At 39.1% G+C, this 144,179-nt stretch overlaps 3 protein-coding genes across 3 annotated transcripts; all 3 read left to right on the top strand.

The window, feature by feature from the left end:
- Positions 1-29,294: 29,294 nt before the first annotated feature.
- On the top strand, positions 29,295-29,747 carry LOC101533898 (huntingtin-interacting protein M). The gene has a single exon (XM_004587972.3). The coding sequence runs from the start codon at positions 29,367-29,369 to the stop codon at positions 29,718-29,720; it is 354 nt and encodes a 117-aa protein (XP_004588029.1). The 5' UTR covers positions 29,295-29,366; the 3' UTR covers positions 29,721-29,747.
- Positions 29,748-36,945: 7,198 nt separating this feature from the next.
- On the top strand, positions 36,946-37,522 carry LOC101534137 (histone H2A-Bbd type 1). The gene has a single exon (XM_004587973.4). It carries the CDS (start codon positions 37,050-37,052, stop codon positions 37,404-37,406), a length of 357 nt encoding a protein of 118 aa, XP_004588030.2. The 5' UTR covers positions 36,946-37,049; the 3' UTR covers positions 37,407-37,522.
- Positions 37,523-53,610: 16,088 nt separating this feature from the next.
- SYTL5 (synaptotagmin like 5) lies at positions 53,611-143,586 on the top strand. The gene is made up of 17 exons (XM_058659076.1): positions 53,611-54,081; positions 73,191-73,400; positions 92,776-92,888; positions 95,164-95,272; positions 97,178-97,312; positions 103,352-103,493; positions 108,964-109,051; positions 111,811-111,914; positions 114,394-114,486; positions 115,410-115,475; positions 118,345-118,523; positions 120,668-120,767; positions 122,205-122,366; positions 135,532-135,640; positions 137,119-137,251; positions 141,415-141,623; positions 142,644-143,586. Exons 1-17 carry the CDS (start codon positions 53,963-53,965, stop codon positions 142,784-142,786), a joined length of 2,214 nt encoding a protein of 737 aa, XP_058515059.1. The 5' UTR covers positions 53,611-53,962; the 3' UTR covers positions 142,787-143,586.
- The last annotated feature ends 593 nt before the right edge of the window (positions 143,587-144,179 follow it).

Raw genomic sequence — 144,179 nt, 5'->3', positions numbered from 1 at the left:
TGTAATTGGGTCATCTTTATAAAACTCAGAAACAAGCAATACAATGAAGCTGTAAAATATGTCTTGACAATATGATGCTAGATTTTCTACCATTGCCTGTATCTGCAATGCCATGATACCCTTAAATAGCAGAATGTTGGACTTGTGACTGTTGCTGAAGGACTATACTATTGTAATAATACAGGGGAAAATAGGAGAGGGGAATGGGAATGGAGGAAAGAGAGATGAGGGGGGGGATCTCTACACTTACAAGACTGTATCATGGAAAATAATGAGAAGAATGTATTGTCAAAGTGTAAAGCAAGCAAGGTAAATCCGAAGTTCAGGCTGGTGTTGGGGATTCAGGGATGGGACAATCCAGGAACATACAGTAAATGCAGTGGTGTTGGTAATGTTCTAGTTCAAATCTGGTTGATGGCTTATTTATTGCTAGCCTTTGTAATTTATTTAAATGTTAGAGATTTGTTGTGTATATCAGACTTTATGCAATAATTTAAATTATGTATCTGTTTGAAAGGCAGAAAGATTAAGAGAGAGAGGGAGAAGAAGAAATTGTCTATTCCATTTCATTCCCCAAATGACTGCAAAATCCTGGTCTGGTCCAGACTGAAATGGGGAGATAAGAATGTCATCCTAGTCTCACACTTGGGAGGCAGGGGCCCAAGGTGCCTGAGCCACCATTCATTGCTTTCCAAAGTGCGTTACCAGGGAACTGGATCAGAAGCAGAGCAGGTGGCACTTGAAGCAGCACTTCAATATGGGATGCCGAGGTTGCAAGCAGTAACTTTAACCTGCTGTGCTATGGTACCAACTCCTATATAATATTTATTTTAAAAAGCAATCTTTCCCTTTCCTTTTCCATTAAATAAATAAATGGAATAAGTAAGTAATTCTGTTAATAATGAAGCTACTTCTGACAATGATGTTGCACTTAACAAAAGATGGCTTTTGTGTGAAAGACTCCTCTAATTCTCGCTTTGAACTTTTAATTTTTGAGTCAGTGTTCCTCTTCATGTTTATATATACAGTTTAACATATATGTATATATGCACATATATAATTACTTTGTGTTACAGAATATATTGTAATCAAAATGGCCAGGTACAAAATTCAGTTATCTTAAAGCACTTAAGAATCATATTCTCTGGACCTGGTAAATGACCTAGTGGCTAAATTCTCACCTTGGAACTGCTTCATGTCCTGGCTGCTCCACTTCTAATCCGGCTCCTTACTTGTGGCCTGGAAAAGCAGTAGAGGATGGCTCAAAGCCTTGGGACCCTGATCCCTTGTGGGAGATTCAAGAGGCTTCTGGCTTCAGATCAGATCAGCTCCGGCCATTGTGGCCATTTGGGAAGTTAACCAGTGGATGGAAGATAAAGAAAGACAGAAAGAGAGAGAGGGAGAAAGGGAGGGAGGGAGGGAGGGAGGGAAGGAGAGAGGGAGGGAGGAAGGGAAGGAGAGAGGGAGGGAGGGAGGAAGGGAGGGAGGGAGGGAGGGAAGGAGAGAGGGAGAGAGGGAGAGAGGGAAGGAGAGAGAGAAAGAGAAAGAAAGAGAGAAAAGGAAAAAAAGAAAAGGAAGAAAAAGAAACGTGTCCTCTAACATATGTAAAAAGGAGATGCTTGTGTTGTATCTTCTGCTCCTGAATGCTTTTATTCACGATTCCTGTGTGTTTGAGGTGCTCACTGTTCTTTCTTGTACACAGTCCAGCTGGCTTCTTTATTGCTGTTTTTAACGCTCTCTCTCTCTCTCTCTGTATGGGGCAGGGGTTGCTTGCTAGAAAGTGTTAAGATGGATAGTCAATACAAAGAACCTACTGTTTGCTTTCGTTAACAGTTTGTCCACATTGTACCAGCTTGTAAATTCTAGCCCAGGGTTTATAACCATTAAAATAGTTTTCTGCAGTGGGCAGATTCCTTTACATGTGTGTACATATCTGAGTATATTAGAAGAGAAGGAGAGACATATCAAGATCTTCCATCTGCTGGTTTACTCTCCAGCTGCCTACAATAACGGGCTTGGTCAGACTAAAACCAGGAGCTGGAAACTCCATCTGGGTCTTTCACAAGGCTGGGAGGAACTTAATCCTTGCATCATAATCTGCTGCCTTCCCAGGTACATTAGCAGAAAGTTGGATCAGAAATGGAGCCGCTGCTACTGGAATCAGTTCTCCAATTTAGGATATGGGCACACCAAGTGGTAGCTTTAACCCTCTGTGCCACCATACCTGTCTTACTGTGGACACTTTGATGAAGCCTATGGTGGCTTGAACACATAAAATCAAGTGTGCAAGATTACTAATGGAACCAAGTTCAATTAAATACAGTTATCAGAATATTAAAACAAAATTAGAATACAATATTATATTTACTTATTTGAAAATTATTTGCAAAACAGAATGACACAGAAGGAGAAAGAAGTTAGAGGGGGGCATACATGGAGAGAATATGAGTATGAGAATGAGACTAATTTGCTCCCCAGATGATCACAAGGGCAAAGCCAGAAGCTAGAATTTCCATCTGTGTCTTCCATCTGGGTAGCAGGGTTCCAAACATTTGATCTGTCACCTTTTGCCTTTGCAAAGTACATAAGCTGAATTAGAAGTGGAGGAGTTGAAACTTGAATAGGAATGCTGCCGTGGGATACAAGGTTGTTTCAAGTGGCAGTTTAACCTGCTGTACTATGTGCCCACCTATGTAGTTACTGCTTTATTAATTTGTTAAATAACATGACGTGGTGATGCATTTGATAACTATTAAAATTTTTTAAGTATTAATAAAATTAAGGTATATATTTCACTTTCACAACAACTAATGTGATATGAAAAATATCTGTGATTTCTACTTGGTAACAAGTTCACGGGTACTACTAGTTGTGTAGTGGTCTGTTGCTTACATTCAAATTGGAAGAAAATCCTCGATTTCATTTATAAATCAAGTTCATGGACTTTCTAGATTCTATTCATATATCCGTGGGAGTTCATACATACCAGGTTTACATCTTGCTTTAAGCAAGGCAAAGGGAATTACAATAGACAAAAATAATTTTAAAGAGGGTACCAAATATTATCCAACTTGTAGTCCACACACATACAAAGACACTTAGCTGTTACCTTCACAGAGGATGGGGAAGCATGGGCTCATCTAGTTTCCATTCTTATAGTTCATCATTTTGAGAAGCTGTTATTTGTTTGTCTGTAGATATGTCTCCATACCTCTATTAAGTACTCCTGCCTTCTTCTCAGAGGGGTGATAAACCCTTCAATTTGTCAGTTTTGTTTCTCCCCTGTGTTTTCCCACGAAGTGTTATCCACTGTATAAAGATTTTCTCAGATTCCAAACAACAGCTTTAGCTCCCTGAGCCTTGTGCCCTTTGAGGCCTTTCCATTCTGAAGAGTTATGGTGGACAGAGTCCACCTGTCCCTCCACCAAAAGCATGGGTTCTCAGATAGGGCAAGTCTGAAATCATAAGGAAAATTAAACTTTTTCTGATTGTCCAATAAACTAAAAGACTGATCAGGCCTACAGTGGACTAGTACTGTGCAATTATCATGCAGATAAGTCATACTAGCTCTTTTATTCATTCCATGGCCCTCTCACATGGATTCATTACTGAGCTGGAGATCTTGCAGTGGCTTTTCTCTGAGCTACACAAATGCTTGGGTCCAGTTTGAAATTTCTGCTTGTATGACCCTGATTGAGCATTTACATGGTGTTATTTGTATTGCCCACATGCCTTTTGACTAATTCATTGATTATTTAAATGATCTTTCAGAACTGTTTACTGGGTATTTAATAAGCTTATTGTTTTACTAGTTTTGGTAAACAAACATTGTAAAGGTAGTAAATAAAGTTAAATATTATATATAGTGATGCATATATATATCATATGAAGTATATATATGTAGGATTTATATATTAACTGAGTCCCTGCTGTATTGACATTTCCTTAATTTTTACCTAAGGTAAAAATTCTACTCCAAAATCCCATGCAGGGTACCACATTACATTTAGTCTTCATGGGCCTGAGGATGTGGCATCTTGCTCGGATCCCAGACGCCAGCCACCATGTGCACGTGGTGAGCTGTCCCTGAGCCTGCCTGGGTTTGGGGGCTGCTTCCTTTGGGATGAGTACACCCAGAGGGGCAAGTCTCCATGACTGGGTAGGTCCAGGGCCCACCCACTGCCCTCATTGGGCAGTGAATGGGATTGGGGAGGGGCGCAACCTTGGGCATGGGAGTTTAAACTTCCAAGAGCTTCCCGGATGCTGGTGAGCCTCAGGATGGGGCGTCTTGCTCAGATCCCGACTCCAGCCACCATGTGCACTTCGTGAGTTGTCCCCGGGCAGCCAGTGTGCCATTTGGCACCAGGCTTTGCCTGCTGGCTGCCCGGCCAGAGAACTATGAGGTTTTGGTTCTTTGAATCGCTGATTAGGTAGCTCCAGGTTGATCCCACTGTGCTTCTGGGATGTGAGTCAATCCTAAAGATTCCCAATGACAGTAACTCTTCCTTTGAAGAACTTTTAATCACTGAACAATGCTGAGCACTGAACACCAGTTCATGCAAAAGCTAAGGGTCGGGGCTTGTCCAGCAGGATATCCTATTACCTGACATGATGATAGATCAGGAGACTGGTAACATTAGGCAGGGCCATAACATTAACTAGCACTTGAGAACCATATCCAGGGGTAGATTCTGTGTGGGATGTGTGGGCCACACCCTGTGGAAATTCTAGCCCCACTGGTTAGCTCAAGAGTTTGGGTGGTGATGGACTAAGCTAGGTGTGACCAAGAAGCCTGCCATCAATCACAGGTAAAGGAACCCACAACAGTCTGGACTGGTCAAGGCAGCAGCACCCAAATGTGCATCCTGAATAGGGTGTGGGATGGGCCGGGCTGCAACATTCACCAGCTCATACAAGGCCAAATGGGAGGCCAGACTGCACCCAGCACTTGCCTAAAACCCATTGGCATGTATGAGAACTGGGTCTGGGAGGGAATCAAGTGGAGGAACTTGGGAAACTCCCCTGGCGAGTCATAGCTCCCACTGGTGAACATGTGGTTCAGACCTGGGGGTCGGACAGGCTGGGCAAAGTATCTCCAACATCTGGGTGATGTGTCAATTGGTAATGAAACGGGATGTATGGGGCAGGACTGAGCAAACCTTAGGCTACAAGCGAAACTAGAAACCGGGATGGAGCACAGGTCATGCCGAGCTAGGCTCTTGCACCCACTGGTCTGTGTGAGTCAAGGACGCTAAGCCACAGCGTCTAAGGCAGAGGCCAGGACAAGGGAGGGGCTGAGCCAAGCTGAGTCAGAGCAAGCACTGGCATGCGCGTGATCTATGGCTGGGAACAGGCCTGACTGGGGAGCTAAGGGGACACCCTAACTGTGTTGAGGTTCCCACCAAGGTGTGCGTGTGCTGGAATGGGGGCTGCGTTCTGATCAGCAAACGGCTGAAGTCTCCCTTGGCACAAGTGTGGACTGGGACTGGATGCACCAGGCCAGGCTGGACCCCAACACCATCTGGTGTCCTGGAGGACCAGGGTAGATGGGGGATGGACTAGGCTAGGTCTCAACCCCTACTGAGCCATGTGTGAGCCGTATGTGGGTATGGACGAGCCATGGCTGGGCTGAAATATCCAACAGCAAGAACCAGAATGGGTTGAAAGCCAGCCAAGAAAAGCCACTGTTCCTGCTAGGACAGGAGGTGAACTGAGTAGGGCTGGCTCATGAAACCCTGGTATGCACAAAATCTGGCATTGGGAGGGGTTCTGTTGGAGGAGCCTGGGCAACTCCTCTGGCAGGACACAGTCCCTGCAGGTAAGCGCAAGAAGCACGATAGGAAACAGCCCAGAATAGGCCATTGAAAGTTTCCTACAGGCATACATTTGGCATGGGTCGGGGGCAGACCAGGCTAAAACATTTAGTCTTCATGTCTCTTTAAGATCTTCTTGGCTGTAACAATTTCATAAAACTATCTTCTATTCATCTTGGCAGTTTTGAGGTGTGTTGGTCAGAAATTTCAAGGAGTGTCCCTCAACTGGTACTTGCGTAATGTTTTTAGTATGATTGTACTTTGGTTATGTGTTTCTGCGTGAAGACCACAGAGCTTAAGTCTCACTCTCATCACATGAACTCATGTGTACATATCTTCAACATAACTGTTCACTTTGGTGTTAACTTTGTTCAACTGGCTAAATGTGTTCATGTTTCTCAACTATGAAGATAGTTATTTGTTTCTCCCTTTCTAGTCTACACACAAAGTCGTACTCCTCATACTTGACTGAGTAGTTATGTTGTACCCCCTTGAGGTTGATTAGCTGCATAAATTATCAGGGATTCTTCTATATTGGATAATTGTCTGTTTTCATTTGTTTAGTTGTTCAGTCGTTTATATCAATATGTGTTTCTGGTTGTGAATTTTTGATCACAGAATTTCTGTGACTATGACTAGCCATAAAATTCCTAAGCACAGGAAGGAATAAAGCCAGTGGATACAAATGGAGTTTTTTTAAAAGATTTATTCATTTTATTAAAAAGTCAGATATACAGAGAGGAGAAGAGACAGAGAGGAAGATCTTCCGTCTGATGATTCACTCCCCAAGTGAGCCGCAATGGGCCGGTTCTATGCCAATCCGATGCCGGGAACCTGGAACCTCTTCTGGGTCTCCCACGCGGGTACAGGGTCCCAAGGCTTTGGGCCATTCTCGACTGCTTTCCCAGGCCACAAGCAGGGAGCTGGATGGGAAGTGGAGCTGCCGGGATTAGAACCGGCGCCCATATGGGATCCCGGCACATTCAAGGCAAGGACTTTAGCCGCTAGGCCACACTGCTGGGCCCTACAAATGGAGTTTTTAACTTATTGTCTAATGTGCTTATATTTCTATTTTCTCTAACATTTCACCAAAAGAGTTTTCAGTAACATGGGACAAATTCAACCACAAAAGAACATAAACTATTGAATGTTAGGATTACATCTATCTTGGGGTGTTGCATCTCTTTACAGGGGCAGGTTTGTTAACTCTTACTGATATTCATCATTGTGTACATTAATGCATGTCTATAATTTTGACTCTGAATTCTAAGGAAAATGGTTCAGAAAAGAACAGCAGGTCAATGAAGGGGAACAGGATATGACAGAAGCAGAACAAGGATGAGTTCAGTTACACAATATTGCTTTTTTAAAACATTTAATTAATTTTATTGGAAAAATAGGTCAGATTTATGGCGAGAAGGAAAGAGAGAACTATCTTCCATCCCCTGGTTCACCCGTCAAATGGCTGCAACAGCTGGAGCTGGGCCAATCCATAGTCAGGAGCCAGGAGCTAGGAGCTAGGAGCTTCCTACTGGTCTCCCATGGAAATGCAGGGTCCTAAGGCTTTGGACCATCCTCCACTGCTTTCCCAGGCCATAAGCAGAGAGCTGGATGGGGAGTGGAGCAGCTGGGACACGAACTGGCACCTGTATGGGATGCCAGTGTTTGCAGGTAGAGGATTAGCCAGTTGGGTCATTGTGGTGACCCCCAGAAATCTTAATCATTGTATTTCGTTGGCAAGCAATTTATTTTTCTATGATGTTTTTCCTTGTTATTTCCCATATCGGTGAGTTTCAAAGCCTGGTTGTTAGTAATGTGGCTGTATAAGTCTAGTTTCCTAGTTGAAAACAAAAAGTACTGGATTGTATGAGGTTTATGGCCTTAATTATCTCAATCTATAAACATATCCTCTGCACAAGTGACTTTGTAGTGTCCCTTACCAAAAGAAAATATTTATATGTCCTTTGATTTTGAGATTAGCTGTATGACTTGGTCAATGTGATGTTAATTGATATGATCATGCACAGAATTATAACAGCATTTGTACATTTTTACTTCTGTTCTTGATTTTCTGTAATCTCTAGCAGAACAGACTGAGACTAGTCTGCTAGAAGATGAGAAATATGTGGTGCAGAGCTAAATCATGACCATTGTCCAACTTAAGCATCCTAGATTGGCTGACAGCCAGCTGACTTCAGCCATATGAGTGAGCTGAATTGCTGCTGATCATAGTTAGACAGGCAAGTCCAGCTAAGATCAACAAAGCGTAGGGCTATGTGACTCTGCAGATTCATGAGCTAAATAAATGCTTATAGTTTGTTGCTGAAATGTTGGTGTTATGTACCATTATTGTAGGGAATAAATGATGCTATAAGTGATGCTGATGATTTATAGAATTCTTGGGAGGGTCAAAAACCCTGTTGAAAGATTTATTTATTCAAAAACTAGATTTAGAAAAGATGCACACCAAGAGAGAGGGGGAAGGAAGAAAGAAAAGAAAAGAAAAGAAAAGAAAAGAAAAGAAAAGAAAAGAAAAGAAAAGAAAAGAAAAGAAAAGAAAAGAAAAGAAAAGAAAAGAAAAGAAAAGAAAAGAAAAGAAAAGAAAAGAAAAGAAAAGAAAAGAAAAGAAAAGAAAAGAAAAGAAAAGAAAAGAAAAGAAAAGAAAAGAAAAGAAAAGAAAAGAAAAGAAAAGAAAAGAAAAGAAAAGAAAAGAAAAGAAAAGAAAAGAAAAGAAAATGAATCTTTTCTCTCTACTGGGTCATTTCCAAAATGGCTGCAATGACCAGTTCTGGAGCAGGCCAAAATCAGGAGCCTGGAATTTCATCTGGGTTTCCCACTGAGTGCAGATTCCCATGCACTTGGGTCATCTTTTGCTGCCTTCACAGGCACATTATCTGGGAACTTGAATGGAAATAGAGCAGTTGATTCTCAAAGCTGTGCTCAAATGGCATGCCGACATCGAAGGCAGGCTCTTAACATGCTGCACACAACACCAGCCCCAGGAGAACCTTCTTCAATACTATGCCAAAGTTGCCACCAATTACACCATAAAATATTTGTTTCTAAAAATGTTATTAATATGAGGAGAACCGATTTTATAGATGAGCTCCACTCCCGCTGCTTCTTCATGCTCAGCCTCTGTGATGCTAAAAAATAGATATCAGAATACAGATCTTTGTTAGTATTCTTCAGAGGAATAGGATGTCCTCAGCTCACTGCCTGCAAGAATCACCATATTTGCCACCAAGTTCACTTTCTTATTGTAGCCTTCCTATGGAATTTAAATGACTAGTAGAATCTAAATCACATCTAAAACCCTAGCCATAAGGGAGTCTGGAAACGTGGTTTATTTGCTTTCTGGCTTTTGCAGTACAAAGTTTGTTACAGGTGGATTGGAGAAAGTTATTCTCCAGTGACTACCACAGATAAATAGAGAAAAAATACTTCAACTTTAACATTTCCTGAATTTCTAACAATCTCTGCATAAGACAACTCATGGTGTTGATACTCTCAGAACCTGAAATCCTAAGAGGAGGAATTTTAGATCCTTTAACTGCTCTACCTGACTTCTCATTGCAGTGTTAGTTCCAGAAAAAGTTTGATTCTGACCTGATGTTACAGAGCATACCTTGTCTGTTCCTCCTTTGGCATGTGGTGGATGAGGCAGTGTGTGCATAGCTCCATGTGAAGCAGTAATTTATTTTAATTAAGTCAAACTATAAACAAGGAGTTTAATCTCATTTTGTTCTTGCTGCAGGTGAGTGATAAGCTACAGCAAAGGCACTTAGAAAGAGAAGGACATAAAAGAAAAATGAAGAAACTTCATATCTGTTTTCATAGTCATATGTCTGTTGTGTTGACCCATATATCCTAAATGCCCAAATGGTGACAGTATTGGGCTGATTGATAGTAAGCTCACCTTTGCTGTCTAATCCCAATCGCACTACATGCTAGAATAGCCTTCTACAGTCTGTTCTGGGACACTTGGCATTAACTGATTGGTAGAATGTATTTCCAAAATATGGAAAGACTTTGCAGTAAGGACACTTATTTTTAAAGTGGAATTTATACAATTGGGCACATAAAAGTTTTTATTCTCTTTTTTTTTTTTCTTGACCTTGTTCCAACTAAATATTTGCTGAAACATTTTGGTGACATTTTGTGTTTTAGTAGGCAAAATCATGGTGTTGGTAGTATTGAAAATGCTGAAAAAATCCACCTGTGTATATCTTAAAGGGCCATTTTTAGTATGTTTAGATGAGAAGTATTCATTATAGTCAGTATCTGAATCCTTTACCAGCAAATTTGTGCACAAACTATTTGGAATGCATGTATGTCTGCATATATATACTTCAAATGAACATATGGCCTGTAAACATTTCCAGAAATGATTAGAATAAAGTGATCAGAACAATTATTTGGAGGATTAAAAGGTATTCTGTTAATACCCTAATGCCTCATGGTCCGGATGGCTTTGGGAGTCATTGCATTTAGGATTCCTGTGAATTGATGAAAAATCTAAACAGGGAGTAACAGTCCATTCACATACCTAGGAGTTTGTGGTAACCAGTTATTCATTGTTATTTTTATTTTAGTTTTCTCTATTTATTACTCAGAATATTTGCATTAAGCTCTGAAAACTGCCGCTAACCAAGATACTAGACTGGAATAAGAGTTGGGCTATAGAGAAGATACTTCCAGATTGACCTTCACCTCCCCCTCTAACTATGGCTCCCACTACTCCCCTCTATAAACTCTTGTTCCCCCAGGCAATTGTTGTAATCACTGGCCTCTGACAGTATTCAGATATGTTTAAACCTTTGTTTATACGTTTTCCCTTGCCTGCAGGCCCTTCCAGGCCCTCTCTGGACATCTGTGATTTGCCATATAAGGCATAACTTCACATAAGCCAAGGTAAAGCTTAGTTGTAATTTCAGAATTCTCCTAGTTCTCTTAGCCTTTTCCACCTCTCCCACCTCTGAGCTTATAACACACATGTAAAATTTGACATCTAGGCTAACCTTTCTGTGCCCTAAAGGCATCTGCTTACTGCTGAAATAGTCTCTGGACACTACAACTAGACTGGTTTGTAAGTATGTATATCCATAGTCTACTACAGATATAATCAGTTCTCCTTTGGAAGATGATACCTGGAACTCCCAGCACAAAGCTACAGCAAAATTCCATGTATTTCCCAGGAGCTTCTTTCATAGGTGATCCTGACATCTATCTTCACTCATGCTTCATACTTTTTTTCTGATCAATTATGTTAATGTGATATCAATGGAAAGACAACAAATTCCATGTGATTCACATATAGTTCTAAGAGTATAATGGTACTTCCTACCCTCCCTCTTTTCCTTATTCTCTTTCTTTATTAATTTTTAAGATAATGTTTTAAATTTATATTGTACCCAAAGACTTAATGCTCTACTAAAACGTTCCACAGGTAGAAAGACAATAGTTCAGTGTAAATATAGTCAAGGTCTAAAATGATAATAAAAAGATTTCCATTTCAGCAAAAACACATTTTAAAATAATCACAGATCATTAAAATTATACTAGTATCCCAGTCTTAATTTGTTTGACAAAAGTATAGAATATTTTCTTAAAACCATATTTGTAATATTGCTATAATCATTTCTTCCTGTTTTTTGACATTTTTCTTTTTTTAATTTTGGTGTCCAAGTGTAAGAAAGAACATGTGGCATTTGTTTTGGGGCAGCTTGTTTCTCTCAACATTGTGTCCTCTAGTTGAATCTATTCATGTGTAAATGGTAGAATATCCATTTTTTATAGCTTAATAATACTACATTGTGGTTTTTACATTTCTTTATCTAGTCTATGATGAATGCCTTGAATGATTCCATATTTTGGCTGTTGTGAACCATGCTGTTGTAAACATGGTGGTGTAGGTATCTCTTGGATACAATGTGTTCATGTATGTTGAGTACATAACCAGTAGTAGAATTATTGTATCATATGGCAAATCTCTCTTTTAGAGAAATAGACATACTGTTTTCCATAGTGGCTGTGCTATCTTACATTCCTTTCTACAGTGTGTTAAGAGTTCCCATTTCTGCCCATATCCTTGCCAGTATTTGTTGTTTTCTGCCTTTTGAAGAGTAACCATTCTGCCAGGAGTGAAGTGCTATCTCCTTGTGATTCTCACACTGGTATTTTAAGAGAGTCACATGATTCCTTGGTTATATAGACTTTAAAAATTCCATTACTACTTTTTTCTAGTAACAGACAGGAAAGTACTATGCATTAATCTTCTGTTGGAAGTTCCTCCTTGTATGTTATATCTGTGAGGTTCTGAGCAGTGTGGCCTTGAGCTATAGGGTTGGGTGATTCTGTCATCCGCTCTCCTACAACCATAAACATGTATATGCCATTATTATTCCTACTTGGGTATATGGAAAGTGAATCATGGAGAAGTTAAGTATCCTAAGAACACAGCAATTAAGGAACCAGATTCCTCCTAAAACATTTTGCTCTTAAGTGTGTGTTGTTGCCTTTATACTATACTGCCTTTGCAAAGGTCTGCGTGGTATTCACTAGATGATCCTAAAAACTTCAGAGTTGCCTGAGTCATACAGTTTAAACAAATGAAAGTCACTACTAATCCAAGAACCCTTTCTGTTACGTTTTCTGTGCTACCAAGAATCTCAGAACAACCTGTTGGTGGAGAAACTAAATATGTGGGGATTAGTTATGAGACTCTCTAAGGCTACAGAAACAGGACTTCAGAACCATATATGCCATTAACATCATATATAGTCTGTAAGCAAATTCATAGCTAGGGTGTAAAATGCATAAGTCAGATTTTGCTATTACACTTATTGGTTATAATATGTGTATTGCTTTACCTCTTTTATATGGCACTTAGTAGACTCTAAATAAATGTTAGGTATTATTTCTGTGCTAGTGTTTCCCTGGCTGTCTATCCTTCCTCATAACAAAGCTGTGTTGACTACCTTTTATGTCAATTACAAAGCTTCTGCCTCCTTCTCATTGGATTAAATAGTCACATCTACAAATATGAGAGGGAACAGTGATAGTGAAAAAACACATACCCAAGAAGTCTACATGGTCAGGGTGACTTGTTTCCTTTGTTAATTGAAGGATGAAGTGGAAGAAAAAAGAGTCACTCTGACAATAAAATGCTACCAATTTAAGTTTTAATTTATTATTTTATGACTTGCTTGCTTCCTGTTACATTCATGTCTTACCCATTAGGGAAACAACAATCCCTTTTGGTTTTATTAGTTTCCTAACTGATACTCACTTTGAAATACATTGGCCAAACCTCTCCTTCCCCTACCACTTTCCTTCATTTCAAATACCAATAGCCAGTTTTCCCAAATTGTTTAGAAATATTGGATGTGTAAAAAACAAATATTTGCTTTCTCTTGTGAAATACTTTCAATGAGCAGTTCAGCACTTTCATTTTGAGATGAATATTGAGGATACATCTGGCAATGTCATTTAATTTCTCTTAAAATGATGTTAGGTATAGAGCCTCTAACAAGATTCTTGAATTTTCTGCAATTACAAAATCCAAGGATAGGATGAAAAATTCCCATAGAAGCAAAACCAAAAATTGTTAGGCATGAAATTTATTTTTTAAAGATTTATTTATTTCATTACAAAGTCAGATATGCAGAGAGGAGGAGAGACAGAGAGGAAGATCTTCCATCCGATGATTCACTCCCCAAGTGACCTCAACGGCCGGTGTGCGCCGATCTGAAGCCGGGAACCTGGAACCTCTTCCGGGTCTCCCACATGGGTGCAGGGTCCCAAAGCTTTGGGACGTCCTGCTCTGCTTTCCCAGGCCACAAGCAGGGAGCTGGATGGGAAGTGGAGCTGCCGGGATTAGAACCAGCGCCCATATGGGGTCCCGGGGCTTTCAAGGCGAGGACTTTAGCCGCTAGACCACGCCACCGGGCCCGGCATGCAATTTATGATCCATTTTGAGTGGGAGCTTTTTGAAGTAATGAAGTAAGTAAATATTAGTCAAAGGGAAATGCATATGTACTTAATGGAATACTTAAATATACATTCTCTTTTCATTTTGTTCTGTAATCCAGAATTACTGAAAAATGTCCACATGTACACATTTATTCTTAGATGTGTCTTCTGTTGATGCCTGTTATTACCTTTGAAAACAAAGGAATCTCTGTAAGACAGTTCAAATATGTCTATTCTTCGGCCCTCAGCAATTAGGGGAGGGGTTGCAGTATCTCTCCCTTTATTAATCCAGGAACACGGTTATTTGGAAATGTTGGGGATCGGTTTTCTCCCCCAGTATGCTTGAGAGGCCCTGTTTGTATTTACATGTGTCCCAAGTTTGTTATGATTCTCTTGTTCCCTCACTTAGCTGATCGCCCACATAGCAGCTTTGTTTCCATCACCTCTGCGTGCTGGTAACTGATTCTCCATGCTTTTACAGCCTTTCTCTGATCTATTTTATCCCTGCACTGTGGACAAAGGGCTCTTTCTGAAACCCCAGAAACTAGAATGCGGTCTTATTTAAGGCTTGATGATTATGATTACATCAGGGAATTATAATTACAGAAAGGAAATTTAAAACTTGATATCAGGTATATTCCACTTTGAGTCCATTGGTCCCGTCCCATTCACAGGAAAGCCTACCTCCACTTTTTCTGCTTCTTTCTTGGCCCACAGCCACGTTTTGGAGGTCTACATGCCCCTGCTCTGGAGGAAGCATTCTTTTTGTATCTTGAGTTCCTCCCCACCCTACCCTTCAGGCCAGAGTAAGCAAAAACCCTTCATAGTCATTGTATGCTTTGCTAAGTGGATTTTGGACTTAGCAAATACACTACTCTATGTTATTTATAGATTCTATTGTTACTCACTTGGAAATGTCTATTTGTAATTTCTCCACTAGTTCACTCTTGAGTGTAATAATCTCCCAGTTTCTTGGTTGCAAAGGATCCCCAAAATAATCTCCAAGGTTGAATTAAGCACTTTTTGGGATCTTAAAGAATAGGAATGACTATAGGTTCAAACACAGCATTTTAAAATCCTCTAATTCTATGGTTCTTAGGGGGGTAAGTTTAATTGTAATCTGGAAAAAGGGTAAATAAAATTTCAAAGCAAGAAAACATTGTATTGTTTCTTGAGAAAATCCAAGATCTAACTCCAGAGGTGTCTTAGAATCAGGGATCTATTAGCAGATTGAGACTCCTTGTATTAGGTAGACACCACCTCCAACTACATTCAAGACTTCGCTTCAGAGAACACGGAAGCCTGCCTAGTCAGTACTGTGGATTTCAACTGCGAAATCTTATTTATAATTTTATATAAATTCTTTTGATTTAGTTCTTTATTGACTGCTGTGGTAGAAGCAGGTTCTCTATAATATGCTATTTGAAGAAATACCAGTACTGTCTGAGAAAAGACAGTAGTGATTTAATTCTAAGCTTCTGGGTTTGTTTCATTCAGCAAAGTATTTACATATATGTTTAATGTGTTCCTACTAAGGATTGTCCCCTTTCAGACATAAAAGATGATTTAGACATAGATTTCACTCTTAAGAGACTTGTATACCTTTTGAGGGAAAATTGATATTAATACAGTTCTGAATGCACCAAGGCAGGTCTAGATAGAAAGTATCATTGAATACAAATAAAAACCACAATGATATTTCTTTCCACCTAAGTTAGAATGACTGTCATCCAAAAATAAAAAAAATAAGAAATACTGGCAAAGATGTGGAAGAAAAGTTACTCTAATACATTGTTAGAATGTAAAACAAATATATGACTATGTATTATATGATACCACTTATATAAATGGGAGTATAAATTAGTACAATCATCATGGAGACAGTATAGTGATTCTTCAGAAATTGAAAAACTGATTTATTATAAGTGCCAGGCATCCCACTCCTTGAAATATACCCAAAGAAAATGAAATAAGCATACAAAAGAGTAATCTATACCTCATGTCTATAGCAGCTCATTTCAAAATAGTTAAGGTATGGAATCAGCCCAGATGTTCATCAAGTTCAACTAGATAAAAAAATATGATATATGTATATGATGGGCTATTAGTCATAAAAAGAATGAAGTTCTGTGTTTTGCAACGACATGAGTGCAACTGGAGATTATTATGTTAGTGAACTAGATCAGACCCAAATAGACAAATACTATTTTTTTCCTGATTTACGATAGCTAATATAGCATACAAAAATAGTGAAATTGATATGTTTGGATCTGATTATTTTTATGGATCTTGTCTTTACTACTGGGAAATAGTCGTGTTTCTTGCTTTTTACTTGTTGAACTCTTTATTTAGTGGAAGATTAAACTTGTGATTATAAAGTAAATATATGTTTTCAAAAAAATCTAAAAAGGGGGGAGGGAAGGAAAAAGGAGAGGAATAGAGACAAGAAGGGAACTATTGTGTTCTTTTAATTGTATCTATGAGCTACATGAAATCTATTCTCTTTATATTAATAAAAAAGAAAAATACATTTAGGTCACTTGACATGCACCCATATAGGATGCTGGCAGTGCATGTAGAGGATTATTGTGCTACACTACTGCACTACCCCACAGCCGTACTTCTTTAAATCCCAAGATAGTTGTGGTCAAGTCCTGTCTCTAGCATGTAATGATTATTTGATGATTACATGCATTTATGTTCATTGAACTTTAGAGTCCCCATTTATATAATTAACAATACCTCAGAGGATGATGGGGAGGATTATGTAAGATATATATATATATAAAGTGCTTGACACATGCCTGGAAGGCATCTCTTCCTCTATTGTTCCATAAACTGACCAAATAGATGTGAATGTCTTATTGTATAAATACTTACTGGATAGCCCATAAAATAGAAAGTCACATCTTCCAATATGAACATATAAACATTTTATGAAAGAATTGAAATTTTAAGTTCTCTGATTACCCTTAGTAAAATGGCTACGTGGTATTCCCAACGTTTTTTCTGCTTTTATTTTCTCTGTAGCACACATCATGTGAAATATGTATTTTCTTCTTAGTTTACAAGGCATTATTCCTCATCCCTCCTGCCCTGATGCAAAACATGTTCTACAAGAAAAGGAAGTTTGTCATTTAATTTGCTTCAGTTACTCTGGAGCCTGGAAATAGTATTTAGCATATACTCAGTACTCAGTAATTACTTGTTAAATGAATGACTGCAAAGATTAAGTCACAGTTTAATAAAAGAAACATTAGATTTTTTTAGTTTGACATTTACAATATGAAAGTATTTTAATGAGTGAGCTAATAGTCACTGCTGCATTATTACACTATGAGATTTTATAATTGTTTGTTAGTAAAGGGCATGTCTTAGTTTTTTTAAATTTTTTACTTTTTTATATGTTATTGGTCTATCTGCAGAATCCATATCTACCCTTGAATTTAACTAACCTCTTTCAGCACTGGTAATTTCTTCTTCTTAGAGATTGTCCTGGCTTCATATTCTTTTTTTTTTTTTAACATTTTGCTTCAATAAAAATTAGGTTTTTAAATTATTTTTCATGATGCAATTCTTTAACCTCGGGGATTTCCCCTTCTACTCTCCATTCTCCCCTCCCTCTACTATTTTCCCCTATATTGTAACAACAGTTTCATCCCCCAGCAATAGGCACAAGTCCATCATTCTGTTATTTCAGTGTATCCTGACATTGTAGTTATAAAGAATTGTATGAAGTCCAGCATTCTAGTGGCAAGATATATTTAACAGTTTCATTGAGAGTTCGTCTTTTATTCAGAAGTAGAGATGCATACGGCAATGTATCTCCACATTATGATATAAAACAAAAATTGTGAGATACGAAGTATTCCCACAGTGCTCCTCACCCTAGTTTCTCTATTAACAGCTCATATACTTTTAACAATAAATGAGCTGCACCCAGCTTACCCTATTTTGTACTATCTGAATGCCTTTTGGTCCATTTCCATATCCTTAATTTCCAATCTTTGTATGTTTCCTCTCTTTGACTCAGTGGCTTCTAATACTTGCTCCATCACAATTTCACCAGTAGGTGCCAGTATCTGACATGACTTATAGAAACAAAGCTACCACTTATGGAGGATTGCCTCTTTGGAAGACTGTTATTTACTGGAGAATTCAGAAAGAGTAGAACGTCCTCTCTGCTAGCAGGAAGCCTGTGTGGAATCTTACTTATCTATAAAAAGATGGTATGATTTAGGGTGTCATATTTCTGAAGAATAGACTCTGACACTATATTTCTAAAACAGTATATGCAAATACCTTATGAAATCCTTCTCATGGATAGGCCTTCACATTGTGAAACGTGAAAATGTGTTTTAAAATCACCTTAAATGACAATTATGGCTTTCCACTCTTCATATATTCAATGACTTGTTTATGTTTTGGGGCCACTCAACAACAATTTCAGAACCATGGTTTCAAGTTTGCATCTTAGTTTTAGAGTTTTATTCAAGGCTCTCTGACTGGAAGAACAGTCAAGCTAAAATGCTGTTATACCAAATAAGGACAATTTTTAGTGTGAAAGGGGTTGCCATAAATAATTGCACCAGTACAGTAGGCATAAATTGGGAATGTATCAGGTAGCTGGGATGTGTATTACCCTAGTTCAGAGGGACATGTGCAAGGAAGCTGTTCCAATGATAGCAGCATTTACAGAGGAGATAAAAATCTAAGTGTGTTTAACTACAAGTGACTCTACACACTTTCTCCAGACAAAGTGACACAGAATTGCGTGATCTAGAATTCTAAATCATTGTTTAACTTAGCTGGAATCTCATTATTGACTACTGAGCCACAAGCCTTTTTTAAACTAATTGAATTTTAACCGAAGACTTACTCAATCTTATCCCAAGGTATACTTTTGGAGTCAGTCCTAAATGAGCACAAGGAAACATCTTCCTAGTTCTTTTTTTTTTTAAAGATTTATTTTTTATTTTTATTGGAAAGTCAGATATTCAGAGAGAAGGAGAGACAGAGAGGAAGATCTTCCTCCGTTGATTCACTCCCCAAGCAGCTGCAGCGGCCAGAGCTGTGCAGATTTGAAGCCAGGAGCTTGGAGCTTGCTCCAAGTCTCCCATAGGGGTTCAGAGTCCCAAGGCTTTGGGTCGTCCTTGACTGCTTTCCTGGGTTACAAGAATGGAGCTCGATTGGAAGTGGGGCCACCAGGATTAGAACCAATGCACATATGGGATCCTGGCGAGTGAAAGGCGAGGACTTTAGCCACTAGGCTACCGTGCTAGACCCCTCCTAGTTCTTAGAAACTGTAGATTTTAACTTCTTAGTGTAATATTCAATGGATTCCTTCACTATTGTGTATTGTCTAGATGTATGGATTTTTGAGAGTCTTGGTACTGTTTGTTTTAGGGCTGATATTCATATAATAGCAAATAAAAACTCATTCTTATCTTTTTATACTTAATTTCTGTGTGTGTGAAACCCAGAAACAATCTGGTTATGACTCAAACTCACTCAATTCAAAAATTTGTTACTGTTCAAATTTGACTCTTCACCTTGAAAGCTGTCAAAGGAGGGCAAGACTCGGAAAATGCATATAAATGTGAAAGATAGTAGAATATCCTCTTACTTCAACTGTTCCTAAGATAACCTGCTACATGTCTTACTAGGACTGCTGTTTCACTTTTTCACACGAGAAGTGAAAACAGGTGAACAAAGGTAACCACATCTAGTATAATACCTATTTGGATGTGTATGGCGGAGATGACTGAAAATAATTTAACAGCATTGGCAGAATTAATAAAAGTTCCTTTTTGCTTTATCTTGCGCCTGTTAGATTCCAGTGTTGAGCATCAGCCAAGCCATTTTAAGTTTTGAGAAGTGAAAAATTACCTGAAATTATGGCTAGTAAAGAACTTTAAAATAATCTCAAAAATTGTTTCAAAGAAGATGCAGTGGAAATGGTGATGTTGTATTTGTCTGACAAAAGACCTATATGAGGTAATTATGAAAAGAGAAATTTGATTTTATTACTTAGAGGTTTTACATAAATTACAAAAAGGAAATGACATCATTTCCTAATACGTGTGTTGTGACACCTTTATGACACTTTGACTTCTTTATCTACTTGTTACTGCCTATTCACAGGGGAAATAACAAGTTTTGTGGGACCTAAAGCTTAAACAATGTAAATGACTGTCATTAAGAGAAGGATTACAAAATAAATAAGTACTTTACACATCCAACCTGACTAGTTATCCAACCCAAGCACTAACTCAAGCATTCACTCACTGAAATCCCTTAACTAGCACTTTCTCTGACACCCTTTAGGGAAGGCTAGCAAGTCGCACCTATGAGGTAGATCTGGATCACCACATGTTTTGTATTGGAACATAGCCACACCCATCTGGTTATGTATTGTCTATAGCTATCTTTTCACTGCAGTGATCTAATTGAATAATACCGCAGAGCCTGTAAGGTCCTACAAAGTGGAAAATATTTACTGGCAAGTTATGGAAAATTTGCCAGCTTCTGCCTTACACGATGGCTGTGGGTTGCTGCCCTACATCTCAGTGAAGCCAGTCAAGAGGATCTAAGAGACCCATTCAAGTGTGTCATAGGATGTACAAGGCATATCAGCCACATTGCTTCAACTCAGAGAATATGCACGCTGCACGTTTAATCCCATCATCTACAAAATATAACATCAAACTATTCTCCATTATAATAACTAATCTCAGATCACTAGCACAGTCATTTCTGTTTTTAATTTTAACCCTAATTTAGTGGTAGTAATTTTTATAAGTTTTGCAAATCACTTCATTTTTTATTGGGAAGGTAGAATTTAAGTGTTAAGTTAAAATGAGCAAATACTGTCATCCTGCCTGTAGTGGTAGAGTGCTTTACAGTATGTGAATCAGGACAGAAATTTGCTATTTTAAAGCTACTTGCAGTTTGTGCTTATAATTGCCATTATGAAGGGTTTGTTTTTGAGATATCTGAATTTTGTGTATATGGAGAAAATACCACTTTAGTGCTTCTCTTGGTTAAGTTGAGGCAACCTTATCTCATTATGGATAAACATGAAAAATGTCTTCTTTGAAGCAAGACTGTATCTCTAAAGGATTATTATGCTATTAATCATTTTTTCTCTTGTTTTTGCATCCTTTTAATGGGGTGTGAGAGAACACAAGACAGAGGTCTCTGAGAAGAAAGAGGCATGTTGAGTGCCCAAAGAGGGTACCATAAGAGACCATGGGAGTGTGACCTGTGGGATCTAGGGAAAAAAAAATATTTATTACAGGTTTAAAACTTTCTAAATTAGTGTGAAAATTAATCTCCATTTGCCACAGGCTTCATTAAAGTTAGTAAAAACAATAACCTAGTGTTTATCTTGCTTTGTTGAAAATTGAGCAGGGCAACATTGTCAGTGTGGTTAGATGAAGTATTGTTGAGATAAGTGAACGTGAAAAGTGTTAAGAAAACCACTGTTGCCAGACAGACAGAGATAATCTCAGGGGAAATTAAATGAAGAGGTGATCCTAACAAGGGCTAAAACAGATAGCCACCTTTGGGGAGTCTCAGAAACATTTCCAGAGTACCCCCATCCTCTGCCTCACCTTTGACTGAATCTCAGCTAGATAACTACAGTTGCGTATTTAAAGAACTCACATGTGATTATTTGAGTGACTTTAGTATTATCAGTAAGAGACATGAAAAACGTAATTGATTTGGTCTTGATCCTTCAAAATGGGAATGATGTAAGTATTCAGAATTTAGTCAGGCTGAGCAGATTAACAGAAGTATATTAAGTTGCAAAATTAATTAGAATTCAAGCTTGACTTCTAGTGAAGTCAATAAAATTACTTTAGGGTAAAATCTGAAATAAGCAAATACCAATGTCCTCAGTTAAAAATGTATTGATTGAGAGCCTTCTGTTTTCATAGTAAGAATGAAAAGGGCTAGGGGGATCTATTAGGACTTCACCTTAGTAGATTCTATGTCCTGATAACCTTGCCTGTCCTCTGAATTGGTAATCTTAATTTAACTAGGTAGTGATTCTACTTTGCTTAAGCATTGTGATTGTGGTACCAAGACAAGTAGTTATCCTTAAATATTATTTTTCCTTTTTCATGTTGATAGAACCCCAAATTTTAACTAGATACATGGGTACTCAGAATAAAGATTACATTTCCTAATCTTCATAAGTTGACTTTATGAATACATTTTTGTCAGAGGGCTCTAAGAGAAAGTAGTTTAGCAAAATTCTGAGGCTGTATTTTTTATGACTATTTTATTTATTTGTGTTTGTTTACTTGAAAGGCAGATACAGAGAGGGCCTAGGGACATATTATCTTCCATCAACTGTTTCACACCCCAAATGGCCTTGACAATGCTTGGGCCTAGGCTGGCCAGAAGCCTGAACTCTATCTTGCTTTCCCAAGTACATGGGCCACCTTCCACTGTTTTCCACATGCTCTGGAGGAGAGCTGAATTAGAAGTGAAGTAGCTAGGTTTCTGATATGGGATGACATCTTTGCAGGTGGCAATTTAATTTACTGTTATCACAATGCTGGTTCCGAAAGTTGTATTTAAAGGGAAAGGGATATTGTGTGTGTGTGTGTGTGTGTGTGTGTTTTCTTTCCCCTTTTTCTTCTAGCTTGAATATAGATGTGGTGATTTGAAGTGGAGTAGCCATTTTTGACAGTAAGGCAATCAATGTCAGAGTAGCAAGTCTCTAACTATGGAATTGCTGTGCCATCCTGATGGCACCTGATTGCCTTTTGTTAGACTTTTCTATCAGAAGAAATATATTTATCCTTATTTGGCTACTTTTGCAGAGAAACCCAATCTTATTTAATTCAGGATATAACATTTTACTTCTTACTGATAAAACATGTAGAAAAATAGAGTTATCAGTCATCTAGAACTGCTGCGATACTGAGTACAATCACAAAACCTCAGTAACATAGCTTAGCTTTCCTCAATGTGCAGTTCATCCTCTCCAGCAAGCAGGTTGAGAAATGGTCTCATGGCAATGGCACAAGTACAAGAAAACAGATTGTTTTTCAAGCCTTTACCTGTATCAGCTTTGTAAATAACTGTCCCAATATCCAAAGTCAATGTGTATCTGGACTCAGAATCAAGAGAAGGGAAATATATTGCGTCTTGATGAGAGAAATGGGAGGAACTGTAGTCACATGGCAAAAGACTTGGATACAGACAGGGGTCAGAGCAGGTGTCATTAATGTAATCACTCTAACAGTAGTACAGTGTTTTTAAAATAAAAACAAAAATAAAAAATAAAATGAGAGAATATAATCTTGGCTGTGACATTGCAGACATTTGGAAAGCAGATGGGATCTCTCTCTCTCCCTCTCTCCCCCTCCCTCCATCTCCCTCTTCTCTCACCCTCTCTCCCTCCGTGTCCCCTTCTCTTTCCCTCTACCCTCTCTCTCTCCTCTCCTTTTGCCTCCCCCATCCCCCTTCCCTTCCCTCTTTCCTTCCCTTTACCTCTCTCTTTACCCCTGTCCTCCTTAACCCTTCCTGTCCTCTCCTTTCTCCTCCCTGTTTGTCCTTTTCCCCTCCGTTTCTTCCCTCTTCCTCCTCTCCCCCTCCCCTCCCCATCTCCTCTCCCACCCTCCTTTACGAAGAAGAAATAACAGAAGCTTAGAATTAAATGTGTGGATTGATCTCCATGATCATTGTAATACTCTATATTTATTTGGTATTTAATATATTGGCAGTTTGAGGAGAGTTTGACATGTTGGAGGATGTGGGACTTGGGAATTTGATTCTATTTTCAAATGCCAGATTTTGCTATTAATGTTAGTCTTTGATAGCTAAAAGGTATAAAACAGATTTGCTAAGTTAGTAAGTAATAGTGTGGGTCTAAGAAACTTGAGCTTTACTGGATTTTAAGTTAAATTTTTATATTTTGTAGCTTCAAGTACTTGTGAAATGTCTCATTTAGTACTTCTCTTAAATGGTCGTACTTTCAAAAGGCCTCCAGTTAATGTTTTATTAAAAATGATTATATACCTGTCCCTCATCTTCTATATAGCACTTATCACTGTGTTGCATTAGATTATGTATTTACGTATTACTGGTTTTACTTACTAAAATTCTTTCAACACAATGGCAAGTGTGTGGGAGTGGGTTTGTATGTGCTTATTGCTGTATCCACAGCATGTATAAAAATGCTTGGCATATAGTAGGTTTTCAAAATTTTGCTGGATGATTGAATAAATGAAATTTTTACTTTTTAACTATACCTTGAATTGCATTAAAATAAATTTGAATATAATAAATCTGTGACTACAGAATATTATGAGAAAATTAAATGAATTGTAAATAGGATTGATGGCTTAAGGAATTCATTTTGTTCAACTTGAACTGACTGAATATTAAACATTTTCTAGTCAGTGACTTAGAATTTAGTATATATGCAAATAGAGTAATCTGATTTTCAAACTGGACTTAAAGTTAGACTGATAAATGCTGCTTTAGATATTTGAATATTAATTTAAAAATTCATTGAAAGTTTTAAAAATGACATAGCAATGCATTACATAGTAATTTTTCCAAAATAAAGCTTTATGGAAGAATTCTGCCAAATTGGAACTTACTCTAATGGGAATTTCCTTTTCCTGCTAGAAGTTTACATGATTGTTATTAGTGGTTGAATTAGATGAACCTGCTGAGTAAATCAATTGGCATTTTTGTTTTAAATAAAGTGTACCATTTGTTGTCCTCTGTAATGGCATTGAATCTGGCTTTAGAATTACTGGGTTATTAAATGTGTCAAATGGACCAATAAAGCTCACCAACTTTTGAGATTCCCTGCTAGATTCTTCTGACATTCTTGTTTATGGGAGTCATTGCTCAGCAATAACTGGTTCAGCTCCCTGCCGTACATAGTTTATGTTGGGATAGTTTCAAAGAGAAGTGGAGAGATGATTACCATTCTGCAGTGTGCTACATAAGCTATCAGCTGAGACCCTTTGGTCCTTTTTGGCATTAACAGTGTAAAGCTCAGGACCATAGTAGAGGCTGTTGTTGTCCTTTCCAGTTGCTTCTGTGCTTACCTGGACATATAATATAATGCTGTTTTCTGTAAAACACTACTACTGCTTTTCTCTGCTGGGAGTGGGGAAGGGTCTGTGGGGGAGGGTCAGGAAGAAGGGGGAAGGGTGTGTGTGTTTTCTGTATCTTTCCCTCCTCCTCTGGAGACAGGCTTCCCTTGTATTCAGACCTAAGTTCTCAGAGATAGCCTCCAATCAATGAGTAAAAAGGCCGCCTTGATGAATAAAAATAATACAACTTATTTACCCTCATCTCTAAGAACTTGGATTTCCAAGATTCCCAGGTGACGTTGTTTGTACTGTAGGAACCACATTGTAAGAATATATGTAATAAATATATCAGGCAACATTAAGAACTAAGTTATTTTGGATTTTTGTTAAACTTTTTTCTGTTTTGAATTTGATCCTGTTTTCTTGTGGGAGAATAACTTTCTAAAATCTATTTTCAGCCATCCTTTCTACTCCTGGGAGTCAGTTAACTTGAAATAACTTGTGGCAATAAATCCTTCTCATTTATATAATTGTCTTAGCCACCCCCAGACTTTCATTTTGATTTTGTTGATGTTAAGGTTAACAGTTTTAGGTAGTCCCAAGCTACCATTAAAATTTATTACTGGTATAATTTTCTCATATTTCAAAGAAACTCAGTTGCATTATTCATGAACCTGAATGGGTTGAATGGGTCTGCTACAGATAATCTTTATGATTAGAGGTCTACCATAAACATAAACATAACTTATTAATCACAGCATTCTTCATGTTTATATGTCAACATTTTAAGGTACCACATATATGCTAATTTTATTGTAGTTTTCCTTTGTGGTTGTACATCTCTTTAAAGGTAATAATACATCACTTCAAATTTCTGTTACTCTTGCCTACTGCTGCCTCCTACTTAAATGAGTCAGGTTAAGTACTATATATCACTCCTCCTGACAAGTACCTGAACGTTAAAACAATTTTTACACTTCTGTCTCATTTTTCTCTCATAATTCTTTAATGCATTATGACCAGGAAGTTACTTTGATGAGAAGTAGTAGTGAGTGAATGTTCAAACTGAATTGTCCTTTTAGTCATCCTCTACCCCTTTACCTCTGAGAATTCCCCACAGATGACAGATGCTTTCCTGTGCTGATTTATAATACAACTCCATTCTCTGCTAAGTTGTTGAACACTAACTCATTTAGTCATCTCTGTTCTTCTCTGTTAGTTCTGGGATCTCCCATCCTCTTCCTATTGCTGTGCTTTGGCTTTCTATGCATGGCATACTTTTGAAATAAGAGGAAAAGGAAAATACAGTAACGACTCTGTCCAGTATGAAAGACTTAATGCTGATTATGATATCATAGTATTCTTAATTCCTTAGATGTCCCTTTCTGCAGGGAACTTCCTCATAGATATCCTGATTGTTTATATCCTTGCCCTTTCTTATTTGCCTCCGTTGCTATTTAGAGTAGGACCCCCTCCCCTTTGCCAGCCTGTCTTCTGCCACCTTAATCTCTTATGCTTTTCTTCACAGTTTATTTCAGCTATTTTTTCAGGTTCTAACCATTTAAACATTACACAAAGGAGCTTATATTCCACAATTAAAAAGGTAGTCAAAACCCATCAGCAAAATACAGTATTTTCTAAGTAAAAGAGCATTCTGCCTCTGAGCTAGTTTGGAAATGAAAAAGTGGCCATGCTTAGTATTATTTTAAGTACCATTTTCTTTGTTTTACTACATTTTAAGAAAGTAGTGACGATAGGGCTATTTAATGTAAAAGTGTTTTTGTGGACTGGCATAGATTTGGAAAGCAAAACTATCATCAGTTGGAAAAATGTATTTCTGACTTACATTGAAGAAAATAGCTTTAGTGACATATTATAGCTGATAAGGAAGGCTGTATTGTAGAGGGTGACAATTGAAATTGGTGTGGGGACCACTGCAGTGTGTTATTGAAGTAGGGAGAGGGATTAGATTCAGTTCCAATTCCAATAAGGACAATTGGAGATTTATAGCTGAGAAGTAGGGTAGGGAGTCAGTTGATGGAAAAGTAGTAAGACTGTGTATAATTACTAAGAGAATACATCAGGGATAAAGAGAATTGTTGATAAACAGGCTAGGATGATTAGATAGCAAGGATGAGGGATAAGGAATATAATCATAAATTAAGGAGGGTCACATGCCAGGGGTAGGAGATTTTCACTGACCTGACTTAGCAAAATTCATTTTTAATGTCACAAAATATTATTTTAATTGATTAATTTATCTTACAGATAATGTATATTTAATAAACACTTATGGAGAATAAGAATAATATGCTTCTTCATTATACATTTGTCATTTGCATTAGTTTCATAAAAGCAGAGCCTCCGATTCTACCTGTGTACCCACAATGTTTTTAAGAGAGGTCAAGAGCAGAAACAGGCAAAAATATATTAGAAATTGTGCAGCTTAGAAATACTTCTCTCTTTAACACAGTATGGAACAAAAAGAATGGTTTGAATTATCCACAAGGATTATTAAAAAAAAGACAAGATTGTGTTGCTTTCCTGAAAATAGTGTTCGTTGCTCTCCCTCCAGATGCCAGGGAAGCTGTTTCCATTAGGGTTCTTCTTCCAGGATGGGCGTAGTCATACCTTCTCTGAATAATTTTACATTGAGGGGAAACTGGAACATGTAAAATCCACCCTGCATAGGGATCTTTAGTCTAACCTTGTGGTTGAGCGCATTGTATCTCAGCTGAGGATAGTGGGGATTTTTGGTAACCTAGTTAGGCTGAATTGTTATTTCCATTTGTACAACTTGCTGTGCAGTAGCCCTTTGTGCTGCCTTGTGTGCTAATCTGTTTTCTGTGAACACAATGGCTTTGCCTGTGGTTTCTCTGAAGTAAATGGCAGCCCTTTTGGAAGGTTCTAGGATCATCTAAATAGAAGTTAGTATCTCTTCTCCATAATGAATGGGCATGTTGTTGGCAGTCAGTAGACCTCTTGCTTACCATAAGGCAAGCCTATTGTAATCTGTACTAATGTTAACTCGTTGACCTTTTCATAATTACAAGACTCTAGTGAAAGCAGTGAGATCAGCCTTTTGAGCCAAAGTGTTACATGGCAATGCTTGAGCTTCAGTCACCCCTGTAATGTTTAGTAGGAAGCATACTGCCTTTCTAACACCTTCTTTCTTGAAGCTACCATCTATTGGTAGAACACTCAATAGCAAGATTTACCATGGGATCATCTCATTGGTCTTGAGTACTTTCAGAAGGCAGTAGAGTAGCCATAATGAGGAGTTGGCAGAGAGATAACACAGATGAATCTAAGGAAAAAAAAACCTGATATTGTGTAAGACGATCACCAATTAGCCACTGATGTCATTACTCTGCAGGACTCCTTGAGCCTGGTGTGCAACCTAAACTTCAAATGTCTGGCCCCTTTGGTGGTTTCCTGCAACAGAAGTGCTATTGCAGCAACCACTGTTCAACATACAGGCCATGCTGCAGCCGCTGAATGTGGCTGTGTGGAGAAAAAGTTGTGTAGTCATAGTCGTGGACACAGTTTCTGAGTCTGATGTCTACATCTACTCCCTGTTGGACTACTGAAAATACAGTGTATCCTGGGGCTGAAAACATACACTTTTGTACTTCCTTTAGAAATTGGCATGTTTTTGGCTGTAAGGAACCAAAACCACAGCAGAAACACAAAACTTGTGAAGAAAATTAAAGGGCAGGAGCAAAATATGTCTTGGTGCTTTGTTTTCCTGAAGGACAGCCAAGAATAATGCACCTGGGCAAAACTGAGTACAATGTGCACTAGCCTATCAATGCTGTTATCCTGACTAGTCAGACAAACCCATTGAGCATCATTGTTATTTCTAAAATGCTTATGATTTTTTTTCAAGGAGGAAAAATTCATGTCAAGTGTCACAGATAAGAAATGAATGGGTGTTAAAAGAGAAGACTGATATTTTAATTAGTTCAATAGAAATCCAAAGTATACACCTGGGGATATATATCTAATATTACATTGCAATGAACAAATCAACTAATCATATGATCTGTAGCGTGGGGTTAATTAGAACATGAGGAAGGAGGAAAATCAATAACTAATAGAGAATCTCCTTTACCTAAGTTTCAGTGACCTGCAACTAATATGCAAGGCTGAGGTCAGATAAGGCAGAGTGGCATTCTAAAAGCAGGACAGATTTTCAGTTGCAGTAAGCAAGTGTTTTTTTATAATGAAACAATCAGCTAGAAAGATAAAGCTTTCCTGAAGTCATGGAGCAGTCAGTAAAGTGAAGAATTTCCTGATACAGAACTGTCCCTGCTGAGACCTGATCAATCAGCGTGCAGTATGCACCAGTGACATACTAAAGCTTACGATGTCACAAAGGGCTCCTGTGACTGATGAGAGGCTGGGCTCCAGAATACAAGGGGCGGGGCTGAGCACTGGTGTCTTCAGACACTCAGGCAACCTGTTGAAATACTCAGACTGATGAGAGACTAATCTAGAAAACACCATGTCTGAGAGAAATAACCAAGAGAGCTGCAGTAGATTTCACAACCAGACTGAGTGCCCTTCTAGAGGTGAGCTGCAGGTCCCAGTGAACTATGTGGACCGCATTCTGGGCCTGGAGCAAGATGATGAAAACACAAATTACTCCACAACGGAGTTTCTCTTTGCTATGCTTGACTGCCTAACAGATTACATCCTGGAGCTGGTAGGCTCTGAGTTCAACAACAGTAACACGATGGACAATACTTTACAAGGCCAGAGTGGAAAAAGCAACAGCAACCGTAGAGCCTCCAGAAACCTGGAGAATGTGCCTTTCGCTCCATTTGATGAAATACCCGGATCCAGGAAGAGTGGCTGAAGACTGGATCCCAGAGCCAGGGAGTAAATTCTCATAGAATCATCTATGGACAATAGGTCATATTGCAGAAGATGCCCTGCTTTAGTCACCATCAGTGGATAATAAAGGATTTGAATTCATTTCTGTGTTTCTGGCTTCTCTTGCTGTCTTAACTTTAGGTGGAAGAGATCAGTAATACATCCAGGGGAGGGCTCCCTCAGAGGGGGGATGGGTCAAGTGGTATCTTTGTGGGTTGCTTCAATCATGAATTTCACAGAAATTGTTTCCAAGGTGGGAGGTGCTGGCTGTGGTGGAGGGGACAGGATATAGCTCTGCAGGTGTGTCATTGGGAGGTTTTTTTTTGGGGGGGGGATTGCTGTAGCGTGACAGGCCTGTGGAACTCAGGGTGGTGGGGTACAGCAAGAATCATTGATAAAGTGCAGAAAGTTGTTTCAGCGACATGGGAGGTCTAATTTTAGAAATTGATGGCTTGGGCCTGGTGGGGGTTATGCGAAGTTGCCTCAACTAGGCTGCAGTTCCCACTAGTTTGCATGAGGACTGAGTATGAAGTGGGTAGGAACGAGCTGAACTACAATACCCATTGGTTCACAAGGAAGACAGGGCTGGAAACAGAACTGACCCAGCAATTGCAATGACCAGCATGTGCAAAAGCTGATTGGCACGACAGGTGGTGTTGGACCCTGTACTAGCAAACTCACGAAAGAATCAGGTCTGGGATCATCTCAGATGAAGTTTCTTTGGAGATCCCTCCAACTGAACTGCTGATCTCAGAACCCCAACCATGAAGAGACTATGTCAGCCAGTGGATTCTGAATAGGTTTCATCGCGATTGGAACGGCGAGATTGGCAGCAATTTAGAACTGTTGAACTATCAAAACTGCTTGAGCAGGACCCTCGGAGCCTGCCTCATGTTGGGGATCTGGGATGGGTGGGAGGCTGGGTGGGGCTTTTCCCTTTGTTTCTCCCCTGACCCCAGATACAAGGAAAAATGATAATATTAGTGTGGAAACAATGGTATTACCCACTATCACCCTGTAGCCCTTGATCCTTTGTACCCTAAGTAAGATTATTAAAAAATAATAAAAAAATTGATGGCTTGGTGTAGTATATGGGGTGGACATGGTGGAACATTAGTTGCATTGGCTTAATGGCGTAGGCCTTTGCAGTTAGACCATGGAGTTGATGCGGAGACCACAGGAAAGCTAAGAAAGTGATTGTGAGCATGCTGATTCAGTTCATTATTTAGTTATGTCCTGCCTCTTCAAATACCAGTTTGGGACACCGATTTACACATGACCACTACAGTACTTGGTGTGGACCATATTGTGCCCTGTTCCCTGTATCACACACACACACACACACACACACTCCAGCTAAGGACTGGAGTCCTGGGACTCAGGAGAAGGTGAGGACCAGTAGGGTGGGCAGCCAGAGCCCCCCCCCCCCAGACCAAGATTCCTGGAGTCAGACCAGCTGGCTGTCACATGAATAATGAAATTTTCTTTTTTTTTTTTTTTTTTTGTTTATATATAATCCATTTTATTGTATTGTTGTTGACAATCTTTACATAGTTAACTATAGTTGAAGGAAAATCAAGAAAGAGAAGGAAAAAAAAAAAAGGTTCAGGGGGATAGGGAGGTGGGCAATGCTATTATGTCCATATTGTTTCCATCATGTATCTGAGGTAAAAGGGGATATTGAGGGAGAAGCCCCACCCGGTTTCCCGCCCACCCCAAGTCCCATATGTGGGGCATGCTCTGAGATATGTGCTCAAGTGGAGTTAATAGTTCTCCAGTTATGAGTCACTGCCAGTTTCGCTCGATGAGGTGGTCCACTGATTGATATGGTCCATCATGAAGTCTCCATTTGTCCCATATTTCGCTGCCAACATGTAGCTGAGATGAATGATTGTCCTATTCTGTCTTCTGTCTTTTCTTGGTTAGAATTCTGAGTCCAGCAGTTCAAGTGGGGAGATCTCCAAAGATACTTTGAGGTATTCCCAGACCAGATTCTTGTATGTTCTAGCAAGCACAGGGCCCGGCACAGTCCATCACCCTGATCAGCTGGTGGTTGCAATTGCTGTGTTGGTTCTGTTTTCAGTCCCGAGTTGCACTGGAACCAATGGGTGTTGCAGTCCAGTCTGGTTCGGCCCTTACATCAACCAGTGGGAGCTGCAGCCTAGTCGGGGCGACCCACAATAACCCCCACCAAGCCTGCCCCCTACCCTGGTTTGCCAATTTGTGTAGCAGAAGACCAGTCTGTCCCCCATCCCATTTGGCTCTGGTACTTGTCAATGGGTATTAAAGCTTAGTTCTATCTAATCGACTCAACCATCCAGCCCTCACAGATGTTGTTGAGTGCCTCTGTCTAGCCATCCCAGCCCCCGTCCTAGTTTTCATGCCCTCCCACGGGAATAGTGACCCAAGAAGGGGGAACCCACTTTTTCCCTCCCAGGTCTCTCTGTCCCAGTTTATGCACTCTTTAGGTGGTCCTGTGATTTGACTCGACAGAATTAGTCCCCAGTGCCAGCTTCTGCCAGCTGATGCTGTGGCCCTGATCTTGTCCACATGCAGCGCACAGGTGTTGTAGCCTTGCTTAGTCGTGTCTGTCTCTATCCCAGCCAACACTCTCCAGTGGGAGTGGTTGTCCAGCGAGGGGACCAGCCCCTTAACCCCCCCGCCAGCTCTGCCCCTCCCTTCCTGGATCTCACGTGTGCTGGATGGGTGTTGCATTCATATCCAGTACAGGCAACCACGCCCTGGCGTTCCAGAATGTGTACTGGTTTTGTCGCAACCAAACCCGGCCCATTCCACACTCTGTTCTGGTGATCGGATTTGCCAGAGGATGACATGAACTGATTCAGCCTGGCCTGCTCCTGACCCATGCCGAATGCATGCCAGTGGGAAACTTTCCATGGCCTATTCTGGGCTGTTTCCAATCATGCTTCTCGCGCTTACCTGCAGGGACTGTGTCCTGCCAGAGGAGTTGCCCAGGCTCCTCCATCAGAACCCCTCCCAATGCCAGATTTTGCGCTTGCCAGGGGGTTCTTGAGCCAACCCTACTCAGTTCACCTCCTGTCCTAGCAGGAACAGTGGCTTTTCCTGGCTGGCTTTCACCCCATTCTGACTCTTGTTGTTGGATGTTTCAGCCCAGCCATGGCTCGTCCATACCCACATACAGCTCACACATGGCTCAGAAGGGGATTGAGACCCAGCCTAGTCAGTCCCACATCTACCCTGTTTCTCCATAACACCAGATGGTGCTGGGATCTGAACCGGCCTGGTGCATCCAATCCCAGCCCACACTAGTGCCTCGGGTGACTGCAACTGTTTCCTAGATAGAACGCAGCCCCCATTCCAGCACATACACCCCTTGGTGGGAACCTCATCCCAGCTGTGGCTTCCCAGATTGGGACCATTCCTAGCTGTAAATCACACACCTGCACGTGGTTGCTCCGAGGACCATTAGGTGCCAGCCTGCTACACAAGCCGGAGCTTATCTTTTACTTGATAGGTGTTCAAAGCTCAGCATTGTTAAGGGATTGGAAGTTCTTCAAAGGAAGAGTTACTGGCATTGGGAATCTTTAGGATTGACTCAGATCCCAGAAACAGTGGGGTCACTCTAGAGCTATCTCAGCAGCGATTCAGATGTCCAATACCCCAGAGCTCCCCGGCCGGGCGGCCAGTAGGCACAGCCTGGCGCCAAATGGCGCACTGGCCGCCCTGGCCCAGCCCGCCATGAGCCATGGGCACATGGCGGACTGGGTTCGGGATCCGAGCTAGACGTCCTCTCCCGCAGCCCTCGGCTCGCCTCTGGCAGCCGGAAGTTAAATCCTGCAGGCCCGAGGTTGCGCCCCTCCCCAATCCCGTTCACCCACCACCCAATGAGGGTGTTGGGTGGGTCCCGGACATGCCCAGTCACGGAGGCCTCCCCCCTCGGCGTACTCACCCCAGAAGGAAGCAGGCCGCACCCAGGCATGTCCGGGCCCAGCCCGCCATGAGCCATGGGCACATGGCGGACTGGGTTCGGGATCCGAGCTAGACGTCCTCTCCCGCAGCCCTCGGCTCGCCTCTGGCAGCCGGAAGTTAAATCCTGCAGGCCCGAGGTTGCGCCCCTCCCCAATCCCGTTCACCCACCACCCAATGAGGGTGTTGGGTGGGTCCCGGACATGCCCAGTCACGGAGGCCTCCCCCCTCGGCGTACTCACCCCAGAAGGAAGCAGGCCGCACCCAGGCATGTCCGGGCCCAGCCCGCCATGAGCCATGGGCACATGGCGGACTGGGTTCGGGATCCAAGCTAGACGTCCTCTCCCGCAGCCCTCGGCTCGCCTCTGGCAGCCGGAAGTTAAATCCTGCAGGCCCGAGGTTGCGCCCCTCCCCAATCCCGTTCACCCACCACCCAATGAGGGTGTTGGGTGGGTCCCGGACATGCCCAGTCACGGAGGCCTCCCCCCTCGGCGTACTCACCCCAGAAGGAAGCAGGCCGCACCCAGGCATGTCCGGGCCCAGCCCGCCATGAGCCATGGGCACATGGCGGACTGGGTTCGGGATCCGAGCTAGACGTCCTCTCCCGCAGCCCTCGGCTCGCCTCTGGCAGCCGGAAGTTAAATCCTGCAGGCCCGAGGTTGCGCCCCTCCCCAATCCCGTTCACCCACCACCCAATGAGGGTGTTGGGTGGGTCCTGGACATGCCCAGTCACGGAGGCCTCCCCCCTCGGCGTACTCACCCCAGAAGGAAGCAGGCCGCACCCAGGCATGTCCGGGCCCAGCCCGCCATGAGCCATGGGCACATGGCGGACTGGGTTCGGGATCCGAGCTAGACGTCCTCTCCCGCAGCCCTCGGCTCGCCTCTGGCAGCCGGAAGTTAAATCCTGCAGGCCCGAGGTTGCGCCCCTCCCCAATCCCGTTCACCCACCACCCAATGAGGGTGTTGGGTGGGTCCTGGACATGCCCAGTCACGGAGGCCTCCCCCCTCGGCGTACTCACCCCAGAAGGAAGCAGGCTGCACCCAGGCATGTCCGGGCCCAGCCCGCCATGAGCCATGGGCACATGGCGGACTGGGTTCGGGATCCGAGCTAGACGTCCTCTCCCGCAGCCCTCGGCTCGCCTCTGGCAGCCGGAAGTTAAATCCTGCAGGCCCGAGGTTGCGCCCCTCCCCAATCCCGTTCACCCACCACCCAATGAGGGTGTTGGGTGGGTCCCGGACATGCCCAGTCACGGAGGCCTCCCCCCTCAGCGTACTCACCCCAGAAGGAAGCAGGCCGCACCCAGGCATGTCCGGGCCCAGCCCGCCATGAGCCATGGGCACATGGCGGACTGGGTTCGGGATCCGAGCTAGACGTCCTCTCCCGCAGCCCTCGGCTCGCCTCTGGCAGCCGGAAGTTAAATCCTGCAGGCCCGAGGTTGCGCCCCTCCCCAATCCCGTTCACCCACCACCCAATGAGGGTGTTGGGTGGGTCCCGGACATGCCCAGTCACGGAGGCCTCCCCCCTCGGCGTACTCACCCCAGAAGGAAGCAGGCCGCACCCAGGCATGTCCGGGCCCAGCCCGCCATGAGCCATGGGCACATGGCGGACTGGGTTCGGGATCCGAGCTAGACGTCCTCTCCCGCAGCCCTCGGCTCGCCTCTGGCAGCCGGAAGTTAAATCCTGCAGGCCCGAGGTTGCGCCCCTCCCCAATCCCGTTCACCCACCACCCAATGAGGGTGTTGGGTGGGTCCTGGACATGCCCAGTCACGGAGGCCTCCCCCCTCGGCGTACTCACCCCAGAAGGAAGCAGGCCGCACCCAGGCATGTCCGGGCCCAGCCCGCCATGAGCCATGGGCACATGGCGGACTGGGTTCGGGATCCGAGCTAGACGTCCTCTCCCGCAGCCCTCGGCTCGCCTCTGGCAGCCGGAAGTTAAATCCTGCAGGCCCGAGGTTGCGCCCCTCCCCAATCCCGTTCACCCACCACCCAATGAGGGTGTTGGGTGGGTCCCGGACATGCCCAGTCACGGAGGCCTCCCCCCTCGGCGTACTCACCCCAGAAGGAAGCAGGCCGCACCCAGGCATGTCCGGGCCCAGCCCGCCATGAGCCATGGGCACATGGCGGACTGGGTTCGGGATCCGAGCTAGACGTCCTCTCCCGCAGCCCTCGGCTCGCCTCTGGCAGCCGGAAGTTAAATCCTGCAGGCCCGAGGTTGCGCCCCTCCCCAATCCCGTTCACCCACCACCCAATGAGGGTGTTGGGTGGGTCCCGGACATGCCCAGTCACGGAGGCCTCCCCCCTCGGCGTACTCACCCCAGAAGGAAGCAGGCCGCACCCAGGCATGTCCGGGCCCAGCCCGCCATGAGCCATGGGCACATGGCGGACTGGGTTCGGGATCCGAGCTAGACGTCCTCTCCCGCAGCCCTCGGCTCGCCTCTGGCAGCCGGAAGTTAAATCCTGCAGGCCCGAGGTTGCGCCCCTCCCCAATCCCGTTCACCCACCACCCAATGAGGGTGTTGGGTGGGTCCCGGACATGCCCAGTCACGGAGGCCTCCCCCCTCGGCGTACTCACCCCAGAAGGAAGCAGGCCGCACCCAGGCATGTCCGGGCCCAGCCCGCCATGAGCCATGGGCACATGGCGGACTGGGTTCGGGATCCGAGCTAGACGTCCTCTCCCGCAGCCGAATAATGAAATTTTCAACAGTATAATCAGGACAACCCTACACATATAACATGCATATTTGTTAAGTACTCTATGTAATTTATGAGGGAATTAGCAGATATAAACAGTGAAAGGTGAATCCAAAAACAAATAGCAAAATATTTGCCATGAATATGGTCAGTGAATCTCCAGTGGAGCCATAATTGATTTTGTTAACAAAATGAGAGTGGAGAAGTTGACTTCTATAAGGGAAAGATTTCAGCATGTCTCTAAGTGAACACTGGTTTACAAATGGGTATAAAAGAATGAACAGACAGTTGAGAGGCAAGATAGAGATCACAGAGTTATGTGAATGTAAGTATATTGGGTGGAGAAACATGAACAGATCTTTTTGGTTTTTTGTTTGTTTTGTTTTTTTGGCTAAAGTGTTAAAATCAAGTGGCAAGATAGGGTCTTGCCACTATGCTAAGCAGGTTTACTCCATAGGCATTTCTAATTAAGCATCCCCCTTCCCAGCCCTGGTCTGGTGAACCCCAATGACATCACATGACATCACAAGTCATGGTTTGTTACAAAAGCAGCCCCCTGCCCAATAAGGGGTCCTGGAGCAGGGTGGGCAGCAGTTAGCACTGGTATTTCGAGGGGCCCAGTAGAGCAGGAAGATCAAGCAGGGTCGATCGGGGCAAATTCCAGTGACCATCATGCCTGGGAAAAAGCACTGCTGCTGCCGCTGTAGGTGTAAGAGGCCAGCTGTCTCCCGCTCCAGAAGGGCCGAGCTGCAATTCCCAGTTAGCAGAGTGGAACGCGCCCTGCGAGAGGGGCACTATGCCCAGCGTCTGAGCTCCACCACACCTGTTTTCCTGGCTGGTGTTCTTGAGTACCTGACGTCCAACATCCTGGAAATGGCGAGCAAGGAGGTCTCTGACAGTGACAGAGAGAGCATCACCGCCGAGCACGTGGAGAAGGTAGTGCAAAGCAACGAACAGCTGTGGCACCTTCTGGAGAAAGAAACCTACTCTGAAATTGAAGCGAGATACCATCTGAGGGACAAGCAGTGATGCCGTGGTGTCGCAGCCCTCACCACCAGTCTCGTCCAGTTCCCCGGACTCTGACAGACATGGGGGCCTGTGTGTCTGCCATCACCCTAAACAATTAAAGGCTAAATCAGTGCCAATTGCTGTGACTTATCTCACTTTCGATCATTGTCAGTTGAAGGTGTCTGTGAGAGCTCCAGGGGGATGGGAGGGATGGGTGGAGGGGTGGTCAGTGTGGGGTGTTTGAGAGGTTACAGAGACACAGTTTCCTGTATGATAAAAGATGGTAGTGACCTTTTGGGAGGAGCTACCTGGGGTAAAAGCGAGAAAGGATTTGGAGGGCCAGGATGTGGGCCAGGCTGTCCCAAATGTGTGCCTGGAGATCATGAGGAATTGCAGCAGTTATTTGTGCTAGGGAAGGCCTGAGTGCAGGATGGGGTTGGCAAGGTGTGTTGGGTGGCATGGTAGCAGTGGGGATAACATGCATTGTTGTTTCTCACTGCAAGCCAAGAGGAGCTGCATCAAGATCTGTTTGCTGCTTTCTGGTCTGTAGTTTTGTGTCTTATCTCTTCCCCTAAGCAAGATTCCTGATGTATAAATGGGATAATATGAGTATCTTTTCTGAATTTTTTCAGGACTGTTGCTACTTGTGCCTGTTTGGTTACTTCACACCACGCGTGGCACAGGATAGTTGCTTCTGCCTCTCTCCTTAATCCTAGGGGGTCAGGTGTGCTTGCCAGCTCGGCCTGGTTCTCATTCATACACTTGTTGGGTGCTGGGGTTACCGACTAGCAAGCCACATCCCTTTGAGCTTTGAATACAAAGGTGAATGACCAAATGAGGTAGTTTGCACCGCATTTCCTCTGCTCCCTCTTCCTGGAGCCCTGTGCTGTCTTTCTAAGCAGAAGGACATGGCTTGACCTTTGCTTAATGCACTGTGTTTTTCCACGGAGGAGGGAGCTGGTGCTGGGTTGCTCTCGGGGGTTGTCTGGGCATGTGTTTATATAAATCCAAGGACTTTCTCTTGCCATGTGGAGTGTGCTGACTCTCATATTTATAACAACTTCGGTATAAAGATATGCTCCTGACATATTTGTGATTCTTATGAAGAGGCATGCTGCTCTCCTAGGCATAGTGGAGATGCTATTTCTCTCTATTCATTCATATACCATTCATGGTCTTCCCCATCAAGTGCAGCTTGACTCCCTATCATGGCCTTGACCCAAGGAAGGCAAGAATATTGCTCATTTATTTTCTGGAAGGAAGCATCCTCATGCCCATGGCATGGGTTTCTCATATTGCAATGTCCTTCAGTCAATGCCAGGTGCCCTGAGAATGAATAACAGCGAGGATTAATGATTATGCTCAGATCTTGACATGTTGCTTAAATAACTGTTGTTGATGAAATGTGTGTGTTTGTCATGTGGAGTGACCATGGACAAACTATTCAATTTTTTCATTTTTAGTATGTGAATGTTAATGACACATGTCTTTTAAATTTTTGGAATTGTAGGGAATGGTACATAGTGCATACATAGCACGGCTCTAACAATAGTTGTGCTTGCATAGGCCTTTTCTCAGATCCTTTGAAAACTGCATTTTTCAGGAGTATATATAATAGAATGTTTCTTAAAAATCACCTTTGAAATATGCTGTACAGAGTAACTTATGTTAAAAACTTTTCAGTGTGTCAGAGGATAACACTTCATTAAAAAGCTCAGCTGAGTCAATATCACCGACTTCTTGAAATAGTTGTCTACCACAGATGACCATTAATGGATGCCAAAGGGTGTGTGCAGATGTAAATAGATTGTGGGAGCATGAGAGGCTGGTTTTACAAGTTCCTGTTCCTGGTAATTGAGTAGTGTCAAGTAGCATAGCATTCTACATTAGTGGGTCTGAAAGAAGAATGAGCCTGGAAAAAGTTCCAACCTTCATATTAAGGTAGGACTAATGTGTTTAGGGATCTGAAATGTGATATCTGCTTTCTTGGTGTTTGCATTCTATATGTGCTTTTAGGTAATGGTGTTTACTGTTCATGAAAATAACCACTGCTTTCACCATTTGATAATTGTCTTATCCACAATAAAAAAAAAAAAAAGAATAGAATAGATTTCTCTTTCTCTCTCTCTCTCCCTCTCTCTATTTCTCTGGGCTACTGCAAATTTAAAAGTCTACCTAAAGATCTTCTTGTTGTTAATACTTAAACTTTAAAGTTTAAGTTTTGGTGGGTCTCAGGATGGGGCATCTCATGCCTGGATCCCAGACGCCAGCCACCACGTGCACGTGGCGAGCTGTCCCCGGGCCTGCCTGGGTTCGGGGGATGCTCCCTTCAGGGTGAGCACACCGAGAGGAGAGGTCTCCGTGACTGGGCAGGTCTGGGACCCACCCACTGCCCTCATTGGGCAGTGAATGGGATTCGGGAGGGGCACGACCTTGGTCATGGGAGTTTAAACTTCCAGCAGCCTCCCGGCTGCTGCCGGGCCTCAGGACGGGGCGTCTTGCTCGGATCCCAGACGCCAGCCACCATGTGCACGTGGTGAGCTGTCCCTGGGCAGCCAGTGTGCCATTTGGCACCAGGCTTTGCCTGCTGGCCCCCCGGCTGGGCAGCTCTGGGGTTTTGGTTCTTTGAATTGCTGCTTAGGTAGCTCCAGGTTGAACCCACTGTGCTTCTGGGATGTGAGTCAATCCTAAAGATTCCCAATTACAATAACTCTTCCTTTGAAGAACTTTTAATCACTGAACAATGCTGAGCACTGAACACCAGTTCATGCAAAAGCTAAGGGTCGGGGCTTGTCCAGCAGGATATCCTATTAGCTGACATGATGATGGATCAGCAGACGGGTCACATTAGGCAGGGCTATAACATTAACTAATATTCGAGAACCATATCCAGGGGTAGATTCTGTGTGGGATGTGTGGGCCACACCCTGTGGAAATTCTAGCCCCACTGGTTAGCTCAAGAGTTTGGGTGGTGATGGACTAAGCTAGGTGTGACCAAGAAGCCTGCCATCAATCACAGGTAAAGGAACCCACAACAGTCTGGACTGGTCAAGGCAGCAGCACCCAAATGTGCATCCTGAATAGGGTGAGGGGTAGGCCGGGCTGCAACATTCACCAGCTCATACAAGGCCAAATGGGAGGCTAGACTGCACCTGGCACTTGCCTAAACCCAATGGCATGTGTGAGAACTGGGTCTTGGAGGGGATCAAGTGGAGGAACTTGGGAAACTCCCCTGGCGAGTCATAGCTCCCACTGGTGAACATGTGGTCCAGACCTGGGGGTCGGACAGGCTGGGCAAAGTAGCTCCAACATCTGGGTGATGTGTCAATTGGTAATGGAACGGGATGTACGGGGCAGGACTGAGCAAACCTTAGGCTACAAGCGAAACTAAAAACCAGGATGGAGCACAGGTCATGCCGAGCTAGGCTCTTGCACCCACTGGTCTGTGTGAGTCAAGGACGCTAAGCCACAGCGTCTAAGGCAGAGGCCAGGACAAGGGAGGGACTGAGCCAAGCTGAGTCAGAGCAAGCACTGGCATGTGCGTGATCTATGGCTGGGAACAGGCCTGACTGGGGAGCTAAAGGGACACCCTAACTGTGTTGAGGTTCCCACCAAAGGGCGCATGTGCTGGAATGGGGGCTGCGTTCTGATCAGCAAACGGCTGAAGTCTCCCTTGGCACAAGTGTGGACTGGGACTGGATGCACCAGGCCAGGCTGGACCCCAACACTGTCTGGTGTCCTGGAGGACCAGGGTAGATGGGGGATGGACTAGGCTAGGTCTCAACCCCTACTGAGCCATGTGTGAGCCGTATGTGGGTATGGACGAGCCATGGCTGGGCTGAAATATCCAACAACAAGAACCAGAATGGGTTGAAAGCCAGCCAAGAAAAGCCACTGTTCCTGCTAGGACAGGAGGTGAACTGAGTAGGGCTGGCTCATGAAACCCTGGTATGCACAAAATCTGGCATTGGGAGGGGTTCTGTTGGAGGAGCCTGGGCAACTCCTCTGGCAGGACACAGTCCCTGCAGGTAAGCGCAAGAAGCATGATAGGAAACAGCCCAGAATAGGTCATGGAAAGTTTCCCACAGGCATACATTTGGCATGGGTCAGGGGCAGACCAGCCTGAATTAGTTCACGTCATTCACTGGCAAATCCAAGCACCAGAACAGAGTGTGGGTCGAGCCAGGTTCGGTTGCAACAAAAACTAGGGCACAATATGGAATGCCAAGGAGAGGTTGCCTGTACTGGATGTGACCACAGCACCCAACCAGCACACGTGAGAACCAGGAGGGGAGGGGGGCAGAGCCAGCAGGGGGATTTAGGGAAGGTTCCCTTGCTGGACAGCTACTCCCACTGGAGAGCTTGGGCTCTGATGGGGGTAGACCAGACTAAGCAGGGCTACAACACCTGTGCGCCTCATGTGGACTAGATCAGGGAAAAGCCAGGCTGGGCTGATTATTCCTACTGGTGAAAGCATAAATTGGAGTGGATGAGGGTTGTTTGGGCTTAGCCGCAGCATCAGCTGGCAGAAGCTGGCACTGGGTTCTAATTCTGTCAAGTCAAACCACAGAACTATCTGGAGAGTGCATAATCTGGGAGTGGGAGAGGCCTGGGAGGGAAATAGTGGGCTCCTCCTTCTTGGGTTACTACTCCCGCGGGAGGGCAAGAAAACTAGGACGGTTCTGGAGTGGCTAGACAGAGAGGCATTCAACAACATCCGTGAGGGCTGGATAGTTGAGCTGTTTAGATGGAACAAAGATTCAATACCCATTGACATGTATGAGAACAGAAGGAGATGTGGGACAGACTGGACTAGTCTGCCACACATACTGGCAAACGACAATCCAGGCAAATGGGAAGGTCTGTTCAATAAATGCTGTTAGGACAACTGGTTGATAGCCTGCAGAAACAAAAAGATAGACCCACATCTCTCACCATACACTAAGATCAAATCTAAATGAATAAAAGATCTAAACCTACATCCAGAAACCTTCAAACTTTTGGAAGAAAATGTCAGAAATACTCTACAAGATCTAGGGGTAGGTCCCGACTTCCTAAAAAGGATACCAAAAGCATTAGCAATCAAAACCAGAATAAACAAATGGGACCTCATCAAACCAAGAAGCTTCTGTACAGCAAAGGAAACAATCAACAAAGTAAAAAAGCAGCCCACAGAATGGGAGAAGATCTTCGTGCACAACATAGGTGACAGAAGGCTAATTTCCAGAATATACAAAGAACTACAAAACAACCAAAATGTCAAAACAAACAAGCCACTCAAGAAATGGTCATGGGAAATGGGCAAACACTTCACAAAAGAACAAACCCAAATGGCAAATAAACATATGAAGAAATGCTCAAGTTCCCTGGCAATAAGGGAAATCCAAATTAAAACATCAATGAGGTACCACCTAACGCCAGTAAGACTGGCCCACATGAATAAAAGCACCAACAACACTTGTTGGCGAGGTTGTGGGGAAAAGGGAACCCTACTCCACTGCTGGTGGGGCTGCAGGTTGGTACAGCCTCTATGGAAGTCAGTATGGAGAACATTCAAACAACTCAAAATCAACATACCGTATGATCCAGCAATAGCACTCCTAGGAATATATCCAGAACAATTGTTTTATGAGAAGCCAACATGCACCCGTATGCTCATAGCAGCACAATCAGTAATTGCAAAAACATGGAAGCAACCGAAATGCCCATCAGCGGAAGACTGGATAAGAAAGCTATGGTTCATCTACTCCATGGAATACTACTCAGCTATTAAAAAAAACAAAATGCAGTTCTTTGTGGCCAAATGGGCCCAACTGGAAACCATAATGCTAAGGGAAATGAGCCAATCCCAAAAGGTGAGATACCACATGTTTGCGTTAATTTAAGATGATATGATGTTCTGTAAAACATGTTATTTTATGTATATTATGTTATATGTTGTGTATAAACTAAAACTGAAAAGACAATGAGGTGATCACAGAAGATGGTTAAGAAATCGCAATTGTTTTTAACATATTGGTTACTCAATACTATAACTATTAGTTACACAACGAAGTTAATTGTTGCTGAGGGTATGTTGGAGCTTTCAATTGATCGGGTTGATAATCTGATGGTTCTGCCCTCGGACCGGACAGGGTCTCCCCAGGAAGCTGAGGAACTAGATTGGACTATAAGATGTTGGACTCCATGTTTAGTTTATGCTTGCAAAGTGGGAATCTCAACTGTACTTGATCAGTGGATATGCAACAAGGTGGAATATTCCACATGGGGGGAGGGCGGGGGAGGGGTGGGGTGATTCCCAGTTCCAACGAAACTGTATCACATAATACAATGTAATCAATGAATGAAAAATAAAAAAATGACCAAGACAAAATTGCAAACATGAGTATGCAAGTATATACATATATATGCACATATATTTGTTATATTACTATGCAATATATTGTTATTATATACATAAATGCATTTAAATATCTAGTACAGTATAATAATCAAGAACACAATCGCTCGAAAGAAACAACTTTAGTTTGAATCCTGGCATCAACAGTTCTTTGATCCCTTGCTGCTTCAGTTTTCCAATATATTATTTGGAAATAATGTAAGTAACCAAAACTCAGTCTGTTTATCTGAAGATTGATCTAGTTAATTTCAGTAAGCCAAGATCTTGCAACAAGATCTGATATTTGTGTATAAATGCTATTTCAGTATTATTTCATATGGAAAAAGTCATGGCAAGTGTAACAATGAAGCAGTAAATGCATAACCCAGTGTCAAATGTGGTAAAATATGGGTGATAGAACATTTATGATGAACTTTGAGTTGCATAGTATAAACTATAGAGTAATTTCTTTTTGGCTTTGCTTTTTTTTTGTCTGAGGAATCCTATTACTTTAAAAAGTGATATATGACAGGTACTGCTCTGAGGATTTTAAATTACAAGTTTCTTTCTTTATTATTTCATCATGCTCTTTATTTTTTATATCATTTTATGACACAGTTTCTTTTTGTCTTCCTAGTTACCCTGTGATGTGAATATTACCATCCCCACTTTACACGAGAAGAAACTGAGGGTCAGGGAGGTTAAGAAGTTTAGTTTTTATATCATAGTTAACGGCAATGCCGTTTTTTGGTTGAAAGAGTTACAGAGTGGTAGAAGCAAAGATAGAGAAGCAGAGACAGATAGCAAGAGGAAGATCTTCCATCCACTGGTCCACCTACCAGATGCTTGAAACGGCTGTGCCAGGCTGAAGCCAGGAAACAAGAGATTCTCGTGGATCTCTCAGTTGCAGGGACTCAAGAACTTCAGCCACACTCTGCTCCTTTTCTCAGGACATGGCAAGGAGCTAGATCAGAAGTAGAGCAACCAGATCATTAACCAGCACGCAAATGGGATGCTAGCATTGCAGGCAATGGCCTTACCTGCTATGCAATATTGCTGGCTCCAGTACAGAATTTCTAACTACAAACTTCCTAACTAATATCTGGAGTCTTTGCAACTCTCCCCTTGACAGAACATCACAGGATGTTTTTGTTCTTCAAAGCAATGCCTGACAGAACCAGAAATTCTGAATTTTTTTTAAAAAAGTAAATTTAATGTGATATACTACATACTTCAGCAATTTAAATTGTATAATCCAGTTGAATGTTTTGGCTTGTTCAGTTTATTTAACCATCACTATAATCTGATTTTAAAACATTTTCAGCTTGGGCTTGGCTTGGCAATAAAATCTCTGGGATCATAACCTCGAAAGCACAACCAATGTAGGAATCTTGAGTGGACCTGAAGTGACTTGTGAACATTTTCTATCATTTGCAGCTTTCATTGTCTTCTCTGAAACACTAGAAATTTAAGAAACTAGATCAGGGTGAGGTGCATGCACATGAGAACAAAAATCAAGATTAAGATTCACTAGATCTGTCACGGTATCAGACATACTGTCATCAGTTTTGATAATAGAAATACTGTTTCAAGTGGGTGGTGTGGCAATGTAGCCAAACTTGTGAACTTCCTCTTGCATTGCCAACATCTCATATTGGAATGTCACTAAAGGTCCTAGCTACTCCTGTTTCATTTCCAGCTCCCTGCTACTGTGCTTGGGAGAGTAGCTGAAGATGGAAAAATGCTTGGGCTTCTGCCACCTACGTGGGAGAGCTGCAGCAGTTCTGGGATCCTGGCTTTGGCCTGGCTTAGCCCTAGATCTTGCAGCCATTTGGGGAGTAAACTAGGGAATGAAAGGTTTCTGTATACCCCTAACTCTATATATCACTACCTGTCACTTTGTCATTTCAATGAATGAATGAATATAAATAAACAAACAAATAAATAAATAAATATTTTAGGTGGAATACTACATCTGTAGCTCTGTTTTATATAATGTTCCTCAAAATGTCATTCTTCTAATTGGTAGATGTGTTATGAAACTTCTACTTGACTATTGGAATTTTTTGTTCACAATTGCAGACATTTGTGATTAATACAAATTATCGAAAAGTAGCTGATCTTGTCTCTTATTTCCCAAAGTTCAAAATATTTATCAGCTACTCCTTAATAGGAAACCTTTGCCAACTGATGATTTAGGCTTGATATACAGCAACCTTTAAGGAGGCAGAATGTTACTCATATTCTATAGCTTCTTAACTTTGTGTGGCAGATATGGCATCACCCATTAGACTAATGGGAAACGTAAGTGTGTAAAGTTGTTTTATCTTTATGGACAATTACTATTCTGGAACAGAGGTCTATGTTGTCAGGTAAGAGTCAACTTCATAATTAGCTTAAAATAGATCTTCCTGTCTTTGTAAGTTGTTCTCATATGTGATAGCATGGATGAGTTTTACTCTCCAGAATGTGATCAAATGCCAAGACTGTTCTACAGCCAATGTCAGAGCCAGGAACTCAGTCCAAGTCGCCTTTATGAGTAGCAGGAACCCAGTTACTTGAATCACTGACATGTCCCAGATTCACTTTAGCAAGCAGAAGGAGTTAGGAGTTGGAACCAGATATTAGAATCAGGTACTCCAATGTGAGATGTGGTAATTTTAACTCACATCTTAATGACTAAGGAAAATACCTACACTTAGAATATATTTTTTATGGAAATGATGTTTGGATTTTTAAAAAATGCTTTGATAAGTACTATGTATTCATATTTTTCTTTCATCATTTTTAATTTTGTTTGATATTTTATTTTTAAAGGAATTTATTAACAGATTCTCAGGGTCATGATGTATACAAAATAATTACTACAACACAATTCTCATCTTAATGAAATATTAATATAAAGATAGGTTCAATTCATAGACATAGTACTAAGACTATAATGATACTTATTACCCTCTCTCTCTTTCTCCTTATATGTGGGAGCTAGAATTATAAAATTCATTCATTTCCAACTCCTGTCCTCTTTCCCTTGCTCTAATGCTTTGTCCAACACTAACTCAGAGGATACATAGAACTAACCCTTGATTCTGAAGACTTATTACCCTCTCTTGTGTACCTGGAAGCCATAGATAAAATTTGTTTACAGATAAGTTCAGCATAATTTCCATTTCTTCTGCCTATACTACCTTTTCACATAATTACATTATGTGTGTATAAATAATGACTTTAGTTTCTCATGCCTTACTAGTTAAAAAATACAAAGTCTGCTTACTTCACTTGGTACAGTCGTAAGTGCTTACACTTCCATTGGTTCAGTAACAAGAGATTATTGTGTACATGCAACTTATCCATTCCCTTTATGCAGTGAAACAAATGGTTTACTCCTGATTTGTAAACTTCCTGATGATATTTTTTATATCCTGTGTTTTAGGAAGTGAGATAACATAAACGAGGCCACAGAGTACTCACTGGTCTCACTCTGTTGAACTCTAATTTGCTTTCCTTTAAATCTGGGAGAACTTTAATGATTTACTTTACAGATGAAACTTGGCAGAAATAATGTCCTGAGACTCAAAGTTGAGTTATAGGATGCCTCACAGCTTCTGCTTAGGCCTCTTGGAACACTTGCTTCAAGAAAAGACACACGTGCTACAAAATACCCAATTACCTTTAAGGATTACCTGGAAAGGAAATGTATAGGTGTTGTGGTCCATGAGAATAGCTGTATTTCAGCACAACCACTGATATCCACTACCAGGAATGTGAACATGTCATTCTTAACATCCCACCTTCACATCAAATGAGTGCCTCCCAATTGAACCCAGTCAGCCCACAAAACTGTAAGAAAAAACTCAGAAATTTTAAGGCATTACATTTTAGGATGCTTCATTACTGAGCAACAGATAACTTAGACATGAACAAATGAGTTTTCACATTTAATTTTGAGCTAATAAGCTCTACTTACATACATGGTTTCCAAGGAAATTTTGATCCCTACTGTTTCTCCTAGGTTTTGTATGATGGATCCCCTGGTAAATTTAAAAGAAGTTAACCCCCCCAGCTGTAGGCAGCTGCCTAGGTTGCCTTGTACCTAGGCAACTGCTACACTGCTGGGCGAGAAATAACCAATAGCTGGCAGGAATTCCCAACCTGATTAATGCCAAGTTTGTGTTAAATATACTCATGTGCCAGTATAGTTACCTACTCTTTTTTTTCTATTTTTAAAAAAAAATGTATTGGGGGAAGATGGGGAGAGCTCAGCTGTGATAAGCCACCTTGACACCCAGGGACTGAGGAGCTGTTGATTTTCTGGGAAAGAGGATCTGGGGATGTATTGGAGAGGAAGTGGCCGACAGCATGCTTGACAGGGAAGGAATAACTTCTAGGAGCTTCTGCAATACAGGCCACTGCACTTGCAGTGAAGGAACTAAGGTGGAGTACTTTGGAGGGGATAAACTGGAAGACATCTCTAGGTCAGGCCAAGGCACCCACCCACATAGGAGTCCTGGGTTGTGCAAAATAGCATTGCCTACTGCCTACTAGCACATCCAAAAACTGGACATGGAGGACATGCCTGGCTGGGCAAGGCCATAGTACCTTCCCACTAATGTTGGACCAGGGTATGGGCCACATCAGCCTGGGTGGTAGCACCCAACAGAATGTGAGAGAACTGAATCTGGGGGCAGATTCTGTTTGGGTCTCAGCTCTTTGGAACTGCAGCACCCATAAGTTTGTGCAGAGAGTTGGGGTTGGTGATGGACAGAGCCAGGCTGGACCACGGAGTTCACCTGACACTCACAGAAGCTGGAAATGAGAGGGTGTCAGACTAGGCCAGGCTGCAGCACCTGCAAGCACATGCAAAGGCCAGGACTGAGGGAAAACCATGCCAAGCAGTGTCACAACACCTACTGGCACTAGCATGTGTGAGATCTGGGGCAGGGAGTGGGCCTCGTACGGGAACTTGGAAAACTCAAGGAACTCTCCTGCCAGGCTGCAGCTCCCTCTGGAGAGCACAATAGACAGGGCTGTGTGTGAGCCAGGCCAGGCAAGGCTGCAATAGTCATCAACACTTGTCTACATCACATCTGGGTACAGGTTAGGCTGGGCAAGGCTGGGCCATGCCTGGCTGAGTTGAAGCACATGCCAGCACAAGCAACATCTAGGCCTGAGGACAGGTCTGGTAAGGGGAAATTTTGGTGACTGCACTGGTAGAGAGAGAGAGCCAGCACTGGAGATTGACCAGGTTGAGCAAGGCTGCAGCACCTGTGTGGGCTGGTTTTGGGGGCAGGCCAGACAGGACAAGGCTCTAGCACCTGTTGGAATTTGAGCTATTAAGCTCAAGAGAGAGCAAGAATGGGTGTGGGACAGGCTGAGCTGGGCATGGAAATGAAAGCTGGGTTAAAAGATGTATTCAATGAAATAATAATTGGTAATTTCCCTAACATGGAGAAAGAATTGGGAAACAGAACACAGGAAGTGCAAGGAACAATGAATAGAGTCAACCAAAAGCAATCCTTGTCATGAAATATTATAGTTTAATAAATGTTTGCTTTATTAAAAAAAAGAAAGAAATATAATCACTAGCTCAACTGTTCAAGAAAGGAGGAAAAAAGATAAGAATCAACAGAGACAAAAAAAGGAAATATAAGAATAGATACTGCAGACATACATAGAGTAATCAGGAACTATTTTTTAATTAACTCATTCATTCATTCATTCATTTAATGATACAGTTCCATAGGCTCTGGGGGGAACTATCACAAGCAACTACATGCCAACAAATCGTAAGAAGGATAGATTTTTGGACATATACAATCTACCAAACTTGAATCATAAGGCAATTAGTAATCTAAATAGACCTAATCCAGGAGAAATTGAATCAGTATTTAAATACCTCCCAACAAATAAGCCCTGGACTGGATGGCTTCACTGCTGAATTCTACCAAATGTTTGAACCAAGGACTTAGCCCAATCCTCTACCAACTATTCCAAACAATAAAAAGTGAGACAATCCTTCCAAACTCATTCTATGACGCCAACATCACCTTAATAATCAAGCCATATATAGACACAACAGAAAAAGAGAACTACAGACCAGTATCTCTGATGAACATAGATGCATAAGTCTTCAGCAAAATACTAGCCAACAGAATCCAACGGTAGATCAGGCAGATCTTTACCTGGACTAGGTAAGATATGTTTCTAACATACAGGGATGGTTTAACATAGGCAAATCAATAAATATGATACACCACATCAACCAAGTGACTATTGGGACTCATAAAATAGTTTGGCATAATAACAGGGTACAAAATCAATATAATTCAGTAAACCTAGTATACACAAATAATTACAAGACTGAGAAAGGACTTATAACTACAGTCCCCTTTAAAATAGCGGAAAAGAATCTTAAATATCTTGGAATAAACCTAACCAAAGATGTGGAAGACCTTCTATGATGAACATTACAAAATATTAATAAACAAGAAATAGATGAAGACATTAAAAATGAAATTTACCATGTTCCTGGATTGGTAGAATCAACCACTGAAATGTCCATATTACCAAAAGTAATATACAGATTTAGTGAGACCCCAATCATTTAATGTTAATTCTTCTCAGAATTAGAAAATATGATGCAAAATTTATATAAGAGATCTTGAATATCCAAAAATATATTGAAAACTAAAAATAAAACTGAGGTAGGCCCAGTGTGATACCTTAATGGCTCAACCTCACTGATTCCAAGTGCCAGGGTCCCAGATGGGAGCCAATTTGAGTCCCAGCTGCTCTACTTCCCTTCCAGGGCACAGCAGCACAATCTACAATAGCAAAGACATGGAAACAACCCAGATGTCCATCAAAAGAGGAATGGATAATGATACCATGTTACTTCTACTACATGGAATACCACCCAGCCATGGAAAAGAATGGAATTCTACCATTTACAACCAAATGGTCCCAACTTGAGAGCATTGTACCAAGTGAAATAAGTCAATCCCAAAGGATAAATATATGTTCTCTGTGATATAAGGCAAGCTTCATGCAAAATACAAGATAAATAGATACATAGGTAAGCATATAAGTACATATATTTTCATAGATGAACATGTATTTTCATAGAATGGAAGCTAGCATACCAGGAAGCGAAGATTGCTACAGCATTTGTTTTTATTCCTGAATAAAAGGAGGACTCTCAATGAAGCTGTTAAATATATCTTAACAATAGGATACTAGACTTTCTACCACTATCTATACCTACAGTGTCATGATAAATAGTAGAATGATACATTTGTGATTGTTGTTGAAGAACTATACCATTCTGGTAATATTGGAGAAAAAGTTGGTAGGGAGACTGGGGAGAGAGGAAGGGAAGGTAGAAAGTGTTATAAAACCATATCATGGAAAATAATTTTTAAAATAAGTAATTAAAAATAAATGAATAAATAAATAAAGCCAAAAAAGATCTATTACTTTCCATACTTTTGTTTGAAAAATGATTATGTGGCATAAAATATTGCAACATATCATTGTTGAAACTATATTCTGGTTAAATGGAATTTATTACAGGTTATGAAGAATGTATCCATGGTAAGGAGGCCACCAGAATGTCAAGTACAGTAATTTCAGTAGTGTACACTGTTGTAAATCAACTAGCCCATAGTGGCTCCAACAGAGTTGGAATGTTGTACAACTCCTCTATCCAGGACATCAGTTCCATTTCTACTGTGTTTTGACATAGAATGACCCAAAATACTCTCCTGAGATGGGATGTTATAGATCCCGATTTTAAGTTTAGATCTATTTTTCAAAGTTTTAATTTGCATCTCATTAATCATTTGAAAAAAATCTTTAACTGCTCTAATGCCAAGAATTATGTGAGGTAATTGGAATGCAATAGTAACCAAGGTAAATCAAGGTCACCCACAAAACTGAGTGACAGGCATGGAAATCTAACACTAAGATAGTATACTGAGTGTTTCACGTAATTGTTAGTGTTCACAAATTTTTTATGCTTCTTTTCCCTTGTGGGCAGATGGTATAATGGCATTTCCTGACCCCCTTGTATAATGGTAAAAATGTTTTCTGATTCTGGACCAAGGCATTGATCTTTTGTAAATAACTGCCTGTCATTGAGTAGTATCTGCCTTTGAATCTTTCATCTTGAGATTGAAAACAAGAGCACTGTTTCTTACTGTCTCACAGTATCTGGGCTCTAGGGAAATTCTCACCATTTGACAATTGTGGGGATTCTTGAGGTATTCCAGTTTCAGCTGCCTTGATGTATAACTGCTCAATTAATTGAAAAGCATATTCAGTTGTTTCTGTTTTGCATATGTTATTTGCATATGTTCTAAGTAATCTAAATACCTGTCTCAGGTGTCTAAACCTCTGTTTTACTGTCATGTTGTCACACAGTAACAAGGAAATTGACTTTATTCATTTTTTTTTTTACTAATTTCATCATCAGCATCTCCAGAACCATTCTATTTGTGAAACTATTTTTAAGACTTGTTCAGATATGTCCTTTCCTTTGACTCAGCTAACAACTTCTATGTTATGCGTGTTTTATTTAAAATAGATACTTTTTAAGCCTATCTTTCTGGTTTTTTTTCTGGTATTTTTTGAATAACACATTTTTTCCTTGCTCTTCAGAGTTGATGTCTTATCAAAAACTATCTGTACTGAAAAGCAGTAGAATGACATATAAACCACAGGTCCTCTATCTGAATAGTTTTCTAGTTCTGTATTTAAAATGTTTAAAGATGGACATGTGTTTAGGAAATTGAACAGTAAGAGAAAAATGCATTTATATGTCCTTGTCTGATGGATGTTTATGGTGTACATTAGACTAAAAGAATAGGGATTGACCTTGTTCCCTGCTTGATTTAACAGAGTAGTGGTGAAAGGATTCTTCAAATGGGGCTTTTAACTAACTGGAAGGGAGCATCAGAAGATGATATATGCTTACATGATTTCATGACAGTCCAGATACTGGTCCTCAGTGCAAAGGCTCACAAATGCTATTTGGCCAGTGCATGGCAATCATACCTGACATGGGATCAAACTAAACCAAACACAGAGGTTTCTGTAGGAAGGACCAGGATATCCACTTCGAAAATGAAAGCTGTCAAACCAACTTGCAGTAAGAAATGTCTTGACTAAAGTGAAATTCCAAGAAGGCTGATTAGTTGTACTTTTGAATGATTAATATTGTGAAAATTTGCCAGACTGAAGTCGCATCATCCAACATGTGTTACAAGGCACAAACAAATTATTTTCTTTTGGTGCCTGGATACTTCTTTCCTGTTTGAAACCGGGATGGGTATCATCAAGCATCTAGCCCTTAGATCATCTTAATCCATGCCAAGGCTCACTCTCACCTTTAATCTGTCATGTATTTCTCCAGAAGGAATCTTTATCAGTGAGATCCTATGTTACTAAATTATAGTCATAGCTCAGGCTTGTCTTCGGGAGGAAATCTCTGACATTCTTGATGGAGTTTTGACTGCTTCTGATCTCATTGTTCATCCATTGGCACCTAGTAGCCTAAAAATGTGACCCAGTTTAGCTAGGGTCAGCTACAAGAGTAGCAACAGGATCTGATTGCTAGAGCAAGTTAGCAAAAAATGAAGAAAACTGAATTTACAAGGAGAACCTGAAATCATTTGACAGAAGTACTATTTCATGCTGACCCATCTATCCACCGTATTTAATAAATGCATGTTTACTGATTTAAACATTTGAGTTGGTACATAGATATTTAAAATAGAGTTTTAGAACTACTATTTAATGATGTGATTCATATTCTTTCCCTCTGCCTTTTCAGTGTTGCTGCACTCTGTTCCAGTTGATCTGATTTCTGCTTGGTAACTTTTTGAAGGCCTGAAGTTGGACATCATTAGTGACAGTTGCTACCTGACCGTACACCACAGCAAGAGCTTTGTATATCTTTTTCAGTTAAAAAATAATGACTTTCTTGGAATTTAATCATAGCAAAGCCTGTTTTTTTCTGTCACCTGAAAGAATACTTAAGCACCATCAGTAATTCTTCAGAGACCTCATAGAATTCACTTTATACTAAACAACTGAGTGACTCTGGGTTGGTTATCAGGAGTCTTAAGGATTGTAGATATCAACTTGCCTTCTGAAATATTCAGCCACTGCTATTCAGAACTATTGTTGCTGAAATACCATGTCTAGGAACTCGGAGATCATCAATCTGTCATTTTTATTAGATCATGAGAAGGAAATGATCCTGGGAGTGCTAAAGAGAGATGAATATTTGAAAAAAGTGGAAGACAAGAGAATAAGGTAACATTCTTTTATGCTTTTGGGCTAATTGGCTGTCTTCTGTTCAAAGTGCTTTGGATTACAAATGCAGTAAGTGTGACTACACTGGAGACAGATAATGGTCAGAGTCTTCATGAATTCTCAGAAGTTACCCAAATATTAGAAAATATCTCTGACACTTGACTGGTTAACCATATAGGACAATGTAATTGAGCTAATGATAGTGTTAATAAGAATACTCATTTGCCAGTAATATCATAACTAGTACCAAAAAAAAGTTCATGTACCAACTTTGGTATGTGTTAGTTGTGTGACTTTGAGCAGCTTCCTCAATTTTTGCATGCTTTGGTTTCCACATTGGGAAAACAAGGATAAATATGATATCTAACTCATAGAGATGTTGTATAGATTAAGAAACATTGTGTAAGTGATGTGGGTTTTAATGTTCAATACATGCCAGCAATTACTTATTTGTCAATCCCCTTTTCAGCTCAGCCTTAGGGAATCAAGAGTAGTGCCGGATATTGAACACAGAAACTGTGATGTGAAATGTTGGCATACTTTTTAAAAGATTTAAGTATTTGAAAAGTACAGTTACAGGGAAAGGCAGGGAGAGAGAGGCGGGGAGGTTTTCCATCTGCTGGTTTGCTGTCCAAATGGCTGCAATGGCTGGAACAGGGCCATTCCAAAGCCAGGAGCCAGAGTCTTCTTCCAGGTTTCCCATGTGGGTGCAGGAGCCCAAACATGTGTACCATCCTCCACTATCTTCCAAAGCTGTTATTAGAGAGTGAAATCTGAATTGAAGCAGGCAGGACTTGAACTGGTGCCCACATGGGATGCTGGCACTACAGACTGCAGCTTTATCAGCTGTGCCATAGCACTGGCTGCAAATATTGGCATCTTAGCCTCAATGTTAAATGCCTACTATTGAAATTTTTCTGATGTTATTTTCGTAAGAGCCCAGGAGCTTTATTTCTACTCATACACATTATTCAATCTATCTTGAAGAAACAAAATTTTGTGTTCCTTGTGGGGAGTGTGGTGGGTAGGGGAAGGAGGGAAAGAATTGTTTTCCCATTAACTTACTAGACTCCTCCCAAAGTGCCCACAACTGCAATAGCTGTGCAGAAACCACAAGATGGGAATAAGAAAATCAGTCCAGGTCTCCCCTGTGGATGGGCAGGAGCCAAATCATTTGAGCCATCAAAGCTGTTTCCAAAGGTCTGCTTCCAAAGGACTCAAGAGCCACAGGCCAATTAATTCCCGACATTCCACAATGGGGCATGAGCATCACAGCTGGCAGCCTAGTATGCAGGTGACACTAAAATGAAGTTAATCATTTTTCAAATCAGATGTGATAATTTGGGCATTATTATTATTCTAGTCATGAACAATTACTAATTTTTCTAATGTAGTACACTAAGTTATGTTTAAGCAAGATGGACTATTAATCAGTTATTGATGATATTCTCAGAGGAAATTAAAGTCATTACCCTACCCTGCTTAGGAAGGAAATAGCCAGATCCTAGGAAACAATGGGCAGGATTTTGTTTAGAATAAATGTTTCTGTCATCTCAATAACTTTTAGGAAGTTATACTTTCTCTTTATTTTTCTTATTTTGTTTTTCTTTCCCTTTTCTGTCCTTTTAGATTATAAGTAAATTAAACTTTCAGATTATAAGTAAATTAAACTTTTTTAAAAATTTTTGTTTATTTATTTGAGAGGCACAGAAACAGAGATGGAAAGACAGAGATCTTCCACCCACTGGTGACACCCCTGAATGTCCGCTAAAGACAGGAACCAGGAATTTAGTCCAGGTTTTCCACACAATTTGATCCAGGTTTCCACAGAAAGCCAAGTACTTGAGCCGTCATCAGCTGCTGCCTCCCTGGTACTCCAATATGGGATATATTTGTCCCAACTTTCTAAGTCGCATGCCTTCCCCAAAAGTGTTTTATATACAACAGAGACATCAAGAATAAATTATGAGTTTGAATATAGCTTAAATCAGTTCAGGATTACATGACAAATTCTCCCCAAAATTTTGATCAATTGGTTTACACAAGAAGCCATGATGAACTCTAAGAGAAAGACAGGATGATATTGTAAGAAAATCCCTCAAGTTATCTTAGTATACAATTAAGCTACCCTGTGAACTTGAATGGTGGAAGTTTGTACCTTTTCTTTGATCATCTTTCATTGAAATGCATTGTCTTCATCAATTATGAACATAGAAATATATCACAGCAGTAATAACTATACCTATGACATTGCCACTAAGAGAAATCACAAAAATTGCTGTTGATGTTGAAGCAGATATCTCAAAGACTCAGTTATGCTCATTGGTACTGCAAAGTCATGGTTATTATTAGGCCTATCACAAGATATTGTTATTTAATGTGTAAATAGAGTACCTATTGTTATAGCCCAATTTTTATTTTATTATCTTAATGACTTTGTTTCAGTGTAATTATCTTTGTAAACCTTGTGATGTATAAGATACGTTAAAAAAAAACACATAGATTTGAGAGGACCTCCTTAAGCTTAATGAAACTGCCAGGGAAGTCTACAGTACTTACTACCCCCAGTATAGAAGCTTATAGTCAAGTGGCAGAGCCAGATATATAGCAAACTAAAGACAATCTGACGCAGAGTGAAGTAAGCACAAACTAGAGGTATTTCTCAAAGATTAGCAAAGGATACTGTATTAGGGCTTCCTATTTATGTAGACTCTGAGAAACAATATAAAGGATATTGTATTAGGGTTCTCCAGAGAAGTTTAACCAGTGAAATATATAAAGCTGGCAGGCTGGATGAATGGATAGACAGACCTATGGAGTGAACTTGGGTAAACAGATATAAAAATAGGCAGTCAGAAGTACTGCTAAAGATATTTATTATAATAAGTAATTTGATTGTATGATTATGGAAGCTGAAAAGCTCAGATCAAGGACATTCAATAATACAGTTCTAGTCCAAGTCCAAAAGTCAAAGGCAAGAGAAAACTGATGTGCCACTTGATGCAAATCATATAAAGAATGTGTTCTTTATCACTCTTCAGGCTTTCAGTGGATTAGATGAGACCTGCCAATATTAGGAAGAGCAATCTTGGTTACTCTATTGATTCAGTGTCAATCTCATATAGAAACACTGTAACAGAAATTTAACCAAACAGCTGTGTACCCAATAGCCAAATAAAGTTGACACATACAGTTAGCCATCTCAGGGATTGACAAAAAGCTGACTGTAAGCCTCTTTTCCTCACACTTCTGTTAATTTCATAGTTTATCCTTACCTGATTAATTTTGTGTAACTCACCCTGTCACCTTTACCCTTTGTCATTTGTAGCCTTTTCTTATTTTCTTTCCTACAACAGAGAGGGAGTTTAGTTATTTTTTCATTTCTATTCCCCCCAAAACCATCAAGACCAGGAAATTTGCATGTTTAACTGATTGTATTACAACAGTAAACCTTGATGCTAACTATTAATTTCAGGCGGAAATGGAAATCAAATGATTTTTCAAGAATTATGAATATTATTAAGAAACTAATCTGAAAAGTGAATACAGGGAAGCAGTAGATGTATTATTTAAAGTTTGAATGCTTACTTTTTTTGAGTAGGTTGTCCTTTGAGATGAAGAAAACAGAAGAATTAAAGAGTGTAAAAATTGTACTGAATCAGTATTTTATATCTGATAATCAAATGTGTTTCACTATCAAGGTAGCCACTAAAGTGTGGCATTAATTAAGATGAGACTGGTTGCTTGGAGCTCTCAAAATTGCTGTAGACTCAGAACACGCATGACAAGTCTTATAATCTTCTCTGTGTGAGCTATAGGCTAAGGGAGAGGCATCTAATACCAGTGCCTCCTGGGTTTCATCCAGGAGGCTGTATACGTATTCTTCTCCTTCACATCAAGCACTACAGAATGTAAGAGATCTGAATACACATTCTGACCGTTAGAAAGGAAGAATATTTTAAATTTTCTCTATGGAGAACAAATCACTCAAATTCTTTGATATCCTTAATGCAATGCAGAGAGAATAAAAGTTTGTACAAAGGACCTGAACTATCAACAGTGATTATAAATTGGAAAATATAGTAGGAAGCACATAATATAACATAGACTAACATAAATGCATATAATAAAATAAATGCTCGTAATACCTACTCCAAAAACCTCATTAATGCATTTTTGCTCTATTTGATCTCCTGTATTTTAAAACAAATACTGTCAAATATCTACCTACTGGCTTATATAAGAAATCTTAAAGTCTTGAAAGACTATTTTGGCAATTCGTTGTTTTAGGCTTTATTCTCTCTAAAGAATGTCATTTCTTGTGGTGGGTGTTGGCATATCAAATAAGACACCTATCAATTAAGATGTGGGACAACTACATCCAACATCTCAGTTCCTCAGTTCATTCTCTGACTTCAATGCCTGATTCTAGCTTCTTATTTATGTAGCCTCTGAGAGACAGCAGTAATAGCTCAAATAGTTGGGTTCCAGCCATCCATGTGTGAGATCTGGCTGAGGTTCTCTCATTTTATGTTGCCCCCTTTCTTGCTTGTTGCGAAGCTTACTCAATTACTGTATCTGTTCATGTGCACAGATTTTTTTAAATTGTACTAAATAAACTTACATTTTAACTTAGTTTTTCATTAAATATTTTGAACTACCCTTGTATTCAGACTGCCCACCCATAGCCTTCCTAATAGTTGTCGGAGAAATAGAACCAAACCAAAAAAACATTTTTAGCCTGTTATTTACTAAAATTTTTGTCCTGTAAGCTGTATGGCATTATCCAAAGTTAATGTGAGTTTTACCAAACAGTAAAAACTGACAAGAGTTCCTTAAGTTGTTCTATTCTTTATGCCAACTGATAACCAAATAACAAAGGTATTGTTTTGTTCTGCGTATGTGGCTCAGCTGAAGCAAGCCAGAGCTTAGAATCATCAAGAGACAGACTCCACTCTTGAAACTGCTAGTCACATTATGGCTTTGTTTTTATGTAGCTGACTCTATCCTTTCATTGCTGGAGAAAGAGAAGGAAGGAGAAACAAGAGAGGAAATTATATTTAAATTGGTTCTTTGGAATCCTGTAGATAAGATAGATATCTACTTCAAATGGATGTGATTAAGTGATTAAGACTCAAACATTGAACCTGGAAGTTAGGGAGACCAAAAAGTGCCAAGAAATAATATCCTCTTAGTACTCTGTTGATCTTTGATCTGCAAGGATGTTTGCTTTTCCAAATTTCACCACTCTAAACCACAGGAACAAAATTAGTTTGACCTTCTCAAAAGTCTAAAGACTCACTGTCCCCATAAAACACCAGGAGTGCTCTTATACTGGACTTTCAGTTTGACAAATGTTTTCTTTTAAACTTAATACATTGACCACAAAGCTTCTTAATGGACTAATAGATGCTCCAGGCATGTACATACTTCTTTCCTAATAGTACCTAATCTCTTAATGAGTCACACAGAAATGAAAACAAAAAAACAAAATCCAGCTCTGACTTAAATAAATTTAAAAGTAAAACTTGGGGGTGCTTTCCTACCAAAACCTTACTAATTTCAAAAGATAAATATAGATAGATGGATGGATAGATATATAGATATGTACAACATATATGCATATATATATGAGGAACTAATTTACATTTTTGTCTACTCCCAGCAGTTTTGACTTACAGTGCTCATCATCAACAAAGAGCCACAAATACATGAGATTTGGGGGTTAGGTCAACATTTAGGTTATTCAGAAAAATAAACCTACCATTTCCAGATCTTATCTTGTTTGGAACCACAAACTGCTATAGTCATAAGTAAAATTGCAATATATATATTGTATATGTATGTGTATGTACATACATGTGTATATGTCTCTGCAGAGATCTATATTTCAAATGTAAAATTGCTTCAGAAAATTCATGGAAAATTGAATTAGAAAGGCAGATTTTCATAAACCTTTTGAAGACCCCTCATAGAGAGACAACTGTAAGTAAAATATAGATACTTTTTTATATAAAGATTATGAATACTTTTTTGTAGATAGGAATCAAAGACATGTACAGATAGAATATATAGGTATCTGATGTAAAATCTCTAATAAATCTTTGATATTTCCCCATATTCCTTTTTTAGTACTCCTACCCTCTTTGTGTATTGTCTCTAGACACAACTGGTGTAGAAAACTTACTCCTAGACAGCAGTAGTTAATTGCACTTATGCCCAAGAAATTTCCATTCCACTTGCCTGTATATTGCAGGAACACAAAATGTTAAGTGACATGTAATCGAAAAAAAAAGTCTGTTTTTGGATCTGGGAGGTGGAGTGAAGAAGTTGTTCTCTCCAAATGTCAGAGGAAATATCCAGTGTCAATCATATTTTTGGGAAAATAGGCACTTGATTTCTAAGTAAATGATGTAATTGAAAACTCAACTAATAACAACCTCAAAGAGGGTGTTTTGTCACAATGGGTTAAGTTACTACTTGGGATGCCTGCATCTCTTGACTGAGTGCCTGGGACCAGTCCCACTTCCACTTCAGATCCAGCTTCTTGCCAATGCATACCCTGGGAAGTATCAGGTAATGACTCAAGCAGTTGGCTCCCTTCTACTCAAGTGGGATACTTAGGTTAAGTTTGTAGTTCTGGTTTCAGCCTGGCCCAAACATGGCTAATGTAGACCTTTGGATAGTGAACCAATGGATGGAAGATCATTCTCTCTATAATCTGCCTTTCAAAAAAATAAAATGAAATACACTTTAATACTACCACACCACTAACATTTTATATTTCAGAGAGGTGACTATTTTATGTCAACAATAAATTTTTGAAAGATTTCACATGACTAGGAGTTATGGTTCAATCAGTTTAATCCTTTAATAACATTTAGCTAGCATGCACTTAACTTTTAATCAGGACTGTATTGCAGATTAAGTAAATGTAACTTCTGAACATTTAATCCAAATAGATAAAACTAATAAGGCTATTAATAAAACTTTTATGCAGTGAAGGATTTTTCTAAAGTTTTTAAACTTTAGAATGCACTGCAATCTACAAATGGTTTGTAGAAAATCTTGTATCATAAAATTCTAAATACAGAAATACATATTTATTTTCTTCTTCCTCATCTCAGTCTTTCTGCTCTTCCTGTTGCTCTCCTGGTCATCATCATTCTCTTCCTCTTTATCCGGCTCTTTTTTCCTCTTCTTTCTCTCTTTCAGCCCTTCAAATAAATGAAATTGTTTGGCCTTTCAAATAAATAAAATTAAACTTTTATATCTTCTAAAACATGTTTTACCTTGATAGTAGTAGACTTTTAATAGAAATTAGAAAATAGATGCAATTTTAAACTCTCACGTTGAATTTGTGTTCCAAAGGTAGTCTCTATTTTTTTTCATTTCTTCACAGTGTTTTTATGTGAGTATATATAATGTTCATTTAATTGAAACATCACTATATATGTAACATTTTATCAACATCAGCATCATTTTTATTGACTGCATAAGGTTGGAAATTGTGGTGCAACAGTTTAAGCTGCCACTTGGCCACATCCTACCTCCATTTCTGATCCAGCTTCCTGCCCATGCACCTCAGAGGCAGAAGGTGGCGCAAGAACTCGGGCCTCTGCTACCCATGTGAAAGGATAGGATGTAATTCCTGCTCTAGGCTTCAGCCTGGCTCATCCTTGGTTATTGTAGGTTTTGGGGAAGTGAATAAAAGAACAGACAATAGCTCTTTCTTTCTGCCACTCTGCCTTTAAATACAATGTAAATGAACAAATAAATGTTTTCTAAATATTGAAAATGTGAGATATTATATGTAGCATAGATGTGCAGGACTTTGCTGTTCTAGTTTTGATAGGCATCCTTATTCTTAATCTTACCCTAATTGCATTATAACATTTTGATTTCTGTTTCTTTTAAATTGCATTTTTCAAAAGTGTGTTTATTTATTATTCAAAAGAGTTGCACAAGAGAGACAGAGATCTTGCATCCACTGGTTTACTCCCTAATGGCCACAAAAGTCAGGGCTGGGCCAGGCCAAAGTCAGGAGGCAGAACTACTTTTGTATGTGACATGGGTGGCAGGGGCCCAAGGACTTGAGTCATTTTCCTCTGCTTTTCCCCAAGCCATTAGCAGGAAGCTGAATTTTAAATTGAACAGTGCCCATATGTGATTCCAATGTCACAGGTGGCATGTTTACCCACTAGACCACAATGTCATTCTTAAATTAAAAATCCGTTTTCCCGAAGTGGTTCCATTTCTTCTTCACCAATCCTTCTGCCAATGTCAAAATAATTTTTTTAACCATGGTGTGGGCATCTAATCTGGAGGATATGACATGCCTGTATCCAATATTGTCATGACTAGGTTTGATACCTAGCTGGGGCTCCTGATTCAGGCTGCCTGCTGCTGGAAACCCTGGCAGGCAGTGGGTCTTGGCGCTTGACTTTAGCCCAGCTGAGCACCACCCAAACTGATAGGGGCATTTAGGGAGTGAACCAGAAGATGGAAACTTTGTCTATACAACTCTCTCCTCTGTGAGTCTATCTCTATGCCTTGAAGATAAAAAATATAAATTAATGATCTTATAAAGTAGTATTCTATATTAATTTGCATTTATGTGAAATACATAGTGGTTTTATAGTTACTTAGACATTATTTTGTTATGAATTTTTAATTCATATCCTTTATACATTTACTATTGAGTATTAATGTTATTTCAGTTGATTTATATGAGTTCTCTTTCTCATATATTTGGAAAATATGTTTTTGAGATTCAGCAAAGATGCATTAAACATTTATTTATATACAAGGCATTGCAATGGATGTGGATTAATTTCGAATATAAAATAGCACATAATAAAAATTGTTTGTATTCATTTTCAGTGGATTTCAAAGGAACAGCAACCTTTTTTGTACCCTACACTGATACTGGCACCTAGGAAAATTCATAATTATTTTGTAATAACCCACATATATGAAAATATGAGTCCCCGTAAGCATTACCTTAAAAGGTAAAATGGGATAAATTTAGTAATTAATAACTACTTTTTCTGAACATATAATTTATCCTTCAATGAATTTAAAATAATTTAGTTTGTTAAAATTCAATTTAGAAAGCCTTAGAAATAAACTTCAACTATGAATCTATAAAAATTTAATCTAGAACACTTCGGTATTTGTCTTTGGAATTCAGAAGTGGTTTCAAAGAAGTTTTCAAGGGCATAATGTTCTCTAAAGTACCTGTTTTTTGTATAAATGCCCAATTTCCGTAAGTCAGCTATATCATTGTGTAGTCATAACAATAATCTTTCAAAGCCCAGCATTTTATCCTTTTTTTAGAAGTCCAATGCGCTATCCATTGCGCTACAGAGCCGGTTCATTTTATCCTTTTTTAAAAAGGAAAGGCAGCTTTTCTACTTCTTACTGTACTGATTCTATCTCCACCTCCACTTTTTCTGAGTCACTTATATTGATAACAGGAATTTATGTTGCTTTTCATACTCAAAAAAGTTGTCTTTTGAATTTCAGATTAGTAAAGTGCATCCTTCCTCTTGATAGGCCAGGAAATTGAGACAGTAAGTTGTTTTAAGGTATTTCCAAATGGAAGATTGATTTGTTAATTACACATTTTAATACTGTAGTTAATAAATAACAAAATATCAAATAAAAGTAATTCCCATCTCCTTTAGAGTCGAGATGAACTATCTTTGTCATATGGTTTATGAGATCTTTGAGTTGGACATGAAATTAGCACATCTCACAAGATGGCTTAGTCTGTATAATTGTTATTTCCATCTTGTTCCTACTTATTTTTTTCTGAAGCAGCTTTCTCTCTAGGCAAACCTTTTCTTCCAATTCTCAAGCATGTCTTTATAATTTTAGTAGCATTTGATTTGAAAACTAATAAAAAGCTTTATAAAGTTTTATTAAGATCAGAATGGTGTTGTTGAGGAACAGGTTTGTTGGGGAAATATTTGTCATGAGAGACTTTGTGCTAAGATCCAATTTTTTCAGGTGCAATAGGGTTGGAGAAACAGAAAAGACAAAAGAAACCCCTTATGGCTATTGAAGCTTAACTTTAATTGTGCTGAGCGTGACCTTGCCAACTCAGAAGGAAACAATCATCAGTAATAAGTTATAATGTCCTTTCTCAGTAAAAATATTTCCGTAGATTGAAAGTCAGAGAGAGGAGCCTGATTGTGGGAAGAGGGAATATTATGTTTCATAATTCAGACTCAGAATATTATGTTTCACAATATTCTCACTGAATTCTCACTGCATGGCTTAAGACTTCCAAGACCCACAGCAGGTTGCTACTCTGAGATGCCATTTAATTATCTGTAAAATGGGAAAATCATAATGTCTTTCTGATGGGTTGTTATTAGAGTTTGATGGCATAATGTGTAAAGTATTGTGATGTTTAGGTTTTAGCAATAGTTTCTGCAGACTATGGCAAAATGAACAGGCTAATAACTTTATATGCAGAGTACAAAAAGGAAGTCTAGTCAACCCTGTGTTTTCCCAGGCAAATTTAAATTAACATCAGTGCCTATGGCACCGCCTCTAGATGTGAATGTTTGATAGGAGAACTAAGAATCATGTGATTATCAGCATTAGGCTACTGTGCCATCACTTTGCTTGCATAAATTATTACTTTGGTGATTTCTGAATCATTTCCTGCTTGGCAGTACATTTAATCAGTCACTGTGGTTTTGTTCTTTTAATGGAATATAAAACTGTAGTTCTGGACAAGAATTTAGCTTGTAGGCATTGCAGCAGAATTTAAAGCAAAACGTGATAGCAATATCTCATCAAGTGGACATTGTAATAAAAGCTAATATTTACTGAATTCTTCTTGGATTTGTTGGAAAATAGGCTGGGCTGCAGGAAAAAGAGACACATTATAATAACGACTTAAACAAGAGAGAAATATATTCTTCTGTAATAAAAATGAAAGTTGGTTGGCATGGTTGACAGTTTTGTGGTATTTCTGTGGGGGCTCCAGTGAAATGAAAGTCTGGGCTGTCTCTCTCTCTCTCTCTCTTTCTCTCTCTCTCTCTCTTTAAATTGTTCTGACATCTCCAGAGCTTAGCCCTTGGTTCAGAGCATTTCTCTTTTATGTTCTCACATCAGTCTACGACAGGAGAAAGAATCAAGAGAAGATGATACCCTCTTTCCAATTAGAGAGATACACTAGAGGTTCCATGTATCATTTCTTATAATTTTCCGCAGGTCAACATTTAGTATCATGACAAAAATTAACTGAAAAATCACTGAAAAATGTTTGTATTTATTTTGAGTGGACCATGAGCCTTGCTGATGTTCTACTAAAAGAGAGGAAAGAACAGATATTAAGAGGTACATACCAGAATTGTCTATATTGCAACTCCTGTAAATCAAGTTATGCTGATCACTTACATTGTTTTACTTAGTGCTCATAACAACACTATGTTTCATAGTTTATTTTGAGACACACAAAGGTTAAGTCTGCTAACTGTCTAAATAATTGCTAAATAATTGTCTAAGTTCTCAGAGGAAATGAGTGGCTTAATCAGGATTTGAACTCAAGCAGTCTGACTTAAGAGTCATGTGCTCTGGGCCACTCTGTAATCCTTGCTTGCTCATTTCTCCCTTGAGCCTTGATATGATATGCTAGATGAGACTGTTTATCAGTTTGCTTTATAAATTGTTTATTTGTGGTTTTTTCTTTCAGATGTTTAATCACTTTCATTCTAAAATTTATATCTTGTTTGATGGAAAATAATGTTCTATAAAGTTGGGTCTATACAGAGTAACAAGAAAAACCATGCCATAAATAGGTGAAAGAAATTTTAATAAAAGCAGTCTCTGGTCCAAAACAAATATGTATAATTGATGATAAAGCAATAAGTGGGTTTTTTAATACATTAAGGCATTTTTGATGATGAGACAAAAATAATGAATCAAATATGTTACCAGAATGCAGAAATGAAAATATTCTATCATTCATCGACTGTCAAAGAATCCATATATTTAGTCTTTAAGGTTTCAACTACATAGCTGTCATCAATTCATATATTTATATGAATACTTATGTACAGCAAACAAGGAAAAATCAGGGAAAATTGTAGTCTAAAATTTGAAAACATATGGAACATATGCACAATGAAAAGTTGAAATTAAATTTTCATCAGCTTTTTAAAATTCTCATTTGCTCTTTATTTTTTCAACCATTTTATACTCTGCTTCTCTTCGGATAAGGAAAGATAGAGAAAATGGTTAGAATTTTAATATTTTCAAGAATCAGGGTTTTTTTTTTTGCTTTCTGAATAAAAGTGAACAGTTGCAATGAATCAAAAGAATATAGAAACAGTTTTATGAAGTGCTTAGCAAGGAATTGAGAACATTATTTAAATCTCAGGTTTGTATAACTTTCTTCAAATGTATTTGATCTTAGTTTTTGCAAATTTTAACTTTATTGTTAGCAGAATTAAGAATGTGCTTCTCTTCTTTTTTTATTCATAGAGATCTTATTTTGTGAAGGTCTTATATTATAGTCTCATTTATACTTTATTGCATGAGGCAGGTTATTAATAAGGAAAATGAGTTGCCAATTGTGGAAGTTCAAATATATGATGTTGGCTGGTAGTAGCTCAACTCTGCTGGAGGCCTTCCTGCTTGCATCTCATTGTAGTAGATGGGTATGGCAGGAGTATGTGTGAAAGCTAGTGATCTCAGCTTGACACAGAAAGAGTTGATTTGGATCAGGTACAGGCTTTTATAACAACCTTCTCAGAATAACAACCAAGAGATTGTATGAAAAACCACTGAGAGAGTATGTAAAGACTGCTTTTATCTATTTCCACAGCATATTTGCAGTTGATCTAATGATATTCCATTAGGGTCCACCTCCAAAGTGGTCCACACTGTCTCCAAACACTGCCACCTTGGGAACCAAGCCTCTAGCAAGTGACCCTTTGGGAGACACAAAAACCTTATTCAAGCCATAACAGCTCTCAGTTCCACAAAACACACTATTGTACATGTTTGCCTCTGGCTCTTAGAAATACCTTTGGAGGAAGGTGGGAAAGTAACTGTTACTTTCCAAAAACTTTAAAGACACAATGAGAGAAAAGGGGGGCAGTCTTCCATCTATGTGTTTACTCCCAAATGGCTACAACAGGAGCTGGCCCAGGCTGCAGTAAAGAACCTAGAGCTCCATCCTGGTTTCCCACATGGCTAGCAGGGACCCAAGTACTCAGGCCATCATCAGTTACTTTCCCAGGTAGATTATCAAGGAGCTGGATTGGAGGTGAAGCAGCCAGACTCAAACTAGCACTCTGATATGGGATGCCAACGTCATGAACAGCAACTTAACCTCTCCGTCATGAAGTAAAGAATCATTATCTTTATTTTTGAAGTTAGAGTAACGGATATCCAGAAAAGCTTTTTGGCATGCCCAGTGATACCTAGTTACAAACATGATTAGGTCTCTTTCTTTCTCCCTAATTTGCTTATGCTTTATTTTGTTCATTCAGCTTACATCTGTTATGTTCCAGGTACAGAGTTATGAAAAATACAAAGCAATGCAAACCAGATGTCTTTCCCTATGTCTAATGACTTGTTTTGTATAGTCTATGCCATGCATAATGTATGTAACATACGGAGGTGTGGGGAAGACAAACATTAAAGTAACTTATTAAAATAATGAAGTAGTATAAAATTAAGTGCTTTGAACAAAATCAGCACAGTGCTTTCAGTGAAATTAAGGTGGGGAGTTGCTCTGGATTTAGCAGTCACAGAAAGACTCTCTGGGGAAACAGTAGCAAAGCTTAAATTAAAAAGATGTATAGGAGCCATCCAGATTAAAAATAATCTTTTATCAGTCAGAATAGGCTAAGTGATGTTCCAATAATGACCCCAAAAATCTCACTGAAGGTTGGGGCTGGTATTGTGTATGTAGTACAGTCCCTTAAGATCTCACCTGCCTGTTCAAGTTCCAGTTTCTTAGCTTCCAAATGAGCTCCCTGCACACCTGGGAAAGTAGTGGAAGATGGCCTTAGTTCTTGAGGTACTGCCACTCATGTGCAAGACCCAGATGGAGCTTGTAGCTTCTAGCTTTTGTATCCATTTGGCAAGTAGCCCAGCAGATGAAAAAATTACTTCTTTCTCTCTGTTTCTCCCTATCTCTGCCATTCTGCCTTTCAGAATGAAATTGTTGGACATATCTAGACAATTGTATGCTGGACTCTTACATTACCTGTACCAGCAATGTTGGGGCACACTTAAATAACAGACTGATGGAGCCATGACTGCTTAAAAAGGACTATAGTGTTGCAATAATTTAGGGGAAAATCAGTCGGGTGGGGAGGAGTCCCAGGCCATATGGAATTGTACCATAAAATTCAAAATAAATAAATAAAAAGAAAATGAAGGTTGCTCATTTGTGTTACATATCCATGAAAGAGTGACTGAAGACTGGTTTAGCATCCTCTAAATCAAACTCAGAATTGGAGAGCACATACTGTTGTGACATTGGCATCCTCTACAGAAACACAAGAATAATAGTAAACAGTGTACTGATCTTAAAGCTTTTACCTGAAATTATTCTGTTCCAGGGGCCCATGCAAGTCATATCACCACATTCAATGTCAAGAGAGGTAGAGCATGTCATTCTAACTCATTCCCAGAGGTGAGGATAGTGGGAAATAGTGAACAGAATAATCGATATAGTGTTAGGTGACAGAATGTGAAGGAAAGGCATTCCCAACTGAGGAAATAGCACATGCAAAGTCACTAATGTGAAAACCATGTTGCTGGGTTGCAGATTGCAGTAAGTACGTAGGAGATAACCAGGAGTAAAAGATTATGTTGGAGCTAGACTAAGCAGATCTTTATAGACGATTGAAGAGATGTATGGGTTTTATTCAAACTGTAAGAGAAAACTGATAGGTTGTAAACTCAGGAACAAGATTCTGTGATAAATATTTTCACAGATTATTGTCAAATCACACCAATAATTTTATGGAAAATACATTGGAAGAGTATCAGAAGGAAAGTAGGGAGGCAAACAAATAACCTTCCAGTATTCTAAATGAGGATTCATGTTGGTTCCCAGCTTAATACAGTCCTATTTGAGGCAAACATTGCATCTATTCTAGACATTTTCATTATTATCTAGTTCAGTCTCCTTCCCTTACACCAAGTCTAACTCATAAAGCCACTACAGTGCATCACAGTGAAGGAAGGTTTGGTGATTATGAACATTTTGCTACCTTTACTTCTCCTACAAAGCTGGGCATATTTGTGTTGAAGAAGAGGGAAGAGTGGCAGGACTCTGCATCACTCATTACCGGCAATATTTGGTGAAAAGACAGAGGCCCTGTCTCTGTTGTCATTAACACTTTCCATCTAAGATTGATTGCATATGGCTGTTTCAGTGTTCTTGGCCTATTTGATCCACATGGGTGTTCTCAGAGGTGATATTCTTCTTCCAGAGTAATTGTGGTATGGGTGACTCTGTATCTGAAATAGGACCCCTGCTATGGTTCCAAGGGGGAAATGAAATTAGGTAGAAGGTGATGGATACTAAGGAAGTGATGGGTTCAATGAAAATGAAAAATTATATTGTTGGTGGTCTTGAATAAGTGAGCTACGGAAAAATCCTGTATCAGAAAGCATTTCAATTTATAATTTGGGGGATTACATTGTTTCTGGAGATAATAAATTACAAGATTTATCCATGAATGTGGATGATTCACATGGACAAGAAGAGATGAGGAAGTGAAAGATGAACAGATAAAAAATGAGAGTTCAGTGAGTTTGGTGTGTAATTGAGGATGTTATAGTCTCAAAAAAAGGGTAGGGTATATTTTTCCTTGTGGCTGCTAAAAATAATTACTATGAACTTAGTAACTTCACACGAGATAATTTTTTCTCCAAGACCAAAAGGATAAAATCAGTATTAATAGGAGGAAATGAAAGTCTTGACTTGACCACACTTACTTCAGAGACTCTAATATAAAAACCTGCTACTTGACTCATGTCTTCTGGTGGTTTCTGGGACTCCAGCTGTGACCACATTGCTCCAATTTCTACTCTATGGTCATATTGCCTTTTCCTCCATGTCTTCTCTGAGCCTGTGTCATGTCTTCCTATATCTCTTCCTTGGTGTAAAACTTGTGATTACATTGGGCGCATTTGAATAATCTCTCCATCTCAAGGTACTTACATCTGTAAAGATCCCTTTTCCAAATACTACATTTTTAAAAAGTTCCAAGGATTAACATATGATCTCTTTTAGTAGGTATCATTTAGCCTACTACAAAGAAAGCAGACAATGTGATAAAATTAAAAGGTTGAGAACTGACTATGAAGGTAATGGCATCAAGAATAGGGAACAGGCAGGTACTTCAGGGGCCTGAAAGTAGCCAGAACCATTATTTCCTCCATACCTGAAACTTTAAAAAGAAAGTTGGTTAATCTGTGCAATAGAACAAGCAAGTGTATCTTCTTAGGGTCTTGTTGTCTCACCAGGTAGGGTTCATATTCTTCCTTGTCTGTTCTACCCTATAAAGTGAGCACCAGAAATGAAGTAAAATGTAGGATGTATTGGAGTTAGCTGTTTGTTGGCAAGAAAGCGAGACTGCTGTCATGTGGATAATGTGTTGCTGTGTAGAGGTAATTACTAGAAAAGGGAGTGATTCGTCAGCCCTCGGCCATTGCCTTCTTCCACTAAAGAAGGTGGAGTATTAGTTTTCTGGTCTGCCTTGCAGCTGATTGTGATGCTACTGTACTGTCTGGCGAAAGAACCGTAAGCGATCTAATTGAAGGACATTTAGGTCAACCTTTGCTTTTTGTTTAAAGATAGATGCAGTTCATGTATTTCCTCCCTTTCTCCTTCCTTAATCAAGGATCCTGTACTCTAGCCATTTTATATAAGAAGTATAGCCTTACTTTGAGCACAGGGCAGTGTAAAGATGGTAGGATGCTGAATCCTTAATCACGATATTTTGCACCTGAACTAAAACAAACAATTGTCTGACTTTGGATTTATTATGTGAAAGAGGAAACCCATTTTTAAGCAGCAGAAGCATATCTAGCTCATGTGGATAATTTCCCTGTTTATGAAAGAGACGAGTAGATCTCATCTCCCTCAAATTCATGTCAGAACTTTGGCAAGCAGTGCTGGAATGGGACATATGTAGTTTGTAAGTGATGGCTGGTAAAATAGAGGCCAGAAGCACTACTGATCCTATTCCTCTTTATACCTATACCTATACCTATACCTATACCTATACCTGTCTTTCCCCATTGCTACTATTTCTCCAATTTTGCATTTTATTTCCCAGGTAATTATTACTCTCAACTATGATTTAAATGTTATCTTTATGTCTTGTGTTGGACATTTAATGTTCAATACATCAATGTTGGGAGGAGGGAACTATGGGAAATATTTAACCCATAAAGGCTAAACCTCCATGAATAGACTAATGTCATTATTGCAGAGACAGGTTTGTTAGAAAAGTGAGTTCAGCCCTTCTTGTTCTCTTGTGCTTTCTTGCCCTACTGCCTTTTGTAGGATGACTCAATAAGAAGCCCTTTGCCAGATTCTAGGCCTTCATCCTGGACTTTGCAGCTTCCAGAACAATGAAAAATAAATATGATTTTTCCGGGTTCTTTTTTCTCAACTATCCTGCGTTAGAAGTGAAAAACCAAGGCTGTCTTCCAGTGCCCTTCCTCAGTCACATGAGTATCTAAAACTATGGCCAGTTAACCTGGATTCTCCTGGTGGGATCGAGTTAGCTTTACTTCTAGGAGGGGCAAAAAAAAAATCAGTAATCACTAATATTTTGGACTATCCCAAACAGTTCCTCTCAGTTTTCCTCACTTATCTCAGACCTAGTTGCCAGAATATTTGGGACAACTAGCACCTATTGCCTTTGAAATGGCCCAACTAATGTGTTTTAGACATTTAAATTCCTATCACCTGATTTATTCTGGACCACAACTATTTTTAAACTGGGTGAAAACTGATAGCTAAATGTAGTCTTGTCAAATAGTAAACAAGAAAGATGCAATACAAATTTTTATGCAATTTGTGGCCACAATTTCTGCACATTGTTTCATTCAGTCTAATGAGTTTTAAGGTGTTAAAATTCAGATACCTGTTGTAGATTCTTTTTAAAGATTAGAATTTGGCAATGGAGTTTCCAGAATCCTTGATTCTTTCAGTTTTTGCTCTTTGGCATGTGACATATTCAGTTAGGGCCATTATCTAGGCTAATTGTCTTTGTTTTACTCATTTTGACCTTTGTTTTTGAGTAGGCAATATTTTGTTCCTTGTGTGTCCTGAGGGATTCAAATGTCTGCTGTTATCCTTTAAGTAACATAATCACAGTCTTCAAATGAGATCTTATTTTATTATTTTAAAGCCTTATCTTCTACACGTTTGTCAGAATAAACCAGATGGGACTTTTCTTACACTCAATAGCATGAACAAGTTGCTATCTTTCAGGGCATAAGTATATTTGTAAATGCAAATTGGGATGAGGAAAGCAACCATTGTGAGCTCTTCTCATTTGTTGTTAGATTGAATTTAAAGAATGTCCCACCTGTTGCAGCATGTAAAATTGTGGGTTTTTTTCTTGTCCTTTTAAGTAATATCAGGGATAGTGGAAATCCTTAGTAGATGACCTTTCATGACTCATTTTCATTCCTGAATTCCAGAATGCCTGGTACAGAGTAGGCACCCATTAAATGCTTATTGGATCAATGAATTAAAGATTTCTGAAACTTTATTCCTCACTTTAAAACTTCTTCAATTATGAATCTCTTATTGGACTAGTAATTAAAAGACCTAGTCTCTAATTCCTTCTATACTGCTATCTTTAACATAAATTTCATAGGATCCCACAAGTTGCTTTGAAGGGTCAAAAGAAAGATACATAGCACTAAATATTCAATTACTTTATAAACTAGCATGAAATTTTGTAATGAGCAGAATGTGCCTTTGGGGAAATAGTCGTCTAGCTGGGTATGACAGTTTAGTACCAAAAACGTAATAGAATCTAACATGATATGTGTGAAACCTTTCTGAATTATAAGGGATTTTTTTCTTCTCCTTCCAGGAAGCTGAAAAATGAACTATTAGAAGCAAAACGTAGAAGTGGGAAGACTCAACAGGAGACCAGCAGAGTCTGTGTTCACTGTCAGAGAAACCTGGGCCTAATCTTTGATCGAGGTGACCCCTGCCAGACCTGTTCACTGAGGGTATGCAGTGAATGTCGGGTCACAGGTCTCGATGGCAGCTGGAAGTGCACTGTCTGTGCCAAAGTCGCGTAAGTTTCTTTTCATGCAAAGTGTATATTTGATGACTAAAAGGATTGTATAGGGGAAGCAAGAAAAACAGTATTGTCAATTTAGGGAGAGATCAAAAAATTAAAACTAATTACAGTCCAACCAGAAGCTTAATGCTTTAGCCTTGCTCTGCGTGTGTGTGTGTGTGTGTGTGTGTGAGAGAGAGAGAGAGAGAGAGAGAGAGAGATAGATTCAAAGACAAAGACAACAGCAATTTTAATTAAAACATAAAATGTGTGTGAGAGAGCAAGAGCTTCAGAGAAAAAGAACAGCACTTTTTAATTAAAAACGAAAAGTGTGTGTGTGTGTCTGTGTGTGTGTGTTTGACAGATGGAAGCAGATACAGAGTCAGAGAGAGAACATAGTAAAACAAAACATAGCATAATTAGAAGTCTCATACAACCAGCTCTCTTTCTGAGCTGGAAAACCATTCTTGTGCTTTCTTAGAGCTGTCTTGGCTCCATATGGCTTCTTAGAAAACACAGACAATTCCCCTGAGACATTCTGAGACGTTTACGGTGACTGGCAAGATGGGTACCAAATGTCCTGCCTTCTAAGCACACCAAATGAGCAAAGCTGGAGTGTTTCAGAATTCCCTGTAAACCTACTTCTTTAGAAAGGATGAAGGGGAAAGAACATTTCATTCACCTTTTTGTTTAGGCAGTGGAAATGTGGTAGGCACAGGTTTCACTCTGCCTCACTCTGTGAGGGTCACTGTTTCCTAAGGTGAACCAGATCCTAAGCGTAAGTCAATCTCTGTTACTCCTGGTGCCTACCAAACTCCAGTCAGTTTGAGAAATTTCCCCTGAATTAGCTAGCGTGGCTTCTTCCTGCCAGTATACTCTTCTACTCTGGGAGAGCCTTATAATCTCCTCTCAAGGAAATTCAGTGTTGATCTCTCCTGTGGTTGAGATGGGAAATACTAACACTGATCCAGCTTGTTAGACAGATTTGGTTTGATTTGTCTTTTTCCCTCATGAACTTATCCTGTTGCAAGAAAGGTTTGTTCTGGGAGGAAATATGAATAGTGTATCAGTAGAAGTAGTAACTTTTATGAATGAAGAATACTATTCTAATAAAGACTCCAATATTTAATTGATTACATTACTTAGCCAGTGTTATTTTTTCCCCATATTATTTCATAAAGTTGAGATAAGCAGTCTTCAGTAATTCACCATTCAAATTCTTTAATACTTCTTAACATTAAATGTATTACTTTGATTTACTTAAATAATAAATCCTTGATTCTTTGACTCATATACGTAAATTTACTATGGATAAATTTCAATTTTATTTTTCGTAGCATTGCTATATTTCACTTTTAATTTTCAATCATGTTTTCCTACTTATTGAATCCTAAATAGTAGTTCTAAACTTTTCTGCAATTTGAAAATCCTGTTGACTTCCCATTTTAGAACTTCTGTTAGGAAATGAGCTACCAGTTTACTGTTGCTCATTTTGATATAACATTTTTATTTGACTACTTTTAATATTTTCTCTTTCTCTGTTTGGATTTTTCAGTAGTTACTATAACATGCCTTGGTCCAAGTTTTCTTTTTTTCTATTTTCATATTAGGTATCCTAGAATATCTTCAATCACCACTTTATTTTGCTGTGCTTGTCTCCTCAGACAGTTCTTATCTTCATTATCTTTTTCCTCATCTGTAGATATTCTAAATATGTGTCTTGGTCATATTCAATATTTTAAACATTTTGAATATTTTATAAATTTCTCAACCTCCTTTGTTTTCTGTCATTTTGTATTTCTGAATTCAATTTTTATCTGTGTCTGGCCCATCTTCCAATTCTTGGATTCTGTCTTTGCATGTTGTCTAATTTTATGTTAAACCTGTCTTTGATTTTTTTACATTCAGTTGTGTTTTTCAGCTTCAAGATTTTCATTTTGTTTCCATTATATTATTCTTTTGCTCTTCTCATTCTTTCACTACAATAATTTGAATCAGTTATCATAGTTATTGAATATCTGAGTTATATCTCCGTTATCTGTGTCCCCTATATATAAGACTGCTTCTTTTGCTTTTCTTTCTTTTGGTTTTGGTCATATTTTTCCTCTTATAGACTGGTAGTTTTTGATTCATGGTCAAATTCTATGAAAAGTGATAAAATATATTGATATTCTGTATAATATGTAACTTTTAGTAATATAGATTTTTCTTCTAGAAAGGAAATAGTGTAGAGCCACTGTATATTCATGATTATATTGGTGAAGGAATGAACTAATTTCTTTTTTTAAAGTAATACTGTCTTTACTCACAATAAATGCAGTAAATATTTTCTCATGCATAGAAAAGTTTAAGGAATATACTGAGAGGCAAGCATGCTGGAACAAACAAGTGTGTAGCTGTGTTTCCAGATACAAGACATTATATTTAAACTAAATTTAAAGACCAGCAATCATGTTTTAACTATTTCCATATATTAGTAATATAAAATTCAAAGCTAAAACTAATAAAAGTAATACCTTAACAATCATATAAGAAAACAAACTAGTTATAAATTCTGTGAAACAGTGGCTGACCTTTACACTGAAAAACACAAAGCACTGACCAGACTAAAGACATAAACGCATATGTACATGCATGTATGGGAAGATGTGTCATCCAGATGATAATTCTCCTTAAAATTTTATTCGTTTAAAACAAAAAATAGTTGGAATTGTAAAGAACCTACAATAGCAAAAACTGTGAAAAGAAAAAAAGACAGTTTGAAGACACATAGCCTGTTTTGTAACACACTTAAAAGGCACATTAATGACAAATGTAGTGTTGAAATGAAAGTAGACATATAGACAAAGGAAAAAGGATAGAGAACCCAGAAATAATACCATACACGCAGGATTGATTTTTAGCAAAAGTATCAAGATAATTTAATGAGGGAGATTTGGATTTATAAAGCAAAAAGTTCTAAAGCAATTTGAGGTCCATGTGTTGGAGAAAGGGTATTATCATCATGAACCTTCATATCATGTAGAAGATAACTTATGATAGGTCAGAGTCCTGAAGTGGAAAACTGTAGTTTCTAGAAGACATATGGAAGATAATATTGTGATTTTGGATTAGGAAAATAGAATGTGTAAAACTCAAGTAAGAGTAAAAATTCAGACAGTGTAATAATTTTTTTTAATTTACTATTTTATGATACAGTTCCATAGGCTCTGGAATTTCCCTCCTTCCCTCCCTGAATCCCCCTAACACTGACTTCCCCTATATTATTACAGTAGTATAGTCCTTCATAAACAGTCATAAGTCCATCATTCTGCTATTTAAGTGTATCCTAACATTGTAGTTATTTTTGAAAGGAACCATTAAGGAAAAAAAAAATGAGCCACTGAGAAGTAAACCATATTTCTGAGACCAGATGTGAATTCAGAATATAATTAACATGGCTCACATATAAGATGACAAAAAGATCTAAATAAAAATAGTAGTCAATAAATGCAAGAAGCATGGAGGGAAACAGCCCAGAAGAGATAATGGAAAGTGTCCCACTGGCATACATTTGGCATGGGTCGGGGGCAGACCAGGCTGGATCAGTTCACGTCATCCACTGGCAAATCCAAACACCAGAACAGAGTGTGGGTTGAGCCAGGTTCAGTCTCAACAAAAGCAGTACACAACAGGGAATGCCAAGGTGAAGTTGCCTGTGCCAGATATGACCACAGCACCCAACCAACACACGTGAGAATCAGGAAGGGAGCGGGCAGAGTCAGCAGGGGAATAAGGGGTAGTTCCCTTGCTGGACAGCTACTCCCACTGGAGAGCGTGAGCTGGGATGGGGACAGACCAGACTAGGCAGGGCTATAACACCTGTGCGCCTCATGTGGCCCAGATCAGGGAAAAGCCAGGCTGGGCTGATTATTCCTACTGGTGCAATCTACAATTAGATTGGGTGAGGGTTGTTTGGGCTTAGCCACAGCATCAGCTGGCAGAAGCTGGCACTGGGGGCTAGTTCTGTCAAGTCAAACCACAGAACCACCCGAAGAGTGCATAATCTGGGAGTGGGAGTGGCCTGGGAGGGAAATAGTGGGCTCCTCCCTCTTGGGTTACCACCTCCCATGGAAGGGAACAGAAACTAGGACAGGGACTGGGGGTGGCTAGACAGACACCCAACAACATCCGTGAAAGCTGCATAGTTGAGCTGGTTAGATGGAACAAGGTTTTAATACCCATTGACATGTACAAGAGCAGAAGGGGATATGGGACAGACTGGACTAGTCTGCCATACATACTGGCAAACCAGGGTAGGGGGCGGGCCTGGTGGGGGTAATTGTGGGTCGTTCTGACTAGGCTGCAGCTCCCACTGGTTTATGTGAGAGCCGAGTATGTGCTGGGCAGAACCAGGCTGGACTACAACACCCATTGGGTCCAGTGGAAGACAGGGATGGAACAGAACCAACCCAGCAATTGCAACCAAGAGCTGATTGGAGCAATGGACTGTGCCGGGCCCTGTGCTTGCTAGTACATACAAGAATCTGGTCTGAGAACACCTCAGACAAAATTTCTTTGGGGATCCCCCCAATCGAGCTTCTGGACTCAGAACACTAGCCAAGAAAAGACAGAGGACAGAACAAGTCAATCAACCATCTCAGTTCTATGTTGGCAATGAAAATACTGGGCAAACGGAGACTCTATGATGGACTATGTCAATCAGTGGATTCTCCAACGACCTCATCGTGCTTTGAGTGGTGAGAGTGGCAACATTTCAGAACTGTTGAACTATCAAAACCACTTGAGCAAGACCCCCAGAGCATGCCCCTCATCTGGGACCTGGGGTGGGTGGGAGACTGGGTGGGGCTTCTCCCTTAAAATCCCCTTTTGCATCAGATATATTAAGGAAACAATATGGAACTAATTGTTTTGCCCATCAAAAAAATAGTAGTCAAAAACATCGGAATGGACACTTTACTTAACATATGCAAATGGTGAGGCTGGCATTGTGGTGTATCAGATTGAGTTACTGCCTAAAACATTAATATCCCTTGCCTGGCAGCTAAAGGTCTAGTAGCTAAAGGTCTTGTCTTGCATGCAGCAGGATCTCAGTGACCCCCCTTCCCTTCCAGCTGCCTGCTTGAGGCCTGAGAAAGCAGTTGAGGATGGCCCATAGCCTTGGGTCCCTGTATCTGCATGGGAGACCCGGAAAAGTTCTCCTAGCTCCTTGCTTCAGATCAGCTCAGCTCCAGCCGTTGTGGCCACTTAGGGGGTGAATCAATGGATGGAAGATCTTCCTCTCTGTCTCTCCTCCTCTCTGTATATCTGGCTTTCCAATAAAAACAAAATAAGTCTTTTACAAAAATCAGCATCCCATATCTACAGCTCCCCTTCCAATCCAACTCCCTGCTGATGAGCCTGGGAAAATAATGGGACATGGTCCAAGTGTTTGGGCCCTTGTTATCCCCATGGGATATCGTGATGGAATTTCAGGCTCCCAAAAAGATTGAACTAACTTCAATATTGGGATCTCAATTCCATGAGTGTTGATCTAGTTCTGGACTACACTTTGCCCTAGGAAGTAGTCCTCAGAGTCTCAGGACATACTCCACAGATGAGAAAGGCATTTAAAAATGTTCTTGTAGATGATTCAAACAAGAATGATAAAAGAATGTGTGTATGTCGAATTTGGATGCATAACAAATTTTTGGGGTTTGTTTATTTTTTCCTTCATTCAGCTTTTTTCTCACCAGAATATCAAAATGAGGTTTGCCATTTCAAAGCAATGAAGAAGTAAGCAGAATTTTATTAATTGATTTGTCTCCTAACTTCAGTGTCTAAAGAGTGAGAGAGAATTTCTCAGTAATTATCTCTCCAATAATTATAAAGTATTGTCCTGTTACATCATTAGTATTTTCCCCATTTTTATTTCATTTCTGCTTTTCTTCTTATTTATAACCTGGACCTCATCCACTCAGGCAATACTAGTACTCAGGACCATGACTCAAAAGCTCTGCAATAAATCACAGATTTCTTTAAGCTTATCTATGGGGAGGAAAATTTTTCCTTAACTTCCAAATATTACTTGTAATTATTTTTTAAAAAAATAGTTATTTTGTTGGAAAAACAGATTTTATAGAGAGAAGGAAAGACAGATTCTCCATCCTCTGTCCACTCCCCAAATTACCACAGTTGTTGGAGTTGAGCTGATCCAAAGCTAGTAGCCAGTTCACAAGGCTGTGGGCCATCTTCCACTACCATCCCAGGCCACAAGCAGGGAGCTGGATGGGAAGCAGAGCAGTTAGGACACAAATTGACACTCATATGGTATCCTGGCACTTGCAGGCAGAGGATTAGTCAATTCAGCCATCACTCTAGTCCCACGACTTGTAATTATCAAAGCATATTATTCAATTCAATATTGAGCTAATGATATCACACATTTTGCCATCAACTCATCTGCAGATTAGTATACTTGCTAACTGAAGTTCTAATTCACTCAGCTTTTCTCCATAAAATTGTCAGATTTACATTAATGAGAAATTCATTTCCAATGTGTTAGGTCAATACACATTGAAGATTGCTCTAGAAGGTAACACACCCAAACTAACACAACACAACATCTTTTTTTTGTTTTTCCTTAATACTTACATGCTGTACACTTGGTTATTTTCATTCATACCTCTTGGAATACACATTTCATAATCATGTAGGTAGGATTTCTTATCTATATTGTTCACTAATGTAGTTCTAATTCCCCAAATGAATATCTGTAGTAGAACTCAGTGAACACATGTCAAATGAATAAATGGATAAGTAAACAAATGAGCTGAGGAGTGGATGACTGGCTCCTATTTAAATCATATACAACAATTGTGCTTATATCAAGAATATGAAGTTTAATATATAAGCCATCTGCAATATATTTGTCCTCAGAAAAAAGAAAATCTGCCAGTACACAGGTGTTAAGATTACAAAAGATAAAAGGGTAAATAATTATAAGCCAAAATACAACATGGATGATGGGTAGAGTAAATAATAAACTGAAAGTTCAATATTTTTCTTGTAATATGTTATGCATTAATAAGTAACTTGAATCCATGTCAATGTCTATTGACCTAACGCATTGGATGATGCTCAGTTAGGTCATAGTTTAAGGAGGAAGAACTTATTATTGTTTCATGCATAAAATATCCTAAGGAAAGAACAGCCTTTCAATGTGTAATTCTTATACCTCTATGAAAATAGCAACATATTTCATATCATTCCATGACAGCTAGAAGTTTACATGTTGAGTCTTTAGTTTGACAGATCAAAATGTATCCTTACATGCAAAGCTGAAAATAAGCGTTTCCAATATTCTGGTTGCTGATACTTGTGATTTCAGGTACTGTCAGTCTTGTAAATATTTTATTTTTATTCATGCAGTGATTTTCAAAAAGGAGGCATAATTGGTATTTTATTGGCATCAGGCATCCTTTGTTTGTTGTGAGAGAATGTTACAGCCCCACTAGGCTGTCTCCATGTTTAATAGACCGTAAAATTGAAGTTCCCACCTTGACCTGCAAGAGGTGAGATGAGTCAGAAAGTGACTCATTCTCTAATCAGTTGGAAGAACAACCTTTATTGTCATTTATTTTGGATTAGGTAGAAGCAAAGATATTTTATTTCAATAGTGCTAAAAAGATTAGAGCAAGGACTACTGAAAGTAGGAGGACCTGGACCTGGCCTGGTAGCCTAGTGGCTAAATTCCATGCCTTACATGCTCCAGGATTCCGTATAGGCACCAGTTCCTATTCATGCTGGTCTACGTCCCTTCCAGCTCCCTGCTTGTAGCCTGGGAGCACAGTAGAGGATGGCCCAAAACCTTGGGACTCTATACCTGCTCAGGTGCAACCAGTGGCAGCCACTTGGAGAGTGAACCAGCAGATACTCTGTCTCTCCTTTTCTTTGTAAATCTGACTTTCCAATAAAAATAAATAAATCTTGGGAAAAAAGTAGGAGGACCCTGGTTTTTTGGTTTTGATGAATTTTTAATGATTACTAGAATGCATGAAGTGTAACTGAAACAGGTACATTATGTTTATCTGTAAGTATAAAATATAGTGTTGATGAATGGAACACAGATTGCAAGAATGGATAGCACTTTGTTATAAATAGCAATACAGGCCCTGAAATCTAGAAACCAGCCTGACACTTCTATGTAGATCCTGATGTTAACAATTAACTTCAGATTCAGAGAGAATCAAGATGGCAGAATAGGGTAAGGACACACTTAAACAGACGGAGAAACATTAACCAGTATGAAGCAGACGGGGCACATTCCAGGAAATAGGAGAGGACACAACAACAGCAGAGGGGTACCTGGAGACTGACAGACACAGGAAAGCAGCCAAAACAACAGTGTGGTGTTGCAGTAACTGATACCACAGTGGCATTCATCTAACAGTGATCTGAGCTCCACCTGCACCTGGAACTCCAGCAGCAACCAGGTGGAAAGGGACTTTCACAGGGAGCTCGGGAGGTGAACCAGACAAAGAACTGCCCATCTTACTGGTCTATTTGATTTGACCAGGAGCACAGAGTGGCAGGTCCCAGACAGGCAGTGTGGGAACAGGATAAATTTCACAGTCCAGTCCTCCCCCTAGAGCCAAATAGGGTGCCATTTTGTTTAAGGAGGAAAAGGCAAGGGAAAGGACTGAGCATATGCTGAGCTGAAATTTAACTCATCTCTGACTCAGTGAACTGCAACAGTGTGGCATTCTACAGGTTCCACCCAAGACAGGTCCAGGTAGCCCTCAGACCTGATGGCCAGCGGATCAGGAACTCTAATAGTGGCAATCAGGCGCCATTTTGTACAGTGTGGCAAAAGCCTTTGCCAACTTCAGAGTTAACTGAGGAATACATTGAGAAAATGTGGGATACAGAATTCAAAGCACTTGTTATAAAGCTTCTTATCAACAATAGAAAGCAGATGCAAGAATTTAAGGTTTTAGTCATGCAGGAAATAGCAACACTGAAGCCCCTACCCTTTTAATGCTTCATACACTGTGATATAGTACTGTAATAACTGTAAGCTGGAGTAACCTGGTTACTGTAATAACAGTAACCTGGAGAGATTTTCTTAAATGAGCAAATGTCATACATATAAAATATAAATAAGACATATATAATATTTAAAGAATGTGTATTTGCTTTCAATGAGGGCATTACTGCATTTGAATGTGTCCTTATATTTTCTGTTTTTATGTATTTGGATACCATCAGAATGAAAACCATACTGAATCTGTTTTGTGACTTTCTTAGCTCAACTTTTGGTGGCATTTGTCCCTGTTTATGTGAATGGTATCACATTTATCTTCACTGTTTTTATCATTTCTTTTAATGTATCTGTTGGACTGATGGGCTGATATTTGTTCAGAGTGTTACAGGGACTGATAATATGATATTATACTGTCTGTGGCCTGGCAAACACATATGGGAGCTTACCACCTAGGTGTGAAATTGTTTGGGGAAGGTTTGTTTGTTTGAAAAAAATTACAAAGAGAAGGATGGAGAGAGATCTTTCATCAGCTATTTCACTCTCCAAGTGGCCCCAACACCCTGAGCTGGACCAGGCTGAAACCAGGAAACAGGAGCTTCATCTGGGTCTGACACATGGGTTGCAGTTGCTGGAATAGTTAGGTGGTCTTCTGTTGCCTTTCCCAGGCCAACAGCAGGGAGCTGGATTAGAAGTAGAACAGCTGAAACACGAATCAGCACCCATATGTGCTGTAGTCATTGCAGGTGGTGGCTTAATCTACTACATTGCAATACTCACCCCAGGTTGGATTTTTAATATGTACACCCTAAGGTGGCATTATTAAATCTGTGGATTGTAATTTATTGGTGAGTTGGGATCAGCATTTCTTTAAAAATGAAATGGAATAGCAAATATTTATATGTATATTCACAGATGCATGTATACCTACTTATGTGTGTATAAATACTTGTGTGTATTTTGTGTGTTGATATAAAATGTGTTTCTTACTATAATCTCATGCTGAATATGTTTGAGAACTTTACTGCAGCATATACAACTGAGAATGTAACTACAGGGCCAATTAAATGAGTATTCTCAGTTTTACAAGACATTAAATTGTTTAACAAGTGTTAAATTGTTTGTCATAGTAATTTAAATTCCACCTGTGTTGTCGAAGGGTTTCCTATTACTTCACAATTTTACCAACACCTAGTAAAGACAGGTAAATGCCTGGGGAAGACATTATGGCATAGCCTGGATAAAGGATCACTTGCAACACCAGCATCCCATAGGGGCACTGGTTTTTGAGTTCTGACTGCTCTACTTCCAGTCCAATTTCCTACTCATATGCCTGCAAAATCAATGGAGGATGACCAAAGTCCTTGGGTCTTGGCACCCATGTGGGAAACCCAGAGGAGGCTCATGTATCCTGGCTTGAGCCTGGCCCTACCCTGGCCATTGCAGCCATTTGAGGAGTGAACCAGTGGACAGCAGATTTCTCTTTCCTCCTTCCCTCTTCTCTACCTTCTCTCTAAAACTCTTCCTTTCAGATAAGTAAAATCTTTTTTTTTAATAAAAGGGATTGCTCCTGTGATTTTCATTTGCATTTCTTCTGATTACTACTGAGGTTGGGCATCTTTTTAAATTTTTTTTATATTTTTATTGATATTTTGCATTATGTGACAATTTCATAGGCTCTGGGAATCCCCCCACCCCTCCCCCTCCCCTCCCCCCTGGTGGATTCCTCCACCTTGATGCAGCATTACAGTTCAAATTCAATCAAGATTCTTTCCTTGCAAACATATACCAAGCATAGAGTCCAGCTACTTATTGTCCAGATGGGTTGAACAGTTTCTTGGGGAGACCATTTCTGGTCCAAGGTTAGAGCTGGTATAATATCATCCCAGTCAATTAAGAGTCCCAATATAACATCAACAGCAATTTGCAATATTATGGAATTGACATGGTTTTGAGTAACCAGTATGTTAAAAAAAAAAAAAAAAAAAAAAAAACAAGTCCTAACCACAACCTATGGTTAGCTCATTGACATTTCAATTTTAGTTCATATACAGGACCGGCTGCTATATACCCTAAAATGGCTATAAGGTACCATTCAGCTGTCTCGTGTCTATTTCATTTTAGTATTTAGCCATTTGTTGTGTTGAAGTATAATTTTGCTGATCTTGGCAGATTTTGGGATAATCTAGACTGGCTTGTAACTCTGACAAGATATTTGTCGACATTTAAGGTGCAGAACATTTTTTTGGGGGGGGGGGCAGGGTGTGCAGGAAAATCCTCAACACCATGGTGAGGAGTGACTAATCTTTGTGTCCCACCCAGCAAGGCATGAGCCAATCCACGCCAGCTCTTTCATGTCAGATTTCAAGCTCTACTTTCTGTTGTTTGTCTATTTATTTTAGGTTTTTTTTTTTAGTTTGTATGATTGTTTGTTTGCTGTGAGGGGTTTTCAAAGCGATCCCGATGGTCACTGCGAGGGAGGGCGGGGGTCCAGAGGTGGAGCCAGGCTCGGACCAGAGAAAGCTCTCCTCCCTGGTCCCAAAGGACACTTATTGTTCTTCTGTTTCTGCGGACCGCTCAGGGCTTCTGGTTGTCTTTCCGATGACGTTGGTTTCTGCGCGGTAGCGTTTGGACTTCTTCCATCCCCTGGGGAAGCTCCGGTTGGGGGTGGGTGACCTCAGAGTACTCAGTCTCCGAGGGCATCCAATTCCCTGTGGCCTCCTTGGCAGTTGGGATATAGTCCTTGTTGCTCGTATTAATAGTTTGTGGTGAAGGTCTGGGAGTCTTCGTGGTTGGGATCCAAGCTTCCTCCTTACCACCTGCTCCACTCTGGAGTGCCCCCCTGCTCCACGCACATGACCTCCTGTTAAGAGGTTGTCAGGATTGCACCTGATTCCCCCCCATGCATTGGTATAGTAGTTTTATTGTTGTTTAGTGCCGCTTTGAGTCTGTTGTCTATGAATTACCAGATTTGATCTTGATAGGCTATATTGTACTTTTTTCTCACTCTTTTTATGGTCCTGAAAGATTTCCCTGCACTCGGGCTCGGCAGCGTGGCCTAGTGAGTAAGGTCCTTTCCTTGATCCCATATGGCTGCTGGTTCTAATCCCGGCAGCTCCACTTCCTCTCTGTCTCTCCTCCTCTTAGTATATCTGACTTTGTAATAAAAATAAAAAAAAATAAATCTTTATTAAAAAAAAAAAGATTTCCCTGCACTCCCTCCCCATTACCGGTTAACATAGCGTATTGAGGGTACAGTGGGTTTTACAGTTTTACGATGTAGATCTTAAATATTCTGACATTAATTGTTGTTTTATAGATTATATCGCGTTATTGCATTGGATACAGGTTGTTAGAGATTGCACTAATATTACAATACACAGGTACTATCTTTCAAGTTGTCATCTTTTCATCTCAGATTAAGGCGAACATGTGGTATTTAACCTTTGGGGATTGGTTCATTTCTCTTAGCATGATGGATTCCAGTCGGGCCCATTTGTCCACAAAGAACTGCATTTCGTTTTTTTTAATAGCTGAGTAGTATTCCATAGAGTAGATGAACCATAGCTTTCTTATCCAGTCTTCTATTGATGGGCATTTTGGGCATCTTTTCAAAGGTATATTTCCTTTGTTGTTCCAGTTTCTGAGAGTCCATTGGTCTTATTAATTTGGAGATATTCTTGATGACCACCTTCATCTCTAGAAATGCTTTTGCCTTAATCTGATCTGTTAATATAACATCACTTTTCTTGGTTGATATTTATTTGTTTACACAGTATATATTTTCCCATTATTTGTCTTTCAACTTCAATATGCCTACATACTTAAGGCAAGACTCTGGCATATGGCCGAAGTCGTGTTTAAAAATGTATGTTCTGTGCAAATGTTATATATCATATATATATATAATATATGCATATATATTCTGCGTGGATAGATGTGTGATATAAATATATACTATTTGCAATTTTTAGTTTTTTAATATAATTTGGTCTACTTATGATTATTGCATCAGTTACATTTATATTGGTGATCATTCTAACTACTGTATAGTTGCATTTATTTATGTGATCTATAGATTGATGTGTTTTTCTCATTCCATTTTATCTTTTCTACTGGTATAGGTATTATATGCTTTTTAGTTTTTCAGTAGTTTTCGAAATTGCAACATTTAGCTTCATATGTCAATAGTTTTACCCTTCCTCTTATCAATTAAAGGAACATGGTATTCTTAAACTCCAAAATCTTTTCCTTACTGTTTTATATTTTCTGTCCTGTATTTTAAACATATGTTCTTTTATAATCCAACAATTTAAATGTTTTAATTTTTTCATACACCAATGATTATTTAGATTTATGTGCGTTTGATCAGTTTCATTGTTCACCATTCCTTTTCCTATCTTTATTTCCTCCTTAGTATAATGTTAAAAAATTGCTTTAGTGAGAATCTATTGATGATAAATTATCTTAGTCTTAATTTTGCTGAAAATTACTTTATTTCATCCTCATTCCTGAACACTGGTTTCTCTGGATATACAGTTCTCATGATATTTATTTTCTCCAGAACTTTGAAGACATTTCATTGGCTTCTGTGGTACATTATTGTTCAAATTGAACTGTCACTGTAATCATCATTCCTTTGCACATAATCTGTTTTCCTGTATCCTGCTTAACTAATCTTAATATGTTCTCTTCATCTGTAATGCTCTGTAGTTTTACCATAGGGTATCAAAAAGTTTTCATTTTTTTCTGCTTGAAGAGAAAAAAAGGACTAAATCTAGACCATCATCTCCATATGGCCAAGATCTTTGTTTTCCTTGCCTGTATATTTCTGTTTATAGTACAGGGTCTAACATAGGTGAAATGCAATAAATGTTTGCCATGTGATGAATAAATGTACACATAATTTTATTTAGTTTCCTTGTGAATAATAGAAGGAAATTAGAGTTTTATTAGAATATTTAGTAAATGTATCTTGAAATGTTTCTAATAGTTAGCAGAAGACAAAGGAAAAATGATTTTTTTGGTAATAATACTTTTTTAGGATTAGATTATTTTTCTCCCTACACATATAAAGACAATTTAATGACTTTGTGTTACTGTAAGCCTTTAGGTGAAGTTTTGATATTCGGAGTTGAATGTTAAAGAAAATTTAGACCTACCAAATTCTTAGTACTCAATGATCAGTATTTACAAATAGTGTAACCCACTGTCATGTTGGACAAAACCATTCTTTGAAGTGTATGTTAGGAAACAGAGTCTGTATCAAGCCTTTATTGTTCAGATGATGAACTTATATAGCAGAATTTAAAATTTTTATAGTGAGTATCATATAGATTTTCTTTCCTCTTTCATCCCTTCTTTAATGTTACCACTTTATCCCCAGCGCACACATGCGCACGCACACACACGCGCGCACACACACACACACACACACACACCACGAAGTTCCTTGGTTTCCATGGGTTTTGGCTATTCTGCAAAATATTTCTGTAGCTGATAAACATGAGCTTTCTTCTAACAATGTCATCAAATACAAAGGACATGAAGTTGGGTTGCAAATCATATCTCTGTAATAATGTATTTATAATTTTGAGGAAGTTATTTAAGTTACTTCAGCTGTAGTTTTATTTATACATTAAAAATAAACATAGCAATTTTAAATATCACATATAAAGCATCAACCAACATTACTTGATGCCTGGAGTACATTCACTAAGTATTAGATTTCTAGTCTACCAAGCTTTCTGCTTATCATCTAAGAATGTGACAAATGCACAGTCCCAAGGCACTGTTCTGATGCTTCAGAGTTTTGACTTGACAAATGACTCAAGTACATGTTGGAATTAAACAAATATAAAGCTTACAGTTGCTACACTTGAAAGCATAACAAGATGTAATGATCAACAATTCTGGGGTGATCTTATTTGTGTTAGGCGTTGGCCTCTGGGTACATGCAATAGAGTTGATACGGAGGCCCATTTTCTGGGGCATGTTGAATAGGTGTGCCCCCTTCTCACTGTAACACATGCAACTGCCATCAGTATGCTCTCTATCCCAATGACCAGTAACACACAAGAGCTAAGACCTTTACATGCCTCTGTTTGTTTTCTGAACATTGAACTCTGTTATTTCCTTTGCTATTGTTTTTATAAAAATTATTTGCCCTATTGCAGAGCTTGGCAAATTTTTCTTTATTAATAAAATTATAGAATAAATATTTTGGACTTTGTGGGCCATTTATCTTCTGCTACAACTAACAGCTGTAGCACAAAAACAACCAGTGTTTAAACAATCAAGCATGGCTGTTGTCCAAAGAAGCTTTATTTATGGACACTGAATTTAAAAGTTTGTGAAATTTTCATATGTTAACATAAGTACTTTTGATGTTTTTCTTCACTTAAAATGTAAAAATGATGTCTAGCTTATGTGCCACAAGACAGATAGTAGGCAAATCTGACTCATAGTTCACAGTGTGCCTACCTTGGTTCTTTTGTGCTTCTGAATTGTGCAAATTTATCTTTTTACAATCTTGGTAGGCTATATCCTGACCTGTATATTAGAATGAATTTATACGTTTAGTTATAGTTTTCTATTGCCACCGTAATAAATTAACACAATTTCACTTAAACAATAAAATTTTAGTATTTCTCAGTTCTGTAACTTAAAAGTCTGGGTTGGCTTGCCTTGTTTCATCACACCAGATTTCTTAGGTGTTGGCTCGTGAAGCTCTTATTGAAGAGACTCTGGAAAGAATTTGATTCCAAACTCATTCTTTTGGGAAGAATCTGGCTTCTTGTTACTTTATGAATGATGTCCTCATTTCCTTCTTGACTCTTGTCTGATAGACACCCTTAGCTCCTAAAGGATTGTTTCTGCAATCCTTGCCTTGGTTACCTACATCTTAGAGACTTCTCTTTTTTATTTTGAGTTTTATGGTACAATTCCATAAGGTCTGAGATTTTCCCATTCCCCCAACTCCCACCCCGACTGATTTCCCCCATATTATTATGACAGCATACTCCTTCATAAATATTCATTAAGTCTATCAGTCTGTTATTTAAGTGTACCCCGACATTACTGGTACAGGCAGTATCAGTTCAGAATCCCATTGTCTATATATATCCAACAGTTTCATTGGGAATCCCTCTTTGGTTTGGAAGTAGGGATGCATATTGCATTGTATCTTCACATCTGAATATGATCATCTCTGTTATGACATCACTAAACATTCCCGTAAATGAGAAGCTGTGAAACAAAGTCAACAACAGGTATGAAGTTAAAACAAAAAATTTACATGACCATAAAGTTGAAAAATGTTCCACTGAATAACCAATGTATGGGTGAAAAAAACAAAACACGAAAGTCTCTTGTATAAAATGACGCCACCGTGTGATCATGAGCCAGCGATTAATTCGACAAGAGAAAAGAAACTGGAAGCAACGAAAATGAAAGCAAAAACATCAAAACACATGGGATGCAGCAAAAACAGCATGGAAAGGGTTATTGAGATTACAGTTTGCATGAAGGCTATGTTATATCCTAGAGAACGTATGGAAATGGGTGAAGAAAATGAACAAACATTTTTCAAAAGAAGAGATTCAAATGGCTAATGGACATATGAACAGATGCTCAAGCTGCCTAGCTGTCAGGAAAATACAAATGAAAACCACATTGAGGTTCCACCTAACTCCAGTTAGATTGGCCTACATTCAGAACTCTACTAACAACACGTGGTGACATGGATGTGGGGAGAAAGGTATCCTCCTTGACTGTTGGTGGGAGTGTAGGCTAGTACAACCACTATGGAAGTCAGTATGGAGAGTACTAAAAGAACTGAAAATTGACCTGCTGTATGATCCAGCTATCCTACTTCTGGGAATATACACAAAGGAAATGTAATCTGCATATGAGAAAGGGATCTGTAGTCCTATTTTTTTTTTACAGCAGCACAATCTACAATAGCAAAAACATGGAAATGATGCAGATGCTTGTCCAAGAAGGAGTGGCTGAAGAAACTGTGTTATATCTACTCCATGGGATATTACTAAGCCATTAAAAAGAATGAAATCATGCCATTTGCAACTAGATGATCCCAACTAGGGACTATTATGCTTAGAGATTTCTTAGTGCATCTTTTCTTTCTCATGTTTGCATTGTGACTCCCTATTCTGAGGCATCTCTCCTGACTTCCTTTTCTTGCTGTTTTTAAGATTATGTTGGTTACTTTGGACCCACATGGTTAGTCTAGGAAAGTCTCAAAATTTTAAGGTCAGCTGATTAAAAATCTAATTCCATTTCCAAATTCCAATCAGATCAGTGCCTATACTAGTGTTTGGTTGAAAAGTCAAAGGACAGTAAACTTAAGGGAACAGCTTCCAAAATTAGAATACTGTGATCACCACATGGAGTTCCAGTTTAAGGAGTCACATATAAGTCTAAGTCATCTGATATTTATCCAGATATAATCAAAGTCCTTCCAATATTTTGATTTGGATAAACTGTATCTCCTTAAATTTGATGTACTCCATAAGCATATTGTATGTAGTTATGGAGATAGTTTATGAGTTCATGTTTCCTAATAGGTGATTGATCTAGCCACTGGGGAATAAACCTAAATCATACATGGCATTGTTCATATGTACCTTGGCTTTGTCACTCACATTCAGAAATAGAATTTTAGACCAATTGATGTGAAAAAATTTATACATGCTTCTGGAGGGATTTTTATATTTCTAATCCAGCTACTGATTTTCAAGTCCAATTAGTTCCTGAATGTCATGAATTGCTTATTGTAGGCCTAGAAATAACTATTTGACTATGTTATTTTTCCTCAGTCACCTTGCCACTCTTGTTATCAGTTCTTGGTTTTCATGACACTGTGACTTATATCTTCATTATTTCCTAACCTGTTTACTGAAATAACTTCTCAACTGATCTGCGTATTTCTACCTTCTCTTTTCTGCATTTATTTCTCCAAAGATTTTATTATTGAGTCTGAACTTCAGAATACTCTCAGAGTTCGTTCCTGTATCTATCAAGATATTCCAGCTCATTGTCATAGTATTCAGCGCTACTTGCCATTCTTGGACATACCTTGTAGAGATGTTAGGACAACAGTTTTCAGCTGCTTAGCTACAAGTTTGTTTTTGCACTCATAATTAGGAATATATTTAGACTACTGAATGACTTCTTCAGTTGCTAAAAGATTTGTTAGAAACCTGAAAAGAGAATTTATAGCAGCATAACTGCTGTCAGTTGAATTCCAGATATCTGACTGCATTCTACAAATATTTACTGGACACAGCATCAAATACTGTTCCTAGTAATAGTGAACAATATATCCAATGCTTCTATTTTCATCTCATTGGTAGAATGAGGGCTGGGAAGATAGAAAATGAATGGTGACATGTTGAAGTGAAGGAGAAATAGTCAATAATTGGTTTTAAAATATTTATAGCATAGTCCCTGAAAAACTGCATTACAGGTATTGGAGTAAAAAAGATGAATCAGACAGGAATTTGTTATCTTGGAATTTATAATTCAACATATATGTACAAGCCCTGACAAAGGTGACTCTGAAGTGAAATAGAAAATACTATATGCCATAGGAGAGGAATAAACATAGAAATTTCCGATGGGAAGATGGGTGTGATTTCATGTAACTGTTGAATATAGGGTTTAAAAGATTAGGATGCTTGCATATCCTCCTTCAGCATTCATTTTAGAAACCTAGCAGATATTTCTACCACCTGAATTTTGGCTTTTTTTTTTTTTTTTTACCATTTCCCTAATGCAAGTCCTGCCATCTCTCTCATGGACTATTGCAATGGCAAAGCTGTCTCTTAGTCCCATTTTCTCTTTACTCTAAAGCTGTGTTCATGTTACATCAAAGAAGATTTTGAAGCAAAGTCTGATTTTGGCCCTTATGTTATTTGTAATCTTCAGCAGTCCCCTATTAATCACATTTAAGACCCCAATAATGCAGTGGTTAAGAAATTGGTGCTTAAGCCAGAATGCTTGGGACAAGATCTTACCTGTCCTACTTACAACTGCGCAATATGAAAACACATCATTTTATGTGTTTATCTCACTCTCAGTTTTCTTATCTGTAAAATAGGGGTAATGCTTATAAATGTTTTGTGTGAGTAAAAATATATGTATGAACTATGAAGACCAAGTACCTCGTTTTTATTAGTAGTATACAATATATTTGATTAATAGTGGTCATTATTTTCTCCAAAAATACTCCAGATATTGAGATGAACTCTATAAATAAGCTACTGGTGTTATTTAATTAGGGATTTTCTATAGTTCATTAGGTAGCTAAATGATTGAGTTTTAGTTTTCTCCCTTTCTCTGGAACAGGCAGCTAAGGATTATAACAGGTGAATGGTTTCTTGAAGAAAAGGCCAAACGCTTCAAGCAAGTCAATTTTCTAGGCACCGATGTTGTCCGGCAGTCAATTTTAAGAAGTCCAGGTAATGAAAACAATTGATTTTGAGACTTAATATTCATTTCACTGGGCTAAATAATTTTACTGTATAGGAAATAAATATCTCTAAAAACACTTAAGGTTCCTTATGACCACTTCACAAGTTGGTAATATGAAAGCTTTGTTTTCCTGAGCTTCACTTTTAATCAAAAATAAAAATTTTATATTGTGTACCATATAAAGTTGTTTATAAAAATATATTTATGAGTGATAATGTGATTTTTCAGCACATTTATGTAGGTTGAATGAGCAGCCAAGCTAATTAAAATACATGTGTTCTCCAATACATATAATTTATTTGTGATGATATTTAAAATCTCCAATTGTGTTGAAATAAGGAATGTATTATTACTAGGTATAGACACTTTTCTTGGGAATAGAACACCAAAACTTACTCTTGATATCTAACTGTAGATGACCTCTAAATGTGCAGTTCATAGAAAGGAAGAGATTGGTGTCCGGTGCAGTAACCTAGTGGCTAAATCCTCATCAAGCATGTACTGGGGTCCCAGTGGGCACCAATTCGTATCCCAGCTGCTCCACTTCCCATCAAGCTCCCTGCCTGTGGCCTAGGAAAGAAGTTGAGGACAGTCCAATACCTTGGGACCCATGTGGAAGACCCAGAAGAAGCCCTGGGCTCCGGGCTTTGGATTGACTCAGGTCCAGCCGTTGCAGACACTTGGGAGTAAACCAGTAGATGGAAGATTCTTCTCTCTGTCTCTCCTTCTCTCTGCATATCTGACTTTCCAATAAAAATAAATAAATCTTTTTAAAAAAGAAAGGAAGAAGTTGTCAGAAAAAAAGTTAATGATGAGTCTCCAAATATCTGATACACAGAAACATTCAAGGGAGCCATTTATTTCATCAAAAACAGTTGTTTTCCTGAGTAAATGCCCGCTGTTTTATTAATCATTTAAGAATTTAACTAAAGCATTTGAATTAAATGATTTTCATCTCTTAGAGGCTTACAGTAAAATGCTAGTTCCTAGAGGCTTTGCAGAATAGCAGGGAGAAAGGGATGCAAATAATGCAAAGTTGATAAATATTAAATTGTGTTCAGATGGGAATAAGGAGTTTGAATGTTCTGTTACACAGTATGTGAAATATAGTGATTATGACTTATGTATTTCTTTTATAAAATCTAGGAGTATTTTTAATGTTTTCATCATAAAGAAAACATGTTAAATATTTGAGGGAAAATTATCCATAGTGTAAAAGAAATTCTTGATTTTTTTTTAATGTTTCATTTCAGGTTTCTTTAAAATAGCACTTTGTTATATCCAGGGGTTTTCAAGAAGGAGTAGTTCTTGTGCATTGACTTGCGAATTCCTCAAACGGGAGCACTTGAACATGCAAAAATATTTGTGGTTATCTCAATGACTGGTTGAACTGATGGCATTTAGTGGGAAGGAACCAGAGAATCCAAATGATTTTAAAATATGGGATAGTCTCAGTCAATGAAGAATTGCAGCAACAACAAATACAAATAATACTGAGAATGGTTTTCGGTGCACTAAAGTTCAAGTTGGTTAAATATTTGGTGAAACTTGTGCTGGGTAATATGTTTCTCCTCTATGTACAATAAAAGTGGAGCAGACATATTTTGCACTTTTCTGACACTATCTTTTCTTTCATGCACAAAGAATAAGTGTCCTTATTTTTAAGTCTGGCAGGTAAAGCTGTGAGGCTTGTAACAGATTCCAGTGTCACTTGTTTAACATTGGGTATGATGCTAAAGAGGGAAAGAGTAAGAGCAGAGTTAGAGTTAAACCCTCAGCTATAGCCTCTTCCTCTACATAAACCTTAGTGATTTCCAAAATGTAGACTGTCTATAAGGTTAAAAGTCAAGTGCACAGGTGCCCATCTTCCTCATGAAGTCTTTCTCATATACTCAGAAATCAGGGTATCTTTTCTATAACCTTGTGCTAGAACTCAGTCTCTTGGTATTTGTAGTTCTGCATGAATCCAGTTCTGCTCTAAAAACATTGATAGATGGCTGAATTATTCATTCCTCTGTTTCAGTCATCCCTAAGAAGCTTACCTACCAACCTCCCACAAACTAGTCCTTATTTTAGTTCTTAGTCTTCAAAGAATCAAAAAATTCTAAATCATTAAGAGAGAAACTTAGAATGGGGTCACCATTGTAAGTCATTGTAGATATCTTTTTCCTGTGCTTCTAAGAAAATCAGTGTTGATAGAAATTTACTCTTGTTATCTGGTAATTTTGTATATAAACATATCCTCCAATTTTTTTTAATAAGGAGCTGAAGAAGTACAAAGTCAAGAGCAAACCTCCCAGATTGCAGAAAAGTCAGACACTCCACCTCCTGCTGGGCAAAAGGCCAGCCATGATGGCCCCAAGAGAAAGGGGTAAGATCTTGCCTGTTTAGGTGATTTTTTACCTTTGTTTCAGGCATGACTGAAATAAAACTTTCTGTTTTTCAAGTCTGATAGTTTCAGAGGCCCAGAGATCAAAGACTCCTATTCTAGATATTGATCTTTCCTATCATGTTGGATCTATTTGTCACATTTTAGGGTTCACAAAATGTCTTTTGCCTGTGTATCACTTTGTCACAATGCATTATGGTCCATCATACACGCAGAGACAGAGAGAGACACACAGAGAGACAGACACACACACACACAGAATTAGTGACTGAATATTTAATTGTAACCTCTTTTGGTCCTGCACTAGTGACATTTTTGCTTTTGTTTCATAATATCTAGCATGGGGTGCAATTATTGGCTTGATTGATTAAGTAACTCTAAGCCCCAAAATGCCTCTGGGATCTGTGGTTTATAGACATTAGACCGGGAATCAGAGTGGATTCCAAAATGGTGGGGATGAACCTGGAGACAATAACTTGCTCACCACTACAGTGAATTACACAAATCCTAACTCATTCCAACTGTCATTGCCCTGGGGCAAGGCTCAAAACTGGAATCTAATGGTTGTCAGCCACCAGCTCCAATAACATGTAGTCAGGATTTGGGGAGGAAATGTACATTCTGGAAACCAGAAAGGTAGCAAGTAGAAAAGAACTGTGGGAAAAGAAAAGATGGCTACATGAGCTGCCTAATAAATTCTCTAAAGTATGGCAAGGTGTTGACAACGGCAAATATCATAAGGCAATAATGAACAAAGTATTAAGTACCTATATAATAAATTCTTGCCATCAAGAAAGGTGATGGCAAAATATACTAAGTGTGATTCCAGGCCAGGGACACAGACACCTCAAGTAGAAGTGCAGAGGTGGGTCTGTGCATGTGATTCTCAGAGCAGCATAGATGGGCATACATTAAGTGTTATTCTCACCACCAAAGAAAATGTAATTTTCCAGTAGATTGAAGCTTCTGGCACTTCAACAATGATAGTCTTCCCAGGGTCTTTGAAGCAGAGACAAGTTGGCAGATTCTATTAAGATTGTGCCAGTACCTTTGGAATCCATTATTTCTCTTAGAAAACTGTAGCTGTAAAGTAAATGAACTAGTTCCTCCCAGGGCCAACACAAAAATAATGTAGTTAGAAATTTAATGGAAGTACATTTGGAAGCACCTATGTGTTCAACACTCAGTATCCTGGATTGAGACTTTAATCTCAGTTCCTGAAAAATCTATTTTTTGCTTAAATTCCAGATAATTTAGTGGCATTGGAATACAGTGAGGTTCTATATAACATGAAACACTCCATTGTTTAAACTTGATCACCCCAGGAACAAATGCAGAGGATATAAATATGCTTCTAACCAAATGAGTTTTGTCACTTATTCTACAAGGACTGATTGGGTTTTAGTATGTTCCAGGCATATTCCAGGCTCAGGGTATCTAACTAGCAGGAAATAAGAGAAGCAGAGGCACTGTTCTCATGGAGCTGCAGTTTAATATGCTGCTCCATTCATTTGTCCCAGAGCATCATCCTAACTCTTCTTGAGCACAGTGAGTTGTAACTCCCTGCCTTCAGTGTCCTGGCAAACATGCCACTCCCACTGCTCCTGAATTTGCAAATGACATGGGCGAGTTCTCAGCAGATGATCCTTTGCTTAACAGAGTGAGAGACCTGGTTTACCAGCGAGTGGTATGTCATTGATCCAATGCCATAACTTCTTCCACCACCATCCTTGACACTGTACTGCAGAGACACTGAAAATCTCTCCAGGTCCAAGGTTACCATTTGGAAGAATCATTTATTGTTAAAGGTGCTGGAATTGTATTGGTGAATTGTATCACTTTCTTTCTTATGTTACTTTTAAATGCATAACGTAATTTTTTTCTCAGATTTCTTCTTAGCAAATTCAGGTCAGCAACCAGAGGAGAAATTGTTACTGCAAAGACTGAAAGTGGACGGAGCTACAGCTTGGATTTAGACAGCCAGAATTTTCAGAGTTTAAAAGCAGTCCCAGGTTCAGACAGGTAAGATACGTACAAATTGGGAACAGGCATGAGGATAACCCAAACAGGACTTCTGAGTCACTGACGTTTCACCAGTCAGAGAGGTCCTAATATATATTGTGAACAATCAGAAAAACATTTTTCAGTTGAAATGAAAAACACTATCTTCCTTCTGGAATTACAGCTCTTTGAATCACCTGTGTCACTTGAAAAGATGAGACTTAATGTTTGAAGACTCAGGGCTGCAGTTCAAATGGATTTGTACTGAGCAAGTAACCATTTTCATTGATTTATTGATCTTTCTCTGATTAAGCTTTTAAAAAAGAAACCTGCAAGTGTCGTGTTCAGTCCTTGCAGCTTTAAATATATATATATATTATATATATATATATATTATATATTATTTATATTATAAATATTATATATTATTTATATATATATATGCTTTCATCATTTGAATTGCCTGAGGGAATTTTCCATACATCCCACTTCCTCTAAGTTGTTCTCAGCGAGGGAAGTGAGACTCTTCTAAGCATACAGCTATCATTTATGAGAAAACTAAAAAGGCACGGAAGGGATCGCTAAGAGCATGGTCATTTCAGATAGGCTTGATTTTCTTTATCTTGCTGGGGCATAATTCACAGTTTATCTTCATGTTTCAGATATTATCAAACTAGACATGAGAGAAGAGTTCTTACCTGATGTCTCACTAGTTTGTCCAAATGTTTGTCCCCTTTGTTTGCTTGAAGGCTGCAGTAATTCTATAATTCTTTTAGGTAGTAAAACTGGAAGACCTTTCCTCCTTAGGTTCTACAGAAAGAATTCTCACCTCTATTCCACTTTAGAATATTCAACACAACATTTCAGGAGGTGAGAACTCTTTTGTTACTAAGATTTGGTGTTTTTTTTTTTCCCCTCAGAGTGACTTTCTATACCTATCAGCTTTTTTCTTTGTAGCATTCCTATAAGCAAGCATCATTTTATATAAAACCATACAGAAAAAATACAATGAAGCATAAAATAAATCATTTGTTTTCCACTATCAAATGACCATCACTATATTGATTATTTTCCAAATTTTCAAGAATTTAAATATATTACCATTATAAATAAAAAAATTATAACCATGGTTTCTTATGTCCTTGACGTAATTTCATTCAGCTTCCATGGGGATTACCCCATATGTACTGTCCCAGAAAATCTTTATGGAAAAATCTCATTTTAATTTTTAATCATTGCACTCCTGATGTTGAGATAATAGTGAGAAAACATTAGTAATGCCATCCAGCTATTTTAGTGTTGATGTTTTGCCCCATTGCTTCTTGAACTTTGGCTAAGATCAAGTGTGATGTTTTGCCAGCCTCATTGGGGCTCTATGGAGCAGCCTTCTTAAGGCTCACATTGAAGAGGGACAGTATCTATAAAGTGAGATTATACAGAGTGTAAAGAATAGGGTTCAGGCCTAATAAACAGAATTAGGCCATACCACTTTAAGCTGTTAGTCTCACAATTACTCATCAAAAATAAAGGGCATGATCTCCAATATCAAGGTGCTTGTACCCTTGTTCTAGAATCCACCTGAGTTTGCTTCATGTGTCTTATCTCTTGCCCAGTATAAATAAAGATAAAGCTATAAAGTCATATGGATATATTTCAGCAAATACTTACTGGTATGTTGACCCAGGTGTTTCTTGTTTCTGTTGGAAACTGGAAGAATGTCCCTAAGTAGACTTTAAAATTTAAATTGCAAATACTGGTTTACAGATCATCAGAATATAGTAGTGAGGGTTGCTTTAGCTTAAGCATGCCAACAACAATGTTTTTCCATTAAGAAAAAAATAAAGATGCTCAGGGGATGAGTAGAGCAAAATGTCCTTTTCCTGTGGCATGCATATTTCATAATGATGACTCATTAATGGAATGCAACAGTGAGATGCATTTGATTATTCCAAAAATGATTCCTGAGAAAGTTGGACCAGGAGGTGGCCCATTTTTCGTAACACTCCTAAAGAGATTGTAAGATTCCAGTTTCTTTAGTCCATTAGCTGGTCCAGCTTAGGAATTACTCCCCTTTCTCCTCCACAATGCCTATTTCTTCAAGGTTCATTCATCTTTTCCTGGAATGGTGTTTTTTTTTCCACACACCCCATTGACTTATTTCTTGGCAGTATTTTCAAAGCAGAGCAAATATGAATAAATGTATTTTCAAAGCAGAGCAAATAGGGAAAGCTGAGCAACATCTCAGAATAGCATGTCAAATGACCATTCAGTGGTTTCGAGGAACTGAACACATTATGCTGATGATTTTTTAAAGAATATTAATGCATACTGTAGTGAGGAAACCTTGGAATTCAAGTCAGTGATTCCAAACTCATACTAACTTAGGCTGAACTGTCACTGTGCTATGATCTTTGAGATCTCCATCTCAAGTCAGGCTCTCCCACAAACAGACCCTCAAGTAAGGATTTATAAGCAAATGATCTATGAATCAAATAATTCCAGGAGAAATCTGTGAGCAAGAACGGCAAAACAGAAATTGGAGGAAGAGAACCCAGTTTGGTCCCAGGAAACCCTGAAGCAGGAACTATATCCCTGAACTTTGCCAAGTGAAAATTCTGGTCATTGCACTTCTGTTCAGTCAGGCACTGGCTATAAATGCCCTGAATAGCATTTCAGGAGCTAGCAAACAAAGTTACAGGATGCCCAGGTAAATATGAATTTGTGATAGGCAGCTGTTTTTAGTCTTTATTTCATATAATCTTTACTACATCTTTATGCTTAAAAGCATTCATTTTTTATATGAAATTCAAATTTAGCTAAAAGTTTTATAATTGATCTGACAACCCTATTGTGAAGGTGAGAGAAGACAAATTCTAAGGCATTTGTAAGCCTTTAGATTCAGTGCTAAAAAGCAAATTTCTGAATGTGGCAGGTGCAAACCATGAAGAAAAAAGAACTCAGATGCTAGTGTGGGACACACACCGCTGGTAAAATGATTTGGAAAGAATCTGTATGGAATGCTAACCATGTTCTTGAAAAAAAAAAAACAAAAAGCACAACTTTTACCCTAAAATTTGCTCTTGAGTGAAATGGATGAGTGATGATACTGTGTTCTTCAGCAGCATTTCTCTCCTGGCCTGGGAAGATGTGGCAAGCATGTGACCACTGGACCTCAGCCGATCTCATCACCAGCTGTGTTCTCATCTTCTCTTTTTCAATGCTGCCCCTGGACATATTGGTTTTATCCAGTTATTCTTAATTGCCCTTTTAGAGTGCTGGCACTGATTGTCAACAGCTCTGTAAAGCCTCACAAGCTGCTTTGCTTGGCTCTGATCCAAAGCAAGGACCAGACAGTTCATGCCAACTTCTAGCTAGTTCCCTGCCCTCATTCCAAGTGATACCCTTCTCTTTCTCCTTTTATTCCCCTTCCTTCCCCTCACTTTATAAGAAATATTTGTATGGCATTTTTATAGCATCACGACTAAAATATATTTCTTTCATCCTATCTATTATTTTGATCAAGTTTATTAAACCCCTCTCATTGAGTGATACCTCTTTATTGTCAGAAGTAAAATTATTTTCCTGTCCCAAATGTAATTTTCTTTGACATTTCTGCAATTACAATACAGTTAAGCAGACTCCTCTTCCTAGTAATATGAATACAGCACGATGGGAGTGTTCTAGCTCTGAGTCAGGATGACATTCACAAAGTCAACAGTGGTTTCTTGTGTACATTAGATAAAGCAGTAGATACCTAGTTGCTAACACTCCTAGAAAACGCCTTTCCTTTCCAGGTTTTAAAAATTATTCAGACTCATAGCATCACTCTGCCAGCATGTAAATATTATTCCACAACACTAGATAATTTCATGACTCAAAGGGAAAAAGGATGTCAGATTGTCCTCCAAAGGAAAATTATGTTTACTTTTTTCCATGCCTCTGCTTCATTTTCAGGTGCTTTTCTTTTCACTTTTAAAATGTTTATTTATAAGAAAGGAATAAATCTTATGTATTTCATGTGTCCTGTTTTAAAAGCATAATACTACTTTCCACCCTGTCCTGCCTCCCTTACTCACTTCCACCCTTCCTCCTTATTTTTTTTAAATTTTAGTAATAACATACTTCCAATTTCTTTATAACCACAGAGTTAACACTCCACTAAATAAACAATTTAACAAATAGAAGATAGAGAAAAAAACAAGATCAAAAATAAGAGCTGTGGAAAATAATCTTAAAAGTTTGTTTCCCTCAAATACATTACATTTGTTTTGTATTTTATGTATTTGTGTCCATAAATCAGGAAAACATGATATTTGTCTTTGGATTGGCTTATTTCACTAAGCATAACGGTCCTCAATTGCATCCATTTGTTATAAGAAGCAGCATTATTAAAATACATTTCTATATTTCTCCCTGACGTTTATTATAGGTTTATCAAAAATAGTCTCCTTTTAGTTGATTACACTTAGAAAATGTTTAGTCTAATGAGGCAGATTGCCATAAATAGTTGGGTGCCAACTCTTTTAGATGGTATGTGAAATATGACAATAAGATAATGAACCTTTGTCACTTGAAAAGGAGGAGGGTAAAAAGTTTCCACAGGGGTATAGTGTAGGAAGTTTAAAGGCCAATAAAGAAATTATTTTGATTCAGATATCATATTACTGAGATTTAAATAAGGACTATTAGACATCAGTGTCAACAAACCTTCCAGTTAAAATGTGTTTAACAAAAAACTGGCAAGAAAGGGATGCATTTATCTCTTTTTAAAATGTCAAGGTATATGGATATGATACTCTCCGGGGGCTTGGATTTTTAAAAAATTTTTTGAAGGGATGGAAATTAAAACAAAAATATCAAGCCCCTGAGATGTAGCAAAAACAGTATTGAAAGGGCTATTGATCTTTTTTTTTTTTAATTAATTTCATTGCATTATGTGACACACATTTTTTTTTTTATGCACTGGAATTCCCCCCGCCCCTCCCCAAACCCTCCTCCCCTCCACAGTGGATTGCTCCACCCCGCTGCACCTCCATAGTTCAAACTCAGTTGAGATTCTTTCATTGGAGGTTTTGACCAATCATAAAGTCCAGCATCTAATTTTCCTGGCAAGTTCAACGGCTTCCCGGTGAGACCATCTCTGATCCAAAGGCAGAACCAGCAGAGTACCATCCCAATCAAGTAAAAAACTCAACCTAATATTTACAACCATTTACAGCATTATGGCATCAATTGACATGGCATTGATTAACCAATATGTTACTAGGAAAATGCATGTTCTCGACCACAACCCGTGACCTAGGTCACGGGTTGTGGTAGGGCTATTGATCTTGTATTTTGCGTGAGTAGTTGTCATCCAATCAGCACAATGTGAGGGTGCTGCAGATACTATAGTGTATATGACATGGACTCTGTTTCCATGGAGTTCACAATTGAAAAAGCACTGTAACCCATATATATAGGTCCACCAAAGAAGCAGAAAGACATTGTGTGGTCAAACTGCACAATAATAATAATAATAACTATACAAAAGTAATAAATACTTTTGTAAAGAGTGTAAGTCAAAAGAAACTAAGTAAAGCAGAGGTCGAGAAGACCTAACTTGACATGAGAAACCTGGTGGAGAAGGTTGGACTGCATCAGACTTTAAAGGATGCAAAGATTCACATATATAGAAGTTGGCAAAGAAAGCATATCAAATAGGGAGAAAATGAGCAAAACTCTTAGCAGTAGAAGTGAATTTGGCAAGTCAAAAGAATAGTCAGGGGTGTGGACCCACTGGGATCATGTTGGTATAAGTACTGTGAAATTAAAGTTGGAGAGACTGGAAATGTTAAAGACTCTCCTGGGAGACATGTAAATAGGGTGGAACCTTGTGAACCATTAAAAATCTTCAAAGAAGGGGCTGATACAATAGTTGCCGAGCAGTTCCAATGTGGCCATTGTCTACTTGGTGTAGTTAATATGTCCTAATTGTTTTCTTTGTAATCTTTCCCCTTTCTGTGTCTTTGTTTGCTGCTCTACCTCCATCTTAAAGTCAGAATCTGTGTTCTCATTTAGGGGAAGCATGGATTCATCAGATTTCAATGACCGGGAAGCTGGTGCTGGGACTCCAAAGAGCAGCCGGAGCAGTGGTATGGCCCCAGCCACTCAGAGGTCACCAGCCCCAAGCACACGCAGCATGAGTTCAGTAAGCAGTAGAGTAAGTACCCAAATGTAAAAGGACATGCAGCGTTGGGGATTTGATCATACCACCATGATTTGGCTACATTTGAATTCCCTATATCTCAGAGCATATTTGGTAATAATGTTTAATGATAGAAGCTTCTTTATCTGGACTGCACCTGCTGCATCCTTAGCTCCTGACAGGATATTAGACTAAAAAAGAAAGGAAATACCAGCTTTAAAGGAGCACTTCTATGATTGGAATTAAAATAGCTATATGGGGCCTGGCATGATAGCATAGTGGCTAAATCCTTGCCTTGCATGTATTAGTTCATGCTCCAGATACTCCACTTCCCATCCAACTCCCTGTTTGTAGCCTGGGAAAGTGGGAGAAAAGGGAGACCTGGAAAAAGTTCCGGCTCCTGGCTTCAGATCAGCTCAGCTCCAGGTGTCGTGACTATTTGGGGAGTGAACCAGCGAATGGGGACTCTTTCTCTCTGTTTCTCCTTCTCTCTATAGATCTGCCTTTCCACAAAAAAACTAACTAAATCAGTCAATAAATAGATACGTGACTAAAAGGTTATATGATTTACACAAATACAAAGAATTTTCATAAGGCTGTAGTTTTGATCTTTCATGTTGATTCTCGAAGAAGATATTTATGAAAGGTGACCACAATAGAATTTTCCCAAACTAGGACCAAACTAATTTAAATCTGTGAATGTAGAATCTTGATACCATTTTTGAATAATTTTCTTTTCTATATGTCTGTTCAAATAGGGAATGAACACAAAATGAAGAAGTAAATGGCTAGTTATATACATAGTGTCATGTTGTTAAATGTTTCAGTGGATGGCAGGCCCCACATAAAAATGGTCATATCAGATAATTATATGGCTTAATTTGTATAAATACACTCTATGATCTTCATACAACCACAAAAGTTTCTAATGACACATATCTTAGGACAGTTTATTAAGTGACACATGACTATAAATACAAACATGTATTTTGTATTTTTTTCCTTTTTAAAATTCCTTGTTTATTTTATTTGAAAGACAGAAAAACAAGGAGAGAAAAAGAGAGAGAACTCCCATCTGCTGATTTAATCCCAAATGTCTACAAAGGACAAGGCTAGGCTGAGCTAAAGCTGATGTGTGGAATGTCAATCCAGGTCTATCAGTTGGGTGGGCAGGAAACCAACCACTAAGTCATCACTGTAGCCCCCACCCCATATACAAACAACAGGTCCTGCTTTAACAAATTTATCTAGGTTTCGACCTTGGATACTCTGATATGGGATGAAAATATCTCAAATGATAAACTGTAAATCTCCCTTTGGATTTGTGTTTAAGGGAGGCAATGGAAAGCTATTTGGAGAGTAATATTTTCTTTTATGAAGTATTTTGTTGCAAGTTATTCTTAGAGTTAATTAGCATCTACTAGATTTTTTTTATAAAGCAAGAAACTTAATATGACACATCTATTTAAGAACTCTTTGTTAATATTAACTGCAATTATTTGATTAAGTCTATGTTTAATGAGTGTATGCTGCATGTCATACCCCAGTCTACTAAACGCTTTGAAGGAAGTAAAAGCATTACTCTTGCAGATGTCTGGAGCAAAATGTTTTTCCAGGCAAGGGCAATGCAAAGAATACATGAGGAGGGCCCGGCACAATAGCATAGAGGTTAAACTCCTCAGCTTGCATGCTCCAGGATCCCATATGGGCACAGGTTCTAATCCTGGTGGCCCCACTTTCCACCCAGCTCCCTGCTTGTGGCCTGGGAAAGCAGTCGAGGATGGCCCAAAGCCTTGGGACCCTGCACCTGCATGGGAGACCCAGATGAAGCTCCTGGCTCCTGGCTTCGGATTGGCTCAACTCCAGCCATTGCGGCCGCTTGGGGAGCGAACCATCGGACGGAAGATCTTCCTCTCTGTCTCTCCTCCTCTCTGTTTGTCTGACTTTGCAATAAAAATAAATAATAATAATAAAAAAGAATACATAAGGAAAGCAGCTTCACTTCTGTATGGCTAGTTTCCATCTTGAATGAACAATGCAATTCCCCAACCACTTTCTAAAATGTTTAATGCCTCTGGTGGAATGGCAAAAACACAGACTGAGATAGGTGCACACATGATAGATAGATAGATAGATAGATAGATAGATAGATAGTACAACAGGGAGTCCAATAGAGCTGTCTGACGTGAACAAGAGGGGTACTAGGAAATTAGTGTAGTTATCACACACTGCTTAGGGCCATGGAGACCACTGCACTCACTTCACGTTTACTGTAAGATGGGGAGAGTTAGAGGGTAGGAATGATGTGATCTGGCTTCAGTGCAAACAGATTCTCGGGGCTATTCAGACAAGTAGCAATAGAGGAACAGAGTGGAAGTGGGGAGACCCAGCAGAAGGCCATTAGCTATACTCCAGACAAGAGCAGTCAGATTCTGTAGATATTATTAAGGAATAGCAAATGCTTGGAGATTGATTAATAGATTTTGTTTAACACCAACAGTCTAAATTATACTTGCCAGAAAAAAAAAACACAACTAAAAATATCATAATCATGCTAAGTTCAGCAAGCAGATTCTGTTCAATAGCAAGAAAAATTCATGTGTTGAACTCACTTCTTCGATAACCTAACAAGTGATGATATTTAAAACATTTAGCTAGTGATATGGCAGAGGCATTAAGCCATCAGAACAGACACTTGCACAAAGCTGGTGCAGTAGTGTGAGCCCCTTCCGTATAATGCATTAACTTGAATTGTCGGGAGACCTGCAGTAGTGGATAAGTGGGAACACAGGGAAAGAAGGAGAAATTGGGATAAATATATCAACTGATAAAAGACTTAAGAAATTTCTAGGGTTGTGGTGTAGCCTGTATTTAAGGCACTGTTTAGGACATCCAAATCCCACATAAGAGTATCAGGGTTTGATAACTGGATCTACTTCCTGGTTGGGTTGTCCATTAATGCAAACTCAGATTTTCCAGAGTGGCTCATATATTTGGGTTCTTGGAACCACATGGAAGAACTGGGTGAATTGCTAGCTTCTGTCTTCTGGCTGACCCAGCCTTAGCCATTGAAGGCCTTTGGGGAGTAAATAATAAAATTGGAACACTCTGTCCATGCTCCTCAAATAAATAAACAGTTTTTAAAAATTAACATCTAGTACAATCGTCCCAGTAGGTAGCAACTATCAGTCAAATAACCAACAAATAAATCTAGTTGGTTCTCAAAGCAAAGATTGCCTTCTAAGAACTATTTGAGATTATTACATGGAAAAATAACTTTTGTCATTTATTGGTGCCCTTTCAACTAGCAATATCTACATGCATACATCTTTATCAAAGAAAACCTAAATTGTCCAACAGAAATTCCTTGTAATTAAATTCTGAATATATATATGAATAAATATTCAATGACTGGTTTGATGTCCTGTATTATAGCCAGTCCAAGTTGAACTTTCCAAAGGAAAAAGAAAAATATTTTGTATTGAATAAAAGTAAGACAGTATAATAGTTTATGTAGCACATTTGCTGTTTCATGATTTAAGATGAAGTACATGGAAGTAGGTAACCAAGATAACAACTTCTCAATCTCATAGTATATATATATATAGTTTGAACTCACTTCTTTGATAAACTAACAGGGGATGATATTTAAAACATTTAGCTAGTGAGATATATATATATATAAATTTTTATTGGAAAGTCAGATTTACAGAGAAAAGAAGAGACAGAGAAAGATTTTTCATCTGCTGGTTCACTCCCCAAGTGGCCGCAATGGCTGGTGCTGAGCTGATCCAAAGTCAGGAGCCAGCAGTTTCTTCCAGGTCTCCAATGCAGGTACATGGTTCCAAGGCTTTGGCCCATCCTTGACTGCTTTCCCAGGCCATAAACAGGGAGCTGTATGGGAAGTGGAGCTGCCGGGACATGAACTAGATGAACTAGATGGGATCATGGCGCATGCAAGGCAAGGACTTTAGCCACTAGGCTACCATGCCAGGCCCAGATTTCTCATATTTATTAGCATCACTTTGTTTCAATGTTGTTTTCTGGTTTTGCATGTAAAAATGTTTTTAAAATGGAAAACTTCTAGAATGTATAAGTCTCTAACCTGTCCTCTACTGCAAATACACCCAGTTAATTTTCAGCTTGACATCCTGAACCTCCAGGGAATGTATTGCATGTTAATGAATGTGCAATTAATTGGCCTATTAGTGTTCAATACTAATACTATTCCCAGTTTGCCTGTGGAAAATTTTACCATATTCATAATTGTCACTACAGAATTTAGTCTTATTTAGTTGGATGATTCTACATGTGAACAACTTTTTGAAGAGATGTTGAAAACTAACTTAAACCAATTTATCCACTTGGCCTCTGTCAAATGTTTTTGATAATGCTTTAAATACAAGGAAACTAGAGGAATTAGAATCTATACACTGTTGCTACCGATATTATATATTAGAGAGCAATCAAAAATTTGTCTCTTTTGAAGCTGAATTGAACTGAGAGCCATGTCTCTGGAGTGAGTTCATCAAGTATTCCTAATTGGAAACAAGGAGGGAATTCCTTCCTGTGGGACTTTAAAAGGCACTTTCAATTGTTTATAGAAGGAAGAAAAAGAGTCTCTTTTAGGCCTAATCATTATCACAATCTGATGACATTTGCATGAACATTGAACTTCAGGCTAGTTCTTGGAGAATGAAAAATTACTTTTCAATGCTCAGGCATGCTTGGATGATGCTATGTTCAAAACCATAGACATGGGCAAGATTGGGACAGTTTTCTTTCATCATGTTCATTGATAGCAAGGATGAGACTGAACTCTGTCACGTGTGCAAGCATTTATTAGCAAGCAGACAACCTCCCAAATTACCTATTCTGTGCACTGGGGCAGTTCACATTCTTTATCCTATAAGGAACATTGAGAAATGCCACGCATGAAAATTTTATCCAACATAAATGTTGCCAACAATATTCCGATAGACAGCCTTGTAGATGAAAAAAAGTGGCATGGTCTTCTATAAAAAAAGGTGGAAGAGGGAAATGCAGTTGAGCAGACAGGATGTCTAGAGTGAACACAACCGTGGGACCACACAGATCTCTAAGCCCAAGTGTCGTTCTGTGGATATGAAACTTGACAGATTCTTACAACTAGTTTATGTAAGATTAAGTGAACCTGTATCATCATTCTTACTAACCATATGTTAGAATATTCAGTAATTTTGTGAGTGAAAATGTTCAAATACCATTTTTGCTAATTACCAAACTTCTTACGATAGATTTCATGTAAAAGTATAATAATAAGTGTTGATGTTATATGGACTCCTGATGAATGAGGGTCCTTCAAATGTCAGTTGATTGCGACAAATTAATAGAAACAAATGTTTATACTGGAAGGTATTTTATATGAGAAAATTGTGAAGTACATTTATACTCTGCATAATGATCTTTAATTTTATTACTATTATTATTTTTACTTTGTGTAAAGGAACGTGGTTTTGACAATTCCATGGTTTCGGCTGGCATTGAAAGCACAACTGAGGGGCTCGTAAGATGTCATCACAGAAATACATCAGGTACACCTTCCATAGCAGTGTCTGGGACCTCCCTTTCTTCTGGTGAGTAATTATATAGCCTACTCTGAAACAAACAAAAAACAACAACAATAACATTAAATCAGATGGAATCGACTGCCCTGGGTGATATTAATAGGATGTCTCATGCCTTAGAAAATAATCATCCACTCTGATGTAATAGGCCAATCCATGAGAAATACGTGAAAGTGAACCCAGATAATCCTTTGGGCTTCTTTCTCATACAAAATCCAATTTTTCTGTGAATGCTCTTTTTTTTAAAAAAGATTTTTTATTATTATTGGAAAGCCGGATATACAGAGAGGAGGAGGAGAGACAGAGAGGAAGATCTTCTATCCGATGATTCACTCCCCAAGTGAGCCGCAACGGGCTGGTACACGCCAATCCGATGCCGGGACCAGGAACCTCTTCCGGGTCTCCCACGCGGGTGCAGGGTCCCAAAGCTTTGGGCCATCCTTGACTGCTTTCCCAGGCCACAAGCAGGGAGCTGGATGGGAAGTGGAGCTGCCGGGATTAGAACCTGCGCCCATATGGGATCCCGGGGCTTTCAAGGCGAGGACTTTAGCCACTAGGCCACGCCGCCAGGCCCTGAATACTCTTGCCAGGCTTCACCACTAACTTTCAGAACTATGTCAGAATATTAATACAAGGGTGTAGAAAATATAAATGGTTCCAGGATATGTTTGAAATAGCACTTAACAATACTTCTCCAGAATTCAAGAAAATTGTAATTCAACCTTTATGATCAAAAATTCCCTATATTCAGACAAATAAAGCATTTCATGGCTTAAATAAGGAGTTATCTGCAAGCAGCATTATGGTAAGAATAATTACACCTTTCACTTGTACCATATATTTAAATGTACCATTTTACTTCACTATCACAACAACCCTATGAAGCAGGTATTATTAACAGAAACTTTATTACCTATGAATAAGGAATCTCTTAAGAGAAATTTGTCATAATTATGAGGTTTACCTTTCATATATGGAACTAAAATTATGATGAAATGCTCAACATGAAAAAGCTGTCTATTTCCTGGGCCTGGCGCAATAGTGTAATGGTTAAAGTCCTCACCTTGAACGTGCTAGGAACCCATATGGCCACTTGTTCTAATCCTGGCAGCTCCACTTCCCATCCAGCTCCCTGCTTGTGGCCTGGGAAAACAGTTGAGGATGGCCCAAAGCTTTGGGACCTTACACCCACGTGGGAGATCTGGAAGAAGCTCCTGGCTCCTGGCTTTGGATTGGCTCAGCTCCAGCCATTGATCCAGCTCCAGCCATTGGCTCAGCTCCAGCCATTGGCTCTGCTTGTGTCTGTATATCTGCCTTTCCAAGAAAAAATGAATAAATAAATCTTTGGGGAAAAAAAAGCTGTCTATTTCCTAATGATGATATTGCTTGAAATTTAAGATTTGCTTCTGTGAGCTTAGTTAACAGGAGAGGAGTCTATCCTGGACAAAGAGTTCCCAAAGAGTTTTTTTTTTTTTTTTTTTATTGTATATGGGTGTTGCTAAATTTCACTGAAGTGGGAAATTAACTGCTAAAATGAAAAATTTCAAAATCAGCCTGTAGTTGAATATCATAGACTCTATGACTTCTATTAAACAGCTTCTTTTTTAAAAAATTAAACATATACTCTATTTTAGGTACTATGGTAAGCACCTCTGCAGTATATTTCATTTACATTTTAAACTTCTACATGTTATTGCTCTATCCTATCTTTCCATTTATATGCAATTATATCTATCTCAGCAGAGCTTTGACATAAGAACTGTTCTGTGGAATTAGCTGTCCTAGCTTGGTAAGCTGTCCATGGCATTAGTGGGAGTGAGTGTTCTTAATATGTTTAAACTGGAAAGAATTTGCTGATCTGATGAAAGAATGTTCTAGTGAGTAACTAAATAGAACTTCCTCACAGTTCACCAAAAGCCACCCACTTTGTGTCAAAAATCTATATCAATTAAAACTGGCAGTTTAGAATTAGTTGGCTTGTATTTTATGTCCATTGTGAAAGCATAATGAATCGTGTAAGTATTGCAACCAGGAATTGTTAATTGTTTTTCAAACGTTTCTCAAAGGAGTTTTTCAAAGTCTAGGAGTAAAGAAGAAGCATTAAACCACTTAAACCTTGGCATTTGTAAAGCATGTGTATAGCTGCAATTTTCAATTTTTTTTTATTGATAGCAGAGACAGTAAGAGAGAGAGATGAACAGAGCTGCCATACTCTGATTCATTCCCCAAATGCCAGCAACAGCTCCATGCTGGGGGTCAACATCAGAGCTGAAAACTGAATCCAGGTCTTCCATGTGGGTGCCTAGGGCCCAACTACATGAGCTATAAGCCTGCTGCCGCTCAGGGTGCACATCAGCAGGAAGCTGGAATCAAGAGTGCAGCTGGGTCTCAAAGCCAGATGCTTCAGTGAGCAAGGTGAACATCCTGAGCAGCATCATAACTGATAGGCCAAATGCCTACCCTAAAACTTGACACTTCATTATATAGTGCATTTACTCTCCTATGATCAAGAGAAACCAACATAGAAATATTGTTAAAACAATCCAGGACATTTTCCAAAATACTGTTGAAATGGGAATATGCTAGCATAAATAGCATGGAGTTACTGACTTGCTTTTATGATATAACTATGCTCTATGCCTAGGAAGAATCGGCATATTGATGAACATTTGCTGTGAAAGCTAACATAAGCTGATTCACATCTCTCTTTCCTTTCCTCCATTTAGACCATAGTCGATCTGAGTTAGAGTTGAGTGAGTCGTGCACTGAAGACTTCGAGGATTCTGTAAGCATGAGCAAGTTTGTCCCTGGTGCTTTAGACAAAGAAGTGGTAAGTGAAATATGAAAGACAGACTAATGATCAAGACCAAAGAAGGATATATATTTTTAAATATTTATTTTATTTGTATTTGAAATACAAAATTACAGAGAGAATTAGTCAAAGAGAAAGGTCTTTCATCTGCTGGTTCACTCCCCAAATGGCCACAACTGGCTAAGCTAAAACAATCTGAAGCCAGTTTCTCCCATGTGGGTACAGAGGCCCAAGGAATTGAGCCATCTTTCTCTGCGGGGAGTTGGATCAGAAGTGGAACACTGGACATGAACTGGCACCCACGTTGGATTCTAGTACCATAGGCTGAGCTTTAGTCTACTATATCAGGGTGCCAACCCTTGAAGCGTATAATCTTGCCTCAAGCAGTTCCATTTCAAATGATAAAGAGTTGCAAATGAAGAGAGTATATACATTATCTTTTTTTTTGTTAGTCTCCATGACCAACATATAAAAGTAACTGAAATAATTATTTAGAAAATGGACAGATAATCAGGTTAATGAGATAATTGTTTTTACAAAAACATTTATTGGAGATTTCAGTTCCAGACTGAGAGCATGTTGCTTAATCTAAGGCTGGGAAATGAGATATCTCAGGTTTTCCTAAAGCAAATAATTTTAGACTTACATGACTATGTATTTTATATAAATATTTCTTTTATAAATTTTTTTAAAGATTTATTCAGTTTATTACAGCCAGATATACACAGAGGAGGAGAGACAGAGAGGAAGATCTTCCGACCAATGATTCACTCCCCAAGTGAGCCGCAACGGGCTGGTACACGCCAATCCAATGCCGGGAACCTGGAACCTCTTCCGGGTCTCCCACGTGTGTGCAGGGTCCCAATGCATTGGGCCGTCCTTGACTGCTTTCCCAGGCCACAAGCAGGGAGCTGGATGGGAAGTGGAGCTGCCGGGATTAGAACCTGCGCCGATATGGGATCCCGGGGCTTTCAAGGCGAGGACTTTAGCCGCTAGGCCATGCCGCCGGGCCCGTCTTTTATAAATTTAAATTCAAATAATTGTGTTACCTCTGAGGTTCACTATGATGTTTCAATACAGGTATTTTGTGTTATGATCAGATCAAAGTGGCATATCTCTCCAGACATTTATCATTTGTGTTGGCAACATTCAAAATCTATTATCTATTAATCTATAAAATACTGATCTCATAAAATAGAGAACTGTGGATACCAGGGAATTGGTGAGGAACAAAGGGTTGATCAACAGGCACTAAGTTACAGTTAGACAGAAGGAATAAGTTCTTGGATTCTATAACAGAGTAGGGTGAGTATGATTAATAATAATGCATTGTACATAAACGTTTCTGTATCTCAAGTTATACCTAAAGAAATGATCTTTTTAAATGAGACTGAATTAAATGAAAATTAATATTTCAATGAACACATTTATAAAATGAAGAGATTATATTACATTATTACTAAGGTTCCCCTCCTGCCCTAATATTCTTTTGTTCTGAACTTTATAATTGTTTCATAGAATTTGAACTCTTTAGGAGAAAGATATAGCAAAATATCATCCTAAGTGTATATATACTTTCAAAGTTGTGGAAATAAATCATGGTATTGTTTTAAAAAAAGATGTGTCTTCCATAAAAGATATTAATGCTTTTCAGAGGCAGAGGAGAAGGAGTTTGTGTGATTTGGACAGGACACAAAGGGCTTTTGCTTGATCACTTTATATATACTGTATATACAGAGTTTATTTACATTTTGATATGTTATATAATGAAAATATTTTAAAATAAAAACTATGTAACTATAAGATCCTATTTTGTAAAAATAGTGGTTAAATTAGTTTTTATAATATCAGGTTTGCATTGCATATTTTATATAAATAAGGAGAAAGATGTACACTGCAGGATGCTAAATATTAGTTTCGTATGAGGTAAGAGGAAAGGAAAGGGAGGAAAAGCCAAAGCCAAAGAGGAAAATGTACATAGTAAAAATCAAAATGCATGGCATTGTATATTTAGTTTTATGTATAAGCATAATTATCACATATTACTAAAATATTGAAATTTGGCCATTAATGTGTTAATGATGTATAATTTCTATTTACATTTGCCTATATTGCTTGAAAAGTACAATCTGGTATTTTAGATGTGTGCACACACATATACACAGACTCAATTTAAAAAATTAAGTACCTTAAGTATGTTTCCCATCAAGAGAATCATTTCTTAGTTCAGGGCAGTAAGAAATGAAGTCAGTCTGTTTGATTCTTTCAATAAAGCAAGCACTTCAATATGGAAACTCTGACCTCCAGTCCCCTACCTAATTCCTTTAACGGTATAATTCAGATTGACTTGGGGGAAAAGTACAACCTAGGAATGGGGTGATTTCTAGGTAGTCTAGTTGATCTCAGGTATTCATGTAAGAAAAGCAGTGTTTAAATGAAAAGGCTTTCTAGGGAACAAATAAAGGAAATTACCGATTCTTTTCCCTTCCTTTCTTAGAACTCCTTGGTAGACACTGAAGAAGGCAATGAGGATGTAGTGTCCTCTCAATTTTCTACAAACACCCACAGTCTGGCAAGCGGCCTGTCTACGGTAAGCACTTATCTAGCACATGAGGAAAATTCCTTCTTATTCATTTTATGTACATTTCCAAAGGAAACATGGGTGTTCTTGGAAAAATACATGCTAATGAGTTAAAAATCATTGTAGGCTCCCGCCTGTGTTTGCTCACAGAATACTTCTCAGTCTAATTTTTTGTGGGCGTTTTCCAAGGTTCCTAATCCCTTTCTTCTTCTATAGTATTCATTCAGGGTTTTTTTTTAACACATTATTTATTTTTATTTGGAAGGTGGAAAGAGAGGAAAATAGACAAAGCTATCATCCAGTGATTTACTTTCAAGATGCCTGCTACAGCCAGGGCTGATTCAAGCCAAAGTCAGGGACTCATTTCAGGTCTCCCTAAATGGGTGGCAGAAACTCAACAACTTAAGCCATCACCCTCTGCCTACGAGGATCTGAATCTTCAAGAAGCTGGCATTTAAAGCAGCTCTGACGGTTGTATTCAGCCTTTTTGATATAGGATGGGGGCATCCCAAACTGTGTTTCAACAAATTGTTAAGCCAAATGGCCATCCTCCTCCAGGCTTTAAGTCTACTCCACCTCCTAGTAGAAACCCAGTTAGCAAAAGCCTATACATTATTCCAATGTTCTGCTGCCAAACTTACCTGATATTATTCTTTCTAACTTCACATCCAAGCACTCTGCATTGTTCTAGTGGTTTTCATTAGAGCACATGCCCATTCCAGTTTCTTTCCTACTCAAAAACCATCCCTAGCTTCACACTGCCTCCAAATAAAGGAGTTTCTTATTCTAATCTTTAGGACTTTCCTTGAAAGAAGGAATGTAGAAGCTCCTGTGTCTTTGGAACTATCTGTGTGCCTGTAAGCCTTTTTCTTTTCTAATCTGTGTTGATCTAATACACCTTTTCTTTTGATTTCTGAACAACTTCCTTAAAGAATTCTCAAGCTGGATCTGACAGGAAGTGGACCTACTTAAATGTGCCTGATGCTGACTCAGACACTGTGAGTTTTCAAAGATTGTTTCTTTCTTTCCAACCTTTAAAATTTCACAGTTTGGGAAATATGAACAGGTATGAAATTCTTTCAACATTTATCTTTCTATTATTGGCTTACAATTAACCAAATGTTTCCCTTTAATATATTAATGAGGTTATCAGATGTCAAGTATTCCAATTTAATTGTCAGTCAAAAGATACACACCCAAAAATTACTTAGAGTTAACAAAACTATGAAGTAAATGTCTCTAATTTCTATTGCAACATTGGTTTAGTCAAGAGATTACAGTTTGCCATAATTGCCTGAAATTTTAAAGGCCTCAAAATTCTTGGGTTCTTAAATATCTTTCTATACATAGGGGTCCCTGGTTTTAGAATATCCTTTATAAAGATGTGACTTCAGAGGGATGTGATATTGACCAAAGAAGATAACCAAGTATGGTAGGAAGGGTTTCAAATCACAAATATGGAGATCTTGCTTTATGGGTTCCTTTTGGCAACAATGTTTGTGAGCCAGACTTTTCTTAATCTAACTTGATAGGGCTGGAGCTTATTCTTGAAGCACTTAACAGTTGAGGGTATAGCACTCTCAGGCCAAAAATAACACTTGACTACTCCGTTTATCAAGATACTATGTCTAAACAGCTAAGTAAGCACTTTGCATTTTAACAACTTAGTATCCATTTGGAAAAGTTGTAGATATATTGAAAGTGAAATAATATTTATGTTTCATTCTTAAATAATTTCTATTGCTTACTAATAGAATGTGTTCCTGTTTCTCTAATCCTTTTATGAAATTTGTTAATATAAAAAGAACACATCTCCTAGATGACCCTGCTTCTCTCACTCCCCTCCTTCCCTTTAATTCACCACTTTCATCAGTTTTTGCATGGACAAAATCTTAATTCATTCTATATTCACTAATCATAATACTCAACAAGTAAAAAGTAGAAAGATAACAGTTTCACTGGAATATAAACATGCTCTAAAATGGCGCTCAAACTGAAAGTGATCATTTCAATCCTGTGTAATTTTGGGGGGTATTCTATATTAGCTACTGCATATCAGAGAAAATGTATTTATCTTTTTGAAACTGTTAGTTCATTAGGCTGTTTCTCAAATCTTGGAATCTGATTGAACATCATGCTTTTAATTTTCCTTTCCACATTGATTTTTATGTGATTTATTTGTTCATTTTGTTGTTGTTGTTACAGCATTTGCCAAAACCTCAACTTCACACAGATACAATTCGTTGGGAAAAAGAAGTGTGATTTAATTCTGACATTTCAGACTGCTAGTTATTAGTTTGCATGGCATCTAATAAATGTCTCTAATTTCCTTGAAAATCTGAAATATTCTGTGATACCCTTGTGAGTGCACTGTGGTACTCTGAGGGACCTCAACACCCTACTTGGGAAATGCAGACCTAGCAATCTGTTACAAACCAGAATCAGACCCCACCCTAGACTAGATAAATCAGTCTTCATTTGCGAAAGATGCCTAGATGGTTTATATGCAATTAAAGTTTGAAAAGCTCTGCTCAGAGGCACCTGCTATATACAAAATATCTATTGCTTTGTTTTAGGAATGAGAAAAGGATAAATTACTTCATTCTCTGGCTCTCTCTCTCTAAGCTATAGTTTCCCAGTAATTGTGGAACTCTCAGCTTGCTCTTGTCCTTGACTTAATCTTGAAAGAGGTAGGAGGCACTCAATCTGCATTCCTGTCTTTGTATGACCAAACGGAAGCTCTAATCCTGAGTTCTGATTATGGCTTATATCTCTTGTCTGTGCTCTTGCAGAATAGTGATCTTTGTGGTCTCCAGTTGTTGAATTCTTTATTTTATGGAGGACTAAGCCTGTGACTAATCTAAATGGAGAGTGTGTTATCACAAAATTAAGAAGGAAAGTAAAGGAGGGAGGAGAGGGGGTAAAAAACATCAGTATAGGCCTAACATTGTATATATGAAATACATGAAATCTGTTCCCTTTATATACATTTTAAAAAGAAAGAAAAAAACAAAGTCTAAGTTCTCTTTAAACTCATCCTAGCCCCAGATTCCCAATGGTTCCCAGAGGAGGAGTTGCAAAACCATCATGAAGGTCTTCCAGGCAGTCTAATGTGACATTCATATTACAAAGATACAGACTTTTTGCTTCTAGGGTTAAAGGGTAATTTGTTACATTTAATTTAAAATAAATCCTATGCCATTAATGATTTGTCAAAACCCACGTTCATTCTAATAGATTTTAATGGCTTTTAAAATTTATTGATTGATGCATGATTTTATTGCTTAGTGTTCAATGTTTTGGTTGCTATTTTATGGAGATTAGTGGCTGCACAATCTCAGCTGTGGTGGGGTGATCATGTCAGCGGTGAGTATGTGGTGATCACTTGGCATGTCCTTGTTAAAGCTGGAGCTCTGACTCCCAAGTGAATGATGGGGTGCTCCCTCTGGATGTCAGAGAAAGAAGCATGTGTAACCTGCTAGCATAGATTGTGAGATGAACTCTTCTCTGTTCTGATCTTTAAAATACACTGAACTTTAATCTACCAGTGAAAAAAGAGTAAATTCAGGAATGGAAGTGGAGATGGGATTGGAAATACTTCAGTGACCTTCTGTTCACTAAAGGTGAATAAACAAAGGATATTCAGTAACCCCCAAGTCAATGCTTCCCTATCAGCAAGCTTCCTGCCTGCCTTTCTTTTGATACTAAATCTGTTGCCTTTTCTCAATCTGGTGTTTTCTGTGAAATGAAAATACCTTAGACAAACCTGCTTATTATAAAGAACATGAATTTTAATTTAGGGAAGGGCTAAATTGTGTGGGAAGATCCTTGGAATAACACTAAGCACACTTTTCTTGTTTATTTCAGACCAGTCTTAACAGCATGACGAGTGTTTATAGTGAAACCGGAGACTATGGCAATGTGAAGGTCAGTGGGGAAATACTTCTCCACATCAGCTACTGCTATAAAACTGGCGGGCTCTACATTTTTGTCAAGAATTGCAGAAATCTGGCCATAGGAGATGAAAAGAAACAAAGGACAGATGCGTAAGCACATGAAGTTTTCCCTAAAGCATTCCAATCATTGCCATTTTTGTCTATATGCATGCTTTTTAGTTTTAGCATTCTTCTTTGTGCAGAGTCTTCTGACAAAGTTATCACTTTCTTCCTATACCAAACTGTTAAATATTCTCTGAAGCACATGCATAATGGCTGTGTCCTTGGTTACTTGATTTTAAGTTGCCAATACTCAACACAATTCAGGGGCAAATTTATTTGTAGTTTAATACACAAGATCTTTGAGATAGAAGGTTGACATGTTGACATATCCATTAATGTACAACAGCATCCTGTTCATTTTTGTTCTGGTAAATCCTCCAGAGAAAATTACCAAGCTGGTATTAAACTAAATAACTCAAAAGGGCAATTATGAGACTGTTAGAGTCTAGGAATAAGCCCAAAATGCAGATGTGAACCAAAGCATATTAAAGGGGAGCTACATATAAAGATATGACAGACGCCTCCAAGAACATTGCCAGATTCAGTGACTGACTGGATGGATTTACAACTTTCTAAACATTGTAATAATCAGTAAAGGGAGAAGATACACATGCCCAAGTGCCAAACAAACCCAGCTTATGCTTCCGAGAGTCCTCTCCTGTGAAGTCCCACAGGAAGCACTTAATTCCTTCACCAGGGAGTTGTGACATTACAAATTGTTATCTACAAGAAAACTCATTAGAGATTAGGCTGTTCCTATACCACATTTCCAGTCTCCCATAAGAAAAGCATTTGTTTTGCGTTTGCCATATTTTTGTACAAATAGCTTAGGCACTATGAATCACTTTTATCATTTCTGGCAATTGTATGAACCATCCTGATATCTAAGTTCCCAGATATCACCCAAATGTCAGCTTCGTAAGCAGATATTTTTAAGGGATAGTGATTTCAGGGCTACTGTGTTAACACTTTTCTTCAAGATACATGACTTTGGCCCGATTAACAATGCAATGACGTTGGTTTCAAATAACCTAAGATAGATAGATGAATAGATTCTGACTAATTTTGTCCACCTTCCTCATTAACTATCTTCATCAAAAACTTACTAATAAAATTATTTGGACTAGCATGGAAAGGTGTTATCTAAAGCCCCACATGATGTGCTTTGTGACTTTATTAGGATCTTGTACATTTCAGTCTGTACATCTTATATATTTATAACTATTGAGATGCCCTGGCTCCAAGAGGCTCCTTAAGATAACCCAAAACAAGCTGTTGGGTAGAATTACTATCTTAACTTCAGATTTTATTTCTGCTTGTTCTTTCACACCCTTTTCTTTCATTCACCCACTACTACTGACATTAGAAGGCAGAATTAGGAATGAAGAAGCATAGAACCCTAGACAAGCTTGTGAAACCTTGTATAGTAGCATTATATTAATTGCTTAGTATAGTAGCTCATATCTTTGGTATCAATCTATATAGTCCTCACAATGTAATGATTTAGATACTGTAAGTATCCAAGTTTTACAATTGAGGAACTTGAGGCGTACAGAGGTTAAATAAGTTCTTGACATCACCAAAACCAAGGAGACAGTGTTCAAAAATAGGTCATAGCTGGTAGTGTGTTACAGTGGGTAAAGTTGCTGCTTGCAATGTCAACATCCTTTATCCGAGTGCCAGCTATTCTGTTCCAATTCAGCTTCCTGCTAATAAACCTGGAAAGGCAGTGGGTGATGATTCAAGTAGTCAGGCCCCTGCTGCCCAGGTGGGGTTCCTAGATGCTGACTTCCCTGATGCCTGGAGCTGGCTATTACAGCTAACTGCGGAATGAGCTATCATCTGTTACTGCCCAAGATGCATTAGCAGGACTCTAGATTGGCAGTCAAGGTCCTAGAAATGGAAGCAGACACTCCAGTATGGGATGCCAGTATTCTAGGTGCTGATTTAACTCATTGCACCACAGTATCTTCCCCAGAGTGTCCAACATTTATCACTACACTATACTGATTTTCTCTCATGGAAGGCCCAGCATTACATATTTAAGTGCTCTGTTATACAAACTGCATTTTCCTTGATCCTGTTTCTTATGCTCCTTGGTCTATTCCTTTCACCTCTTTACTCAAGTCCCTGAGCATTTCTTACAAAGTAGAAGTTTCCAAATAACTGCTTCCATTTTTTGTTATCTGCAGTTATGTCAAGTCATACCTTCTTCCTGACAAGTCCCGGAACAATAAACGCAAGACCAAAATCAGAACAGGCACTAATCCAGAATTCAATGAAACATTAAAGGTAAATAGATACACTTTCACAGGTATTCCTGTGATATTGGTCACAACCTCATTAATTTAAAAGCTACTACAGATAGGTTTTTGTTTGCATGTCAAGATTTTCATGTTTTAGAAAACTGGAATTTCATAAACCTTGTAATACTCTTAAATTCCCTTAGATTGTTTGTAAGGGAAAGTATTTATGCCATTTTTGCTCCATTATTTCTCTTCTACTATTGCTGAAATTGCACCTTAAGTAAGAATGATCCAGCAAAATTACATCTGGACCAATACATTTTGTCAAAAAATTGTTTCACCATTGGAAAAATTGTTTTGGCTGACTATCTTAAAAGAAATTTTCAGTAATTTTGACACAAACATAGCAGGTCACTTTGTACATGTTCATTGTTCTGCTAACACAGCATGACTATGTGTTGTTTCTTGTTAGGGCTTCAGAATTTGGCTAAATTTGTCTGTGTGCTTAGTAAACATCAAAGATGCCAGGTTAGAATCAAGGCATCTGGGAGAAAATGACCTAGCTGAAATATAGCCCAAGATCCAATCCTAAAGAAATCTATATTTCTGGTGGGCTTCAAAGTAACAACTCTCTCCCTCCCCCTAGTTCTGAACCAAACTGTCCTGGTTAAAAAAATATTCATAGAGATTTGAATGTCAAAGTTATTGCCAATCCCATGAAACTTTAAGGCCAAGTGATAAAGTCAAAGTCTACTGTAAGAGGAAATTGACAGGTGAAGAGAAATGTGAGGCTGCCTGAGTTAGTAGGTACACATGTGGAAGCAAGAGTCAGTATCAAGACAGATCAAGCTAAAAGCGAATAAATGCAGGCAGAAGTGGCATCCAGTGGCCATAACAGGATAGCAAAGATGAACCCAGGCATCTTTGTAAACCCAGTGATAAGATATGTTCAGAAAGGGAGTCAAGGTCAATTATGATTATAACAGCAAGAACTCAAAGAGACACAAATCCAAGATCAACAGTCAGTTTGAAATGTGTCCCAGATGGTGGTTGCATAGAACAAGCAGAAGGTTGGCAGGTATGAGCACATGCGGCCCTAGATAGCATTATGCAGGAAAAAGAAAAGCTAGGCCAACAATATCCACTTTCTGCTTACTCTGCTCATACACCTTTTCACATTGGCATTTAGGCTGAGCTTTATGAAGTTGACTGTTTACAACTTCCTAATTACCAGTATTTTTCTGGGCTTAGGAATTCTCATTAGGAATGAAATAACACAAAGATGTTGTAGGAATAATATATATCATTCAATGCTAGTCTGGCACAAAATAAAGCATAAGTAGAAGAAAGACACTATTCTCTTTGAATTTGTTTAGTTTATATCACTGATGCATACAAAGGAAAGATGGTGAAAGTGAATTTCAACATTTCCTGCCATTTGAGCCCTTCCTGAGGAGTGTGATCTTGTACTTCTCATTTGTAGTATACCATCAGCCATACCCAGCTGGAAACAAGAACTCTGCAGCTCTCAGTCTGGCACTATGATCGGTTTGGACGGAACAGCTTCCTCGGAGAGGTGGAGATCCCTTTTGACTCATGGAACTTTGAAAATCCAAGTGATGAGTGGTTTGTGCTTCAGCCCAAGGTAGGAAATGCTTCCAGATTAGTCACACAGTTATGCAGTGAGGCAAATGATAAACAACATTATTGTCTGAGTTCTAAACAACCTGAAGATTTCAAGACTTCACATGAAGATCTGCGAAGAACAATATAGCACATTATAAAACAGTGTAATTAGTGTTTTAAATTTATAGTTATGGGAATTCCTTGTCCATATATTGTCTTTATCATGTAAGTCATAAAATTGTGTATAGTATTAATTGTTACTAAACATTTGTTAATTATTTGAAAATTTCCATGGATAACAAAAAGGAACACATTATATGTTCCTATTACAAAAGCTGTATTTTCACTTAGGCAAAAACAAATCCATAGAGCATGACAAATCTCAAAAAATTACCTCTGTTACAAAACTCCAGAAACTTTATGGAAAATGAAATTAAAAGATAGGTTTATTTTGGTACAATTTTTTGAAATTCATGCATAATTTTCTTCATAACACACATTTTCTTTTGGCTTTTGAATGGTCTTTTCTATTTCTCATAATCAAGACCATTAGCAGAATTTGTCTTGTCTTGGCTATCATGAGGAAATGAAAGGTAACTAAATTCTCAGTTTTCCCACATTCATTTTCTGAAGCTTCATAGCCCAAAACTTAAGTTAGATTCAGAAAAGCAATTTTAGAGATAGTTCTACAAATAAGGCACCAGCATAGTATAGCATTTTCCAATCTACAACAAAAGTACCTAAGTTTCTGGAATCTCTCCACACTTACAGAATTTTATTAAGTTAAATGGGAGGTAGAAAGGGTCACATCTATGCAGTCAGAGATTGTTCTGTACACATGGATAGATAAAAACTGATTCGCTACAATACTAGCTTTCATGAGTGCCTACAATATCCATATCCTTGGATTCTTATTTGTAATGTAATAATGGAAGTATAGCTTATAGGACTACTTTCAAGCTTAAATAAGCACTCCTCATGAAGCTGTCAGCATTCTATCAAGCACATTGTAGGCTCTCAATAAATTCTAGGTAATGTATATCTTACGAGTTCTTATATTGCAATGTTCAGAATCTCTGGCATGTACTGATAAGAGAATAAAGGGAGATTATTAGCCTGTGAGCAGTATAGGTTGATCCAGATGCTTAAATCCTATTACGGCCTTGGAGTCTCTTGGTCTCTGTCTTCTGTTTGTTGACTTCATTTTCAGGTTTCACAGTGTGTGAGCTTTGCTCATTAGATCCGGGCATCGTTTCTTGGGTGCTAATGACTAAGACAGCTCAAAGCCTCTCTTCCTGGCTGTAACATTGCCTAGGGCCTGATTCACTTCATTCTAATTATGTCATTTCCCTCTCCTGAGCTAATGACTGAGGCCTGGAAGGTGAGATTTCTTGCCTGATTTAAGATAATCAGAAAATACCCTGGTCTTGAAGGAAGGATTGCCACAACAGAAATCCAGCTAGAGTTGTATTAAAGGAATGGTTAGAAATGCTTGATAGCGAAAACAAGTGATGCTCCCTCATAGAATCATTAATAACTGCATGATTTCCATGTACTGGTTACACTAACCCTCTGAGGTAAATATCATTATCCCCATTTTATAGGTGAAGGGGCTGAGACTCAGGTGTGGTGGAACATTGTTGATACAGCTTTGTAATTGTTGGCAGAAAATTGGTGTAGTAACTCACAGAATATCTTTAGGACTTCTATGTGTGCTAAAGGTAAATTTAACAGTAGAACAAGCTTTGAAAATCCTTACTTACAAGTCCTTGACTAACATAAATGTGAGAGAACAAGTGAACATTAGTATTAACAAGTCCCCAACAACATAGTATTCCTCTGGTATTAAACATAGGAAATGTGCTAGTATTACAGCATTAAATCTCTTGGACTTGAATGAAAATCCTCATCATAAAAGCTAGTGCTTAGTATGACTCAGTAGTGTCTCGCCAGTTATTTCCTTTCATGATTATGAATGAGCATCTTCATAAGAAATTGACCAAGACATCATGTGACACATGCCACAGATATAAAGCAAGTCTTAGTACTAACACTCATTTGTCTGTCATGGAGATAATGGTAAACAACTAGGGATACTTTGGAAACCCATTTGGGGGTGTTGGGTGGGAGAAGCATCTTTCCAATCACTTGCCTGGAAATAGCTGAAAGGCTTTGTGGTGATGTGTATGCTGTAGTGTATGATGTAACAACGCTCTCACCAGGCCTCCCCCAGACATCCTGTGTGCTTAGGGACCACAGTAATCGCCTCCACATTATGTTGGACTGGTTCCTTTCCATCACAGGAGGAAACCTCTCTGGATCTCTGACTGTGCTCAATCACCAGGTGTCCTCAGATTTCTAACCACGGAGGTTTGCCCCAGTGGCCTCCGCCTGTGACTCTCTACAAGCCTGTCCTCAGGTCATTGTGACTTTTTGCCCACATAGAGAGTCAGAGGTTCCTGGGAGTTTTGTACCTCCTGTCACAAGATTATGCTTCATCAGTAACTGGTAGGTGGGAGACTATGAAACCCCACTTTCTGGACTGAATGTGAGAAAATCCCTGAAGTGCTACTTTTCAAAATGTTTTTTATTAACATAAAGAGAAGAAATTGGAAGCAAGAATGTAGTGATACTTCCACCTCCTTCCTTTTTAAATTAATTTTTGAGATAAAATATTTTCAATTTACTTCATAAATCAGGACTAATGTTCCAATAAATGAAGAAATCAACAAATTAAGACTAGAAAGACCACCGTTCAACAGGCATGCATGTAGACAGTGACTATAATCAATACTTAAGCCCCATGATGTCAGTTTCCCTGAGCTGTTACGTACAGTCCATAGTACTCCTGCCTCATCAGGTTGGAGATGCTTTCCAGGGAGCATTGCCTCAGACTGAACCCATCCATTCCCTCACCACTTCCCTGGTCTCTCTTAGGAGCATGTCCTTAATAAATCGTCTGCATACAAATTCTCAACTCTGAGCTTGTTCCTGAGAGGAAGGCAAGAGAAGTTTGTGCCTCCAAACCACATCATCTTTCTCTGGTACAGAGAAAATGTGGAGGAGCATTCAGACTTATTAAAAGCCATCCTTTCCAAACCAGGCAGGATGATGCCACAGCACACGGTGGATGCTGCCTCATGCCTCATTGCTGGATTAAGATGGACTCCATGGAGCTGTTTATCAGCAAGCTGTGAGAAGTGTTGCCTCATTCTCAACCCTCTGTCTTGGTCATTTTGCCGCAGTAGTCATCCCATCAGCTGTAGATGTAGTGTGAGCAACCATGGAGATGTGATGTTTCTGGCAGATTATCTAGCAGAGGGAATGAAACGTGAGCAAAGGGACCCGTGTCGCTAGTCATACAGAACAGGATCAGAATTAATAATCCTGATTAATCACTTCAGAAATGCTAGCATCCTTTTGCAGTGGGAATGACAGAAAGATATCACCTTAGTGCTGATTGACTCTGTGCTAGTTAAAGTCCCTCAGTGTCTGCCTTTGTGTTATGTGCTGTTGCACTCATCCCAAAAAGGGGCTGGTACAGACAGAACTCAAGATGTCAGATGTACTGCAACGTAGTTTTAGTGTATCATTTCCTTTGTACAATAGACGCGGAATGATTTATTAGCTATAACTCATTACCCTTCTGAAAGACATGTTAGGTAGTTAGGCATGAAGAAAGGCATGAAGAGTTTGTCAGTATGAATTGCCTTTTCAAGCCTTCCCAGGAGGTGCTGTTATAAAAACAAGGACTTTCAAAAACCAACACCCAGCCTCAGTGATTTTCCAAAGAAACATTCTCTTATTCTGCCTTCAGGCAAGAATAAATGTAAGTTCCAGTGAAATCACTACCTAGCTAAAATGCTGTTTGGCAGTTTGGACACACTTTTGTCTGCAATTTATTACCTCACCTTACACATATCTTACTCCAGGTTAAAAAACAAGTGGGTCTCTTTACAGAAAGAAGTTGATAGGTATTCTCTGATTTTTTCCCCACTCCTGCTTAGTTTCAGTGGCTCCCTGCTGCTTTCCCTACTAATCCTCACCCTGCCACTCAGTGACCTCTTGTTATGACTCTTCTTCTCTTGAATAGCCTGGAGTGACATGCCTATTTTCATGCAAATGTAGCTCTCTCTGGCTTTCCCTTTGGCCAACCAGCTCCTGCCAGTCTTTGTAGGAAGGGAGCCCTCAAATTCCAGGAGTGAACTTAAGTCTGTGCGTATGGAAAGCCAAGAAAACTTCAGTGTTTAAATCTGAAAGCAGAGGGGAGATCCCTTGATCAATGACTAATGTGTGAAGGAGGAAAAAAAACTCACTCCCTTGCCTTTGCTGGGGACAACTCTGAGGTGTGATCTGTTTCATTTCCTAACCTTTCCTGCATGACTGAGAAACTTCAGTCCACCAGACTTCGCCTAATTCCACACCCTTGATATGCCTTCTTCACTTTCTGGCACCATCTCCAAGCCACCCTTCCAATAAAGTCATAAAGAACAAATTCAGGCCCTAGGGACTCTGAGGAGCCCAGTGTACGCATCTTTTTTCCAGCCTCATTGCTACTACCTCCCTGTACATACATGCATTTGACATGGAACTTTCTATAATAGAAATTAATAGAAATCCTTTTTTTTTCTCTCAGAAGATGGAGCCACTAGGAGGACAAATAATAGACAAAATCATAGAGATCATTCACATACAAGCATCTACCCACCAATGCATTTTGAAATGATTATGAGCAGGCATTTGGAACAGCAGATAAGTTGATGATTGGGACACCCACATTCCATATCAAAGTGCCTGGGTTTAAATCCTGTTGGTTCAGATTCCAGATTCCAATAACACATACCTTCAGAGGCAGCAGGTAATGGGCCTAGTATTTGTGTCCCTGCCTCTCAATGTGAGAGACTGAATTAAGTTCTAGGCCCCTGTCTTTGGTCTGGTGCAGCCTTAGCTGTTAAAGGCAATTAGCTCTTTCCTCTCCTCTCCTCTCCTCTCTTTTCCTCTCCTCTCCTCTCCTCTCCTTTCCCTTTCCATTCTCTTCTCTCTAGCACTCTTGCTCTTGCTATTTTTCAAATAAAAGGAATAAATGGACTTTTAAAAATAATTATTTAACATGTGTAACTGAAAGATTAAAAACCATATATGTGATATACAACATGTTTTGAAATGTGAGGCAAGAACACTTAATAGCTACTGTTTTAGCAATTTTTAAGAATACAATGACTTGTTAGTAACTCTGTCCACCATATTGTACAATAAGTCTCTTGAATTTACTCCTCCCGTACAGTTGAAGCTTTGTCATTTCACCAAAAGCCTCTCCAATACACCACCCTCTAAGATCACTGTAACTATTATTCTAGCTCTCAACGTTTATGAATTTAGTCTTCTTAGTTCTTTATTGAGAGACAACATGAGACAGAGAGACATCTTCCATCCACTGGTTCACTATGCAAGTATCTGCAACATTCCAGATTGGGCCAGGCTGAAGCCAGGAACCATGACTCAGTCTACATATACCATGAAGGTAGCTGGAACCCAGGTACTTGAGTCAGCACCTGCTGACTTCCAGGGTGCATATTAGCAAGAAGCTAGAATTAGAAGTATGTGGGACTGAAATCCAGACACCCTGATATGGGATGCAGGCATTCTTTTTTTTTTTAACTTATATTTTTATTGCATTTCATTTTTTTTTTAACTAATTACATTGCATTATGTGATTCATTTTTTTTTATGCACTGGGATTCCCCCCGCCCCTCCCAAAACCCTCCCCCCACGGTGGATTGCTCCACCTTGTTGCATTTCCATAGTTCAGATTCAGTTGACATTCTTTCATTGGAGGTATTTACCAAGCATAAAGTCCAGCATCTTATTGTCCTGGTAAGCTCAATGGTTTCTTGGTGAGACCATCTCTGGTCTGAAGGTAGAGCCGGTACAGTATCATCCCAATCAATTAAAAGTCCCAACATAATATTTCCAACCATTTACAACATTATGGCATTAATTGACATGGTATTGATTAACCAATATGTTAATAGGAAAATGCAGGTTCTCAACCACAACCTGTGACTTCTTCATAGACATTTCAATTTTGGTTTACATTCAACCGTGTTCTATACACCTTAAAATGGCTTAGATTGCTATTCAGCTGTCTCATGCCTATTTTAATTTTAGTCTTTAGCAGTTTATAGCATTGAAGCATGATTTCGCTGAACCTGGCTGTTTTTCGGGTGGTCTAACTCTATAATTCTAACAGGATATATGTTAACAGTTTAGGTGAGCATGTTTAGGAGGGGTGTGCAGAGAAATCTTCCATACCCCAGTGAGGAGTAACTAATCTTTGTGTCCCACCCAGTGAGGTATAAGTGCATCCCCGCTGACTGTTTCCTGTCTGTTTCTAGGCTTTCCTTGTTGTTCTCTGTCTATCCATTCTAGTTTTGTTTGTTTGTTTGTTTGTTTGTTTGTTTTGAGGGGTTTCTGGAGCGCTCCTGATGGTTATTACGAGAGGGGGTGGGGACCCAAAGTTGGAAGCAGGCAAGGACCAGGGAAAGCTCCTCTCCCTATTCCCGAAGGAAGTTTACTGTTCTTCTGTTTCTGCGGACCGCTCAGGGATCCTGGTTGTTGTTCCGATGACCTTGGAACCTGCAAGGCAGGATTTGGGCTTCTTCCATCCCATGTGGCAGATCCAAATGGGTGTGGTTGACCTCAGAGTTCTTGGTCTCCGAAGGCACTCCATTTCCCCGTGGTCTCCTTGGCAGTAGGGATGTAGTCCTCGGTGCTCCTTGGTAAGGATCTAGGAGTCTTCAGGATTGGAACAAAAGCCTCCTCCGCTCGGTTAGGCCTCAACCCCATCTGAGCCATATATGAGATATACGTGAGTATGGACGAGCCGGGGCCGGGCTGAAACTCTCAACAGCAGGAACCAGAATGGATTGAAGAGCGGAGCTGGCCGAAGGACCTGCTGGAATGCGTGAAGCCCGACACCATGAAGGAGTCGGAGGGAGGAACCTGAACAGTTCCTCTGACAGGACACTGACTCTACAAATAAACACAAGAAGCATGGAGGTAAATAACCCAGAAGAAGCTTTGGAATGTGACCCACTGGAATACACTTGGCTCGGGTTGGGGCAGACCAGGCTGAGTCGGTTCATGTCATCCACTGGCAAGCCCAAGTGCTGAAACTGTGTGGGGGTCTGGCCGGGTTTGGTTGCGATAAAAAAAAAAAAAAGTACAAAACACAAAATGCCAAGGTGAAATGGCCTGTGCTAGTAGGGAATGCAACACCCGACCAGCACTCCTCCCACTGGTTTAGGTGAGGGACGAGAGTGTGATGGGCAGAGCCGGGGAGAGATGCGATACTCATTGGTTCCAATAGAGGTCGGGGCTCAGAAGAGAACCAACCCAGGGATTAAAACCATCAGCTGATCGGAGTGATGGACGGTGGTGGGCACTGTGCTTACTAGTAGTACATGTAGGAGCCTGGACTGGGAATGCCTCAAAGTTTTTTTTAGGGGGATTCCCCTGAACAAAATGGAGGAATCAAAGCATTAATCAAAAAAAGATGGAAAATGGAGTAGATGAATCAACCACCTCAGCTTTATGCTTGCAGCAGAAAACTGGACAAGGGGAAACCCTAAGACGGACTATGTCAATAAGTGGACTCTGCACCAGCCTCATCATACCTGGACTGTTGCTGATGATATGTTGGAGCTTCTAATTGATCGAGGTGACGCTCTGCTGGCTCTGCCTACAAACCTGAGAGGGCCTCCCTAAGAGGCCGTTGAACTTGAACTGGACAAGTGGGATGCTGGACTCTGTATGGTGTAAACTTTTAATTAGGGAATCTCAACGGAACTTGAGCTGTGGTTATGCATCAAGGTGAAGGAATTCATGATGGGGGAAGGGTTTGGGGTGAAGGGGGGGAATCCCAGTACCTATGAAATTGTGTCATGTAATGCAATGTAATTAATGAATAAATGAATATTTAAAAATTAAAAAAAAAAAAAGCCTCCTCCTGTCCGCCTGGATGCAGGCATTCTGACTGGTGTCTGAACCACTAGCCCACCCCATTAATCTCAGCTTTTTTTTATATTGCATGTATGAGATCATTATGAACCTGTCCTTTTGTGCCTGGCTTATTTCATTGAACATTAAGTTCTCCAGATTTATCCATATTGTTGCAAATGGAGATATTTCTATATTTTAAAAGACTGAATAGTATCCCAGTCTATATATGTACCATGTTTTCTTTATTCATCCATTTATGGACACAGATTGATTCCATATCTTGATTCTTGTGACTAGTGCTGCAATGAACATGGGTGTGCATATGTCTCTTCAGTACAACTGATTTGATTTCCTCTGGATGTATAAGCAGTAGTGACTTACTGAATCATGTAATTCATTCTTAATTATTTTTTAGGGATTTCTATACTGTTTTCATAATGACTACACTAATTTAGATTCCCAACAGTGTATAATTGTTGTGGGCTGAGGAGTTGATTTACATTCCTTAAGCTGAGCACTCAGGAATCGGGCCTACTACAGCAGTAGCACCTAGCCTTTGCAGACTCATTGGCGTCCTATTGTCCTGTTGATGGGCTTGGGGGAAAGGGGAGATAATATGGTAATAAAGAGGCTTGTGGAGAGACGGCTGGGAGAGACGGCTCCCAGCACTTGTAACACCATCACGGTCTCCTTGTGTCGGTGCTTTTCGCTCGGACATTCGCCGTGCCTACTATGCCGGCTCAGCTAGCTGCGACATATAATAGTTCTCTTCTTTTCACATGTTATTCATTTGCTCTCTTTTATCATTTTAACAACAAGCACTCTAGTAAGTTTCTTGTGATACCTCTTGTGGTATTGATTTGTGTTTCTCTGATGATTGGTGATTTTGGGGAATTTTCATCTACCATTTCATGCGTGCCATTGGTATGTCTTTTGAGAAATTTCTAATAAGGTCCATCCTTTCCTGATTTTTTAGTTGGGTTAATATTTATTTTCTCACTATTGAGATGTTTTAGTTCTGAATGTATTTTGGATATTAACTATCTCAAATGTATACTTTACAAGAATTTACTGCCATTCATAGGTTATCTTTTACCAATTGAATGTTTCCTTTGCCGTATAGAAATGGGATTGAATATAATCCCATTTGCCTCTTTTCATATTTGTTGCCTGAAATTTAGGGTAAGAACCAAAGAATTTTCTAAGCCAGTGTCATAGAGTTTTGCTCAAGTAGCTTTTCTCCATCAGATCTTATATGTTTCTATAATCCAGTTTGAGTTGATTTTGTGTACATTGTATGAGATAAAGGTCTAATTTCATTCTTCATGTGGATAACCAGTTGTCCAAACACTATAGAAAAGACTATCCTTTCTCCGTTTGTGTTCTTGGCACCTCTGTTGGAAATCAGTTGGTCAAAAATATAAATTTATTTTTAGAATTTTGTTTCTGTTGCACTGATTTATATGTATGTCTCTTTTATAGCAATACAATATATGTTCTGGTTATTATACTTAATGTATTTAATAAGCATTTGTTTTAAAACTTAAAGCATGATATTCATTTGCAAGTCTTTTGACATAATGACAACTAGTTTTGTCTGAATTTGGGTTCAGTAATTGCAATTCTGCCACATCATCCTGGCATAAATGCTACCCTAGTATATCATCAAAAGCCTCTGGTTTAGTTTTTCTAAGATTAAACAAGAATGTAAGACATTTTGAAAGTGTTTGGTTTATATAAACCAGGATAGGCAGGCTCTTTTCTGCCAAGGGCTGTTTGGATATTTATAACATCAGTTGTGGGCCATGTAAAGTTTTTAACTTAAAAATGCTCCCTGCTATAAATTATTGAATTTCAACTCTCACTTTTTATTGCCTTATCAGGAGCAGACCAAATGGCTTTGTGAGGTTTATGTGACCTGTGGGTTTTCCATCCCAGAACAAAATTTAAAAATTTTGAAGTATTTATGATTTTCCTAATATCTTATAGCATTAGACCTACATATAATCTTATAGCAACTTTGTTATCCAATATTTGTTTCTTCTAAAGTATTCAACTTAATTTTATAGTAACAACTGTATTTTTTTCTCTCATCAATTTATGCGGCAGTAAATTATATAATTACAATTAAAATGTGCCAGCATTAGGAACTTAGGGAACTAATGTAGCTGATTTCTTAGTTCAAAATTCACCTGAAGGGGCAAATATGGGCAGTTTTTGTAGAGATGATTCCGCTTTTCATTGGGGTTGGAGAATATTAGTTAATATGATGAATCGGTTTAATATGGGTAGACTGGGACTGACACAATGGCTCAATTGGCTAATCCTCCACCTGCAAGCACCAGCATCCCCTCTGGACACTGGTTTGTGTCCCAACTACTCCACTTCAGATCCAGCTAAAGTCAAGTTCCTGGGACCTGCAGGATATTAGAAGAGTCTCCTGCATCCTAGCTTCAGATCACCTTAGCTCTGGCCATTGCTGCCATTTGGGGAGTGAATCAATGGATGGCAAATCTTTGTCTCTCCTCTCTGTAAATCTGCCTTTCTGATGAAAGTAAATACATCATTTTTTTAAAATATGCGTAGATTACCCTCTACTACAAACATGTCTCCTAGATATACTAAAAACTCATTTAAAGTAGGGTCTGTTTCTTATATGTCCAGGTGATACTTAGCGAAGCACCTTATAAAAATGAAAATATTCTTTATGTGTTGATAGTATTAAAGTGAATGCCACTATCTTTCTCTCAAAAGAAGTTGCTTGCATAATGGGAATTGTGGCATGCCGGGACAGTATGGATTATGTTGCCTTGGAATTTTCTTGCAGGAGTACCCAAAATACCCCCCAAAATTTGATAAGTTCAGGCTATAAGATGATTTCAGTCTTTAAATCTCTTTTATATGTGTTATAATGCTGTAAGACTTCATCTTTATTGTGTTTACTCTGATAAGACTTACTAGTATGATTTAATATAAAAATCAGTGGCTCATTAATAAATGTCATTTACACATGTTTTAAAACTTATTAATGCAGTATTTGTTTATATGTGAAAAATATACATACCACTTTTTCATATTGGCATATTTTCCAATACTAATATGTTACCCATAAGCAAATAGAGCCTCCTTTTGTTATGCTGCATAGCAGACTACCATAAACCATACAGGCTTGAAATAACAACTTATGATTTTGTGGGTTGACTGTATTTGCCTAAGCAACAGTACTCAAAATGTTGTGAACATATTTAATCAGCGAAAATACCCACTATCATTTTCCAACTGTGACATTTATATAAAATAGCATTACCAAAATTGTCAAAACAATAGTTTTTAAAATGTATTTGATCTAAAATAATCACATTAATTATAATACATATTTCACCAAATAATCTCATTTTTCCCCAAGAAGGTTGGCAAAAATCTTCAAGCAATGTTCCCACCATTACTGATATACTTTATTACCACCAATGGAAATGAAAGTCAGACAAGGATTCCTTTTCTTTGCATGAGCCTAAGTAATTTTTTTTCTTGCTGTGCCTCAAACAGGCTTTGGCTTTGTTGTGAGAAGGCTGGCTGTCTAACCTCTTTCAGTCTGCTTGTGCTCAAAACAGATCTTTCTTTCCTTGATAAAATGCTCAGAAATCAGATCTTTCAAGGAAAAGCATGAAAAGGTACACTCATTTCCTACTCCATAAATCACCATCATCATCATCATCATCGAAGTTGTGTTGACTTAGTGCAAGTGAATGACGTACAGACTAAAGGCTTTGAAATGGGTATTGTAGCAAAACAGTTAAGCTGTCACTTGGAACACCTACGTTCTGAATTAGAGTACCTGGTTTCAAGTCCTGTCTCTGATTCCTATCCAGTTTCCTGGTGATGTACACTCTGGGAGGCAGCAGATGATGGCTTAAGTATTTGGGTCCCTGCCATCCACCTGGGAGGCCAGGAAGAACTGAATCCTGGGCTCCTGGCTTTCGCCTGTCCCATCCTCAGCTGTTGTAGGCATTTGAGGGGAGAACTATCAGGGAGATACCTCTCTTTCCCTATGCATTTCAATTAAAGTAAAAGCAGGTTTTAATTAAAAAAAAAAAAGATATAGACCAATTCCATTGTCACATGAGTCCTTCAGGTTGACCTTTTGTAATCACACCCATTTCACATTGACACCACTCCTAGCACCCAGTAAATATTCTTTATCTATGTAATTTTGTCATTTCAAGAATGGTACAGAAATTGAATAATGTAGTATTTGTCCTTTGATACTAGCTTTCTCCTCAGAATAATTTTCTGGCGATACATCCATGTTGTTGCATATATCGGTTCCTTCCAGGTCTTACTATCACAAATAAGCTCATAAGTGTATTAGTGTGCATGTTTTGTGTAGACAGCTTTTTTTTATTTCTCTAGGATAAATGTCCATGGGTTCACCTTCTGGGTTGTATGGTAGTTGCATGTTCAGTTTCCAAGAAACTTCCAACGTATTTTCCAAAGTAGTTATTCTATTTTCTATGTACACCAGCAAAGTTTGAATGGACCACTCACTTTCTTCACTTTGAATTTTGATGATGTGAATTTTTAATATGTCTTTCAACGATTGGTAGCTGGCAGCCCAATGTGAAGCAAGAATTCCCAACTGCTTCCGTTGTGGTCATTTATGAAGGACTCGGGAAAGGAAAGATAGGGAGAATTGAATTCTGATGTTTATTCAGTGAAATATTTTTCCTGTCTCATACCCCAAACTTTGCGTGTATCCAAAGATAGATCTAATCTTCAGTGCATCACAGACATTCAATATCCACTGACTAAAAAAAAAAATGAATTATTCAAAGGTGATTCAAAAAGTTCATAGAAGTGAAGTTAATAGACAAGCTGATTTGGATACAGAAACTATTTGAAATCCATGTATAGATTTTTTCATACTATGGTTTCCATGAACTTTTTGAAATACCCTCATATGCTTCTTTTCAAATTCTGTTTACTTGTGTTTAAAATTACAGACAAATAAATTCATAGAATTATCTATCACCTCTTTTTCAAGTTTGAAGATATTTCTTGAACTATTAAAAAGTACTTGAAATGGGAATGGGTTGTCACATTTAAGCCACCAAGTAAGCATTGTGCATTCAAATATGGGCTGCAAAATAATAAACCACTCTTTGTTCTTGTCTCCTCCTGACCAGGCGGAGTTTGCTCCTGATATTGGCCTTCAATACAAAGGAGAGCTGACAGTTGTTTTACGTTATATTCCCCCAGAGGAGAACCTGATGCCCCCACTACAACAATTTCAAGGTAAAGTGAAAATCAGTGAATTTGATGATAGCTGACGCTCTGTTTCTAGAAGTGTGGGGATGTGGAGTTATTGGTTAAACTACCTTACACTCACATTAAACAAATGAAACATACATAATCAGATATAAATATCTTTCTTAAGTTAAAAAAATAACTTGAAATAGACTTCATTCACCGGATCATTCCCCAAATGCCCTTAGCAGGTGTAGCTGTGTCAGATTGAAACCTGGAGCCACAAACTCAATCTGAATCTCCCACAATTGCGATAAGTACCCACATACTTTATTCATCGCCTGCTGTCTCACAGGATATGCATTAGCAGAAACCTGGATTGGAAATACAAGTATAATTCAACACGGGCAGTCCAATATAGGATGCAGGCATCCCAAAGACATCTTAACCTCTAGTCCAAACATCTACCCCATCACTTCTTTTGAGAATTGAGAATATTATATAGGGAAGGATATGGAATTTGTATAAGGAAAGACCCAAGTTCATACTCAGAAACAAGCCTTATAATGAAATTTGTTTAGACCCTGTTATTGGGATTTAGTTACAGTTTTAAATGTGTTTTTATTTTTAAAAGTATTTATTTATTTATTTAAAAGTTTGAGTTACAATAAGAAGAGAGAGAGAAAGCCAGATTTTCCATCCACTGGATTGCTCCCCAAATGGCCACAATGGCTAGAGTTGGGCCGGTCTGAAGCTAGGGCTTCTTCCAGGTCTCTCACATGGGTGTAGGGCCCCAAGCAGTTTTGTCAATCTACTGCTGCTTTCACAGATAAATTAGCATGGAGCTGGGTCAGAAGTAGAGCAGATAGGGACCTGGCACGGTAGCCTAGTGGCTAAACCCTCACCTTGCACACACTGTGATTCCATATGGGCACCAGTTCATGTCCTGGCTATCCCGCTTCCCATCCCACTGCCTGTTTATAACCTGGGAAAGCATTAGAGGATGGCTCAGAAACTTGCACCCACATGGGAGATCCAGAGGACGCTCCCAGCTCCTGGCTTTGGATGGGCTCAGCTCTGGCCGTTGAGGCCACTTGGGGGGTGAATCAGCAGACAGAAGATCTTCCTCTCTCTTTCTCCTCCTTTCTGTATACCTGACTTTCCAATTAACAAAAAGAAGAAGAGTAAGAAGATCAAATGGGAATTAATGCAGAGCCCATATGGGATGCTGGCACACAGGCAGTGAATTTTACCTGCTGTGCCACAGTGCCTCCCCTTTTTGAACAAACACAAATGATAAATGTATCCAGAAGGAATACAAGGAAGTCAGAACATTTGGTTTGATATAAAATAATGTGAATGCTTGAATCAGTCAGCAAATCTAAAGCTCTGCTGGTATCTTTTGTAAATTTTGATATGAAATTAATTCATAGTCTCTCCCTCTCTCCTCCTCCTTCCTTTCTTCTCCCTCCCCTCCTCTCTTGTCCCACCTGCCTTCCCTCCCCATATTTTGGCACTGGGTACAGGGAAGAGGACCTTTAAGAAAGGAAAGAAGGAGTCACCTGTACACTCTGGAGGAATACTGGAAGTGTGCATCAAAGAGGCAAAGAACTTGACAGCAGTGAAATCAGGAGGCAATTCTGACAGCTTTGTGAAGGGGTAATTATGTTTAGTTCATTTTGGATGCCACTCAATGGGAAATGAAAGAATCTATGATCCATGAGACAGAGGAAGCTGTGAGGCTTTTGTGTTCTGCTTTCTGGAAATGTACTGGAACAGAGCTACCCTTAAATGCTCACTCTTACAGCTAAAGCAATATGACTGTAGCAGGAACTGCTTATTCTAGTTTCCACTGTGTTTCCAACAGATTTCAGGAGTTTCTATTACTCTCACCCTGTGGATGGGAAGGTTTTTCTATGATACTCATTTCATCAAAGAGGGAGAAATATGATTTTTTTTCTGATACTTTGTTTTATTTTTTTTCTTTTTTTATTCATTAATTACATTGTATTATGTGACACAGTTTCATAGGTACTGGGATTCTCCCCACCCCTCCCCAAACCCTCCCACCATGGTGGATTCCTCCACCTTGTTGCATAACCACAGTTCAAGTTCAGTTGAGATTCCCTCATTGCAATGAGAAATATGATTTTTATAGCCCACTTCCTAAGACACATCTTTTCACATTTTGATAGCTCTGAAATCACAGGTATGTCTTATCACTGACAGCACCATAGCATACCTACATGTAGACAGTAACACAATCAAAGTTCATGTCTTGTCGTCTTTTTTTAATTTTATTTTGATGATTTTTTAGATAGTTTATTAGGTGGGAAGGGTCAAGGCCTAGAGCAAAATGGGTGAGATCATTGTTTCCACATTCTCTATTTCCTTCCTGAATCTAGGGGAAGGGAGAAGATAAGGGGATAAGCCACACCCAGCCTCCCACATACCTTTGTACCCTGGGATGAGGGACAGCCACCCAGTGCCATCCCGGGGTCCCCGTTGTGAGGCATACTTCGAGGATCCCACTCAAATGGTGTTGATAGTTCAACAGTTCTGAATTGCTGTTGATGAAATCCCTCCAGGATCCACTGGCTGACATAGTCCACCTTTAAGAGTCTCCACTTGCCCAGATTTTCACTGCCAACACTTGGCTGGGATAGTTGATCAATTTGTTCTGTCCTCCATCCTCTATTTTGGTACTAGATGTCCTCTGTAGGATCTCAAATACAGTTCCATATCCTCCATGTGCATCTGGATGTACTGTCCACTGCTCCATCAAAGGCCACGAGAGGCCCAGCTTTGACACATGCACTCAATGGTCAGACCATGGAACCTGCAATTCTCCCCATGGTTGGAGTTCTGAGTCTAGCAGTTCAGTTGAGGGGATCCCTAAAGAAATTTCATCTGAGGTGATCCCAGACCTGATTCTTGTGTGTGCTTGCCAATACAGGGTCCGGCACAGTCTGTCGCTCAAACCAGCCTCACATACACTGGCAGTTGCAATTGCTGGGTCAGTTCTATCTCCAGTCCTGTCTTCTGTGCTAATCAATGAGTGTTGGAGCCCATCTGAATCCTGCCCACCACACACTCAACCCTCACACAAACCAGTGGGAGGTGGAGCCTGGTCAGAACAACCCCCAATAACCCCCACCAAGCCTGCCCCCTGCCCTGGTTCTTTGCTTGCCAGTATGTACTGCAGACTGGTCCTGTTTGTCCCACATCCAATTCAGCTCTTTTTTTTAAGGATTTATTTGTATTTATTGGAAAGGCAGATAGACAGAGAGGAAGATCTTCCATCCAATGATTCTCTCCCCAAGTGGCCAAAATGGCTGGAGCTGTGCCAAACCGAAGCCAGGAGTCCAGAGCCTATTCCAGGTCTCCTATATGGGTGCAGAGTCCAAAAGCTTTGGGCCGTCCTTGACTGCTTTCCCAGGCCACAGACAGGGAGCTGGATGGGAAGTGGGGCCACCAGGATTAGAACCAGTGCCCATGTGGGATCCTGGCATGTTTAAGGCTAGGACTATAGCCACTAGGCTATCGCACCCAGTCCCTCCCATTCAGCTTTTATACATGTTAGTGGGCATTGAAGCATAGTTCAACCCAACCAGCCCCAGTATCCAGCCCACACTGGTGCTGGCAGGTGCCACTCTGACAAACCATGACTTCCCCCAGTCCTGTTTCTCATGTTCACCAGTGCAAGTGACAACCCAAGAGGGATAAAACAATTTCCCATGATGCTGGGCCATGAGTCACAGGATGCTTTTATTCCTCTTCTCAAATGTTCTTAGGAACATTCATTTTCCCTGTAAAGAAATGGGTCAGGCATTTTCCCTCACATATTCTAAATTTGGTAAAGTCAAATAGAGACAGACAGTGATATGTGGAACTTCTATGCTGGTGGTATGTATATCTGAATCCCAGTTCAACTATGTATTATTCTTTCTTGTAGTAGAGTTAAGGATAGAAGAAACAATTTCTCTGTATCCTACTTTCTAATTTGTCTCACCATCTCTACCACCCAGTTCACTGTCTGGTGGGATGAAGGGATAGCTCGTGGCTAGTGGCTTCATGGCACCCTACAGGGATTTAATATCTTGTCTAACAGAATTCTATTTTGTTAAAAAATTATGAAACAAAAAAAATAGTAAAGGACAATCCCTTTGTTCTTAGTGGGAAAAAAGTCTTCCTGGAAAATTATCTCCTTAGCTATACTTAAACATTAAGCTTATTTTAAAAGGACCTGAGCTTTTTGAAAAGACATGTCAACGCAGCAAGAATAAACCCTTCTTTAAAGTTTAACATTGAAAGAATATATCAGTTACCATTAGGTTGGTCTGTGATCCAAAGTAACAGTGGCTTAAAAAGGCAAATGACTGGAAGCATTTGATTCTCAAGAGATCCAGGATTAGTGTGTCTCGTTACAGGATCAGCTTCTTGGGCAAGAATAGCTTGAGTTTTGGCTGTCCCATTCCAATTCCAGCTGCTAGGAGATTCACATAGATATACTTCTTATATCTCATTAACCAGAGCACAGTCATTTGACTATCTTACCTGCAAGGGATACTGGGTAATATGATCTTTACTCTGGGTAGCCTGTGCCCACATTTTTAAAATGGAGATTTTTTTAAAGAGAGGAATGAGAAGAAAATGGATTTGATAAAATAACATGAAGTCTTTACTTGATACATAAAATTAAGTCTCTGGTGACCTAATATTAGTAGCTTTCTTATTGTAAAGTAGTTTGCTTATTATATTTTTCATTTTTGTTTGATGTACTAATTCCATACATATATTTGTCTCCATCCTTAATGCATGCTTTCTGAAGAGAAGCATCTAGTTAGAGTGGGGAACATTTTTACTGGAAAGGACCATTTGGATATTTAACAACATTATTCGTAGGCCATGTGAAATTATCAACTTAAAAATTAGCCTACTGTAGAATTATTAAATTTTGAGTCCTGCCTGTGATTTCCTTGGCAAGGCCACTCTGAATGGTCTTGTAGGCATTATGTGGCCTATGGGCCAAATGTGTTCCCCCTCCACCTTCATCCCCCACTCCCGAACGTAATATTTTGATCACAGTAGAGAGGAATGCCTGGGATATAGCTGTTTTGAGAGGAGATTCCAGGAAGCAGTATAAAAATAGAGAAAATGAGAAAGGATATATTGGGAAGCTGAAAGGGTAGATTAATGGGCAGGCTACCACTGTGGGCCTCAAGAGCGCAATTCCATTGGGAAACAATGAGGAACTCCATTGTCACTTTAAGTGGCAGGGGCGGTACCGATGCTGAGGGGAACATTCACTAGTTTCCAAAACCTTTGGCTTGAGGTTTACCCCAAGGGGCATTAAGTGCCTAGTGATTCCAGGGTTCTGTATGCATCAGCTGTACCATTTCACACAGTACTAGAGAAAATCCTTCATTGGAGATGGCGGCCAAGAGATAGAGATAGTTGAGGTTAGAAACTGCAAGCAGGCCAGAAATTGGTCATTTTGACTGCTAGTCTACCAAAAGACAGGCCAAGAAGATCCACAGCAGGGCACTCAGTAATGTCCAGGAGATATTGTCAAGATGAGAGAAAGAACCAAAAATAGGGTTAAAAGGACAAGAAAGGACATTTTACAGTTGCTCTGCTAAAAACAAACAATAAGCCATATCATTAAATAAATCTAGATGCATGCATGTAAAAACTTAAGAGATAAATATACATATCATATTTATACACACACCAGAAATTATGAGAATTTATAATGCCTGCTCAGGAGTGATTTTCTGCCTACTGTCTCCATGACAGCTTAATTGTGTTTTCTTTTACAGCTACCTGCTCCCAGATGATAACAAAGCCACCAAGCACAAAACTCCAGTTGTAAAAAAGAGTGTTAACCCTCAGTGGAATCATACTTTCATGTTCAGTGGCCTGTATCCACAGGATATAAACAACGTCTGCCTAGAACTTACCATCTGGGACAAGGAGGCCTTTTCCAGCAACATCTTTCTGGGAGGAGTTCGTTTGAATTCTGGCAGTGGTGAGATACTTTGGTCTGTGACTGGACAAGGAACAGGGTTGGGGTTCCTGCAGGTGTGATGTGTGGTGGATATTTATGTAGTTTCAGCTTTAGCTGACTCCTGAAATTATCGCAGATGCTACACTCCTTTAGGTAACAATGTTCATTGTTAAAATACTAATATTTCCACTATTAGTTTGTGTCCTTAGGCTAGAAGTTTAGGAGACATAATATTTATATTCAGCCCTTTCATGCAATGACAGTTACAGTTTAAGTGAATTTCAAATACATTTTGGGGCCTTCAACTTTTACTTAGAATGGGATTAGCAAAGCAGGACAGGCTTCCAGTAAGGCAGAGTGTCTTCGAAGTCCAACTTTACATCCACTTCTCACTTCTACCCATGACATGTAGCCATCATTCATATTGATTGAATTGAAAGTATTTTGTCCCTAAGGAATGACACCTAATATTGTTTGAAAGGGCCATGGAAACACACTACTAGTGACAGAAGATACAACTGTAACAGGGAGATTGGGCAAGGAAATACAGTAGCGGAGCAAATGAGCAGTGGCAGTGCCCATGCGGTCTCCGAACTCTCCTTCTCCCATAACTTAGGCCAGACACGGAGAGTCTGCGTCTACCAATCTCAGCATCTCTATTGAGAATGATCGCCACTATTGCTTTACTTGTTTGTAGAGTAGGGGGAGCCAAGGACTTCTGTGCCACTACATCGAAAATTCCCCAGGACAGAGAAGTGGATTTATTAGAAAAGGAGAGCCTCAGAGCCCAGTTCAGACCACACTGCCATTATGCTCATTTAGAGCAGATAAACCAGCTCTCTTCTGAATGACCAAAGTTGGGAAAAATGAGCCACCAAGACTACCTTAATTTGTCTTACATCATCTAGGCTTGAAAGAATCGATTCTACTGTAACACCACTTGATAGACATTGATAGCTATTTCATGGCTGTTATAGATGATTTTCAAAAGATTGAAATATTTCATCCATGAAGTATAATGCTCCCCTTGTCCTTCTGCAGGTGTGAGCCATGGGAAGAATGTAGATTGGATGGACTCTCGAGGAGAAGAGCAACGCCTTTGGCAGAAGATGGCTGACAACCCTGGGACTCCTATAGAGGGTGTGCTCATGCTCCGCTCCAGCATGGGGAAGTGTAGGCTCTGAAGGAATCAGTCCTACAGGAATGAAGACTCTAGGAACTGTCTGGATGCCATTTTTCACTGGTAGCAGGCTGGGACCTGAAATTTTATTTCCCCATCATTTCTCACCTGAAAGTATTGTGACAAGAGGGAAAGACACCACTGTTATAAACATTTAGAGTTTTGTTGAGTGGCTAAAAATATATGTACCTCTCTGTGTGCATAGGCTGGGCTTTCTTGGGTGTATGTTAGTGTATGACGTTGTCCTGTCAGTAAGCAAATTGTGCAATACTATGCTGTGTTATAATACTATGCTTTACCAACCATTCTCAAGGTTGGGGAGGAGGTTCCCAGAATTTTTCTAATTGCAAATTATTTTACATTTCTTAAAATAGTTTGAAGAGAAAGAGAACTAATGAGATGGTGGATCACTGGAAACATCAGATGAAGGAATACTGATCACAGTTGACTCACTCTAGGAATCCTCATGATCCAAGAAAGTGTGGTGGGATGCTTCCTCAGGCAAGAAAGTGATTCTGTTATTTAACGAACTTGTGGATTTGCCAGACAATGTTTCAAGGTGGTCTGAAAGAGATTCCTGGGGTGACTACAGAATCTATCATCTAAATTAGCCTATTAATCATAGTGAAGAGAGCTAGACAATGACACCAGAACATCAGTTGTAAATTAAGATTGACCTGGGAAACGGGATATAGAATCACCCTACTGATAACCTACTTAGCAGAGAACTCTGTCATAAACAAATATTATATGAAAAGTTTTAAGTCATTAACTAAATGGGAGTAAGGAACAATGGCCAAATTATTTACCATTTTAGCTTTTGCTTATTAATGAGAATAATTTAATGAAAGGGAGCTACTCTACCTACTGCTTCACTATGTTCCTCTTCTGCACTGTTGTGGGAGAAAGCTATGGATTCTATTTGTTCTCTTACCCTCATTTTCTCCTTCTCAGGTTGGTTTTTCGTTCCTAATTCCATTTAACTTTCAATGTTGTTTACATAGTTGAGAAGGATGTATGCCCTTATGGGCCACCAATTAAGGTGGGGAGGGTGCAAACATGAAGAAGGTGGGTGGACCAAATGTTTTTAATAATTTTTTTATTTTTCTACTGTGTTGCAAGGGGGAAAGGAGAAGGCTTCCCAGAGTCTTTATTATCTTCTTTTTATTGGTTAGCTACTGCCGAAATAATGCTGATTGTCAAATCACTCCAAATGTCAGCGGCTTAAATGACAATCCTTTTGTCTCATGGTTTGTAGGTTGGCTAAATAATCTCTGCTTCTTGCTACAGACATGGAAGCCTAGATCAGCTGCTCAAGCCTCATCTTCTTTTGGGTCAAGTGGGGGACAGTGCGGTGATAGCAGAGATGCAATAGAATGAGCACCACTGCTCAAGTA

The sequence above is a fragment of the Ochotona princeps genome, chromosome X (assembly GCF_030435755.1).
Source record: "Ochotona princeps isolate mOchPri1 chromosome X, mOchPri1.hap1, whole genome shotgun sequence".
Lineage (NCBI taxonomy): Eukaryota > Metazoa > Chordata > Mammalia > Lagomorpha > Ochotonidae > Ochotona > Ochotona princeps.
The sequence above is the reverse complement of the archived record's forward strand: the minus strand, read 5'-3'. Positions and strand labels throughout refer to the sequence as shown.

What these genes read in the sequence shown, in the direction of transcription:
- SYTL5 (XM_058659076.1), top strand. Translation starts at nt 53,963, where the DNA reads ATGTCTAGGAACTCGGAGATCATCAATCTGTCATTTTTATTAGATCAT. An exon ending in AAGAAACAAAGGACAGATGC is followed by an intron (nt 118,524 to 120,667) that starts GTAAGCACATGA and finishes TGTTATCTGCAG; the next exon opens with TTATGTCAAGTCATACCTTC. An exon ending in TCGTTTGAATTCTGGCAGTG is followed by an intron (nt 141,624 to 142,643) that starts GTGAGATACTTT and finishes GTCCTTCTGCAG; the next exon opens with GTGTGAGCCATGGGAAGAAT.
- LOC101533898 (XM_004587972.3), top strand. Translation starts at nt 29,367, where the DNA reads ATGTCTGAGAGAAATAACCAAGAGAGCTGCAGTAGATTTCACAACCAG.
- LOC101534137 (XM_004587973.4), top strand. Translation starts at nt 37,050, where the DNA reads ATGCCTGGGAAAAAGCACTGCTGCTGCCGCTGTAGGTGTAAGAGGCCA.